The 144,179-nt window shown below is 42.1% G+C and overlaps 2 protein-coding genes across 9 annotated transcripts; one reads left to right on the top strand and one right to left on the bottom strand.

The window, feature by feature from the left end:
- Positions 1 to 25,387: 25,387 nt before the first annotated feature.
- Positions 25,388 to 107,444, bottom strand: LOC124009681 (potassium channel subfamily T member 2-like). Of its 4 annotated transcripts, none has more exons than XM_046321734.1 (30): positions 107,348 to 107,444; positions 94,085 to 94,164; positions 93,738 to 93,837; positions 91,475 to 91,519; positions 90,845 to 90,893; positions 90,604 to 90,663; positions 90,126 to 90,200; positions 89,603 to 89,686; positions 89,269 to 89,363; positions 83,962 to 84,142; positions 83,262 to 83,426; positions 82,833 to 82,969; positions 82,519 to 82,582; positions 75,127 to 75,235; positions 74,787 to 74,895; positions 74,372 to 74,521; positions 69,302 to 69,504; positions 68,879 to 69,110; positions 67,893 to 68,007; positions 67,439 to 67,611; positions 65,118 to 65,189; positions 64,058 to 64,192; positions 40,743 to 40,854; positions 36,349 to 36,450; positions 35,824 to 35,907; positions 35,250 to 35,378; positions 34,972 to 34,992; positions 31,409 to 31,721; positions 27,730 to 27,820; positions 25,388 to 26,863 (listed from the first exon to the last, which is right to left on the bottom strand). In XM_046321734.1, exons 3-30 carry the CDS (start codon positions 93,779 to 93,781, stop codon positions 26,749 to 26,751), a joined length of 3,264 nt encoding a protein of 1,087 aa, XP_046177690.1. In that variant the 5' UTR covers positions 93,782 to 93,837; positions 94,085 to 94,164; positions 107,348 to 107,444; the 3' UTR covers positions 25,388 to 26,748. The 4 variants fall into 4 exon arrangements, with proteins under 4 accessions (XP_046177690.1, XP_046177691.1, XP_046177687.1 ...); XM_046321735.1 differs by lacking the exon at positions 107,348 to 107,444 and adding an exon at positions 106,875 to 107,052; XM_046321731.1 differs by lacking the exon at positions 107,348 to 107,444 and adding an exon at positions 94,376 to 94,479 and having other exon boundaries at positions 67,902 to 68,007.
- Positions 107,445 to 113,342: 5,898 nt separating this feature from the next.
- Positions 113,343 to 143,654, top strand: LOC124009682 (protein crumbs homolog 1-like). Of its 5 annotated transcripts, XR_006834313.1 has the most exons (9): positions 113,343 to 113,527; positions 115,985 to 117,007; positions 118,395 to 118,948; positions 131,440 to 131,605; positions 137,439 to 138,360; positions 138,578 to 138,619; positions 138,810 to 138,932; positions 139,817 to 141,001; positions 142,265 to 142,392. XR_006834313.1 is itself a non-coding variant. In XM_046321739.1 (8 exons), exons 1-8 carry the CDS (start codon positions 113,479 to 113,481, stop codon positions 142,551 to 142,553), a joined length of 2,814 nt encoding a protein of 937 aa, XP_046177695.1. In that variant the 5' UTR covers positions 113,343 to 113,478; the 3' UTR covers positions 142,554 to 143,654. The 5 variants fall into 5 exon arrangements, 4 of the variants coding, with proteins under 4 accessions (XP_046177695.1, XP_046177692.1, XP_046177693.1 ...); XM_046321739.1 differs by lacking the exon at positions 139,817 to 141,001 and having other exon boundaries at positions 118,395 to 118,594; positions 142,265 to 143,654; XM_046321736.1 differs by lacking the exon at positions 139,817 to 141,001 and having other exon boundaries at positions 142,265 to 143,654.
- Positions 143,655 to 144,179: the final 525 nt, after the last annotated feature.

The raw sequence follows: 144,179 nt of genomic DNA, 5'->3' as shown, positions 1-144,179 counted from the left end.
TCGAGAAATGAACATTCAATTCTCTCGCGACAACTGTGGTTGACATTCCTGCAGTCAGCATGCCAATTGCACGCTCCCTCAAAGCTTGAGACGTCAGTGGCATTGTGTTGTGTGACAAAACTGAACATTTTAGAGGGGGCTTTTATTGTCCACCGCACAAGGTGCACCTTTGTAATGCAGTGGGATAGCCACGGGTAGGCCATGACCTACCCAGTTTGATCTCTCCCCAAAAAAGTATCAGAAATTATTCAATATACATTTTTATCTGTATTTATATTATAACATTTTTAAAAGAAACGCATGTGAGATTTATTTTCCAAGGGTCATTTTAATATAATGTAACAGAGAAATAGTCTGCGACAATCAAGTTGGCTTCCGACTATTGGTTAAAAAAAGTTTTTAATCCTACAGTGGTTTACCTGAATAACCTGGCAACGTCACGTGGCTGAACTTTGTAGCGCATAAACTAGCAAGCTCTACCACACTAGCTTACTCGAATTGACTCACCAGCTAAGGTAATTTAGTAGTTCTAGCAATGGCAAACCAAATTTCGATTGCTAGGTTTAAAAATATATATATATTTTTAAGATGTCTGAAGGAAAAGGAGTGTGTTCCAGAAAATAATTTGGATCAATCTACCGATAGCTCCCAGAATGAGACATTAACAGGTGGCGCCAGGATAGAAGCAACCGCAATTGCCATCACAACCGCCAATGCCATGCTGAGCCAGGCATGCTTGCCTACTCCACCGTCTCCTACCGTTCTTGATGCTGCGGACTGGGGTGAACCTGCAGTAGGTCCACTGACAGATTTGTCTACCATTGATGAACCAGCCTGTCAACCAAATCAAAATTCCCTTCAAGTATGATAAATGGCAAATCACGCTGCTTCTCTTGAAGGTGGTATGACCAGTTCGTGTGGATTCAGTATAGTAAAGCAAAATATGCAATATATTGTACGTTTTGTAGGCACTTTCCTGGGGCAAATGTCGAATTCAAATTTGTACGAGATGAATTTAAAAACTGGAAACTCACAAGAAATGCTTGTTGCAAACACGAGAATAGCAAATTACATGATAGTGCTAGTATGCTCTCTCTAATTCTTTCTAGTCTGTCTGTCTGTTTGTCTGGACCTGAGCCCTAGGACCATGCCTCAGGACTACCTGGCCTGGTGACTCCTTGCTGTCCCCAGTCCACCTGGCCGTGCTGCTGCTCAAGTTTCAACTGTTCTGCCTGCGACTATGGAACCCTGACCTGTTCACCGGACGTGCTACCTGTCCCAGACCTGCTGTTTTCAACTCTCTAGAGACAGCAGGAGCGGTAGTGATACTCTGAATGTGATCGGCTACGAAAAGCCAACTGACATTTACTTCTGAAATGCTGACCTGTTGCACCCTCGACAATCACTGTGATTATTATTATTATATGACCCTGTTGGTCATCTATGAACATTTGAACATCTTGGCCATGTTCTGTAGCTCAGTTGGTAGAGCATGGCGCTTGTAACGCCAGGGTAGTGGGTTCGATCCCCGGGACCACCCATACGTAGAATGTATGCACACATGACTGTAAGTCGCTTTGGATAAAAGCGTCTGCTAAATGGCATGTATTATTATTATTATTATAGTCTCCACCCGGCACAGCCAGAAGAGGACTGGCCACCCCTCATAGCCTGGGTCCTCTCTAGGTTTCTTCCTAGGTTCTGGCCTTTCTAGGGAGTTTTTCCTAGCAACCGTGCTTCTACACCTGCATTGTTTGGGGTTTTAGGCTGGGTTTCTGTACAGCACTTTGAGATGTCAGCTGATGTAAGAAGGGCTTTATAAATCGATTTGATTTGTAGTCACAACTTCATTAGGGAAGGCATCAAGAGTGACAGTGACCTGAGGCAACTTTGGAAGAGTATTCTAGACAGACAGACAACTGAGTTAAACTCAAGATTTCAAGAAGACCCATATGGGATCATGCAAGCGGAAGCCTCCTTTTCCAAAGAATCCCAAACCTGCGGCTTTAAAGAGCAGCTGAAGACCTCATGCGATCATTATGCAATATCAATTGAGGATGCTGAATTCAGTTTTTACTCAGCAGTTGAATTGCAAAATGAACATGGGAAAGATGGACTTTAGCTGCCCTGATGATATTTTCCCTTATATAAACTCTCTGTTAAGGATTCATTGTCACACTTCCAATGACATCATGCAGTGTGGAGAGACTTCTCTCAAAAACAACTAGGATATTTTTTTGTTAAATGGTCTTCGCACATCAATGACAAGCGCCCGGCTGAACCACTTCAGTTTGCTGTCTTTTGAGTGTCAACTGACAGATACATTGGATTATGATGAAATCATCACCATATTCAACTCAAAGCCTCGCCGTCTGCGCCTTGTGATGTAGGTCAGGCCTTATGATGCATCTACTAAAGGCAAGGAACCTTTTTATAGTACTACTGCCCGCCGTGGTATAAATTGTAACATCAAATATATTGTTTACCCATCGAGATTAAAGTGCGACTGAAGATGAGTTTTATGTTGTTGGCAACTGGTCTAAAGTTAGTCTTATTTTAATATGCTGAGATTGGTAATCATTTGTGTAACGAGGTTGCTCCAAGTACTATGCACTAGTATAAAACCATTGTGTTACAAAATAATATACGGTGCACATCGCAAAATAAATGTAATAAGTAAGTAGAAAAAATGCCTATCCACATTTTTCTAGGCCTATCCAAAACAAATACATCTGGCTACGGCCCTGGTGTAATGATTATGCTGTTTAACCAGCTTCTTGATATGCCACACCTGTCACGTTGATGGATTGTCTTGGCAAAGGAGAAATGCTCACGAACAAGGATGTAAAAAAAATTGTGCAAAACATTTGAGAGATATAAGCTGGAACATTCTTGTGATTTATTTATTTATTTCAGGTTATGAAACATGGGACCAACACTTTACATGTTGCGTTTATATTTTTGTTTAGTGTGTAGGTGATGCTAACCCAGACACACCTGTCTAAATGTATGTGAAATAAATGCTACAACCACCCTCCAGCCACATCTAGCTAAGTGGATGTGGCTGCTCCCATCACCTCACTGCTGAAGGGAGGACCGGTGCGCTTGCGTTGGTCAGCAGAGGCGGGCAGAGCTTTCAGTCGTTTGAAAGAGCTGTTCACCAATGCGCCCGTGTTGGCGCATCCGGACCCCACTTTAGCGTTCATAGTGGAGGTGGATGCGTCAGAGGCGGGGGTCGGGGCCGTGCTGTCCCAGCGCTCGGGCGTGCCACCCAAGCTCCGCCCGTGTGCTTTCTTTTCGAGCAAGCTTGGTCCAGCGGAGCGAAACTATGATGTGGGGGACCGGGAGTTGTTAGCTGTAGTCAAGGCTCTGAAGGTGTGGAGACATTGGCTTGAGGGGGCGAAACACCCTTTTCTCATCTGGACTGACCATCGTAATCTCGAGTATATCCGGGCAGCGAGGAGACTAAATCCACGTCAGACTAGATGGGCCATGTTTTTCACCAGGTTTCGGTTTACCATCTCATACCGGCCAGACTCCCAAAACACCAAAGCCGACGTGCTGTCCCGCCTCTATGATACCGAGGAGCGGTCCGTTGAGCCAACTCTCATCATTCCACCGGTGGTATGGGAGGTGGACGCGGAGATAGAGAGGGCCTCACGGCTAGAGCCGGCCCCCCCTAACTGTCCAGTGGGGACTCAGTACGTGCCGAGGGGGGTCCGGGATAAGCTGATCCGGTGGGCTCATACTTTCCCCTCCTCGGGTCATCCTGGCATCGAGAGGACAGTGCGGAGTCTTAGAGGGAGATACTGGTGGCCCATGTTGTCTAAGGACGTGAGATATTATGTCTCCTCCTACTCAGTGTGCGCTCAGAGCAAGGCTCCTCGGCACCTGCCTAGAGGGAAGTCATGGACACACTTATCGGTGGACTTTCTTACCGACCTTCCTCCGTCCTAGGGAAGTACTACGTTCCTGGTCGTTGTGGATCGGTTTTCTAAATCCTGTCGTCTCATTCCGTTGCCCGGTCTCCCTGCGGCCCTGCAGACTGCGGTGGCCATGTTTACCCATGTCTTCCGGCACTATGGGGTGCCTGAGGACATCGTTTCTGATCGGGGTCCCCAATTCATGTCCAGAGTGTGGAGGGTGTTTATGGAGAGACTGGGGGTCTCGGTCAGCTTAACCTCAGGTTTTCACCCCGAGAGTAATGGGCAGGTGGAGCGCGTAAACCAGGATGTGGGCAGGTTTCTGCGGTCCTATTGCCGGGACCGGTTTGGTGAGTGGGCACGGTATGTTCCTTGGGCTGAACTCGCTCAGAACTCACTACGCCACTCCTCAACTAACTTGTCCCCTTTTGAGTGTGTGTTAGGTTACCAGCCGGTCCTGGCCCCATGGCATCAGAGCCAGACCAAGGCTCCTGCGGTTGAGGAATGGGTACAGCGCTCCAAGGACACCTGGAAAGCCGACTCGCTAAGGTTAGCGGGAGAATGGCAGAAGAGGAGCGCTGACCAGCACAGCAGTGAGGCCCCCATGTTTGCACCAGGGGACAGGGTCTGGCTCTCGACCCGAAACCTGCCCCTCCGCCTGCCTTGTCGGAAGCTGGGGCCGCAGTGTGTGGGGCCGTTCAAAGTCCTGAGGAGAACAAACGAGGTGTGTTACAGGTTACAACTTCCTAGGTATTACCGTATTATAATATAATAATAATATATGCCATTTAGCAGACGCTTTTATCCAAAGCGACTTACAGTCATGTGTGCATACATTCTACGTATGGGTGGTCCCAGGGATTGAACCCACTACCCTGGCGTTACAAGCGCCATGCTCTACCAACTGAGCTACAGAAGGACCGTATTAACCCCTCGTTTCATGTATCTCTCCTCAGGCCGGTGGTGGCTGGTCCCCTGCAAGAAGTTGAGGTGCCTGAGGTCCCTCCGCCCCCTCTGGACATCGAGGGGTCCCCGGCATACACGGTTCGGGGCATTCTGGATTCGAGACGCCGGGTGGGGGGCTAACAGTACCTCGTGGACTGGGAGAGGTACGGTCCGGAGGAGAGATGCTGGGTTCCGGTGGGGGACATTTTGGACCCTTCTCTCCTGAGAGATTTCCACCGCCTCCACCCGGATCGCCCGGCGCCTTTCACCTGTGTGTATTTATTTTTAATTAGCTTCCCTATATATAGTAGGTTGTCCCGCCCTTGTTTTGTGCGGGATTGTTTTTGTTACTCTGTTGGATTGTGGTTTTCATGTGTGTATTCTCCGGCCTGATTTGTCCTGTGTTTGGGCTGGTCTATTCTATGCGCCCTGTGTGTTGGCATGACCGTTTGTTTGCCGGAGAATAAATTCACGAGAACCCTGCTTTCTGCCTCCTAGTATCTCGTGACACCGTGAGCTGTCACCTACTAAGAAAAGTGCCTATTGCTTTGTATAAATAATGTTTTGTTGTTGCATTTAACTGCTGAAAATGCTGTTAAATGCAACAACAAAACATTATTTATACAAAGCAATCTGTTATATGGTTTTTGAACACTATAATTTGTTCATACTTTTAGTTTATGGTTTACAACAGCTTGTTTGCTATTAACCAATCAGCATTTTGTAGAGTTCAAAGCATGTGAATGCATCCAACTCGTATTTACGACTTCACAAATGGTAAATAACACCTTCCCATTTGGTTGAACGCAGCATTAGCAAGACTTGAGTAGATTTTAAGGCAAGGAATTTGACAATCTTGTGGCTAGCCTTAACTGCAGGTAAACAACTATCAAAGGAGTGTGTTGGCATGGTCTCATGTTTTGATGAAATTACTCTTGGTTGACCAGACACAAATATTTGGTATCTGCTTTTTGGCTATTCCTCTCTCTCTCCTTTAGAAACATCTACTTAAAACAGAAAAACATTAGAAGAGACCAGCTAGCTACTTCCTTCAAGGAGTCCCTTTGTGTGCTTATATAATGTTTTAAATATTCATGCTCTCCCGTTAGTTCCCGGACAAAGTTTTAATAATGGGCTCCAAGTCTGATTTACGACTCAAATGAATGAATCTGCTAGCAGTGGGGAAAACATAAACGCTAATGCCTGGTGTCCCTTTAAGGAAAAGGAACAGGAAATCTATGTGCTGTGACCCAGAGAAGGTTACTGCAGTACCTTGTAATTGGTCCACAGAGAATTGCCCTTTTCCAGTCAGGATGGAGGGACAGTTTTCAAAGCACAATCTGGGATATGTGGGATACATTTTTTTATGGTCATTTCCATTAATATCCATTGCTTCTTGAAGAATATAGGTTAATGCCTCATGAGTTTAGAACGGTCTCTTACCCTATCATACACCAAAATACAAGGTACTTCATCAATTAGTTCCATTACTCCATTGATTAGCTCCATCTATGAATTTGAGAGTGGTTACAATTCTCCAACCCAATTCCTCAGCTTTATCCCAAACCAAGTGGTGGGGCTGTCATGTCTGGGCTGAAACACAAACTAAGAACTGTGTCTTTAAAACTACTGTGTGTGTTGATTCTGTGTCTTATCTCTCTGAATTAAGATTTATGAATGCATATTGTTGGCAGCTATTATCATTGGTAGACACCCTACTGCTAAGTCTGCTGTATGACACAGGAAATGTTCATCAGATCAAATTTAACACTTGCAAGTATAAAGCATTACATTCATCTCCTGTGGTTGTTATCAAGGTTGAGCCTTTCAGCTGACATCTGATGTAAGTTTCAGTCCAAGAAGGCAGGAAAATCATTGAGATACAGCTGAGAATGCCTATCAATGACAACAGTCACCCATGCGCTACGCTCAGTACAAGTGACTCTATAGTTACATCATCAATCTTCATCACAATTATCTCGAGTGTATTTCTGCAGCATCTATTAGACATGGTTGTGGTTACACACAATCATATACAGTTGCTGGAGAATAAAACAAATCCCCATTAATCCATTTACAAGGCTGATTCAGCAGGACCACTGCCCATTTCCTACCTGGACCAGCCTCCTCTGCATAGTGATATTTCTTTATGGGAAAAATGATTGGCTCACCTATTCCTCTCACACTGTCACCTTGTTTCAATAGTGTGATTGTGAACACTTGTAGTGTGACAAATCCCCCTGGCTTGGGTACATCAAAACTATGATGAATATCAAACACATGACCAGACAGATAGTTTCAGGACAGTTTTCCCTCCACAATTGATTGGACAGCTTTGAGCCAGGAACGCTTGTTGTGATGGGAGCAATCTAATGTAGTCATACAGAGGATGACATATACAGGAGTCGCCATGTCATCTCATTTGTATCACATGCGATGGACAGAAATGATATCCTCCCAGAGTAGTAGTTGTGGTGTAGCAAATCAAAGTTTATTGGTTGAGTGCACAGTTCAGCAGATGTTATTAGCGGGTGCAGTGAAATGCTTATGTTACTAGCTCCTAACAATGCAGTAAAATGTCAAACAGGTGCAAAAATAATCCATTTAAAAAATGAAAAACAAGAACGTATCCAAATAGCATTGTAACAGTAATCCAAATGCAATGTCATGTCATGATTAAATTATTTGACATGCTATTTTGTCAAAACGATTACCTAACGTTTAATTGATTATGTTATTGAATTAAAACAGGCAACAATTAAACCATTAATAACATGGGGCACCAAGCAAGCAATAATTTATATAGAGCGGTTATCTCCCGAACCCACTCTCTTAAAGATCTGAAGATCTTTTATATCAATAGCAGTCAATGATTAATCGTCACCTCGATCGGTCTCATTCTGATTGTTGTAGGTACTTGGTTATCTGCACAAACTCTAGCTAATAAGTTTAATCAGCAATACAAACATTGGCTTCATTATTTATTTACTAAATGCCTAAATAATCACACAGAATTACATATATAAAAACACACACCGGATAGATCACACATTGATTACTAATCATGTCATGAAAAGACCCCAGTGGGCTAAACGCGATATGATGGCTGGTTACACAAAGGGGGTTGGGCTTGAATGAAAGAGCGGGAAGACTGAGGGACAAAGGGATTGGGTCTATCAGACCTTGAGAAGCTACTCTACCATAAATACAGAATCTTATGCATTCTACTAACTGCCCAATCGGAAAAGGAAAATGCAAGATATATATATATTTACTCTGAGCTGCACTTCGATAGATGGATGAGAGCTGGAAGACTGGTTTACCCAGCAGAGATCGCCATTGTCCTTTGAAGAATCTTTCTGGTCGTAGTGTTGTAGATCGGATACGTTAAAGTACCCTGTTGTTCTTAGGAGATATCTGTCCTTTTCTAGGCCATGTACATTTACAGCTGCAGCTGATAACTCGACGTCTAGGAGGTATCACTTCTTTAGTGAATAATTGTTCAAAGTTCATACCAAGTTGCTATAATCAACTCACACTTTATTCTGGATGGTCTAGTCCAAATTCATCGCAAAATTGAAATTAGCCCTTTTTGTTTCAAATATTTTTTATTAAACACACACAAGAATGGTGTATAGGTATACAATTCTTATCTAAACATAAAAGAGCATACAGGAAAACAAGAGTTCTGGGTGCAAAACAAATAATACAAAACACGACATACAAAACAAGGACATGTAGAAAGAAAGAGGGTAGATGCCCCCCCCCGCCAACTGCTCGGGTGGCAGGGCCAGCACACACTGCCCAAAGGTAGATTAAAATATTACAATTGAGAGTGTGTTAATAAGTACAAATTCACAGCGCCGACTCGTCCAAGTAGGAGAGGAAAGGCTGCCAAATTTGTTCAAATGTTGATAATTTATTGTTCAGAATATATCTAATTATTTCTAAGAGTACAGTGTTTGCCAATTCACTGAGCCATAATTTGGTAGAGGGCGCTTCCCTACTTTTCCAAAACAACAAGATTAGTTTTTTTGCCGAAATGAGACCGTAAGAGATTAGTTGTTTTGGGGGGTTGGTTAATCCGTTTGGGGACTCAGATAATCCCAGGATTATCAGAAGCGGGTCTGGATCTATTGAAGTCTCAAACTTCAGAGAGGATCCCAAAAATTCCACACCAATAACCATGCAAGATAGAGCATAGGGCAAAGCAGTGGAGTAGTGTACCCTGCGCAGCCTGACATGTATCACATGTAGGGGATGTATCAGGAAATATCCTATGCAGTTTAGATTTGGAATAGTGTAATCTGTGTAATACCTTGAATTGTATGAGACGATGTCTGGAATTAATGGAGCATGTGTGGATATATTCCAAGCTCTCTTCCCAGTCTGCCACCAAGATGTCAGTCCCTAGTTCTTCCTCCCCTTTTGCCTTGATGGCATCTGTAGAAGCTGTGCTAACAGATTGAAAAGCATCATATAGACGTGATATCTGTTTATCTGAGGTGGGGCATATTTGTATGCATCCGTCAAACATGGAAGGTTTAGCATTCCCAAATGTTGGGAGGTGTTTTCTAACGTAGTCTCTAATTTGAAGGAATCTGAAAAAATTTATTCTGGGAAGATGATAAATTTCCCTCAGCAACTCAAAGGAAGCAAAGGTCCCTTCTATGTATAAATCTCCTATGGTACGTATCCCCAACTCTCCCCATCGTCCAAAGGTGTTATCAAGGTTAAAGGGGGCAAAGGAGAGATTCCTGGCGACAGGGAGCATGAATGACATTGGTCTAATTTGCTTTCAGATTCGGACTGTGCTATGTATAATAGGATTGTTACAATAAAGTGACATCTCCAGATTGACAGGCGACAAAATCACAGCGCCAATAGAGAAGGGGTGACACTCCTCACGCTCCATACTAAGCCAGCTGGATGACGGAAGTGCGTCAACCAGCAGAAACGTAACAACACGGAGGTTAGCGGCCCAGTAATAAAATATAAAATTTGGGAGAGACAATCCGCCTTCCATCTTGGATTTACAGAGGTGTTTTTACCTATCCTGTGTGTTTTATAATCCCAGATGAAAGGATTGATAATTGAGTCCAGTTGTTTATGAAAGGATTTAGGTATGAATACTGGGATGTTCTGATATAGGTAGAGCAGTTGTGGGAGGAAGACCATTTTAATGGCATTAATTCTTCCGAGCAGAGAAATTGGGAGAGTTCTCCAAAATAGTATGTTTGCCTTGAGTTTTTGTATTAGAGAGGGGAAATTCTCTTTAAATAGTAAGGAGTATTGTTTGGTAACTACAATTCCTAGGTAGGTACATTTTTCTGAAGATAACTTAAATGGGAGATGTTCTAGCCGGGAGGTGTTTTGCGACCGTATGGGCATTAATTCACTCTTGTTCCAATTTATTCTGTATCCCGAGAAGGTACAAAACAAATTGATCACATCAAGATTAGCTGGGATACTAGCCTGGGGATCTGTTACATAGAGGAGGATGTCATCTGTGTATAGGGAAATCTTATTTAGGTTATCTTTAGTATTATAGCCGTGTATTGCTGCATGAGATCTAATCGTCTGAGCGAGCGGTTCGATAATTATGGCAAAGAACATAGGCGACAGCGCACAACCCTGCCTTGTCCCCATGTAAAGGTTAAATCGGGGCGACAATGATTGGTTAGTGAGTATTCTGGCACAGCGGTTCCTATATAAAAGCTGGATCCAATTTATGAACCCATCTCCAATATTACATTTCTGTAGGACCTTGAATAGATGGGGCCACTCAACTTGGTCAAAGGCCTTTTCGGCGTCAAGAGATATGACGGCAAGGTCCATTGGCGGTCCAAAAGGAAAATAGGAAAATAAAAATAATAAACACATTGTCTGGCGATGTGCATGGTCCAGCTGGGGATCCGAATCCAAACATCCGATCCCATTGCATCCTTCAATAGCTTGGCGAAGAAGTCGGTGGGGCGAGAGCCCGCCTCTACCCCCTCTGCCAGGCCAACAACGCAAAGGTTATTACGTCTGGATCGGCCCTCCAGGTCCACCACTTTCCCAGAAAGCCTCTGCACACTATCCTGCAATGACGTGCATAGCTTCTCTAACTCGTCGATCCTACCAGCGTTGAATTCAGAAGCTTTCTCAAGGTCCACAATACTCTGGCCATGCGAAGCGACCGTTCGAATGATGCTCTCGATTTTGGTGTCCAGTTCAGCAATAGTGGCCTTAAGATCCTCAGCTATAGCAACACGTAGCTCCCCCAAAGCCCGGGTAAGTTCTGTAAGTGTCACGTTGTTGCATGTGCCTCCCGCCATGTCTGTCTCGTTGTTTAGTGGGGAGTAGGCCTCCGCTGTGGATTTATTGTCCTTTGGTCGCTTTTTACTCTGCATTTTCATATAAAAAGTTACAATCTTGTATTAGAAAGAAACATTTGTTGTAAAAAGTGCCATAAAGTAGGTTAAATTCGATTATTTTGCAAAAAGGTTGCATGAGCCTCTCACACACAGCCGTTCACTCCAACATGCTTGCTCCACCCCGAAATTAGCTGTTTTAAACGTATGGACACCAGTCCTCACGTCATCAGGAACTGAGTTTGACTTCTGTCAACGGGCTTTTGTACTGGGAGAGAAGGGTGTGATTCATAGTTCTCAACCAATGTCTGTTCACTTGGGCGTGGCCACTGAGTGGGCCCACGTTTTACTAAGAAACAGTTATCTTATTTAGGAGGTAATATATAATAATAATATATGCCATTTAGCAGACGCTTTTATCCAAAGCGACTTACAGTCATGTGTGCATACATTCTACGTATGGGTGGTCCCGGGAATCGAACCCACTATTAATCTTTTCACAAATAGTTTCATAGTTAAACATTTAAATTTCACAACAATTCCATGTGAATCTGATAACTAGAATGTGTAGACTAGAGATTCTGGGCTCGAGCCCAGGCTCTGTCGCAGCCGTGGTGGTATCATGGTAGCATCCGTTATCATGGTAGCATCCACATTAATGTAGAAGTAAATAAAAGTGACTCCAAAATGACACAATACATTATTTACCATACATTTCTATTGAGCACAAAATGATCAGAAACACAACCAAAACCAACAGCAAATGCATCCATCAAATGTGTAGTCACAAGCTTGATGTAATCATTGCTTGCTATTAATATGGGTCCAAATACTTAACATTTTACGACTTTAATACACATTTAGCTTGCAGAGAACACCGGAACAATTCATTTAAATTTAATTACCACAGTGAATTATTGTAATGTTTGTTTAATGTAAGGAATGTGTTGGGGATGAGTAAGGGATGTGTTGAGGATGAGTAAGGGATGTGTTGCCAATTGGCGATTTGACACGAAAATAACATTTCCTTCCTATTGTCCCAATAATTTTGGTCCCCTAAATGGAGAAACTATGTACAAAAAGTGCTGTAATTTCTAAACAGTTTACCTGATATGGATGAAAATGCCCTCAAATTAAAGCTGACTGTCTGCACTTTAACCTCATAGTCATTGTATAATTTGAAATCTTTAAGTGCTAGAGTACAGAGCCAAAACAACAAAAAATGTCACTGTCCCAGTACATTTGGAGCTTGCTGTATAAGTACATATGTGGTGTGTATAAACAGTGTAACTAAAATGCAATGTTAAGTAGTAGAAATATTAGAAAGAGCTGTGTCGAGAATGTTATTGTAATGGTGAGAGGTTATTATGTCTTGGGGTATGATATTTGTGCGTCTGTAACTTTCTCAATCATCATTATTCAAGTGCTGAAATGCTTTCTCTCCCCTTCCTTCACACTTTTATCTTTCCCTTCCCCTCCCCAGATAGGTTGCGTATTAAATGGCACCCTATTCCCGATATAGTGCATTACTTGACCATAGGGCTCTGGTCAAAAGTAATGCACTATGTAAGGAATAGGGTGCCATTTGGGAGGCATAAATAGGCTAGCAGCTTTGATAGGAATGTACATCTCTGCAGTGTTACCCTCAGGTCCATTTCGGGGTTAATTGGATGCGCTTGCTCCAAATCCGTAGCTTTAGTGTTTCAGTCAGAGGAAGTATTTGTTCTGCATGTGCTGCTGTGCTTATGTCCTTCCCCCAGGCAGGGAGGCAGATATTCAGGCAGACAGGCTGTTCCCATGACCCCTCCCCTGGTTCCCAGGCCCCAGGGCTCCAGACAGAGCTAGGAGGATTCACCGTGCTGACCTCCTTCACACCACAGCCTGGCTCACTGGAAATCTCAGACCCAGAAGTGTTCTGTTCCTTTTTCATTTGGCTGTGTTTGAGAAGTGGATCATCTATTTGTCAACTAATTGTCACTTCCTCGATTGCTTCACCGATTGCTTTCAAAATAGAAACGGACAATATTCATATAATTACCTGAGCTAACCACTTTCTCTCTTGGACTTTACTATTTGGAAAACGTGTGACACGATGTATCAAAAGGATGGGGGTATCGTCGGGAAAAAAACATTTGACCCATGTGTTTGTGTTTTGGTACAAACCAACATTTCCGCCTTGTGTTTAATAGTCTAGAAAACGTCAATCATGAATAAGTAATGTCAACCCATATTTTGGTAAAAGCCATGCTGGAAGTTGATAGGAGATTGTAAGGGGGGCAGTAGTTTTTTATATTTGACATTCAATTAATTACATGAAGTCCCACCAAAACATTTGGATTCCATGGACTTTTGGTGTCTCATTATACAATTGTTTATGTGGCATAATACAGTCAATATTTGATGGATAAAAATGTTTTTTTTTTTTTAAATGTAAAAAAAATGTAAAAAATGTAAAAATGTAAAAAGTTGAGTATCTTAGTCCAATATGCAGATGTTACATTTATCAGAACTGCATTTTTGACCTTTTATCAAAGGTCAAACACGTCAGCAGTAGAATCAACACATGAAATGAGACTGAAATGCTGGGAAGTCTTTTGGATCCTTGTCAAGATTTATAACCAGGTCATCCAGGTTGTTTTTGAAGATGTTCATTATGGTAGATATTAGAAGAGTGGCGCATGTGTGTGCGCGTCCGTACATTGCTTGTGAAAGAGACAGGGACAGAGATGGAGGGAGGGAGAGGAATGATATGTAGTGCAGATGAAAATACTCACCTTATGACTGTGTATATGCAGTTCTGCTGTGAGATTGTTGGAATAGATTGGGAGATTTAGACGTACAGAGATGACCAAATCCAATTCGTCAACTTTTCAATGATGTTTGCTTGGCAGCAATATCTCCATGAATGTGAGGAGAACATGATGAACTTTTGATCAATTGACTCAGCTGTGATACCCTCAAGGTAAACTCATCTTGTGTGAGGGAAGTTATCAGTTTCAGAAATCTGAGTCACACCCCAGCTATCAGATAACATTCTGAGAACCATATGCTTCTTTAAGCTTGGTTGTCCTATGGTTATTTGGCATACAACCTTCCCAAAACTCTCTGGGAATGGTGCAGGATAGTTGCTTGGCTTTGGAATGTTCTCAGCACATTTAAAGAACTTGACCAACATTTTTCTATTTTATTACAGAAAATTTCCAGGAAGTTCAAACACGATTACATTTAACTTCAATTTTGTTCATGTCCTAGGAATGTTCTCCGACTGGTTTGACATTGGGAATATTCTCAAATAGTTCAGAGAAAGTTAAGAAACAACATGCTTCTCTCTGAATTTCAGTACTTCAGCATACAATGAGTGTACAAAGGTCACATGTTCTTTCCATGACGTAGACTGACCAGGTGAATCCAGGTGAAAGCTATAATCTCTTATTGATGTCGCTTGTTAAATCCACTTCAATCAGTGTAGTTGGAGGTGAGGAGATGACGGGATGGGCAAGACAAAATATTTAAGTGCCTTTGAATGGTGTGTTAGTAGGTGCCAGGCGCACTGGTTTGTGTCAAGAACTGCAACTCAATATTAGGAAGGTGTCCTTAATGTTTTGAAAACTCAGTGTAGGTTCCTACAGGTTTCCTCATGGTTGTATTTAAAGTCATGTTCTCAAATTGCTCTGAGAACTTTAAGAAAAGTTTCCATAAAAACCCCAAGAAAACTTTAACTTCAGAGAATGTTGTTTAAAGACACAGTTTTCCGCATCAACCAGACTTGCTTTATCCTCTATCTTTTTAAGTGTGTTCAGGTGTGTTGGCCGCATCCACTAATTGGCCACGCCTGATCTTAATAATTGCTTGTTTCCTTTGAAATGGGCTCTGTTTGAATAGACTAAAATGAACAGATTTGAATGCATAAAAAACATGGGATGCTAGCCCCATGTTGATGGAGGCTGAAATGACATTTGAGATTTTTTTGTACTTTTGTACTATTCGTTTTTTTGTTATTTACTTGATGAAAATGTATATTTTCTTTAGTTTATATCCATACTATCTTCAACATTTTAATGAATTGTAATCACTTTAAAATTGACACATCATTAACTTCAAAGATCACTACTTTACACAATTCCAAAGCCCATTTCAAAGAGAATGTTACAAACTGGACTATATTTAGTAACTTACTTTGAAGAGATGGTGTTTGGGTCTAAATATGTGTTTGGTAGTCTAAGTTCTGTGTATTTGCCTTTAACTGCCATTTCCCGAAAGTCAGACTCTTCCCACATGCCAACTTTTTTTTCTCAGCTTCAGAAGCATCTGCATTCACCAAATGTTGTGTGGTTATCCTTAGATATATTCTCCAGACTTGCCCAGAGGGAATTGTTTATATGTTCTCCATTTTAAAAATTCTAGATAACATATTCTCTCTGTAAAAATTGGGCAAAAATGCATTTTACATACATGTCTTTGTGTTTTACAGATAGGAAGATGAAAAAAGTATTTACCCAGTATTTATTTTGGAGCTGCAGGTTAGCCTAATGGTTAGAGCTGACAAGTAACAAAACTGTCGTTCTGCACCTGAACAAGGCAGTTAATCCACTGTTCGCTTTTAGGCTGTCATTGTAAATAAGAATTAGTTCTTGCCAATTTAAATCACTAAAAAATACACTATCTACTCTGGTCCTGGAGTGTCTTAATTAAATTAAACCAAAATATTTAGACTGACTTCATCTAGGGTCCAGAAAAATGCTGAGTACCACTCTTCATATTTTCAAGCATAGTGGTGGCTGCATCATGTTATGGGTATTTTTTAACCTTTATTTAACTAGGCAAGTGAGTTAAGAACAAATTCTTATTTTCAATGACGGCCTAGGAACAGTGGGTTAACTGCCTTGTTCAGGGGCAGAACAACAGATTTTTACCTTGTCGGCTCGGGGATTTTTACCTTGTCGGCTCGGGGATTCAATTTTGCAACCTTTCAGTTTAGTCCAACACTCTAACCACCTGCCGCCCTGTATGCTTGGCATCGCGAAAGACTAGGGAGTGTAAATGGAATAGAGCTAAGCACAGGCAAAATCCTAGAGGATGGAAAATATATATAATAAATTATCAACCCTGCAAGCGATACAAGACTATTATTATGGTGTTAGATTGTCACTTATAGCTCAAAAGCCCAAAAAGGACAGCATGTCACGGCTGTGCTTTATAACAGACTTCAATCATCGTTCAAACAAAATCAAAAGTGCAATCCTGAAATACTGGACTTTCACAAACAGTATCGAGGCTCTAGCTTCTGGCGGAAAATTCTGCTCTGTTTTCATACAGACAGGCACACACAATCAGGCTGGTTCATTATTTCCAAAAGCCTGACCGTTCGTTCAAACTGGTTATCATTACTAAGGAACTGTAAGTGTGGAAGAAGTGTTCAATATAACAACACTGGGATCAGCCCTCCTACTACTGTAGGGTTTGAGCATTGCATGAAGGTAGGGAGCGGCAGTTCCTCTTGCTGCTCCTTAGGCAAGTACCAAGGTCTTGTAGCGGGTGCCATGGGTTGAATACCAGGTGGGCTGCAGCATTCTGGATAAATTGCAGGGTTTTGATGGCATAAATGGGGAGCCAGCAGCGAGTTGTAGTAGTCGAGACGGAAGATGACAAGTGCCTGGATTAGGATCTGCGTCACATCCTGTTGTAGATCATGAACCTGCAGGAGCGAGTCACTGGCAGGGTGTTGTCCTGGGTCACACCAAGGTTCTTTGCACTCTGGGAGGGGGACACCTTGGAGTTGTGATGTGATGGAAAGGTCTTTGAGTGGACAGGCCTTACCCGGGAGGAAGAGCAGTTCCGTCTTGTCGAGCTTGACGGGGTGGGCCGACATCCAACCTGAGATATCTGCCAGGCACGCAGTGATGTGTGTCATCACTGTTGTGACTTTTTACTTTCATTCACCTGATTATTTATTAATCGAATCAACTATGTTTAAATTAAATTAATCAAGTAACAATTAACTCATTAGGAATGTGGTGCACCATGAGAGCAGTTGTTTAAAGAGTTACCATCTCCCGAAATGAACTCTAAAAGGTCTTTACCAATCACATCCATAAAACAGTTAACGTATTAATCATAACCTCTTTTCATATCATCATTCTGAACAGTCATAACCTCCTTGCATCTGCAAAAACCCCAGCCTTATGATTCAGTACTACACTAATTGGTTTAATTATTTATTTACTAGATAACTAGATGATAACACAGGATAAACATACACACTTAATACATTAGAAAAGGGTCCCTAGTGGACTGACAACATACGGCGGCTTATTACAAAGGAGATTGAGAGGGAGGGAGACACTTATCATTGATACATTTTAGGAACAACTGACAGTAAATCATATACATTGCACACAAACCGCCACCCGTTTGGAGTAAGAAATCATTAATTCATTTACGTTTTAATGCCTTTGTTCGCGGGTTTATCACTGTTGGAACCAGGCCTTCTTAGGAAGGGTGTTGGGTCTTTCCACGGCATGCTTGAAAGGCTCTGATTGTCCAAAAATGCCCGTCCCCGTCTCCTACTGTTGTTCACTCTGGAAGATGCTCCTTGGAAGATAGGCTAACCAGAGAGTAGTAGATTATGGTGACTTGAGAAGAGTAGTGGAATAGGAGGGTTTGAAGAGTAGTAGAATGGTCCCACTTAAATTCGCTTTTCTAGATACTTTACTTAGGACCACTAATCAGCCGTACCAGTGATTGTCCGGGAGGTGACGTTCTTGTCTCTACCTCATGTTGAGATTTCAGAGTTCAAACCAATTTGTACGTGAGCTGCAGCTACACGCCTCTTTGGTCTAAATGTTAATTTCTTTACCAATCCTTTTATGCACTCTGGTCGAAAGGGACGGTTCCGTCAGGCTAACACGCTCTCTGACCTCACTCGGGGCGTGGCTACTTACTGACTCCTAAAATCACATCCCTATCTTAACAAAAATACTTGCATAATTTTCCATATTTCATGCACAATGTAGAGGATGGAGATTTCATACATGTAGTGTATATACTTTTAACGTTACAATATTTCCTTTAACATTTTAATGTCATCTCAAAATAACAACCAATATGACCAATATTATTCTCTAGATCGCCTCTAGATCATTTCCCACGTTCTATGTTAGAAATCTTGTTCCAGTATTCGATTTAGAACGTGTTAAGAGCTTCGGTGAACAAAGACACATTCCTGTGTGAATTTGGAGAGGGAGGCCCTGGATCTCCTCTCCTTTAATTTACAACAGAGCATGAGGTGTCAACCCCCCACCAGCTCCCTCCTCCGCCCTCTGTGGGTGAGAGAGGGTCTAGTTACTGTCATCTATTGCCAAGCTGATCTGACCCATTCGGCTCCTCACAGGACAGTTATGACACCACCAGTGTATCAGAAGGCGGGAAGGAGAAAAGTAGTTGAGGGTCAGAACAACAGAACATCAATTTTACTGTGGTCCCTTGTTATTCGGTCCGTGTCCTCTTCTTGAACTCATACACAAACTCAAGCAACTGGTGATCGAATTCCTTCCTGAGTTTTGGCGATAGTTCATCCATGAAATCAGCTATAAGTGACAGGGCCTCGTGGAGATGATGTGAATAAGTTCCATATTCTACATGTCAGACACTTGTTCTATAATATATTTAAATCTGAATGTTTTGTTCACATTATGCGTTACATCCTTATTCTAAACTGGAGTAAACTGTTTTTGACTAAGAAAAAAACTTTTTTTTTTTTGGGGGGGGGGAATTGATTACAAATAAAGAACGGAAATATCCCATTTACATAAGTATTTAGACCCTTTACTCAGTACATTCTTGAAGCACCTTTGGCAGCGATTACAGCCTCGAGTCTTCTTGGGTATGAAGCTACAAGCTTGGCACACCTGTATTTGGAGAGTTTCTCCCATTCTTCTCTGCAGATACTCTTAAGCTCTGTCAGGTTGGATGTGGAGCGTCGCTGCAAAGCTATTTTCAGAGATGTTGGATTGGGTTCAAGTCCGGGCTCTGGCTGGGCCACTCAAGGACATTCAGAGACTTGTCCCGAAGCCACTCCTGCGTTGGCTTGGCTGTGTGCTTAGGGTCGTTGTCCTGTTGGAAGGTGAACCTTCGCCCCAGTCTGAGGTCCTGAGCACTATGGAGCATGGTTTCATCAAGGATCTCTCTATACTTTGCTCTGTTCATCTTTCCCTCAATTCTGACTAGTCTCCCAGTCCCTGCCACTGAAAAACATCCCCACGGCATGAAGCTGCCACCACCATGCTTCACCGTAGAGATGGTGCCAGGTTTCTTACAAATGTGATGCTTGTCATTCAGGCCAAATAGTTCAATCTTGGTTTCATCAGACCAGAGAATCTTCTTTCTCAGAGTCCTTTAGGTGCCTCTTGGCAAAATCCAAGCGGGCTGTCATGTGCCTTTTACTGAGGAGTGGTTTCTGTCTGGCCACTCTACCATAAAGGACTGATTGTTGGAGTGCTGCAATGATGGTTGTCCTTCTGGAAGGTTCTCCCATATCCACAGAGGAACTCTGGAGCTCCACAGAGGAACTCCAAGGCCCTTCTCCCACGATTGCTCAGTTTGGCCGGGCGGCCAGCTCCAGGAAGAGTCTTGGTGGTTCCAATCTTCTTCAATTTAAGAATGATGGAAATCATTCTTGTCTCGGAGCTCTATGGATAATTCCTGCTCTAACATGCACTGTCAACTGTGGGACCTTATATAGACAGGTGTGCCTTTCCAAATCATGTCCAATTAATTAAATTTACCACAGGTGGACTCCAATGAAGTTGTAGAAAAATCTCAAGGATGATCGATGGAAACAGGATGCACCTGAGCTCAATTTCGAGTCTCATAGCAAAGGGTCTGAATACTTATGCAAATAAGGTATCTGTTTTTTATTTTTAGTAAATTTGCTAAAATTTAAAAAAGAGAACTGTTAAACTGTCACTTTATTTTTATGGGTTATTGTGTGTGGATTGATGAGGAACATTTTTTATTTTAGAATAAGGCAAAGTAACAAAATGTGGAAAAAGTCAAGCGGTCTGAATACTTTTCGAATGCACTGTATATGAGCACCAATATGGTTTTATTATGTATGCAAATTGGAGTGGGTCTAGGGTTTCTACGATAATGGTGTTGATGTGAGCCATGACCAGCCTATTCAAAGCATTTCATGGCTACAGACGTGAGTGCTACTGGTCGGTAGTATTTTAGGCTGGTTTCCCTTAGTGTTCTTGGGCACAGGGACTATGGTCGTCTGCTTGAAACATGTTGGTATTACAGACTCAGACAGGGAGAGGTTTAAAAGTGAAGACACTTGTTGGTCAGCGCATGCTCGGAGTACACGTCCTGAAAAATCCGTCTGGCCCAATGGCCTTGTGTACGCTGACCTGTTTAAAGGTTTTACTCACATCGGCTGCGAAGAGCGTGATCACAGTCGTCCGGAACAGCTGATGCTCTCATGCTTACTCACAATATTTATTATTCTAACAGTGATTACAATGAAGGTGAATATTTTTTTTACATTTAAAGTTAACTTGTTCATTTACCATTCTGAACATTTTGCCATGCCTGAATTGGCTTCATTGATTAGTGTATTGAAATTGTGTGATAAAACAAGTTGGTATCATCAGAAATGTATAGGAAGTACAGTAGAGGACACATCAGCAAGGTCATCCATATAGATTTCGATTAACAAAGGTTCAAGGATTGTAATGTAAACATATTGTATGATTACTTAAGGAAAATAGTTCATTTCCACGTTTTTTTTACATTAGCTAGCATGCCCAATTTGAAATACGCTAGCTCGAACATCCCTGACCTAAGTATCGTAGCTGACTTGGCCTATTCAAGATAACATGCTACAGATCACTGAAATCAGGCTGGTTTAGACACCGAATAATTACCTAGCTAGTTAGTAATGTTGTCACACCCTGATCTCCTTCACCTGTCCTTGTTATTGTCTCCACCCCCTCCAGGTGTCGCTTGTTATCCCCAGTGTATTTATCCCTGTGTTTCCTGTCTCTTTGTGCCAGTTCGTCTTGTATGTTCCAAGTCAACCAGCGTCTTTTTTCCCGTACCTCTGCCTTTGCCATTCTCCTTTTTCTAGTCCCCCCCAGTTTTGACTTGCCTGTTCTGGACTCTGTACCCGCCTGCCTGGCCATTCTGCCTACCTTGACCTCGAGCCTGTCTGCCACTCTGTACCTCCTGGACTTTGAACTGGTTTTGACCTTTTTTCCTGTCCACGACCATTCTCTTGCCTACTTGTTTTGGATTATTAAACAACTCCAACCATCTGCCTCCTGTGTCTCCATCTGGGTCTCGCCTTGTGTCATGATAAATGTCGTAGTATAAAGTTGTAATTTACAATCTACAAGTAGCCGTACACCAGAGCTAACGTTCACACTTTTCATCCGATGTTGTTTGGATCAGTGAGTAAGCCTATCATCTGGCCAAAATGACATGAAAAGTGATCAAAATATATTAACAGTATTGCAGTAATTTCAGCAGTTAAGAATTATTTTGATTTTAGATAGCAAAGCAATCGACATCCCATCCTAAACTTGTTGGAAGCAAGAGGCATCCTGCTGTCTTTCGTTAGCCATGTCATTTTGAGCTGCATCCCATTTCTTGCTAGCTCTGGCCACTCACCTTAACTCATCTGAAAGATGTAAAAGAATTGGGTAGATGTAGATTAATTGTCTACCAATACAGTTACTACAATCCACTACTTTTAATCTTTGAGGGGGGTGAACGAGTGCACAGGTGAGAAGGGGTGCATGCACATGCCCACTGTCTTCCCATTTTCTAATTAGTCAACAATCATTGAAGCTGACAGCTGACTGTCACTATATTGATTATTTTAAAATAATTTCATGCCTTTAATGCAAACAATACCAACAGATTCTGCTCTAAAAAAAAATATTCAATTTGGTGACAATCTTTTTTTTTAAACAATCAAGCTGAGTGTTGATGGGTTTAAAAAAAAATCTCATGCCCAAATGGAATTAGACAATTTACTCATCAAAAAATAAATTTGCAAGGCTAGCCATCCCCTCTAATTACTTGGCTCCATCTGCCCCTCTGTTTAAGAAACTCAATATCCAATTATGCACCTTCATTTACAAATACACATACCTCCCAGACATCCTACCCAAACCCTTCAATCGATTCTTCCAAATCCGTGCATACAACACAAGACACTCCGATAACCTTCACCCTCCTCACTGCCGCACCACACATTGTCACTTCTCTATCAGATACAGAGGTTCCATACTCTGGAATTGATATCTTCACATTGCCAAAACATCATCATCGTTGTACATTGTTTTTGGGGTGTGTGATTTTCATATAAAAACTTGTTTGTGTTTCCAAACTCACCAGCACACTGTTTTTACCTTGTTTTTATCTGTACTGTTTTGTCTTTCACTTATCTTCTTTGGTGCGAATAAATAAAACCTATAAAAACAGGTGTAGACGATTAAAAGAGTCATTGTGATCTGATTGTGATCTTCCTGACCACCTCGGGAGGTAGTTAGGCACGCATTGTGCCTGGATATCTTGCAAGTATAGACAGATCTGGACAGTGAAACCATTTCGTTATCTCGCCTTCTAAAGTGATTGAGAGGTGGCACCATTGACTTACGGCATCAATATGCGTCTTAAAATATTCTTGAAGAACACCAATCAAATTATTTGCATATAGGACATCTGGTCACAATGCGAACACAGTGGATGGATATGAGACACATTTTAATCCCATGTGTAGACATATTTCTGAGAAGGTGGGCAAAATCAGAATGTGGACAAGATCAGGGCAAATGACGCATGTTAACGGCAGGTATAAACAAGTCTTTTTTTGTGCTCATTGTGTCAATTCAAAGTAGGCAGCAATGTCACCTCGATGAACACTGCGATAGTAACCAATGGTGTAACCTTTACTAGGTACAGTACATGGAGGACCTGTCCCCCCCAAAAAAATGTGAAAGACATTTGTCTATTGATATATTATCATGGAAAGACATGATTTTAGTACAACTATGTATGTGCATGATTATATTGGATAAAACAGCCATTGAAAAGCAATCACCACTGATATCAGTATTCATCCCTTATACTGTACATAAAACACATTTCACAAAGTGTGTGAAAATGTGTCTTAAAAATGTGCCTTCACACGACAGCTGGTCTCGGTAGTCTGCTCTCTCTCCCTCCATCTCAATTTCTCTCTCTCCTTCTCCCCCTCCCACCTCTCCCCACGTCTCACACCATTGTAGGTAAAGAAGTACCCTTGGGTCTCAGATCTAAACGTTCTCTCTTTCCTTCTCCATCTCTCTTCCCGTCTCTCTCTCTCCCTTTTTCTATATCCCCCTTCTCTCTCCCCAGGAAGGTAAATAAATGCCATTTGAGTCTTAGATCTAAACTACCACCACTGTCAGCGCACAGGCCTTGATGTTTGTTTCCCCGATGACTCTTCTTCTTCCCTCTTACAAGATTCCCATGGCTACAATTAAGGTTTGAATTTGCATATTGAAGTGGCAAGCGAGCAGCAAGCGCCGCCATCATAAGCAGAGATGAGGCTGTTGTTTTTTTATTTATGAGACTGCAACGACTGAGATTACGCGAAGGGATCGTTTGCTGTGGCTCTTGAAGAGGCGTTGACACCTCAGCGGTGAAAGACATCAGCCGAAGACATTAGCAACTTTTTAATGCGACTGTAAAATTCCCGATAGTCCACTACCTTATGTGTCCCCTGCTGTTTCCCGGCATGTACGCATTTTAGCGGCTCTTCATTAAGGACCTGTCCTTTTAAAAAAAAAGGCTGTTTCTTTTTGAAGATGATGTTTCTGGAATGAGATGAGTGGTGCTGATGAGACGTGTTTTGATTCATTCTTTAATAACTAATTAAAGGAAAATATGAAAGAGTGTGAAGGAAGCAGAGTGAAGCGGAATAGATCCAAATTTTGACAACAACAAAAAAATAGGATTACTTTCCCCAATATTCATTTATGCTGATTTTCACTGATCTTCTTTCTTTGAGTGAATTCAGACTTAGATGTTCTTGCATTGGCAGAGGCAGCTGTGGAGCGCCAATGAGGTGGAGTATGTGGGCTATTGCTGCAAATCAAAGAACAGCTATGTGTCTTGTTTTCGGCACAGTTCTATATCTCCCTTGGGAGGCTGACTGATGTTGGGTGTGTTGTTGTGTGAATCTCAAATGGCGGGTGTGTAATAGGACAAAAAAAAATGAAAACAGCATAACACAAGATAATTATTTGGTGTTCTAGATAGTGAATTACAGAGGATGCTATTGGTCCTAGGAAGGATGCAACATTTTCCCCATTGTATTTGTCGCTGAGAGATGACATATCACAAGCCATTGCCAAGGACTGCTTCTGTCACCTAGAATTCCAATTTGCAACTTCATATACAGTCTGTGTTTGGACAGTTGTGATTTTATCACACCAACTAAGCTGTACAATACTGTCTAATAAATGTGAGTCCTACTTTAGATACCTCTCCCGAGGGCATTGTAAAGCTGTCAGTCTGCCATCTCCCTCCCTCAGGGATTTTCTACTGTCTTCCTCTAAGCTCTTAAGCCTAATGCCACGCGCGCACACACACACACGTGTGCTCTCTCTCTCTCATATCCACCACCCACCCACTCCAATACAGAGAGCTTTGTCTCCAGTAGTCCATGCCTTTAGCACCACCCACATCACAGACCCAGGAGATACCGGAGTCCAAAAAACACTCCTCACCTGCAGACTAGAATAACTAAAAGACAGTATATATATATATATTCACAGAAAATGAGTTGTTTCTATGGCCACTCTGTAGGCCTACTTTTGAATACTATTATGCTATTATGGCTTCCGTCATCGTGTTGAGTAATGTCCCTGTCAAAAAATATATATATATGTATTTAATGCAAAGAGTGGGGCACTATACAGCCGATAATGCGCCTTTTAAAGGCATTATCCCTGCATTTCCCCCATCGTACTATTGCATTCATGGTAAACACTGTGCATTTTGTCTCGACCATAATTTCCTTTAAAAGTATGTTAGTGCGCCGCGCACCAACATGCCTTGCATTAAATCCCAGTCTAAATCAACTTAAAAGCTAATGAAGGAAAGAGTTCCCCACAAGTTCAGAAATCTATTTGCATTCAAAGTGTGCAAAGATAATGAGAGTAAGCATTCCATTATTTATGACAGTCAATATGAATGACAACAAACATTCAACAGATGAGTATAGTACAATGCATGATTCACAGGACTATACAAATGAGTAAATAAACAGTAAATATGATATCATGAGGTATAGAGAGCAATAGTAATAGAGCAATGTGGCGTCTTTTTGTAGCAACTAACTCTGCCATGGCTCGTTGGGCAAAGCCTATGGGGAATTTAATATTTTTTTATTTTTTTTATTGATAAACTGCCAAAATAACGTCGGTGGTAAACGGAGATCTTATAAGTTTTGTTCTGGAACACAATGTATAGAAGTTCTCCTAAGCCTGTGTTAACCTCAGACTTTTCCCCCGCCGTTTATCCCGAAACCCCATTCTTTCCCCATTCATTTCCACCGTAGCAGTGGTTGAACGAACCAGAGGTTAGGACTACAAGCTGGCGAGCTCTATACTGTAAACTATGAGGACAGATTTTTGCATAGCAACCCAAACAGTTCAGTCACCACCCCTCAAACATGCAAACAAATACCACGCTTTACATTTGAGTAATTTAGCAGATGCTCTTATCCAGAGCGACATACAGCTAGTGCATTCACTTAAGCTAGATATATGTGATTTTCCCACCTCTGTCATACTAAGTACATTCTTTCTCAATGAAGTAGCTATCAGCAAAGTCAGTGCTATTTGGATGGGGGGGGGATCAAGTGTGAGGGTTATTTCATGAAAGGCAACCAATATTTGGGGTGAGGGGTGATGTGGGGGTGTGAATGCTGTGGGATTACACCATACTAAAATACTATTTGACGAGGTAGGGTTTCAGACATATTTGGAAGATGAGCAGAGACTCTGCTCTCCTAGAAGAGTTTTGACCATGGAGTGTCTTTAAAATCATTGAGTTCCTAAACTGAGTTTATCCTCTGGAAAGGCCACATTGTGAAAGAGAGAGATACAGATTAAGACACACGTACATCTATGTTAATTGAAAAGTAGATCAGGTATGGGGATGATACATTCCAAGATTATATTGATTTGCACCACCCCATGCTCTGCGCAATGCAATATGAATTGTAGCACATAACATAATTATGGCATTAAAGGGATGGTTCACTTTGTTGAGGTTTTAACTCCTTTTCAATGTTGTCATTTCATCCTAACCGTTTTACATTAGTTGGTTATTTAGCTAGTTTTATTATTATTATTTTCTACTTTAACGTCCAGAATCTCCCGGCAAGGATGTAGCAGTGCAAAAAAAAAATGAATGATCCCTTTAACCACCCAATACTACTGTAAAGGCAGGTTGTGTGTAGGTATGGATCAAAAAGAAGACTCTGTCTTGGTGTGCTCCCCAAGACAGGTGTTGCTTCCCAGACTCTCCCTGCTGTCACCAGCCTTAGGGACATACCCCACGGGATCTGAACGGATGATATACCTGTAAAATAGGATGGAGAATTCCTCTCACTCGGAGTGGTTTGATATTTCCAAACAGTTGTCTATCCACAGAATAATATGGAAATGGGAGTAATATCGAGTAGGAGACATTCTTGATTTTTTTGACTTTTATGATCTGGTTTAAGCTGACACACCATTATAACATTGAACAGTGTCGGCAGTCAAACACCTTAGCAGACCTTGGAATTCGTCAGCCACTCAGCCTTGTTAAAATAAACCAGAAGGTGGAAGTAGCGTTGTTTAGCAATGCATATCCGTGCGTATTGCTTAATGTCTAGCTTCCAAGCTATCTGCGCTAATGTTTCTAGAAAGCCCTTATTTGATACTAGCAAGATGGCCACAGCTAGATAGCAAGATGACGAAGAAACAATGATCCCATACTATCAGTACCAGCCCATAGCCAAATGTTTAGCTAGCGCATCCATTGCTAGCTAGCTAAGGACACTGCACTAACTCATTTACATTACATTTACATTTCATGGAAGTAGCTTATCCATTGTGATTGAATTATTATGTCAATGCTAGCTACAGTGGTTAGCTAGCTTGGAGGAAGTATTTAGTGTTGTGCTACCATCCCATAGCCTACATTGCATACGAAGTGTGACTGGCTCATCCGTGGATGTACGGAGAAAATGCCCTCTTTCTTTTTCTTAATTGGTAGGTTCGTTGTTACGGGGTCGTCACGCAGCAGGTACAACTTTTGTTCTAGCAAGAGAAGGAATGGCCTTCCACTGTGATAAGTACCTATTGGCAGTGAGATTCTCGGTGTTTCATGCTTTCGTCCGCACATCGTCAACTGTTTGGTGTGTCTTTAGCCCATACTTAACTACTTACTGCCATACTTACACTATGTCATTCAGTTCCAGTTTGGTGTCAGGAGATGGGTTGATCAACACATATGTGTGGGAATGAGTGCTCTGGTTCTCGCTCATGTCATCTAGAATAGGAAAAAACAGCAATCATAGGCCTGTTCATACTTGTGAACTCTTGATAACATTTACATTACATTTAAGTCATTTAGCAGACGCTCTTATCCAGAGCGACTTACAAATTGGTGCATTCACCTTATGACATCCAGTGGGACAGTCACTTAACAATAGTTTAAACGTAAACTTTTGATCCATCTCAACATTTGCATCAGCCAATTAGAATTGTCGACGTAGTTGAACGTGATAGAATGCTACATGTTCGCTTTTCCCGTGAGATAGCCTGGCACACATAGCCCTATGCTAGCACGTCCAGCTGGTAGCCTAGTCAACAAAGGTAAACCTTGAATTTTGAGGTTTAAAATATCCCTCTGTTGGCCAAGTTGACCTAATGTAAGCAGTGGTGTAAAGTATTTAAAGTACTACTTACTAAGTAGTCTGTACTTCACTATTTATATGTTTGACAACTTTTACTTCACGACATTCCTAAATAAAATAATGTACGTTTTACTCCATACGTTTTCCCTGACACTCAAAAGTACTTGTTACATTTCGAATACTTAGCAGGACAGGAAAAGGGTCCAATTCACACACTTCTCAAGAGAATATCCCTGGTCATCCCTACAACCGTAAGGCTCTCCAGAGGGTAGTGAGGTCTGCACAACGCATCACCGGGGGCAAACTACCTGCCCTCCAGGACACCTACACCACCCGATGTCACAGGAAGGCCATAAAGATCATCAAGGACAACAACCACCCGAGCCACTGCCTGTTCACCCCGCTACCATCCAGAAGGCGAGGTCAGTACAGGTGCATCAAAGCTGGGACCGAGAGACTGAAAAACAGCTTCCATCTCAAGGCCATCAGACTGTTAAACAGCCATCACTAACATTGAGTGGCTGCTGCCAACACACTGACTCAACTCCAGCCACTTTAATAATGGGAATGGATGGGAAATTATGTAAAATATATCACCTGACACTTTAAACAATGCTACCTAATATAATGTTTACATACCCTACATTATTCATCTCATATGTATACGTATATACTGTACTCTATATCATCTACTGCATCCTTATGTAATACATGTATCACTAGCCACTTTAACTATGCCACTTTGTTTACATACTCATCTCATATGTATATACTGCACTCAATACCATCTACTGTATCTTGCCTATGCTGCTCTGTACCATCACTCATTCATATATCTTTATGTACATATTCTTTATCCCCTTACCCTTGTGTCTGTCTATAAGGTAGTAGTTTTGGAATTGTTAGCTAGATTACTTGTTGGTTATTACTGCATTGTCGGAACTAGAAGCACAAGCATTTCGCTACACTCGCATTAACATCTGCTAACCATGTGTATGTGACAAATACAATTGGATTTGATTTGATTTACTGCCTCGGATTTAAGGACTCACTAAACACAAATGCTTTGTTTGTCAATTATGTCTGAGTGATGGAGTGTGCCTCTGGCTATCATCAAAACATGTTTTTTTAATGGTGCCCTCTGGTTTACTTATTATAAGGAATTTGAAATGATTTATACTTTTACTTTTAATAATTAAGTATATTTTAGCAATGCCATTTAATTTTGATACTTCAGTATATTTAAAACATAATACTTTTACAGTATCTTTACTTTACTCAAATATAACAATTGGGTACTTTTCCCACCACGTGCCATTGTTTGATGGATATAAAGTTTAAGATCTTTGATTGACTGATACGGAATTTGATACAGGAAATAATCGTGGCCAGCTGATATTGTGTTAGCATAGGGCTAAGTGTCCCAGGTAATTTTTTATACACTGAACAAAAATATAAACGCAACATGCAACAATTTCATAGATTTTACTGAGCAACAATTCATATATTGAAATCTGTCAATTGAAATATATGTATCTATGGATTTCACATGACTGGGAATACAGATATGGATTTGTTGGTCACAGACGCCTTTTAAAAAAGGGCCGTGGATCAGGGGCATGGATCAGAAAACCAGTCAGTATCTGGTGTGACCACCATTTGCCTCATGCAGCTCGACAATGGGCCTCGGGATCTCATCACGGTATATCTGTGCATTCAAATTGCCATCAGTAAAATGCAATTGTGTTCATTGTCTGTAGCTTATGCCTGCCCATACCTTAACCCCACTGCCACAATGGGGTACTCTTGTTCACAATGTTCACTTAAATAAACTGCTTGCCAACATGACGCCAAACACGCTACGCTGTCTGCCATCTACAGTTAAAACAGGGATTATCTGTGAAGAGCACACTTCTCCAGCCTGCCAATAAGGTCAAGACCCTGGTGAGAATGACGAGCACGCAGTGGATTTTCCTGCAGTCAGCATGCTAATTGCACATCTGTTGCATTATGTTTTAGAGTGACCTTTTATTGTCCCCAGCACAAGGTGCACCTGTGTAATGATCATGCTGTTTAATCAGTTTATCGACACAGTATGCCACACCTGTCAGGTGGATGAATTATTTTGGCAAATGAGAAATTGTCACTAACAGGGATGTAAAACAAATTTGTGCACAAAATTTGGGAGAAATATGTTTTTGTGCTTATGGAAAATGTCTTATCTTTTCTTTCAGCTCATGAAACACAGGACCAACACTTTACATGTTGCATTTATATTTTTTGTTCAGTGTATTTTGTGTTTTTATGTGCAAATACTGGGAGACTATTCAGCCTGAAGAACACCACGGGAGATTACTCGGGCTGGTTCAGAGCAGGGACTGGCGACTGGGGAGCTGCAGGAAGGTGACTTGACTCAGCGAGGATGGCGAAGCAGTGGAAATATTTGCAAGGCAAGGTGGAACCAGTCTACTTGCAAGTCGTCTCAGCCAACGTGGTTTGGACAGTGATGGTCACTGGAAGATGAGTTCTGTGAGCTATTCCCAAGGAGTGCAACCACTGCCATCTGGTGGACTATTTAAATCTGTTATTGTTTTGGTCTTTGCACAGTTGTTGAATTCTTTTGACCACGTGATGTTTACTACAGATCAGCATTTAACTATGAATGTGTAAAATGTTCAATGTGCTGAAGAGGACCACAATGTAAATATATCTTTAAAAACTTTTGCTCAACACATTCCATTATGCATTTCTGGCTGCATTGTGTTTTGAAATGGTCAATTAAATCAATCAATCTCATGGGAAAAGCTCAAATGTAGCGTTCTATCACGTCATCAATTCTAATTGGCTGATTTTGAGAAGTTTAAATATGGACACCCAGTGATGGATGATGGACAATGGAGATGGACGAATGATGGACAATGGAGATGATTGTTCTTTAAAACCTCATAATGTCTGCCTTTCCCGCAAATGCAAATAGTTAACTAGAATGTAACTTTTGACAGACAAAAACGGACAATGATGAATGCGGCAAACCTGAGACGTGTGAATATGTGTTCAATTATATGCATTCATCCTTGTCCGTTTTTGTCAGTGTGTTGACTGACAACTAAGCCTGAGTCTCATGTTTCAAACACATAACGTATTTTGCCTTCTATTCCAGGTCTTGGAAATCGAACTAGCAATCCCCCCAAAAACATCCCTCCCCAGGTGTGGTCTCTCACCATAAGCCGTGGCAGAGAGTCCCAGACTCTTCATTCGGTTGTTGACCAGCTCAGCCAGCTCCTGTCTCTCCGAGCGTCTGGCCCTCAGACCCTGCTGGGCCCCCCTCTGAGCCCCCCTCTGGTTTCCCCGTGGGCCTCTCCAGCTCAGCTTTCGTGCCCACTGCATGCTCTTCCTCCTCAGGAGGGGGGCCTTCCCATCCGATGGGTCGCTAGAGGTGGAGCTGCGGTGGAGCCCTCCGGCCACAGGGGGAAGCTCTATGTCGGTCTGCTCCTTGGCGTCGTCAAAGTCCTCGACACATATCGAGAGCTGTGACTGAGTACAATCGAAACAATTAATGAAGTCCATAGTATGTCTATGGTGAAACAGGGTAAAATGAAATGACCAGAACAAAGCCAATTAAAACACACAGAAATATGGAGTTAAATTGATGCCCAAAAAGTTTCACAAATGATCAAGAGCGAGGCCAGAGAATGTGTTTTTTATTTTAATTTAATTTTTGACGATGATTTGTTACTGACATTACCACCAGTGGCACGTCTCACCGCGTTTGTCAAGCACAATTTAACCAAGACATATTACAGCAGAGGAAATCCAACTTCATCTGCACTAAAATTAGATTTTTTTTTTTTGGCTGATGCTAAAAGAGGCGCAAGAGTCAAATGCACGCTAGTTTGCAATTTCTTCATGTAAGAACTGGCACGCTAGAATTTTACACCCCTTATACCAGGTTAGTCAATTGACCTGTCTAACATCAACTGCTCGCTTGCACGGAGGTGGGAGGGGTGGTTAATATTTGACGTGTGTCCTTAAAATCAAGCGCAAAAGTTACAAATTCATGCAACACTAAAGGAAAATGTCAAGACCCCCCAAAAGCAGGTCTTAACTGATTTTTTGAGCGGCAGCACAGCCTATCCATCCGGGATGCCCATGGAACGAGATGATTATTTGCTTCCTCCCATTTCATTTCATTAGATTAGATTAAAAAACAAGAACAACCTACCCTCCCCTTTAATCAAGGCTGGTTTAGCAGCTTCACAGAAGTGCATATTTGTATCCTGGACAAATATTAGCCAAGTAGCCTATGAATAAAGGGGTTTTAAATTATCTACTCAGAGTGTCTTGAAATATTTGAGTCTTTTCTTCTTTTTTTTTGAAGAGCGGGACAAAATTCCTTCAAGAGCGTGGTGAGAATGATCAACAACTACAGGAAGTGTTTGGTTTGAGCAATTGTAGCTAAAGGTGGCTCAACCAGTTATTGAGTGTACTTTTTCACCCGGGGGCATTTGTTTATGAGTATGTAAATAAATGTCATTGTTGTGCTATTTGTTCACTCAGGTTCCCGTTATCTAATATTAGGTTTTGGTTAAACATCTGATAACATTCAGTATAAAAAAAAATGTGCAAAAGTAGAGAAAATTAAAAAGGGGGCAAATACTTTTTCACAGCACTGTATATGTTTTTGTTTTGCATGGGCTGCGTCTCAGTCCACCGCATCCACCGCTGTGCCGGCCTTCCGCATCTGCAGTGTGAGGTGCCCGTGCTGCAGCACTGTTTATCAGACCATGAGACATCCCGAAAATCGGTGTTCTCGTGAAAACGGTTTGGCCTAAAAACTAATTTGACTACTCTATGGAAAGATGAGTCCCGTTTGTGAGAGTCGTCTGAAGATAACCGGTACCAGTTTTAAAAAATAAATGGAAGTATAGAGGTTAGTTTTGTACCTACCAAAAACATTGGGTTAAAAATGTGTAAAAAAAACTATAACATTTTCTGAGCTTTCTTATACAGTTGAAGTCGGATGTTTACATACACCTTAGCCAAATACATTTAAAATCGATTTTTCACAATTCCTGAAATTTAATCCTAGTAGAAATGCCCTGTTTTAGGTCAGTTAGGATCACCACTTTATTTTAAGAATGTGAAATGTCAGAATAATAGTAGAGAGAATGATTTATTTCAGCTTTTATTTCTTTCATCACATTCCCAGTGGGTCAGAAATTTACTTACACTCAATTAGTATTTGGTAGCATTGCCTTTAAATTGTTTAATTTGGGTCAAACGTTTCGGATAGATGTCCACAAGTTGGGTGAACAAACTGTGGCCCAATCCTCCTGACAGAGCTGGTGTTACTGAGAGGTTTGTAGGCCTCCCTGCTCGCACATGCTTTTTCAGTTCTGCCCACACATTTTCTAGAGGGTTGAGGTCAGGGCTTTGTAATGGCCACTCCAATACCTTGACATTGTTGCATTAAGCCATTTTGCCACAACTTTGGAAGTATGCTTGGGGTCATTGTCCATTTGGAAGAGCCATTTGTGACCAAGCTTTAATTTCCTTGAGATGCTGCTTCAATATATCCACATAATTTTCCTATCTCATGATGCCATCTATTTTGTGAAGTGCACCAGTCCCTCCTGCAGCAAAGCACCCCCCCACAACATGACGTTGCCACCTCCGTGCTTCACGGTTGGGGTGGTTTTCTTCGGCTTGCAAGCCTCCCCCTTTTTCCTCCAAACAAAACGATGGTCATTATGGCCAAACAGTTCAATTTTTGTTTCATCAGACCAGAGTAAATTTCGTTCATTTCGATCTGAACGGCCTTTCAAGTTATGCCGACATAGGACTAGTTTTTACTGTGGATATAGATACTTTTGGACCTGTTTCCCCCAGCATCTTCACAAGGTCCTTTGCTGTTGTTCTAGGATTGATTTTACCCGTTTCACACCAAAGTACGTTCATCTCTAGGAGACAGAACGTGTCTCCTTCCTGAGCGGTATGACGGCTGCATGGTCCCATGGTGTTTATACTTCCATACTATTGTTTGTACAGATGAACGTGGTACCTTCAGGCATTTGGAAATTGCTCCCAAGGATGATCCAGACTTGTGGAGGTCGACAATTTATTTTCTGAGTTCTTGGCTGATTTCTTTGGATTTTCCCATGATGTTAATCAAAGAGTCACTAAGTTTGAAGGTAGGCCTTGCAATACATCCACAGTTACACCTCCAATTGACTCAAATGAGGTCCATTAGCCTTTCAGAAGCTTCTAAAGCCATGACATCATTTTATGGAATTTTCCAAGCTCTTTGAAAGGCACAGTCAACTTAGTGTATGTAAACTTCTGACCCACTGGAATTGTAATAGAGTGAATTATAAATTAAATAATCTGTCTGTAAACAATTGTTGGAAAAATGACTTGTGTCATGCACAAGGTAGATGTTCTAACCGACTTGCCAAAACTATAGTTTGTTAACAAGACATTTGTGGAGTGGTTGAAAAATGAGTTTCAATGACTCCAACCTAAGTGTATGTAAACTTCTGACTTCAACTGTATCTCCGAGAGTAATTTTTACCATTTATGAATGTGTTATTAAATACGTTGCCATGGGATTTGGAACTAAAGGCCAAATTCAATATTTTATCAAAAACATTTATTTGTATTATGTTTTAATCCCTGAAGGGGAACTAAAATAAAAAATAAAAATACTTAAATGATCCATGGTATGACCATCTTAAAACATTTCCATATGTCAGCTTGAATATTAATTGGTTTTCACGGAACTTACTTGGGAGTACGGCTCGCATTGCTTATGGGGAAATAAAAAAAGGAAAGAGGAATAATATCAATGACTCTTACTGTGTTGTAATGTGCTTAAATAATCATGAAACCATGCAAACACTAAACACGTCACGTAACAAATGAAGAAAAACACACACTTCAATGAACCATAATGACACTATAACCAATGTCGCTGTAATATGTAATTAACTCAAACATTCAACCTAAACAGGCATTTTACGGCCAAACAAATTATATAACATTATTAGAACATCTAGAGGGCACCTCGGAGGAATCAGCCATCTGGGATTCTGTCCTGTAGATGCCGATGGGAATGTCACCGACGGTGGAACACAGTTTCTGATAGAGCCTTCCATATGTCTGGATCCAAAGGTCATCCTCGGAGATCTGCATCTAAAAGGTGAGGAGGAGGTCATTTCTAATGCCATTTCTCTCTACAGGAAAAACACATTCCTTGCAGCAGCAACATATTTGATCTAGATTCCAGAAACACTGTGCATTACACTATAACCATGAGAAGTACACCGACTGGAGTCACTTACCTGTCAATATAAGGATGCGGACGGACAAAGGAAGCATGCACTTAGGCAGTTTACTGAGTATATTCTCAGATCTTAGCTGCTGTGATGTCACACATAGGACTACTGTACAACGGGTGCATCTTAAAATAGTCTACAGAAGCCTCCTTACTTCTTTCCTTCCATCTGACATAAGGAGAGGAAGTCACATTATACTATTGGGATGAACCAAGAAAATCCTTGCCTTTTTGCCTATCATCTGGAATGAGAAGGAAGATACTTTAGACTATTGAGGGGAACCCCGACAGAGAGTAACTCACAGAGCAGAGGAAGCCAGAGCCCGGGGTGGTGTCCAGGCCAAGCAGCAGCCTGGTGACGGAGATAATATAGTCTTTGACAAACGACTGGGAAAGCAGACCAAGACAAACAGAAGAATAGTTATGGAAAGGAAATTATGTCAAAGAGTGTTTTTGTGCACAGTCATTTAATAAACAGGGGCATTTATGATCAATTCAACTAGCATTATAGCCTATGAACACCGGGATACATATGAACACATTGTATGTTCCATTAAATTAAGGGGTTTAAAAGTAAATATCTGGTTGGTACATTTTTGGACAATAAATAACTATAATCACTCCAGTACATGCCCTTCAGCAAAACCAGTCTCTGCCACAGAGATAACCTTGTTTTAATTAGCCTCTGTAGGCTAATTAAAGAGATTAGCCTCTGTATACAGTACCATAAACCTCTAATTAGGTAGCTACCTCAACAGCGAGTATACATCCAATAGCATTCCTATGCTCTCTGCTGCAGTACAGTACAGGTTATTACCGCCTGGTTACCTGATAGAGGAGAGTGTCCAGCATGCCGATACTGAAGACCCTCCCGGCAGCAAATGGCAGGCGGAACATGAAAGCCAGGTTGGAGCCTTTCTCCCGCTCTTTCTGATAAGTAATAAGTCATATTAATACATATTTGTAGAGTGCTTTTTCAATACATGATGGAATCACAAAGCTCTTTCTGCTCCCATAGACATACTGTATACCAGTCAGGGACACAGAAGACCAACAAACTGATGTTAGGACAGCATCACAGGGTGAAAAATCTGTAGCATCCATTCAGAACTTCTTCTCACCGCCAAATATGGTGATGAGAGGAAGTCTAGTGGTGGGAAGTGGGAGAAGATGGAGCTAGATTAAACACGGCCAACATTTTGTCATCAATGAAAATTTTGATCTCAATACAGTTTTTTGTTACCAAAACAAGAGTATATTATGAACAGAGTGCACTAAGCTTTGAAGACTTGACCCATTCAAAAAGTTTCAAAAAATGCCATTGTTTAGAAGCAGTGCAAGGGCAGATTGTTATCGCACATGCACACTTCACAGATCAGGCATTCCCTAACGGAAATATGGAAATACATGCCAATAGGATCTCATTAACTTGAATCTCGTTAAGCCTGTGCTTGGCTCTGCCCACATCTGTGTTTGTTCTGCCCACTATGCTTCATTTGCTCCCATTGGAAACGACACCGGTCATAGTCACCTTCAAAATGATTGCCACCATTGATAAAGACAGTATAAAAGAAACAATACAAATACTGAGCTATATTATATGGTCAAAAAAACTTTGAACATTAGATTATTTTATACTAATACAATTGCTCAGAGAAAAATATTTAGTTTAACAAGTAATTTAAAGCCAACAGAGAATTTGTGTCAGCTGGTAACTGTCTTGCAAATAACTGCCGGTTCCGCGGTAATTGACCATTAATTAATATAAACACATGTAGGTAATTTACGTTAATTAACATAAACACCTTTAGCATCTCTGGGCTTCCATGCATAGCCTACAACCTACTGATGCAGCCATTTCGAACATGTAGCCTATAAAAGTCACCTTGTCATCAAGAGATTTACACGGTTATCAAAACGTCACGCCGGGGGAAGCCTACATGAAACAGCCTTTATTTGAAGTGTTTCTAAAAACCCTCATGGGAAAAATGAATGGTGAACAAAACCGATTAGAACCATTTCTCTGTTTGACCGCTAGGTTTTATGGGTATTATAACTCATACCCTGGTAGTCTTTGACCATCAGCGGCATCAGAGTGCTGTTTTGGATAAGCATAGTTACTGTGACACGTGACTGCAGTCAGGACTCGTGACTGCTGGTGTGTTGGTAATATGGTCACTGTAACAGCTCTAGGTAAGACATATGTCGAATCCATTTGTCATCCATCACTATCGGAAAAGGTTGCAGAACTCACAAAGAAGAGATTTTTTTTGTTGATCTTCATATTTCAGGCATTGGGTACAAAACAACTGCAAAAAAACAAAAACACATACTATTATTAGAGCAACAATTAAGACATGTATAACCACTGGAACGTTGGTAAACTTGCCTGGTATTGGACACAAGTGTATTTAGTCCCCACGCACAGTAAGGAAGATGATTTGGGAGGCAAAGAAAAATCAATTAGACACCACCTCCATGCCAATAGGCTCATTGGAAGGGTGGCCAGAAAAAGCCTTTATTGAGAGCAACCAACCAGCCTGGAGGAGGCTAAATTACATTTGCACTTGGATTGTACCCGGTGCTATGGTCAGATGACAAAATGTTTAGCTCTTTGTCCATGCACACCAGTGAAGGATGGATATGCAGACAATAACCTCATACTGTAAAATATGGTCGCGAATCTTATGTTATGGGGCTGTTTTGCTTCCACTGGTCACGTGTAACTTGGCCGCAAGTGGATCTTCCAGAAAGACAATAACCCTAAGCACACATCAAAATAAAAAAAATGAATGGTTATTGACCACAAAATCAATCTTTTGCAATGTCAATCTCTAACCCCATTGAAAACATGTGGTTTGAATTGAAGTGGAATCCATAAGCTCAGATCAAAGGATATCTCGGATATGGAAAGATTCTGTATCGAGGAACGGCCTAAGATCCCTCCCAATGTGTTTTCCAATCACATCAATTATTTTAGAAAAAGGCAGTTGTATTAGTGTAAAATAACATAATTAACCAATTTTTTTGAATACAACATAGCTGAGTATTTGTATTATTTATTTTATACAGTATGTTTTGCTCATCTTTATCAATGGTGACAATAATTGGGAGGTGGCTGTCTCTTGGGTTTATTACCAGTATCTTTGGAAATGGAAACGCAATATGTTTGTACTGTATGTAGGCTATTGTCCAATCTTTGCATAATTATGTATAACCATCCGTTCCTTTGCTTTGAAGACGACTCAATGTGAGTAGCCTTTGCTGCTGGAGACAACAAGACATTGGTGTAAACGTTGAATTTATAGAGCTTACAGACATCTGCACACAATAGTTTGAAGAAATAATTAGTAAAAAATATCTATATAATCCAATGCGTGATATGGAGCAGCACACTGAACAGACGACAACGAGCTTCTACTTTACGGTTGGGCTGACATCTGCAGCATGAATGCGATCTCCACCAATGTCCAGGACATATGTTGTGTTCTAAACAACTGGGAAATGGGAACTTGAAAATCTCTGACTTCAAACTTCAGTGCGCTCGAGACAACGAGCTCAGACTGGAAAAAAATGGTTTTGAACGGTCATCCAACTCGGAATTCCAAGTCGGGAACTCTGTTCTCTTTCTAATGTTCCGGCTTTCCGACCTGAAGATCACTGACGTCATCATTTCATCGTCTGAAGGTAACCAAGTACAGGGCCGTCAAAATGGCAAAAAGTGCATAGGTGGTAAAATGTACAAAAAATAACGTGACCAAAAATGTGTCAAATTTATTTTTTTCAGACACTCCAAAACTTTGTTCCTTATAACACATTTTTGCCTGTCTGTGTTGCCATTAAAGAATGTGTTATTTAATTAATGCGTTTATATGGATTAGCCTATAGCTGTAAAGGCCAAAATTCAATGTTTCATCAAATATTTATAAAAATATATATATATGCCTACAGGGGTTCTAAAATTCAAAATCAAATGGCTAAATTATACACTTTATTACCATTTTTAAACAATTTCATGCAGTACCAGGCAAAAGTTCAGTCACACCTACTCATTCAAGGGTTTTTCTTTATTTTTACTCTTTTCTATATTGTAGAATAATAGTGAAGACGTCAGAACTAGGAAATAATACATATGGAATCATGTAGTACCCAAAAAAGTGTTAAACAAATCAAATATATTATATATTCTTCAAAGTAGCCAACCTTTGCCTTGATGATAGCTTTGCACACTCTTGACATTCTCCCAATTTAATGCATTTGAGCCAATCAGTTGTGTTGTGACAAGATATTGGTGGTATACAGTAGATAGCCCTATTTGGTAAAAGACCAAGAAAATAAACGATAGTTTCTCTGTCCTTTGGTCTGATGAGTCCAAATTTGAGATTTTTGGTTCCAACCGCCGTGTCTTTGTGAGACTCAGAGTAGGTGGATGGATGATTTCCACATGTGTGGTTCCCACCATGAGGCATGGAGGAGGTGTGATGGTGCTTCGCTGGTGACACTGTCTGTGATTTATTTAGAATTCAAGGCACACTTAACCAGCATGGCTACCACAGAATTCTGCAGCGATATGCAGACCCATCTAGTTTGCGCTTTGTGGGACGATCATTTGTTTTTCAACAGGACAATGACCCAACACACCTCCAGGCTGTGTAAGGGCTATTAGACCAAATAGGAGAGTGATGGAGTGCTGCATCAGATGACCTTGCCTCCAACAATCACCCGACCTCAACCCAATTGAGATGGTTTGTGACGAGTTGGACCACAGAATGAATAAAAAGCAGCCAACAAGTGCTCAACATACTGTATGTGGGATCTGTTCAAGACTGTTGGAAAAGCATTCCAGGTGAAGCTGGTTGAGAGACTGCCAAGAGTTTGCAAAGCTGTCATCAAGGCAAAGGATTGGTACTTTGAAGAATCTCAAATATAAAATATTATTTAATTTGTTTAACACTTTTGGTTACTATATGATTCCAGTTATGTTATTACATAGTTTTGATGTCTTCACTATTATTCTACAATGTAGAAAATAGTGAAAATAAAGAAAAACCCTTAAATGAGTAGGTGTGTCCAAACTTTTGACTGGTACTGTATGTTAGCATAGTATATATGGCAATCTAAGGGCTAAGACCTATAGGGGTTTTAAAATGTGCTTTGTCCAGTGTGTTGCTCTATATCCCGGCCTTGAAGTACAGTTTGTGTACATTCAGTGACGATTTTACCTTCTCCAGTTTAGAGAGAGCCAGAGAGTACCAGTCCTTAGCTCTGAATTGCATAAACCTCATGTTGGCCGGGTGGGTTAGCTCCGTGATGATACTGAGACTGGAAAACAACCTGTGTGAGAAGAAACACAATATACAGTGCATTCGGTATGTATTCTGACCCCTTCCATTTTCCACATTTTGTTACGTTACAGCCTTGTTCTAAAATGTATTACATTCATGTTTTTCTTTCTTAAATCTACACACAATACCCAATAATGACAGAGAAAACAGGTTGTTAGACTCGAAATTGAGCTCAGCTGCATCCTGTTTCCATGAATCATCCTTGAGATATTTCTACAACTTCAATGGAGTCCATTTGTGGTCAATTCAACTGATTGGATATGATATGGAACACAGTTGACAATGCATGTCAGAGCAAAAACAAAGCCATGAAGTTGAAGGAATTGTCCGTAGAACGCCGAGACAGGATTGTGTTGAGGCACAGATCTGGGGAAGGGTACCAAAACATTTTTGCGGCATTGAAGGTCCCCAAGAACACATTGGCCTCCATCATTCTAAAATGGAAAACGATTGGAACCACCAGGACTTTTCCTAGAGCTGGTCACCTGGCCAAACTGAGCAATCCGGGGAGATGTTATGTATTTATGTTTTGTATTTGTAATAAAAACCTCTAAAAACCTATCTTCGCTTTGTCATTGTGGGGTATTGTGTGTAGATTGATGAGGGGAAAATACTATTTAATCAATTTTAGAATAAGAATGTAACATAACAAAATGTCAAAAAAGGGAAGGGGTCTGAATACTTTCTGAATGCACAGTATATTAATGACCTGATATAGTTTATATCATATTGCTAGAAAATAACAGTGGGTGCAATTCATGAAACATTAACCCCAATGTTTTTCAAAACATGTTTGTGCAAGTTTCTATGTTGTCGAGTGAAAATACTAAGGTGAGTTGAAATGTTTTGATTAACCTTTTGACAACATGAAACATGAGAACTACAATAGATCAGAAAACAAATTAATTCACTGATGCATTGTGGTAAGGTTGCCAAGGAAACTAGCTCTGCAGTGGGTACCTTTTCCTGTCTTTCATCTACAATCCCTCTCATCAAAATGAATCTTGAAACACACCTCTAAAATGTTAAACTGTGTTTTAAAGGTTTATTAAAATATTAGCCTGTATATGACACTTTTGATATCATATAAACGCCTGCATAAAATGCCTGAACATGTGGTCCGGTGTATTGGACTATAAAACAGTTTGACCAAAGATTAAAAACATAACAGTGATTTTGGTAACCCTGTCTGCATATTGATAATGGTTTTCTTTCAAATACTTGTTTCGATGTCTCACAATAGGGATTCGCTGATAGGCGGATCACTACAAGAAGAACCAATCACACAGTGTCTGTCAGAGACAGACAGGTCGAGTGGCAAATGAGGTGAGCACACCCGTCCTTATAAGGCGCCACTTGCACCACCCTCTGGTTATTCTCAATCTCATCACTCTGAAGCTCTCCTCAGCATGACTTGATCCACGTCTTCCTGCTTAACTGTTCTCAGGTCAACAGGTTAACGCTGCCAAACGTCGGACCTCAGCTCCTGTCGATAGTGTTATGTAGTGTTAAAAAGGAAAGTTTTTGCTTCAAGTAGAATTTGTTTTGTACTTCTTAGTAGCTAGCGTCACATGGCTAGCTATCTAGACCTCGTTAGCTTAAGCTTTGCAGCATGAGCTAACTTGTCTAGCTCGCTGGAAAGCAAGCTAACCACACTAGCACAGACGGCATACAGTGGGGCAAAAAAGTATTTAGTCAGCCACCAATTGTGCAAGTTCTCCCACTTAAAAAGATGAGGTTGTAGATCACATTATAGGATTTTTAATGAATTTATTTGCAAATTATGGTGGAAAATAAGTAGTTGGTCACCTACAAACAAGCAAGATTTCTGGCTCTCGCAGACCTGTAACTTCTTCTTTAAGAGGCTCCTTGGTCCTCCACTCGTTACCTGTATTAATGGCACCTGTTTGAACTTGTTATCGGTATAAAAGACACCTGTCCACAACCTCAAACGGTCACACTCCAAACTCCACTATGGCCAAGACCAAAGAGCTGTCAAAGGACACCAGAAACAAAATTGTAGACCTGCAACAGGCTGGGAAGACTGAATCTGCAATAGGTAAGCAGCTTGGTTTGAATAAATCATCTGTGGGAGTAATTATTAGGAAATGGAAGACATACAAGACCACTGATAATCTCCCTCGATCTGGGGTTCCAAGCAAGAGCTCACCCCGTGGGTTCAGAATGATCACAAGAACGGTGAGCAAAAATCCCAGAACCTAGTGAATGACCTGCAGAGAGCTGGGACCAAAGTAACAAAGCCTACCATTAGTAACACATTACGCCGCCAGTTACTCAAATCCTGCAGTGCCAGACGTGTCCCCCTACTTAAGCCAGTCCAGGCCCATCTGAAGTTTGCTAGAGAGCATTTGGATGATCCAGAAGAAGATTGTGAGAATGTATATGGTCAGATGAAACCAAAATATAACTTTTTGGTAAAAATTCAACTCGTTGTGTTTGGAGGACAAAGAATGCTGGGTTGCATCCAAAGAACACCATACCTACTGTGAAGCATGGGGGTGGAAACATCATGCTTTGGGGCTGTTTTTCTGGGACCAGGACGACTGATCCGTGTAAAGGAAAGAATGAATGGGGCCATGTATCATGAGATTTTGAGTGAAAACCTCCTTCCATCAGCAAGGGCATTGAAGATGAAACGTGGCTGGGTCTTTCAGCATGACAATGATCCCAAACACACCGACCGGGCAACAAAGGAGTGGCTTCGTAAGAAGCATTTCAAGGTCCTGGAGTGGCCTAGCCAGTCTCCAGATCTCAACCCCATAGAAAATCTTTGGAGGGAGTTGAAAGTCCGTGTTGCCCAGCAATAGCCCCAAAACATCATTGCTCTAGAGGAGATTTGCATGGAGGAATGGGCCAAAATACCAGCAACAGTGTGTGAAAACCTTGTGAAGACTTACAGAAAACGTTTGACCTCTGTCATTGTCAACAAAGGGTATATAACAAAGTATTGAGATAAACTTTTGTTATTGACCAACTACTTATTTTCCACCATAATTTGCAAATAAATTCATAAAACATCCTACAATGTGATTTTCTTTCTTCTCATCTTGTCTGTCATAGTTGAAGTGTACCTATGATGAAAATTTACAGGCCTCTCTCATCTTTTTAAGTGGGAGAACTTGCACAATTGGTGGTTGACTAAATACTTTTTTTCTCCACTGTATCTCCCTTCTCTCGTTTTGTTTAATATACGTTCACTCGTTTGTGTCCACTTGACCTACCATTTTTAGCCTCACGGTTCTACGGTCATAGGAGAATATCGGACAGAAGTTAAACACTGTGGTTCCCTTCGGCTAGCACTGTGCTAGCTACAGCACATCTTAACCACGCATGGTAGATGCTAGCTAACTAAACCCTTACTAGTCTCATGGCTATAGCGTTAATACTGTGCGTACCCTAGCTACCCATTAGCCGGAAGGCTTTTAACAAGCTAGCTTACTCCTATTCAAAGCCTCCTTGCTGACACATTGTTTTTACAACAGGAGCCTTGGTATTAGCAAGCCCTGTTCTATACAATGTCCACTGCTATCCCATCCCAGGATAAGTCAAGCACTCAAACCACCACGTTCTTGCGCTTGGGGATCCATGATTGCAGGGAAAGATTTTCACCTTCTATTCATCAACTGCCTGGGAAGAGAACATGCTCAAGCAGCACTTGACGACCCCGAGTCCTTCGATCACTACAAAGCACTGACTAGGGCGGGTTTGAGAAGGCGGCTAAAACAAACTTCTCTCTCAGCTCTCCGCGACCGGGCCCAGCTGGGGCGAAGTCACAGCCTCGATTCCCTCCCCTCACTGTCTGATGACTTGGTGTTAGGGGAACGCCAGCTCGGGGATGACGAGGAGGATGACGGGATTAATCTCATGGTTCTCCTCGACTTTGCAACCGAAAGACCCTGTTTTTCCCCCTTCTTAAGTCCCAATGTCACCCTGCTACCAAAATGGGGGGGCTGCCCTCCCAAGCTTGAAGTTCGACATTTGCGAGCGAGCCGTGGCCAGACTTTGGGATCAAGTGGCCCACTCCCTTGGTGTCAGGATTCTGAAAGGGACCTGTACAATGGGAAAGTACTCTGCTTCCCACAGTCCCAGCTTGTCTCAGGGAGGCAAAGGGCTCATGGGCAAAAACCCTTACCAGAAAGATCCTTGCTAGGGGCTCTCCTAGCCTGGACATGCAAAATGTTCCCCCGCTGGCTGACCACCTCAACCCCACTTGCCAGACAAAGCCCAGTACAAAGCCCAGTCAATCAGAGCACACAACGTGATCTCTTATTGATGGCTTATCAGGCTGAGATACTGAAGGACACTGTAAATCAAATCTAATTTTATTTGGCACATGCGCCGAATACAACAAACAGTAGACCTGAGAGTGAAATGCTAATTTACAAGCCCTTAACCAAAACTTTTAGTCTGGAATTAGTGCACGCGCCTTCTGCATTCGGATTATTGGACAAAACGTGCAAACAAAATAGGAGATTTTTGCTCATAAAGAGGGACATTATCGAACAAAACAAACATTTATTGTCTAACATGGAGATCTGGGAGTGCCACCAGATGAAGATCATCAAAGGTAAGTGATTAATTTAAATGCTATTTCTGACTTTTGTGACACCTCTCCTTGTTTGGAAAATGGCTGTATGGGTTTCTGTGGCTAGGAGCTAACCTAACAATCGCAAAGTGTGCTTTCGCCGTAAAGCATTTTTGAAATCTGACTCAGCGGTTCAATTAAGAAGAACTTCTTGCGTGGAGCCATGCCGGATCCGGTAGCATAATCATAGCCTCAAGCTCAATACCATAACGCAATGTTAACTAGTCATGAAAATCGCAAATGAAATGAAATTAATATGCTAGCTCTCAAGCTTAGCCTTTTGTTAACAACACTGTCATCTCAGATTTTCAAAAATATGCTTCTCAAGCATAGCAAACTAGCATTTGTGTAACAGTACTGATAGCTAGCGTAGCATTTAGCGTTAGCATCAGCAGGAAACATTTTCGCAAAAACATTCAAATAAATCATTTACCTTTGAAGAACTTCGGATGTTTTCAATGAGGAGACTCTCAGTTAGATAGCAATGTTCAGTTTTTCTTGAAATATTTTTTGTGCAGGAGAAATCGGTCCGTTTGGTGCGTCACGTTTGGCTACCAAAAAAAACAATGAAAATTCAGTTATCCAAACGCCAAACTTTTTTCCAAATTAACTCCATAATATCGACTGAAACATGGCAAACGTTGTTTAGAACCAATCCTCAAGGTGTTTTTCACATTTCTCTTCAATGATGTATCGTTCCTGGAAGTGTGCTTCTCTGTCTGTATCGCATGGTAAAATTATTGCCACTGAGAATTATGCACCAAGGTAGACAAAGGACACCGGACAGGCCCCTGGCAAATGTAGTCTCTTATGGTCAATCTTCCAATGATATGCCTACAAATACGTCACAATGCTGCAGACATCTTGGATGAACGGCAGAGCGCATAAGCTTGTTCACAGCATATTCACAGCCATATAAGGAGACAATGGAAAACAGAGACTCAAAAATCCTGCTCATTTCCTGTTTGAAATCTTCTCCTTTCCCCCTTCTGATGACCAGGTGGCGAATCGCATCTCTGCATGTCTGGCAGACATATCAGTGTGGATGACGGATCACCACCTCAAGCTGAACCTCGGCAAGACGGAGCTGCTCTTCCTCCCGGGGAAGGACTGCCCGTTCCATGATCTCGCCATCACGGTTGACAACTCCATTTTGTCCTCCTCCCAGAGCGCTAAGAACCTTGGCGTGATCCTGGACAACACCCTGTCGTTCTCAACTAACATCAAGGCGGTGGCCCGTTCCTGTAGGTTCATGCTCTACAACATCCGCAGAGTACGACCCTGCCTCACACAGGAAGCGGCGCAGGTCCTAATCCAGGCACTTGTCATCTCTCGTCTGGATTACTGCAACTCGCTGTTGGCTGGGCTCCCTGCCTGTGCCATTAAACCCCTACAACTCATCCAGAACGCCGCAGCCCGTCTGGTGTTCAACCTTCCCAAGTTCTCTCACGTCACCCCGCTCCTCCGCTCTCTCCACTGGCTTCCAGTTGAAGCTCGCATCCGCTACAAGACCATGGTGCTTGCCTACGGAGCTGTGAGGGGAACGGCACCTCAGTACCTCCAGGCTCTGATCAAGCCCTACACCCAAACAAGGGCACTGCGTTCATCCACCTCTGGCCTGCTCGCCTCCCTACCACTGAGGAAGTACAGTTCCCGCTCAGCCCAGTCAAAACTGTTCGCTGCTCTGGCCCCCCCAATGGTGGAACAAACTCCCTCACGACGCCAGGACAGCGGAGTCAATCACCACCTTACGGAGACACCTGAAACCCCACCTCTTTAAGGAATACCTAGGATAGGATAAGTAATCCTTCTCACCCCCCCCCCCTTTAAGATTTAGATGCACTATTGTAAAGTGACTGTTCCACTGAATGCCATAAGGTGAATGCACCAATTTGTAAGTCGCTCTGGATAAGAGCGTCTGCTAAATGACTTAAATTTAAATGAAGTTTCATCTTGGTTTCGCCTGTAACATCAGTTCTGGGGCACTCACAGATAATATCTATGCAGTTTTGAAAACGTCACGAGTGTTTTCTTTCAAAGCTGCCAATTATATGCATGGTTGAGCATCTTTTTGTGACAAAATATTGAGCTTAAAATGGGCACGTTTTTTTTTATCCAATAATGAAATAGCGCCCCCATAGCTTCAACTGGTTAATCTATATTTCCATGCTTAACACTTGTATCGTTTATCAATGTTTATGATGAGTATTGGCTAGGGCTAGGGTCCTTTTTTCTCAATTTCCGCCTCATTGACATTGTCACGTTCTGACCTTTATTTCCTTTGTTTAGTATTTATTTAGTATGGTCAGGGCGTGAGTTGGGTGGGCAGTCTATGTTTGTTTTTCTATGATTTGGGTATTTCTATGTTTCGGCCTAGTATGGTTCTCAATCAGAGGCAGGTGTCATTAGTTGTCTCTGATTAAGAATCATACTTAGGTAGCCTGGGTTGCACTGTTTGTTTGTGGGTGATTGTCTATGTTGATGGCTTGTTTCAGCGCAGCTCGCATTAGCGTCACGGTTGTTATTTAGTTTACTGTTTTTGTATAGTGTTCAGTTCTTTCTTTAATTAAACATTCAACATGAACACATATCATGCCGCATTTTGGTCCTCCGGTCCTCCTCGCCTCTCCTCTTCAGATGAAGAGGAGGACGACCGTGACAGACATGCCCAAAGTAAAATGTATGTTGCTAGGATATGCATATAATTAGTACCATTGGAAAGAAGACACTTTGAAGTTTGTAGAAATGTTAACATAATGTAGGAGACTATAACACAATAGATATGGTAGGATAAAATCCAAAGAAAAACTAACCAGATATTTTTTGGGAGAGAGAGCCCATGATCTTACATTGGAAAGTATAGGGAAATAATTAAATCTTGCTCCCAGTATGCATTTCCTATGGCTTCCACTGGGTGTCAGCACTCAATGTTCAAGGTTTCAGGCTTGTTTCTTTCAAAACGAGTAAGAATAATGAGTTTAACTACAGGGACACAGACCTGGAAATGTGTGTATGCGCAAGCAATGAAGAGGACACGCACCTGCTAATATCATTTTCCTATTGAACATACTTCTTTTTGTATGAAATATTATGGTTTAAATACATTTTAGTGTATCTGAGGATTAAATAGAGACATATTTTGACTTGTTGAAAGAAAGTTTATGGGCAGATTTTTAGATTCCTATCTTGCCATGTTGAAGGAGTGGATAGCTCAAATCGATGGCGCCAACTAAACTGACTTTTTGGGATATAAAGAAGGATTTTATCTAACAAAACTATGCTACATGTTATAGCTGGGACCCTTGGGATGACAAATCAGAGGAAGATATTGAAAAAGTTAATATTTTATCGCTATTTGTGAATTAATGAAATCTGTGCTGGTGGAAAAAATATTTTGATGTGGGGCGCCGTCCTCAAACAATCGCATGGCATGCTTTCGCTGTAAAGCCTACTGGAAATCGGCCAGTGCAGTTAGATAAACAAGAAGGTAAGCTTTCAACCGATATCAGACACTTGTATGTACCTAAATGTTTAATATCCATAATTTGTATGATTATTTATTTGAATTGCGCGCCTTCCAGTTTCACCGGAAGATGTCCCGATAGCGGGACGCCTAGCAAAGCCTTTTGGACCTAGACTTGGCACTCCGGTAACGCTTGCCATACGGTAGCAGAGAAAACAGTCTATGACTTGGGTGGCTTGAGTCTTTGACAATTTTTAGGGCCTTCCACTGACACTGCCTGGTATATAGGTCCTGGATGGCAGGAAACTTAGCCCCAGTGATGCACTGGGCCGTACACACTACCCTCGCGTCACTGGGCAGCTCGCGTCTGGGTGTCCCTTTGTATTCCGTATGTCCAAAGCTGACTCTCTCCTCTGTTCTCATCCTCCTAGATATCGGCTGCCTTCGACACAGTGAACCATCCGATCCTACTCTCCACCCTCTCAGGGCTGGGCGTCTCAGGCTCTGCACACTCTTGGATTGCATCTTACATGGCTGGCCGCTCCTACTAGGTGATGTGGAGAGGATCTACAGTACATTCTGAAAATTATTCAGACCCCTTCACTTTTTCCACATTTTGTTACGTTACAGCCTTATTCTAAAAAGGATTTTCCTCAATCTACAAACTATGCCCTAAATTGAAAAGCGAAAATGTTTTTAGAAATGTTTTCAAATGTATAAAACATATAAAACCGATACCTTTTTACAAAAGTATTCATCCTGTTTCCATTAATCATCCTTGAGATGTTTCTACAAATTGATTGGAGTCTACCTGTAGTAAATTTGATTGATTGGACATGATTTGGAAAGTTACACACCTGTCTATATAAAGTCCCACATTTGACAGTGCATGTCAGAGCAAAAACCAAGTCATGATGTCGACGGAATTGTCCATAGAGGTCAGAGACAAGATTGTGCCTGGCACTCCAACAATCAGGCCTTAATGGTAGAGTGGCCAGACGGAAGCCACTCCTCAGTAAAAGGCACATGACAGCCCACTTGGAGTTTGCCAAAGGCACCTAAAGGACCCTGAGAAACAAGATACTCTGGTCTGATGAAACCAAGATTGAACTCTTTGGCCTGAAAGCCAAGATTCACGTCTGGAGGAAACCTGGCACCATCCCTATGGTGAAGCATGGTGGCAGCATCATGCTGTGTGGATGTTTATTAGCGGTAGGGACTGGGAGACTAGTCTGGATCGAAGGGAAAGATTAACGGAACAAAGTAGAGAGATCCTTGATGAAAACCTGCTCCAGAGCGCTCCGGACCTCAGACTGGGGTGAAGGTTCACCTTCCAACAGGACAACGACCTTAAGCACACAGTCAACACAATGCAGTGACTTTGGGACAAGTCTCTGAATGTCCTTGAGTGGCCCAGCCAGAGCCCGGACTTGATCCCGATCCAACATCTCTGGAGAGACCTAAGAATAGCTGTGCAGCAACACTCCCCATCCAACCTGACAGACCTTCAGAGGATCTGCAGAGAAGAATGGGAGAAACTCTCCAAATATAGGTGTGCCAAGCTTGTAGTGTCATACCCAAGAAGACTCAAGGCTGTAACTTCTGCCAAAGTTGCTTCAACAAAGTACTGAGTAAAGGCTCTGAATACTTATTTAAATGTGATTTTTTTTATATACATGTATATACATTTGCAAAAACTTCTAAACCTGTTTTTGCTTCGTCATTATGGAGTATTGTGTGTATATTGAGAAAAAAACGAACAATTTAATCCATTTTATAATAAGGCTGTAACGTAACAAAATGTGTAAAAAGTCAAGGGGTCTGAATACTTTCCCAACGCACTGTATGTCTGCACCACATACTCTCACTACTGCTGTCCCCAGGGCTTGGATCTTGGCCCTCTCTATACACCAAGTTCCTCGGCTCCGTCATATCCTCACATGGTCTCTCCTATCATTGCTTTGCGGATGACACTCAACTACTTTTCTCTTTCCCCCATTCTGACAGCCTGCGTGCCTGGCAGATATCGTATCGTTCTGCCCATATCAGATATGTCTATGTCCTGGGAAATGTTCATGTCACTTACAACCTCATACTAATCGCATTAGTCTACATTAGCTCAAACATCCCGCGGACGGGACACCGATCCCAAATAAGTTTTAAGATGGCTTAGGTGGGACAACCACGTATCGCAGGTATAGTAAGGGAGGGTCAAGCGCAATTTTGTTGGTTCAGGATTTTTTTTTTTTGGGGGTGGGGGGTGGGTGTCAAGGTGAGGAATGCTCTCCCTCCGGTCTCACACTAACAGATCATGATGACGGATTGACAGTTGCCATCTATCATGGTCCTCCTCTTATGCCCTGCACATTCTGCCTAAAAACTGTCTTGTGTGTGCAAGCGAACACAGTTGAATAAGATCACGAATGCACCTCCTCAGAACGCCACAAGGGGGAACCATCACTCTAGGTGAGCGAGGCAGGGAATAAAACCTGGTAACACCTACCCATTCTCTGTGGATTCCTGTCATCCAGTTTATCTCTGGGTTTAATGTGTTTGGTTTCGCAGGGGAACAGGTTCTCTTGGCTCACCACAAAACTCCCTTGGCCCACTACCTTAGGGCACCCTTATCAGGCGACAGAGCCCCATACAGCGATCTGTATGTCCCTTTACAGGAGCTTCATCTTCAGAGTAGGGACAAGAAAGACCAGACACATAGCTGCTCTACTGCTCAGGATTAGGACGTCTGGGGCACAGTCCAAGAGGGGAAAGTGCCAGCACACCCCTGGCAAGGGTGATGCCTTATGCTTTTTCCTTCTCTATGCCTGACACTCCCCACTCTGTTAAACATAGTGAGGAAACAGGGCTCTTCCTTCATCTTAGAGTCTCTCTACAGCCAGGGAAGCTCTGGTTTACAGAGTTCACTCTCTTGCTTTACAACCAGCCCTGGCAGCTACCATTTACGCATGGATCTTTTGACCCAAGTGAACAAGGAAATGTTCTACTCTCACCCAGGAGCCATGGCCCTCTGGGCCTGGCACGTGAGTGGCTACATTTGAATGCGACAGGATTGCAACTCAAGGTCATTGAGACTATCCAGAGTGCTATCCAAAATGAAAGTTGGATGTTGGAATGTCAGAACACTGTTTCAAATGGGGTGCCGTGCTCCAGCGATACAACAGATGCACAAATACAAACTCTGTTAGGGGTTACGGAAGAAATATGGCCAGCTGAAGGAAAAAGGAGACTGGCAAGTGGGTACTCCAAGTGGTTTTCTTTTTTGTGAAGAAAACCACTTGGTCATAGGTGGCATCCTGTACGAGCATAAAAGGATACACAAGCTTGCATGTAAAATCACCAGATCGCAGCAGATAAGATAAGCTCCTGCTAGAAATGTCTAGGCTAACAGAATGCACTCTTAATGTACTATATATTTTTTTAAATGTCCTTTTCAAAAGCTAACAATTTATATGTTTTCTTCAAAGGAAGTGCACTTTTTCCAGCAACAGGACAAAATACAGGATTTATCAGCTTCAGGAAAAGCTAGCAAACCACTGAAATCTTCTGAGAACAACTATATCGGAAAAAACATATTTCAAGGTCCTCAGGACTAAAGTATTGACATACAAGTGCACAAAGAAATTACAAGAGTATTACATATCTGGAGCATAATAAAATAATCAGTCAATCTGTGAGTGAACTTGAGACACTTGAAGGGGAGGTAGGCCTACTCCTTTAATGATACTGAACTGAGCATAATTGTATCTTACTATAAGTCACTATTAGTACTATTATATTTCAGAATATTGTATTATTTCAGTAATTGTATAAACCCCAATTGAAATATTTTAAAAAAATAATAATAATTGCCATAAAAAAAAATCATCATCCCAGCATAGTTCAAGAGAAACATTGTCCATGATGTTGTCATGGAGATTGTTTGTTTACCCAGAATAATTACAAAGCACAGATGCCAAGAATCACAAAGTATCTGTGCTTTAAGAGATTTGGCTTTTGATGATTCCATACCTCAAGTTCTGAATTTGGCTTGCCTCATATGTGCACTACAATGTGTTATTTGTATTGGGCAAAGTAAAGCTGAAAATTAGATGCATTAAACGTCTCTTCAAATTGTTCCTTGTTGTGATCATCCTTGGCAGAAAATAGAGGACTCTTTTTCAACTTCAGCTTTCAATGTAGTAAAGAATTCCTTAAATTACTTAAGGTAATCCTCATTACTGTGGGACACTTCCACTGTCATAAATGTCCATGGTTAATTTGGGAATATCAAGTTCTGCGTCCTTATTTATAATAATAATTATTAACCTGTTCTCTTACATAGGGATAGGATCTGCACAGCACTGTCTTCAATATGGCTGATCTATCATTTTGGACAATAATATATTAGTCCATTTTGTTTTTTGTCTTGGTAAAATCTGCATAAATGGACACAAAGTGGTTTTAAGGAACTACGGTCTCAGATGAATGCATTACAACCAGACAATCTGTCTCTACAAATGAAAAGAGACCCAAGACAATATGGTGCAGTGGAAGACCCTTTCTAGTGAGCTACAATTTGTAAGTCAGGCAATGGCCAGCCCAATGAACTCAGTCCTAAAGCAGCCAGTTACACAAAGCTGAAATAAGCTATGTCACTCTACAGGATCACAAGAACTTATTGCAGAGGAAAAAAACTAAACCACTGTTGGACAAATCTGAAATCCTTGCAAAATAAATGTACACATACATGTTATTCAATCATTGCACCCACACTGCTCGCAGGCATCAGCGAGCGTCTGCGTGGCCAGGCGCTAAAATATGAATTGGTTCTATTTGTGACACTCGACGCTCTGCAAGTCCAGCCTCTCCCATCTATCTCCCCATTGGTTTTTAGGAGCATATACCCACGTGCCATCTCCTCATTAGTTTTACTAATGAGATTAACTTAGGTCCACACTTCAGTAGGTTGTAGTAAGGCTGTAAAGTTGGTTACCAACCACCATATAAAGTCCAATGATGAAATAGAAGCCTTAAGGAAGGAGGAGAGATGGCCCGAAATGATTTCGGTTTATCGTTTTATCTATGCATTAATTGTCGGAATTGAAGACCTTGTACATTTCAGGTAAAATAACAACCCAATGTTTATATACCAGGACAAATTAGCTAGCAGCAAGCTTTCTAGCTAAATTGACATGAATGTTTAATGCTTTTTGAGCTGTCCCCAAATTAATATAATTGGCTCAGAGTTTGTTTTGATATTTCAACCTTCGTGTCCTGATCGCTTCTAGTGTGGATGAACAAAATCAATGTGCGCGTCTCCGGTTTGGTCAGCATGTAAGAGTCTATAGAAACAGGAACGAAACCACTAAAAGACCATCCTGATATCCAGCCTTCAGCTTCCATGCAGACAGGAGGTAATGACAAAATACCTCTAATGGACCCCAATAGCTCTAATGGACCCCCCTCCATCATCTAGAGTAGCCACGTCGACCCTTCCCACATCATCCAGAGTAGCCACGTCAACCCTTCCCCCATCATCCAGAGTAGCCACGTCAACCCTTCCCCCATCATCCAGAGTAGTCACGTCAACCCTTCCCCCATCATCCAGAGTAGCCACGTCAACCCTTCCCCCATCATCCAGAGTAGCCACGTCAACCCTTCCCCCATTACCAGAGTAGCCACGTCGACCCCTCCCCCATCATCCAGAGTAGCCACGTCAACCCTTCCCCCATTACCAGAGTAGCCACGTCAACCCTTCCCCCATCATCCAGAGTAGCCACGTCAACCCTTCCCCCATCATCCAGAGTAACCACGTCAACCCTTCCCCCATTACCAGAGTAGCCACGTCGACCCTTCCCCCATCATCCAGAGTAGCCACGTCGACCCTTCCCCCATCATCCAGAGTAGCCACGTCGACCCTTCCCCCATCATCCAGAGTAGCCACGTCGACCCTTCCCCCATCATCCAGAGTAGCCACGTCGACCCTTCCCCCATCATCCAGAGTAGCCACGTCGACCCTTCCCCCATCATCCAGAGTAGCCACGTCGACCCTTCCCCCATCATCCAGAGTAGCCACGTCGACCCTTCCCCCATCATCCAGAGTAGCCACGTCAACCCTTCCCCATCATCCAGAGTAGCCACGTCAACTCTTCCCCCATCAACCAGAGTAGCCACGTCAACCCTTCCCCCATCATCCAGAGTAGCCACGTCAACCGTTCCCCCATCATCCAGAGTAACCACGTCAACCCTTCCCCCATTACCAGAGTAGCCACGTCGACCCTTCCCCCATCATCCAGAGTAGCCACATCGACCCTTCCCCCATCATCCAGAGTAGCCACGTCAACCCTTCCCCCATCATCCAGAGTAACCACGTCGACCCTTCCCCCATCATCCAGAGTAGCCACGTCAACCCTTCCCCCATTACCAGAGTAGCCACGTCGACCCCTCCCCCATCATCCAGAGTAGCCACGTCAACCCTTCCCCCATTACCAGAGTAGCCACGTCAACCCTTCCCCCATCATCCAGAGTAGCCACGTCAACCCTTCCCCCATCATCCAGAGTAACCACGTCAACCCTTCCCCCATTACCAGAGTAGCCACGTCGACCCTTCCCCCATCATCCAGAGTAGCCACGTCGACCCTTCCCCCATCATCCAGAGTAGCCACGTCAACCCTTCCCCCATCATCCAGAGTAACCACGTCGACCCTTCCCCCATCATCCAGAGTAGCCACGTCAACCCTTCCCCCATCATCCAGAGTAGCCACGTCAACCCTTCCCCCATCATCCAGAGTAGCCACATCGACCCCTCCCCCATCATCCAGAGTAGCCACATCGACCCCTCCCCGTAGCCACATCGACCCCTCCCCCATCAACCAGAGTAGCCACGTCGACCCTTCTCCCATCAACCAGAGGATCTACGAAAGGCAACTGAAAGACAGAACAAGGAAACTTGCTAACCCAACTGATTGAAGGCCGACTAGGATAACAAAATCCACAAAGACACAACTGGACTTCATAAGCCTGACTGAATAAAAAAAAATCATAAACCAGAAATTAAGTTGTATCTAACCACAATCTTACTTTGGTTGCAAGAAAACTCACCAAACAGAGGTTCAGATAGGACGACAGTAATAGGACCAAAAGTAACATCAGTCGCATTCCTAAAAGAGATTTGGATCTTTTTTAAGATGAACTAAGGGAAATCAAATGGTCTGAAATCATTTATGGTGTATAATGCCTTCAGAAAGTATTCCTACCCCTTGACTTATTCCACATTTTGTTGTTACAGTCTGAATTCAAAATGGATTAAATTGACTTGTCTCACCCATCTACACGCAATACCCCATAATGATAAAGTGAAAACATGTTTTTAGAAAGTATTGCAAAAATATTTGGGAAAGATTCAAAAATATCTTATTTGCATTCAGTACACTTCAAAAGTTTGGACACGTTTCTTTCCAGAGTTTATTTTATTTATACAATTTTAGTGAAGACACCAAAACAATGAAATAACACATATGGAATAATGTAAAGGGTTAAAACAATTTAAATATATTTGAGATTCTTCCAAGTAGCCACCCTTTGCATTGATGACAGCTTTGCAAACTCTTGGAATTCGCTCAACCAGCTTCATGAGGTAGTCACCTGGAATGCATTAGAATTAACAGCCTTGTTAAAAGTTAATGTGTGGAATTTCCTTCCTTCTTAATGCATTTGAGCCAATCAGTTATGTTGTGACAAGGTAGGGGTTGGTATACAGAAGCCAGCCCTATTTGTTGAAATACCAAGTCCATATTATGGCGAGAAAGGCTCAAATAATCAAAGAGAAACGACATCAAGTGCTATGATAAAACTGGCTCTCATGAGGGCCGCCACAGAAAAGGAAGACCCAGAGTAACCAATGGTGCAGAGGATTAGTTCATTAGAGTTAACAGCCTCAGAAATTGCAGCCCAAATAAATGCTTCACAGAGTTCAAGTAACAGACACATCTCAACATCAACTGTTCAGAGGAGACTGCGTGAATCAGGCCTTCATGGTTGAATTGCTGCAAAGAAACCACTACTAAAGGACACCAATAATAAGAAGAGACTTGCTTGGGCAAGAAATCCAAGCAAAGGACATTAGACAGGTGGAAATCTGTTCTTTGGTCTGATGAGTCTAAATTTGAGTTTTTTGGTTCCAATCGCCGTGTCTTTGAGACTCAGAGTAGGTGAACGGATGATCTCCACATGTGTGGTTCCCACTGTGAAGCATGGAGGAGGAGGTGTGATGGTGTGGGGATGCTTTGCTGGTGACACTGTTGGGGATTTATTTAGAATTCAAGGCAGACTTAACCAGCATGACTACCACAGCATACACCATCCCATCTGGTTTGCGCTTAGTGGGACTATCATTTATTTTTCCACAGGACAATGACCCAACACACCTCCAGGCTGTGTAAGGGCTATTTGACTAAGAAGGAGAGTGATGGAGTGCTGCATCAGATGACCTGGCCTCCACAATCACCCGACCTCAACCCAATTGAGATGGTTTGGGATGAGTTGGACCGCAGAGTGAATGAAAAACAGCCAAAGAGTGCTCAGCATATGTGGGAAGTCCTTCAATACTGTTAGAAAAGCATTCCAGGTGAAGTTGGTTGAGAGAATGCCATGAGTGTGCAAAGCTGTCATCAAGGCAAAGGGTGGCTACTTTGAAGAATCTAAATATATTTTGATTTGTTTAACACATTTGTGTTTACTACATGATTCTATATGTGTAATTTCGTAGTTTTGATGTCTTCACTATTATTGTACAATGTAGAAAATAGTTTTAAAAATAAAATAAAAAACCTTGAATGAGTAGGTGTGTCCAAACTTTTGACTGGTACTGTAAGTATTCACACCCCTGAGTCAATACATGTTCGAATCCCTGTTGGCAGTGATTACAGCTGTGAGTCTTTCTGGGTAAATCTCTAAGAGCTTTGCACACCTGGATTGTACAATATTTGCCCATTATTATTTTCAAAATTCTTAAAGCTCTGTCAAATTGGTTGTTGGTCATTGATAGATAACCATGTTCAAGCCCTGCCATACACTTTCAAGCATATTTAAGTCAAAACTAACTTACTGTGAAAAGCGTAGCAACTTTAGTGCCTTGTAGCAAAGCATGTTTTGGAATATTTTTTATTCTGTACAGGCTTCCTTCTTTTCAGTCTGTCAATTAGGTTAGTATTGTGGAGTAACTACAATGTTGTTGATCCATCCTCAGTTTTCTCCTATCAGAGCCATTAAACTCTGTATCTGTTTTAAAGTCACCATTGGCCTCACGGTGAAATCCCTGAGCAGTTTCCTTCCTCTTCGGCATCTGAGTTAGAAAGGACACCTGTATTTTTGTAGTGACTGGGTGTATTGATACACCATCCAATGTGTAATTAATAACATTACCATGCTCAAAGGGATATTCAATTTATGCATTTGTTTTACCCATGAACCAATAGGTGTCCTTTTTTTGCGAGGCATTGGAAAACCTGCAATGACTGCAATGAAATGGCAACAACAATTAATCAAATTCAAAGCAAATTCTCAAGGAAAGTCCCTCACAAAAAAAACAGAACCTACCTTGCCTCAATGACACTCTTTGGCACCTGACGAATAAGAGAGATGCTGCTCTGAAGAAATCCCTCAAATCTGGCTTAGAGGTTGAACGCCTAGTTTACAAGGGACTGAGAAATTAAGTGACTAAGAGTTTCAGGAAAGCCAACGCTGATTTCTTTCTTAAAATAAAACATGAGGCATAAAACACGAGGCTATCACAATAATTAAAACGAAATGTCAAACTGTAGGCTATTACACCACTATTTATCATTAGGCTACCGCATGTCAGAGGATTAAAAAATGAGCAAGACTGGTGGTGTAGGCCTCCCGGGTGGCGCAGTGGTTAAGGGCGCTGTACTGCAGCGCCAGCTGTGCCACCAGAGACCCTGGGTTCACGCCTAGGCTCTGTCGTAACCAGCCGCGACCGGGAGGTCTGTGGGGTGACGCACAATTGGTTGTCCGGGGACTCCGGTGGCAGGCCGGGCGCATTTCCTCCAAAACATTGGTGCGGCTGGCTTCCGGGTTGGATGCTCGCTGTGTTAAGAAGCAGTGCGGCTTGGTTGGGTTGTGTATTGGAGGACGCATGACTTTCAACCTTCGTCTCTCCCGAGCCCGTACGGGAGTTGTAGCGATGAGACAAGATAGTAGTTACTAAACAATTGGATACCACGAATTTGGGGAGAAAATCTATTTATTTTTTTTAAACGTTTTTTTTTAAAGACTGGTGGTGTAGCCTACACTCCAAAATGCGATGTGGTTAGATGAGAACACTGAAATTTTGCAAAAGCAGAGATGAATGGCAAACACCAAGGCGCGTGTGGACAGCAGTGGATGCAGAAATTCTGGTCTAATGACAAATCGCCAAAATGACATTACAATTTGTGGTGTTTTGCGAAACAGATGTCTCTTTCCGTTCACCACTGTTTGGAGGCTGCAAATGTTTTGCGAGTGGATGAACGTACATGAGTAGCCTAGTAAAAGAGCCCTTCGAAGTTATTGACAAATCAGATGAAAACATCACGACTGGTTTGGTTTATGCCACAATAAAAGGTAATACATTTAAAAAGTGAAATGACAAATCTTTACTATTGAATTAATAGGGGTTCTATATTTAAGCGTGTGCACAAAAAGGAGGACCCATAGCTGGAAGATATGAAATCTACTTTCACAACTGGTATAGGGTAAACCACTCAACAGAAACAGCATGTTGCTATCTCCCAGATATGACCAAGGCCAAAATTGACAAAGGGGGTGTTGTCGGTGCAGTTTTCCTCGACCTCAGAAAAGCCTTCGACACGGTTAACCACAATGTCATCACCAAGGGATTGCACTATGGCGAGTGACACGGGAGTAAAATCTGGGCCCTTTGTTATTCAGCCTCGACATTAATGACCGCCCATCTGTTTGCCAGAGCATGGTGATTTAAATGTATGCGGATGATACAGGTTTTTTTTATACGCATGGCAAAAATGAAGTGACAATCACACTAACAGCAGCATTGGCAAAAGTGGCTGAATGGCCCAACCACAAATGTGGGAAAAACGGTAGCTATGTACTACTCCACAAAACTAAACAACTAGGCTTACCTGGACATACTCATCCACGGACAAAAAATGTAAACAGTCCCTAAGTTTAAATACCTGGGCATTGTCCTAGACCCTACATTGAAGTTTCTCAAAAAACACATTGAAAAGATGTCCAGCAAAATCACATATAGTCTTTCAAATTTTCGAGACATCAGGAACTCACTCTCTACAGTGGCAGCCAATATGTACTTTATTTACATGCAATGTTCTTCTCTCACCTGTCCTGTTCCATTACCGGCTGTTCTCAAACCAATGAAACCGATCACTATATAAACAAGGACTGAAGAGCGTGGACAGGAAAGCACATCATTATCATCACTGTAATACTCTCCACAAGTACAGTCTGTTCAATGTGGACAACTTGATGTTTTTTCTCAGATGACTGTCTAGTTTATAAGATTATCAACAATGTGGCGCCGCCACCTCTGAAAGATTTTTTCATATTAACCTAACAGCAGAGTCACCTGGATCTCCACAAGAGGAGGCCGTGTCATTCCTAAAAGCAAAACCACCTTTGAGTAGTCAACATTCTCCAACTCAGGCACCAGGAAATAGAATTCCTTCACCCCTACCTTAAGAAGCACTAGCGACTTCAAATCCTCCATCCTCCACTAAAATGAGCTGTGTTTAGCGAACTCTGGTGCAAACATCATATTTCACTATGTGAAATGTATGTTTCTAACTGCACATGGTCCCTTTAAATGAACTAATATTACAACTACGACTACTACTACTATGTATGCAAAGAATGAGTTAATCATTTCCTTGTTTTTTTATATATCAATACCAAATTCAGTGTAGTTCACCTTAGGGACATCCATGATAGCGATGGCCAGTTGATAGGCCACTGTGGAGTGGATTTACAGTGGTTTAAAATGGACAAGTAAAATCAGATTTTTGATTAGTCAATAACTCAATCTTCTTTTCACCAATCCCTTAGTTTTTCTCAAACTAAGTTAAGACATGTACCTTGGGCCAAAGTTGGTGTCCTTTGGTCCTATGGTTCATAAAAATAAAATGTTTGCATATTAACGTACGTGGTAATATGCATCAGCTGGTGTAGTCTTTGAATGCATTATTTTCTCCAACTAAAGACCAAATCTGGAGTGAATCTGACTTTTGGTCCATGAGATAAATATATTTGTATGATTTTTATTTTTTTATTTCACCTTTATTTAACCAGGTAGGCTAGTTGAGAACAAGTTCTCATTTGCAACTGCGACCTGGCCAAGATAAAGCATAGCATTAGTGTTACAAAGTCAAAACAGTTCGTTGTTAATAGTTCCTTATTTTTTAAGATATAAATGCAAAACTTAGCCTCCGTACCTGGTTTCCTGCAACCCACCCGAGCTTCCCCTGGCCTGCACTCCATATTCCCCCTGTGTTTCAATAAATACCTTGGTTACTTCATCCCAGTCCCCTCGTTGGAGTCTGCTCTTGGGTTCCTCTGTTCCACTCTGCCTGATACCATTGTGAAGTGGATTCACAAAGCATTTAAATGGACACCTACAATCTGATTTCCTGATTAATCAAGAACTCAGCCATCTCTTAACTTAGCTTGAGAAAAGGTATTGGTTAACAGATGTACGGTTGAAGTCGGAAGTTTACAGACACCTTAGACAAGTACATTTACACTCAGTTTTCACAATTACTGACATTTAATCCTTGTCGAAAATTCCCTGTTTTAGGTCTGTTAGGATCACCACTATATTTTAAGAATGTGAAATGCCAGAATAATAGTAGAGAGAATGATTTATTTCAGCATTTATTTCTTTCATCACATTCCCAGTGGGTCAGAAGTTTTCATAATCTCAATTAATATTTGGTAGCATTGCTGTTAAATTGTTTAACTTGGGTCAAACGTTTTGGGTAGCCTTCCACAAGCTTCCCATAATAAGTTTTGTGAATTTTGGCCCATTCCTCCTTACAGAGCTGGTGTAACTGAGTCAGGTTTGTAGGCCTCCTTGCTCGCACACGCTTTTTCAGTTCTGCTCACAAATGCTCTATAGGATTGAGGTCAGGGCTTTGTGATGGCCACTCCAATACCTTGACTTTGTTGTCCTTACGCCATTTTGCCACATCTTTGGAAGTATGCGTGGGGTAATTGTCCATTTGGAAGACCCATTTGCGACCAAGCTTTAACTTCCTGACTGATGTCTTGAGATGTTGCTTCAATATATCCACATAATGCACCAGTCCCTCCTGCAGCAAAGCACCCCCACAACATGATGCTGCCACCCCTGTGCTTCACGGTTGGGATGGTGTTCTTCGGCTTGCATGCCTCCCCCTTTTTCCTCCAAACATAACAATGTTTATTATGGCCAAATAGCTATATTTATGTTTCATCAGACCAGAGGACATTTCTCAAAAAGTAAGATCTTTGTCCCCATGTGCAGTTGCAAACCATTGTCTGGCTTTTTTATGGCGGTTTTGGAGCATTGGATTCTTCCTTGCTGAGCGGCCTTTCAGGTTATGTCGATATAGGACCTGTTTTACTGTGGATATAGATACTTTTGTACCTGTTTCCTCCAGCATCTTCACAAGGTCCTTTGCTGTTGTTCTGGGATTAATTTGCACTTTTCGCACCAAAGTACATTGATCTCTAGGAGACCAAACAAGTCTTCTTCTTGAGCGGTATGATGGTTGCATGGCTCCATTGTGTTTTTACTTGTGTACGATTGTTTGCACAGATGGAAGTGGTACCTTCAGGAGTTTGGAAATTGCTCCCATGGATGAACCAGACTTGTGGAGGTCTACAATTTATTTTCTGAGGTCTTGGCTGATTTCTTTTGATTTTCCCATGATGTCAAGCAAAGAGGCACTGAGTTTGAAGGTAGGCCTTGTTATACATCCACAGGTACACCTCCAATTGACTCAAATTATGTCAATTAGCCCATTAGAAGCTTCTAAAGCCATGACGTCCTTTTCTGGAATTTTCCAAGCTGTTTGAAGGCACAGTCAACTCAGTGTATGTAAACTTCTGACCCACTGGAATTGTGAAACAGTGAATTATAAGTGAAATAATCTGTCTGTAAACAATTGTTTGAAATATTACTTGTGTCATGCACAAAGTAGATGTCCTAACCGACTTCCCGGAAGGGCATAAGCCCACCCACTTGGGTGCCAGGCCGGCCCACTGGGGAGCCAGAATGAGTTTTTCCCCACAAAAGGGCTTTATTACAGACAGAAATAGTCCTTTGCTGTGAACACCTAAATATGTAGAAAGACTTGCCTCTGAAGCAGAGATGGCAGTTAGAAGGAATGACATGAGGTAAGTGTATAAAATCACAAAGAAGGGTATCGCTACCTAAACACTAACAATGGTTGCGGTACCGGAACAATGTTTACACATTGACAATACGATGTTTCCGGTACCTGAACAGTGTCTGCACATTGACAATGTTTACGGTACCTGAACCGTGTCTGCACATTGACGATGGTTCCGGTACCTGAACAGTGTCTGCACATTGACGATGGTTCCGGTACCTGAACAGTGTCTGCACATTGACGATGTTTCCGGTACCTGAACAGTGTCTGCACATTGACGATGTTTCCGGTACCTGAACAGTGTCTGCACATTGACGATGGTTCCGGTACCTGAACAGTGTCTGCACATTGACGATGGTTCCGGTACCTGAACAGTGTCTGCACATTGACGATGGTTCCGGTACCTGAAAAGTGTCTGCACATTGACGATGTTTACGGTACCTGAACCGTGTCTGCACATTGACGATGGTTCCGGTACCTGAACAGTGTCTGCACATTGACGATGGTTCCGGTACCTGAACAGTGTCTGCACATTGACGATGTTTCCGGTACCTGAACAGTGTCTGCACATTGACGATGTTTCCGGTACCTGAACAGTGTCTGCACATTGACGATGTTTACGGTACCTGAACAGTGTCTGCACATTGACGATGGTTCCGGTACCTGAACAGTGTCTGCACATTGACGATGTTTACGGTACCTGAACAGTGTCTGCACATTGACGATGGTTTTGGCGTCAGCCATGTAGTCCTCCTCTGCACTCATGGTGCTCTCCTTGTCCACCACCACCATGTTGGCCGCAAAGGACACACCGCAGCGCAGGAGGTCATCCAGGCTATGCGAGACACACACACACACATTTGAATTGAATTTGACATGAAAAGGTCAGGAAAAATTCTAGACCGTAGTTATAGACTGTCAGGAAAACCTCTAGGCCCTGCACTTGAGCTAGAAATATTCTGAAACATTCGCTGTGGAGAGAGAATCATAACTAGTAGTTTCTCAGGGGCTGTCTAGAAAGGTGACTTTGGACAAATCAAATCAAAATCAAATCAAATTTTATTTGTCACATACACATGGTTAGCAGATGTTAATGCGAGTGTAGCGAAATGCTTGTGCTTCTAGTTCCGACAATGCAGTGATAACCAACAAGTAATCTAACTAACAATTCCAAAACTACTGTCTTATACACAGTGTAAGGGGATAAGGAACATGTACATAAGGATATATGAATGAGTGATGGTACAGAGCAGCATACAGTAGATGGTATCGAGTACAGTATATACATATGAGATGAGTGTGTAGACAAAGTAAACAAAGTGGCATAGTTAAAGTAGCTAGTGATACATGTGTTACATAAGGATGCAGTCGATGATGTAGAGTACAGTATATACATATGCATATGAGATGAATAATGTAGGGTAAGTAACATTATATAAGGTAGCATTGTTTAAAGTGGCTAGTGATATATTTACATCATTTCCCATCAATTCCCATTATTAAAATGGCTGGAGTTGGGTCAGTGTCAATGACAGTGTGTTGGCAGCAGCCACTCAGTGTTAGTGGTGGCTGTTTAACAGTCTGATGGCCTTGAGATAGAAGCTGTTTTTCAGACACAGGACATATTTGAGAAATTGATATTTCGGTTCACTCAGTCCATTTCCTTGTAGATGTATTCTTGATAGGGAGACTAATAGCATACAAATGCAGTACATGCACTAAATTAGATGATTGATAAGGTCATGTTGTGCGTCACGTACTTATCGATGGAGCCGACCATGTAGAATACCATGGGGAACCAACAGATAGCCTCCAGGAACTGTGTGTCAGGCCTGGTGAGACAACATAACACATCACAACATAGAAAATAATAGAATAGAATGGAATATAATTCAATTGAATGGATCCTCATTGTCCATACGAACAGCTATTGTCATTTTTGTTGTCACAGTACCCGACATATCCAAAAGAGACAGTCACTTTTATAAAATAGAGAAAATATGGTAGGAAGTGCTGATTTGCTTGCGGTTAAAGTACCAAAAAGGGCGCTCATTGGTATCTTGCTGAATTCAAGATAAACTACAGCCATTCAATCTCATTTGACATTCACTTTCCAGCTAGCACATAACGTTTTGAGAAACATATGTTACATAGAGCTTGGTGAGCGCGTGGTTGTCCTATGGTTATTTTTTAATACAACCTTCCCACAACTTTCTGGGAATGGTGCCGGATAGTTGCTTGCCTTTGGAGCATTCTCAGCACATTTAAGGAACTTGACAAAAAAAAAAAAAAATTCTTGGTATTTCATTACTGTGTGTGTGTGTGTGTGTGGGGGGGGGGGGGGGCGGATTGTTGAGGAGCAGTTCTCGGGGGAACAGTTGGGGGATCTTGGATGGTTGGTGTCCTGGAAGTTGGGAGCTTGGGCGGGTCCCCGATTTGGCTTGGTGGGAAATCTGTCAATGTGCCCTTGAGCGAGGCGCTTGTCCCTGGTTGCTCTTGTGTGTCACTGGATTGGAGTGTCTGCTAGACGACTGAATGTAATGTAAATGTTGAGCGGCTTCAGTGCAGTTAGAGTCGTTCAAGTTCAGCATAGCTAGCTAGCAAAGTGATTCACATTTCTTGCTAGCTTACCAAATGACACTTGCATCTCTAGCAGTAGCCACCGAAAAATAATATGAGGGGAAAAACTCAGTCACTCATCCACTCCTCCAATGACATGACATCCTCATAGTAGCTAGCCAGCTAACGTTAGGCTCTGTGTTTTTAGCTTACGAAATCAATTATGAATGGAGCATGGGTGTATGGTGCACTCAACATGTTTTGTAGTTAAGTAGCAAGTCTAGGCTACGCCCCTCGTGCCCCTCATCACCACAAACAAATTTCAATGATGGCAGTCTCAGACTAAAGTATGTCGCGAACAACAGAGCACCGGAATAATTTTGTGTGAGTCAACAGGCTAGACTAAAGTAACACTGACATCATCTTTTAGGGAGCGATAATGAGGTGACCAATAATGTTTGCAATTGAGATCAGCTGTGCGCGTATTGACGGTCTAACGAGATATCAGCTGGCGATAATCTAGTGCCATCGATGGTTGCAATATGCCCCTTTTTATTTGATTATATTCCAATATATTATATTCCAATCCACTGTTACATAATAAAAGGTGTGAAACCCAATAATAGCCTACTGTTTGTGTTTCTGTGGATGAGTTGATTTGCAATCGTGTAAAGTATTCAAGTAAAAATATTTTAAAGTAGTACTTAAGTAGTTAAGTTGTATTTATATTTTGACAACTTTTACTTTACTACATTCCTTAAGAAAATATTGTACCTTTTACCTCATAATTTTCCATGAAACCAAAAGTACAAATTCTCACACTTATCAACAGAACATCCCTACTGCCTCTGATCTGGCAGACTCACTAAACACATGCTTCGTTTGAAAATAATGTCTGAATGTTGTAATGTGCCCCTGGCTTTCCGTAAAAAAAAGGCATTGTTACTTTTACTCAAGTATGACAGTTTGGTACTTTTTCCATCACTGCTGATTTGGGCCATCAGTTGATTGGCAGATATAGGCTTACTGTAGAACAATACACTTACCTTCAGTGTGGATGCTTGCCCATGTTTTTATAGCTAGGCTATGTATAATTTGTCAGTATACCGTAGTTATGGTCTTTGGCGTGGATGGCCCTAACATTGCTAAACTGTTATAAGCCGGCTACAGTAGCACAGGCCTACTGTAACCCCTGGACCACACTGACGCCACCAATAATTTATTCTGCTTATTGCTTTCCTTGAACATGTAATAAAACTACATAGGCTACTAGAACTGGCGCCCAGTGGACCTGCAGTCGAAGGTACAATGTAGGTAGCTATGGTTCTGCATTGTATACAAACACTGCTTCCAACTGCACCCTGGCGGCGATTCTAAACATTCCTTCAGATGTTCAAATCTTCCTGCTGCAGGATTGTCTTCATCCTGCGCCGAAAATCTGTAACGCTTTTACAATGGAGATCCGACCAAGAGGGCAGCACAATAAAAAGGGTAAGAAGATCAAATAAAACGCTGTTCTTACTGATTATCCAGGAGCAGCACAATCGGGTTCAGCTCTTTCTTTAGTCTGTAGGAAGCTCTAAGTGGGACGATGAAGTTGTACAGTCCATTCCCCGCCGTCTCAGCCGACACAATGATCAGCTTGTTCTTAAAGTTATACACTTTGGCGTCCTCAAAGTTGTTATGCTGACAACCCTATGGGCAAAATAACATACATTTTTACGTTGTTGTTTTTTATGTATTAATTCAAATACATAAACAAATATGAATTTCAAATACCATAAGCGATATTTTGTGGTCCGGTTTCCCTGGACACAGATTAAGCCTGGTCTTGGACTAAAAAGCAGATTCCCCATTGTGCATGCATTTTAGTTCAGGACTAGACTTAATCTGTGTCTGGAAACCAGCATCAATAGCGCCAATGGCTAACATGACTTAATACTACCTATATTGCTTGAACTGAATAAGTGACTTGCATCATTTACCCCTTCCAGTCTGAGGCAACAGTATGGTACTTTCTCCTTCAGTAGATGGCAAAGTGTTGGAGAACTACCGATGTAGGGCAGGTTGGGAGAATAGCCTTTCACATAGCTTCAAATAAACAGACACACAATTCATATTTTATGAGTATGGATCTCCCATTCAAATTCATATCCAAACAAATGTCATTACTTTATCACAAATCATCATCTACTGCTGTTGTTCTCCAATTCCAGTCTCGGCGAGAGCTAACTGGTGTGCAAGTTTTTGTTCCAGCACTAACCTACCTGAATCAATCAACTATGCATGGTCTTCAGTCTAGAACATACAGGTGTAGGGTCTTAATTTGATCACTCTTTTGTTGCTGGGAATTTTCTTGCACCACAGGAAATGCAGATGAGCTTTGTGATTTACATAAATTCACTGAAAACATACACTAACACACATTTATATTAACATTATTGGACATGTAACTTAATTTTGGCCAGCTAATAGCCTAACCACTGATCAAGAGACATTATGGACTAAACCAGTGGAGGCTGGTGAGGGGAGGATGGCTCATAGTAATGGCTGGAAGGGAGTAGATGGAATGGAATTAAACACCTTACATTCCATAAAGTCCATTCCAGCCATTACTATGAGCTGTTCTCCCCTCACCAGCCTCCACTGGACTAAACGTTCAAATCCTCTTGCTGCAGGATTGTTTTGCTGTGACAAAATCGGTCAAATTAAGATTCTATATCTGTAGTTAATTTAATCAAGTGCACACAGTAGCACTCCGGGACCAAAGTTGGAGACCCGTAACTGAAATAACCAAAAGGCTTACATACTCTTTTTTTTTATCCCATTTTTTTTTTACATTGGAGAATAAAAAGTAAGACATATTGCATGGTATCAATGTCTCCCAAAATATGGGAATTTTGGGATTTTTTTTGCGGAAAGCTTGGCTTACATCCTCTTATAGAAATGATATAAAACATACTCCTCAGTTGATACGTCCTCGTCGGAGGGCAGGTTCTCGTCCTCTGATTGGTCGCTATAGAGGTCACCTGTGTGCAGAGAGGAAGTGTCTGGCACCTCTAGCACGGGGCTGATGCTGGGCCTCCTGCTGTTACCCTTAAAGTCCTCTGGGGGGAGACAGAGAGTGGGCCCACAGTGGGGCTTGCAGCCTGCGTCCTGGAGGTCTATGGCCACAGTGCCTGTTGGCATTTTTCCTACAAGTGAATTCATTCACAATATTTCAGAAAAATACCAATTGTAGTTCAATAATGCAGAATAATCCATGTTAATATATACCAATATCCACACTATACTTGTCCAATACATTACTCACTTGTTAGTGTACATCACTTCATACTACGTAGTACATAAGTTTTGATATTGAAATAGAGCTCATATTACTGACCCATGCTGGCGATGACACTGGGTACTGGCAGGCGAGGCCGGCTGACCATCCTCTCTCTCTGGGTCTTAAAGGTAGAATACTCCTCCTTGGTGATGTTGATGTAGAAGCAGGTATCATTGGGGCTCATTCGGAACTGGGGCCCGGGATTCAGCAGGATGCTCTTACTGTCCTCCCGGCACACCCCGATCAGACACACACCATACCTGAGGACAGAGATAGAGATATAGGGCAAGTGTTAGATTATACAGAGTGGAGATACAGAGGAAAATAACAAGAGGGGGAGAGAGACTATTCAAAGCCTATTTGGCTGGGCGCCTGAGGTTTTCCTGACGACATGACGAGACCAGAGTGTCTGCTAAGGCCCTAGGTTTTTCCAGGTATGGTCATGAGGATTCGCTTGAAGCGTAAGAGGAGTTGGAGATGGAGGAATACACTGCGGAGGCAGAGGGCTCGTAGAGAGAATGACAGGCTACTATTCTGAACATTGTGGTGAGCTTTCTATTGCCCAGAGCTGCCGACGCATCACCCAAATGGGTGGTTCACAGAGTGGAAGAGGAGAAGTCCAGTGGCTATTAGATTAATGCTGTTTCCCAGACTTGCCCTCTATAAGATCATCAGCAGACTCCATCACCATCCTTTACCATCCTCTGAACAGCTCTCCGCTCAAGCCATGAACTGACTCTCTCCTTCTTTGTAGGATGCAGCTTTCAAAGACTTGAATCTATTGGTTGACCTGTCATGATATATTGCTTGTTTGTTTGTTTTGTGCTTATGAAGTGCTTTGAGATTTCTGTTATGAAAAGTTCTATAGAAGTTTAATCTATTATTATTATTAATTATTATTATTATTATTGTGGTCAAGGTCCTACTCTTGGTCTTTGACCTACATTTTGTCAAAATCAAAAGTAACAGTCAGTATCTGGTGTCACCACCAGCTGCATTAAGTACTGCAGTGCATCTCCTCCTCATGGACTGAACCAGATTTGACAGTTCTTGCTGTGAGATGTTACTCCACTCCTCCACCAAGGCTCCTGCAAGTTCCCGGACATTTCTGGGGGAATGACCCTAGCCTTCACCCTCCGATCACACAGGTCCCAGACGTGCTCAAAGGGATTGAGATCCGGGCTCTTCGCTGGCCATGGCAGAACACTGACATTCCTGTCTTGCAGGAAATCACTCACAGAACGAGCAATATGGCTGGTGGCATTGTCATGCTGGAGGGTCATGTCAGGATGAGCCTGCAGGAAGGGTTCCACATGAGGGAGGATGTCTTCCCTGTAACGCACAGCGTTGAGATTGCCTGCAATGACAACAAGCTCAGTCTGAAGATGCTGTGACACACTGCCCCAGACCATGATGGTCCCTCCACCTCCAAATTGATCCCGCTCCAGAGTACAGGCCTCTGTGTAATGCTCATTCCTTCAACGATAGTGTGACAAAACCGCGGCTCGTCAGAGAAGAGAACTTTTTGCCAGTCCTGTCTGGTCCAGCGACGGTGGGTTTGTGCCCATATCTGACATTGTTGCCAGTGATGTCTGGTGAGGACCTGCCTTACAACAGCCCTACAAACCCTCAGTCCAGTCTCCCTCTGCCTATTGTGGACAGTCTGAGCACTGATGGGAGGGATTGTGCGTTCCTGGTGTAACTCAGGCAGTTGTTGTTGCTATCCTGTACCTGTCCTGCAGGTGTGATGTTAGGATGTACCGATCCTGTGCAGGTATTGTTACACATGGTCTGCCACTGCGAGGACGATCAGCTGTCCATCCTGTTTCCCTGTAAACCTGTCTTAGGTGTCTCACAGTACGGACATTGCAAATTATTGCCCTGGCCACATCTGCCGTCCTCATGCCTCCTTGCAGCATGCCTATGGCACGTTCACGCAGATGAGCAGGGACCCTGGGCATCTATATTTTGGTGTTTTTCAGAGTCGGTAGAAATCCTCTTTAGTGTCCTAAGTTTTCATAACTGTGACCTTAATTGCCTACCGTCTGTAAGCTGTTAGTGTCTTAACGACCATTCCACAGGTGCATGTTCATAAATTGTTTATGGTTCGTTGAACAAGCATGGGAAACAGTGTTTAAACCCTTTACAATTCATTTCTGTGAAGATATTTGGATTTTTATGAATTATCTTTGAAAGACAGGGTCCTGAAAAGGGAAAGTTTATGTACATAAAGTTGAAATCGGAAGTTTAAATGTACTTAGGTTGGAGTCATTAAAACTCGTTTTTCAACCACTCCACATATTTATTGTTAATTAACAAACTATAGTTTTCGCAAGTCAGTTCGAACATCTAAGTTAACTGCGCCTTTAAACAGCTAGGAAAATTCCAGAAAATGATGGCTTTACAAGCTTCTGATAGGTTAATTTAAATAATTTGAGTCAATTGGAGTTGTACCTGAATATGTGGACAACTACAAATACCTAGGTGTCTGGTTAGACTGTAAACACTCCTTCCAGACTCACATTAAACATCTCCAATCCAAAATTAAATAAAAAATTAGCTTCCTATTTCGCAACAAAGCATCCTTCACTTATGCTGCCAAACATACCCTCGTAAAACTGACCATCCTACCGAACCTCGACCTCAGTCATTTACAAAATAGCCTCCAACACTCTACTCAGCAAATTGGATGCAGTCTATCACAGTGCCATCCGTTTTGTCACCAAAGCCCCATATAACTACTCACCACTGCGACCTGCTCACTCTCATTGGCTGGCCCTCGCTTCATACTCGTTGCCAAACCCATTGGCTCCAGGTCATCTACAAGTCTCTGCTAGGTAAAGCCCCACCTTATCTCAGCTCACTGGTCACCATAGCAGCACCCACCCGTAGCACGCGCTCCAGCAGGTATATCTCACTGGTCACCCCCAAAGCCAATTCCTCCTTTGGCCGCCTTTCCTTCCAGTTCTCTGCTGCCAATGACTGGAAAGAACTGCAAACCTCACTGAAACTGGAGACACATATATCCCTCACTAGCTTTAAGCACCAGCTGTCAGAGCAGTTCACAGATCACTGCACCTGTATATAGCCCATCTGTAAATAGCCCATCCAACTACCTCATCCCCATACTGAATTTATTTATCTTGTTCCTTTGCACCCCAGTATCTCTACTTGCATGTTCATCTTCTGCACATCTACCATTCCATTGTTTAATTGCTACATTGTAATTACTTCACCACCAAGGCGTATTTATTGCCTTATACCTCCCTTATCTTACCTCCTTTACACACAATGTATATATACTTTTTTCCTACTGTATTATTGACTATGTTTGTTTATTATGTGTAACTCTGTGTTGTTGTATGTGTCGAACTGCTTTGCTTTATCTTGGCCCGGTCGCAGTTGTAAATGAGAACTTGTTCTCAACTTGGCCTACCTGGTTAAATAAAGGTGAATTAAAATGTCAAAATAAAATAAACCTGTGGATGTATTTCAAGGCTTATACCTTCAAACTCAGTGTCTCTTTGCTTGACACCATTGGAAAATCAGAAGAAATCAGCCAAGACCTCAGAAATCAAATTGTAGACTTCCACAAGTCTGGTTCATCCTTGGGAGTAAACGCCTGAAGGTACTATGCTCATCTGTACAAACAATAGTACCCAATTATAAACACCATGGGACCACGCAGCCATCATACCGCTCAGGAAGGAGACGCGTTCTGTCTCCTTGAGATGAACGTACATTGGTGCGAAAAGTGCAAATCAATCCCAGAACAACAGCAAAGGCCCTTGTGAAGATGCTGGAGGAAACAGGTATAAAATTATCTATATCCACAGTAAAATGAGTCCTATATCAACGTAACCTTAAAGGCAGCTCAGCAAGGAATAAGCCACTGCTCCAAAACCGCCATAAAAAAGTCAGACTACGGTTTGCAACTGCACATGGGGACAAAGATCGTACTTTTGGGAGAAATGTCCTCTGGTCTGATGAAACAAAAATAGAACTGTTCGGCCATAATGACCATCGTTATGTTTGGAGGAAAAAGGGGGAGGCTTGCAAGCTGAAGAACACTGTCCCAACCGTGAAGCCCGCGGGTGGCAGCATCATGTTGTGGGGATGCTTTGTTGCAGGAGGGACTGGTGCACTTCACAAAATAGATGGCACCATGAGGAAGTAGAATTATGTGGATATATTGAAGCAACATCTCAAGACATCAGTCAGGAAGTTAAAGCTTGGTTGCAAATGGTTCTTCCAAATGGACAATGACCCCAAGCATACTTCCAAAGTTGTGGCAAAATGGCTTAAGGACAACAAAGTCAAGGTGTTGGAGTGGCCATCACAAAGCCCTGACCTCAATCCCATAGACAATTTGTGGGAAGAACTGAAAAAGTGTGTGCGAGCAAGGAGGCCTACAGACCTGACTCAGTTACACCAGCTCTGTCAGGAGGAATGGCCAAAATTCACCCAACTTATTGTGGGATGCTTGTGGAAGGCTACCCATAACGTTTGACCCAAGTTAAACTATTTAAAAGCAATGCTACCAAATACGAATTGAGTGTATGTAAACTTCTGACCCACTGGGAATGTGATGAAAGAAATAAAAGCTGAAAGAAAATCATTCTCTCTACTATTATTCTGACTTTTCACATTCTTAAAATAAAGTGGTGATCTTAACTGACCTAAGACAGGAACACTTTACTATGATTACATTTCAGGAATTGTGAAAACCTAAATGTATTATATAGCCAACTTATTATTACTCATTATGTATGTATCATTACTTTTATTATTGCGTGTTATTACTTATCTATTATTTATCTATTTTCTTTCTCTCTGCATTGTTGGGAAGGGCCCATTAAGTAAGCATTTCACTGTTAGTCTACACCTGTTGTTTAAGAAGCATGTGATAAATAAAATAGCATTTGTTGGTGAAAAGTGTTTCTTGAGCATTTAAGCCCACATATCCGTCCTCATCCATGGATACAAATTAAATAGCACAGTAAATCTAACCATTAGAACTGGGATCACAAGAAAATATGTTAATTTGTCAGTAGGTTTGTTTATTGGCAAGTCTGTGACCCTTGACCCTAGCCTCCCCCCTAAAACATATTGGTGTTTTCTACTTACTTCTTATGCGATTTGAAGGAGGTGTAGGTGAAGCTTTTCCCCATGTATTCCGAGAAGAAGACGCTGTCTCTCATGGCGATGTTGTAAACCTCGTTCCCGGAACACTTGCCATAGGTCCTGTGCCAATGCTCTGGAGACTGCTGCCCCTCCCTGAAGCACATAGAGACATGAAGAGGGTATTCATATGAAGTGTAACCGTTTAGCTGGGTTTAGTTTAGGCTTTCGCTGCAGACAATTGAACAGGTATCACATGAGGGTCTGTGGCATTTGTTCCTTTTCGACGACTTGATGGGTAGAGTAAAGAATTGGGTAGAGATGGGTTGGTGCGTTGCCTACTGTACTTTGCAGATCTTATGGAGTGTACACCATTGAAGTGTTGACTAGATATAAGGGTGGAGGGTGGTTGTGTACTTACAGGCCCTGTGAAGTGTGGACCAGTAGGGTTATGAGGGTGGAGGTCGCTGGACAGATGCAGTTCAGGGCCAACATGGCGTACTTGAATTCCTCCTCACACACAACATGATCTAAGGCAAAGGAGAATAATAACATTTGACTACATTTTAAAAAGAGTATTACTGAGATGAGACTCAATGAGACGAACCGGAATACATAGAGAAAATATAAATGCAAAACTAGAGAAGGAAGGGTTAACCCATTATTGGGGCCACAATTCAGGATATTCCCAAATAATCTATGCCCAAGGTCCCACATCATCTTAACAAATGTTTCTTAACAGTACATTCATCCGTCTTTACCTGCAAATTTCACATGGAATTTATTCTCTGGCTTCAGAATCTGGACATAAATGGGGCACTTTGGAGCGAAATCCTTCACAGCCCAAGCTCGCAGAATTGTCTGATGGTCCTTAGAGGCAAACAAGACAACAGAGACACATCAGAGGTACATTTGTTAGAGCTGTTTAAAGCAACATTGCTTTATGCACTGCAGTGTAGTTATAACATTGGCGCCTAAAAACAATGGGTGACCGAGCACTCTGGGGTCTCGGGCCCTGGAACAAGCTCACGCTCCACCTCCGCAAGCCCCAGACCACCACTCCCTTTAAGTCTGAGCTCAATAATTCTTCAAACTGGCTTTCGCCAATTGTGATACATTTTTGTGGTGTCTTTTTTTGGTCTTATACGTTAGTCCCTGTCGCCTCATTATTTTGTGTATCTTGTATAGCACTGGTGGTTTCATGAATTCTTCAATGCGAATCTACTCATAATGACATGTTCAGAACAGTGTCATAGCGCAGTTTCGCTCCCCCTCCCCGCGAAGTCAGAGCAAGCCCCCCCCCTTCCATGGGGCAGAGAAATTAGTATTATAGCTAATCTCATTCGATTTTACACATTTTGACAGGCTGAGAGGAAATTTTTGCTTTTCACAAGTGGGATCGTCGGAGACCAGCCACCCGGACAGCTGATGAAACTGTGGGTTTGCTCAACTGAAGAATTTCTGCACAAACTGTCAGAAACTGTCTCAGGGAAGCTCATCTGCATGCTCATTGTCCTCACCAGGGTCTTGACCTGACTGCAGTTCGGCGTCCTAACCAAATTCAGTGGTGAAATGCTCCCTTTCGATGGCCACTGGCACGCTGGAGAAGTGTGCTCTTCACAGATGAATCCTGGTTTCAACTGTACGGTGCAGATGGCAGACAGCGTGTATGGCGTTGGGTGGGAGAGTGGTTTGCTGATGTCAACATTGTGAACAGAGTGCCCCATGGTGACGGTGAGGTTATGGTACGGGCAGGCATAAGCTACGGACAATGAACATAATTGCATTTTGAATGCACAGACATACCGTGACAAGATCCTGAGGCCCATTGTCATGCCATTCATTCACTGGCATCACCTCTTGTTTCAGCATGTTTCAACTTGTAGACTTGTTTATGTGCTGCTGTGCAGTTTGTTGCTAACCTTACTTTGCTACCTACCAACTTTACGTTTTTTATTTTTTTATTACCGTTTTTTATTTTTATTTATTCCCTCGCTCGACTTCTTTCATTCAACTTTTTCACCCTTTTTCACGCTTTATCTGAACGTGGTTCGTCAGGACCTCCACCAGCCAAAGCTAAGCAGTAATAATAACATTATGCCTTCTAATTGCAGTCGCTGTACTCATAATTTACAGGGGAACAATTGCCTAATGGTGAGGATAGCTGTGCTGCAAGCCCAGATTCAGACGCAATCGTTAGGCTGGGGTCATTTAAGTGTAGGAAAGGATGAAACCATGTCTGTGCCAACAATAAGTACAGATAGTAGCTCAGTTGGTAGAGCATGGCGCTTGTAACGCCAGGGTAGTGGGTTCGATCCCCGGGACCACCCATACGTAGAATGTATGCACACATGACTGTAAGTCGCTTTGGATAAAAGCGTCTGCTAAATGGCATATATTATTATTATTATAAATCCCCACGCACAGTCCCCGGACTATTTTCTCATGGCTTCTGGTAGGAATGCTCAACCAGTGTTGCTCATTCAGCCGACAGAAACTTTCAACCGGTTCTCCCCATTAACCCCTCTGCGCACGGAACCCGCTAGCGGGCTGAAATTCCACAACATACGGTGATCGCCACATAAATAGTAATTTTAAGCAACGGGTCCGAGTCAGAGGGCGAGCCTTCTCTGGTCTCTCCTCCTCCCGTTACGGGGTCTGAGACACCGAAGCCTCCCACCATTGGCTCTGACAAATTAAAACCCTAGTCATTAGCGACTCCATTACACGCAGTATTAGAATTAAAACAAATCATCCTGCGATCATACACTGTTTACCAGAGGGCAGGGCTACCGACGTTAAGGCTAATCTAAAGATGGTGCTGGCTAAGGCTAAAACTGGTGAGTGTAGAGAGTATAGGGATATTGTTATCCACGTCGGCACCGACGATGTTAAGATGAAACAGCCAGAGATCACCAAGCTCAACATAGCTTCAGCGTGTAAATCAGCTACAAATATGTGTCGGCGTTGAGTAATTGTCTCAGGCCCCCTCCCAGTTAGGGGGAGTGATGAGCAGAGTCTCACAACTCAATCGCTGGTTGAAAACTGTTTTCTACCCCTCCCAAAAAAAGAAAATCTACAGATAATTGGCCCTCTTTCTGGGACTCACCAACAAACAGGACCAAGCCTGGCCTGCTGAGGAGTGACAGACTCCATCCTAGCTGGAGGGGTGCTCTCATCTTTTCCACGAACATAGACAAAGCTCTAACTCCTCTTGCTCCACAATGAGATAGGGTAGCCTCTGGAACTGCCGATCTGCGGCCAACAAGGCAGAGTTCATCTCAGCCTATGCCTCCCTCCAGTCCCTCGACTTCTTGGCACTGACGGAAACATGGATCACCACAGACAACACTGCTACTCCTACTGCTCTCTCTTCGTCCGCCCACGTGTTCTCGCACACCCCGAGAGCTTCTGGTCAGCGGGGTGGTGGCACCGGGATCCTCATCTCTCCCAAGTGGTCATTCTCTCTTTCTCCCCTTACCCATCTGTCTATCGCCTCCTTTGAATTCCATGCTGTCACAGTTACCAACCCTTTCAAGCTTAACATCCTTATCATTTATCGCCCTCCAGGTTCCCTCGGAGAGTTCATCAATGAGCTTGATGCCTTGATAAGCTCCTTTCCTGAGGACGGCTCACCTCTCACAGTTCTGGGCGACTTTAACCTCCCCACGTCTACCTTTGACTCATTCCTCTCTGCCTCCTTCTTTCCACTCCTCTCCTCTTTTGACCTCACCCTCTCACCTTCCCCCCCTACTCACAAGGCAGGCAATACGCTCGACCTCATCTTTACTAGATGCTGTTCTTCCTCTAACCTCATTGCAACTCCCCTCCAAGTCTCCGACCACTACCTTGTATCCTTTTCCCTCTCGCTCTCATCCAACACCTCCCACACTGCCCCTACTCGGATGGTATCGCGCCGTCCCAACCTTCGCTCTCTCTCCCCCGCTACTCTCTCCTATCATCTCTTCCCTCTGCTCAAACCTTCTCCAACCTATCTCCTGATTCTGCCTCCTCAACCCTCCTCTCCTCCCTCTCTGCATCCTTTGACTCTCTATGTCCCCTATCCTCCAGGCCGGATCGGTCCTCCCCTCCCGCTCCGTGGCTCGATGACTCATTGCGAGCTCACAGAACAGGGCTCCGGGCAGCCGAGCGGAAATGGAGGAAAACTCGCCTCCCTGCGGACCTGGCATCCTTTCACTCCCTCCTCTCTACATTTTCCTCCTCTGTCTCTGCTGCTAAAGCCACTTTCTACCACTCTAAATTCCAAGCATCTGCCTCTAACCCTAGGAAGCTCTTTGCCACCTTCTCCTCCCTCCTGAATCCCCCCTCCTCCCTCTCTGCAGATGACTTCGTCAACCATTTTGAAAAGAAGGTCGACGACATCCGATCCTCGTTTGCTAAGTCAAACGACACCGCTGGTTCTGCTCACACTGCCCTACCCTGTGCTCTGACCTCTTTCTCCCCTCTCTCTCCAGATGAAATCTCGCGTCTTGTGACGGCCGGCCGCCCAACAACCTGCCCGCTCGACCCTATCCCCTCCTCTCTTCTCCAGACCATTTCCGGAGACCTTCTCCCTTACCTCACCTCGCTCATCAACTCATCCCTGACCGCTGGCTACGTCCCTTCCGTCTTCAAGAGAGCGAGAGTTGCACCCCTTCTGAAAAAACCTACACTCGATCCCTCCGATGTCAACAACTACAGACCAGTATCCCTTCTTTCTTTTCTCTCCAAAACTCTTGAACGTGCCGTCCTTGGCCAGCTCTCCCGCTATCTCTCTCTGAATGACCTTCTTGATCCAAATCAGTCAGGTTTCAAGACTAGTCATTCAACTGAGACTGCTCTCCTCTGTATCACGGAGGCGCTCCGCACTGCTAAAGCTAACTCTCTCTCTGCTCTCATCCTTCTAGATCTAATCGGCTGCCTTCGATACTGTGAACCATCAGATCCTCCTCTCCACCCTCTCCGAGTTGGGCATCTCCGGCGCGGCCCACGCTTGGATTGCGTCCTACCTGACAGGTCGCTCCTACCAGGTGGCGTGGCGAGAATCTGTCTCCTCACCACGCGCTCTCACCACTGGTGTCCCCCAGGGCTCTGTTCTAGGCCCTCTCCTATTCTCGCTATACACCAAGTCACTTGGCTCTGTCATAACCTCACATGGTCTCTCCTATCATTGCTATGCAGACGACACACAATTAATCTTCTCCTTTCCCCCTTCTGATGACCAGGTGGCGAATCGCATCTCTGCATGTCTGGCAGACATATCAGTGTGGATGACGGATCACCACCTCAAGCTGAACCTCGGCAAGACGGAGCTGCTCTTCCTCCCGGGGAAGGACTGCCTGTTCCATGATCTCGCCATCACGGTTGACAACTCCATTGTGTCCTCCTCCCAGAGGGCTAAGAACCTTGGCGTGATCCTGGACAACACCCTGTCGTTCTCAACTAACATCAAGGCGGTGGCGCGTTCCTGTAGGTTCATGCTCTACAACATTCGCAAGAGTACGACCCTGCCTCACACAGGAAGCGGCGCAGGTCCTAATCCAGGCACTTGTCATCTCCCGTCTGGATTACTGCAACTCGCTGTTGGCTGGGCTCCCTGCCTGTGCCATTAAACCCCTACAACTCATCCAGAACGCCGCAGCCCATCTGGTGTTCAACCTACCCAAGTTCTCTCACGTCACCCCGCTGCTCCGCTCTCTCCACTGGCTTCCAGTTGAAGCTCGCATCCGCTACAAGACCATGGTGCTTGCCTACGGAGCTGTGAGGGGAACGGCACCTCAGTACCTCCAGGCTCTGATCAGGCCCTACACCCAAACAAGGGCACTGCGTTCATCCACCTCTGGCCTGCTCACCTCCCTACCACTGAGGAAGTACAACTCCCACTCAGCCCAGTCAAAACTGTTCGCTGCTCTGGCCCCCCCAATGGTGGAACAAACTCCCTCGCGACGCCAGGACAGCGGAGTCAATCACCACCTTCCGGAGACACCTGAAACCCCACCTCTTTAAGGAATACCTAGGATAGGATAAGTAATCCCTCTCACCCCCCCCCCCCTTTAAGATTTAGATGCACTATTGTAAAGTGACTGTTCCACTGGATGTCTTAAGGTGAATGCGCCAATTTGTAAGTCGCTCTGGATAAGAGCGTCTGCTAAATGACTTAAATGTAAATGTAAATGGGTGCAGGCCAGGCAGCAGGCTGTTAGCCAGCCTGTCAGCTTAGTGGAGTCTGCCACGAGCACAGTCAGTGTAGTTAGCTTAGCTATTCCCATTGAGACCGTGTCCGTGCCTCGACCTAGGTTGGGCAAAACTAAACATGGCGGTGTTCGCCTTAGCAATCTCACTGGAATAAAGACCTCCTCCGTTCCTGTCATTATTGAAAGAGATTGTGATATCTCACATCTCAAAATAGGGATACTTAATAATATTAGATTCCTCACTTCCAAGGCAGCCATAGTTAATGAACTAATCACTGATCCTAATCTTGATGTGATTGGCCTGACTGAAACATTGAACACATTAATTTATTGTGTTAAATGAGGCCTCGCCTCCTGGTGACACTAGTGACCATATCCCCTGCACATCCCGCAAAGCCCGAGGTGTTGCTAACATTTATGATAGCAAATTTAAATTTACAACAAAAACAAAGACTGCATTTTCGTGTTTTGAGCTTCTAGTCATGTGATATGCAGCCTACTCAATCACTTTTTATAGCTACTGTGTACAGGCCTCCTGGGCCATATACAGCGTTCCTCACTGAGTTCCCTGAATTCCTATCTTCCTTGTAGTCATGGCAGATCATTTTCAATTTTTAAAAACGTTAATATTCACATGGAAGAGAACGTGTAGATATTACTATGCTAACTAGTAGTAACCTTTAGCATATGTTTTGCTAGTGCCCATTCAGGTCTGTATTGACCTAATGACCACATGTGGTTTATTCACATTATGCTAATGCTCCGGAGTGGCGCAGGGGTCTAAGGCACTACATCTCCGAGCTAGAGTAGTCACTACAGACCTTGGTTTGAGCCCGGGCTGTATCACAACCGGCCGTGATCGGGAGTCCCATAGGGCGGCGCACAATTGACCCAGCGTCTCTACCGGGTTAGTGGAGGGTTTGGCTGGGGTAGGCCGTCATTGTAAATTAAGAATTTGTTCTTAACTGACTTGCCTAGTTAAATAAAGGTTAAATACATTTAAAAAATGCAAATGCTACATAAGCCACTAATGTTCCTTTATGCTTAGGACACCCCCTGAATGTCACAGTATAATTTGAACTATGACTTTGTCTTACTTTCAGTAGTACAATACAACTCCACTCTATGTATTTCTTTCAGTTTATATACCCTACACTCACTAGAAGTACAGTTCATGTAAATGTTCAGACTGAACTCTGCCAGAGAGAACAACAGACAAATGGTGTACTGGTGAGGGCAACTAGAGGAAAAAATCTGTACTTTTCATAATCAGACTAGCTGAAACTAAAAGGATCTAATAATATTAATGTACACTGGCTAAAATGCCTTGGGTATCAGCAAGTGTTTTTAACGAATATTCAGCAATGAACAAAATATGAATTTAACCTCAATCTAACACAAAAAGTCTGTGTCACACCCTGATCTGTGTCATCTGTCTTTGTGCTTGTCTCCACCCCCCTCCAGGTGTCACCCATCTTCCTCATTATTCCCTGTGTATTTATACCTGTGTTCTCTGTCTGTTGCCAGTTCATCTTGTCAGGGCCTACCAGTATGTTTACCCATCTCCCTGCTTGCTCAAGTTCTGTTCCCTAGTTTCACAAGTTCTGACCATTCTGCCTGCCCTGACCCCGAGCCTACCTGCCATTCTGTACCTGCCTGACTCTGACCTGTTTATGAACCTTTGCCTGTCCTAACCCCGAGCCTGCCTGCTGTTCTGTACCTGCCTGACTCTGCCCTGGATTACGGACCTCTTTGACCTGTCTTTTGCCTGCCCCCTGTTTTGGGTCAATAGACATCTGTGACTCTAGCTGTCGCATCTGGGTCTTATCCTGAGTTCTGATAGGTTGGACAAATGCCTGGTGGGCTGGTCACTCCTTAGGCCAGTGGACTGATCTCTTGGTCCCAGTCTGCCACTGATTTAACACTTGTTGTAGCGGTAATAGTAGCAAATGTACGTACTGCGGCAGTGCGGTCCACCTCACAGCGACTGCTTAGGATGAAACAAGCCTCGGCATTGTCCAGTCTGGAAAAGAAGGACAGCCATTCAATACCAAGTGGTAACATCTCAATACTCTACCTACCCACACTCATCTTAAACATAGGAGAGGTGAAAGGAAAGCAATATGGTGGATGCCTATTGCCTATTCACTATTGTTTATTTTACCAGTCCAGCTCTTCCACATCAGTGCAGTTGAAGGAAAGGAGACCAAAGATCCAAAGAGAGGAAACTATTTTAGCAGAATGAGACACAGCCCTTAGTGTTGGTGACTCACTTGGCCCGTATGAGGTCCTGGTCTTTGAGGGCTGACCCCTGGAGGTAGATGACACGCTGGGACCACAGGGGGATCTGGAGGACCCGACGAACCTGGGGATCCATCTCTGTCGGACACAGGATGATGACGTAGTAGTCCTGAATGGGGAGGAACACCGAGGAACAGCCTGGGTCGTGTTCATTCGACACCAAATAGACGAAAACGGACTTAAACAGGGAGGGACTACCTGGACTTGTCCAATAAGTAATGCACATTTCTGTTGCCAAGTGTTTTAAAACCTTTCCTATTATGTGCATGAATGAACAAACCCAAGCATACACAAACTCAATCACCCACCCACCCACCCACCCACCCACCCACCCACACCACACACACACACACACACACACACACACACACACACACACACACACACACACACACACACACCTGCAGCCCGGGGTGGGCGTAGAACTCATTGAGGAAGTCCATCAGGAGGTCTATCTTGAGGGAGCTGACACACAGCACCACATGTTTCTCCGTCTGGGCCCGGTGACGGCTGTAGTTCCCCCCCGACTTCTGTCTCTCCATCCACAGGTAGGCCAGCTGCTCAAACTGACCAATAGCGCCCAGCACAGGCACACCTTACTAATACTGCTCATGTTGTGCAAAACAAATGCTCAAATCAACCAAATAGGCTAAATGCATGGCTAAATGCATACAGTTCACCCAATCCGACACATTTCGTAATATAGATTAAAGACTAGTACTAGAAAAAAGCTGCTTCAACAGAACATTGAAATTGTGTCCATAAAAAAGGCCACAGTAAATTGCCTGTTTTGTCTTCATTTTATGGCAATATGTTTACAAGGGAGTATGGCAGAACAGCAGCAGTAGGGATACTTTTGGCCTACCAATGCCTCTACAATGCCTCGAGCACGATTATGCACCGTCTAGTTCAGCTGACTCCCTACTCGCACGTGTTCTATCGATTTGGCATTTCCTAGATATCCAAACATTAGCCCAATTGATTTCCCTTTAGCAAACAGTGTGGTCATTTTGTGTGTGTGTGTCTGTCTGTCTGTCTGTCTGTCTGTATGTGCGGTGCAATGTGTGTGTGCGTGTGTGTGTTTTTGGCCAACTCTCTCACCTGAATGGGCAGCACCACAAGGGCCACTGAGATCATGATGATCACCAGCAGTTTGGAGGGCCACACGTTGGGCGTGACGTCGCCGTAACCCACTGTGGAGAACGTGACGACACAGAAGTACCAGGAGTCGAACAACGTCAGGTTCTTGCCCGCCCGCTCCAGGTGCTGGATTCCACAGATACTACCAGGGATACAGGAAGCAGTAACACAGAGGTTGTGAAGGGAGTGGTGTCATTTCATCATTTGGGGACAGTTTACTAGACACAGATTAAGCCAAGTCTTTGATTTTTAAGGATTTTCATTTGAGGTTGTACATTGAGTTTGTGTTTTAGTCCAGGACTAGACTTAGTCTGTGTTGGGGAAATTGGCCCTTGGTGTCTACACTGAAACATATGAAGTAGGGCCAAGACTTTTTCCAGACCACATGACCAAACCAGGACAAACACTGTGTCCTTTAACCTTTAACTAAGGTAGATGGTCAAGAAAAACTATTGGTACTGCACATAGGGACAGTTTTCTGGACAGTTGTTACTGTTACTCCTTGAATGTTACTCATTGACTAAAAAGCTCTTTCAACTGAAATTCTCAGTTCGTTTTTTGGACCGGGACTAAACTGAATCTGTCTCCGGGAAACCGGCCCATAAGGTTTTAGCCGAGAAGAAACATCAACCTACAAGACTTTCAACTGAACTCCCCAAAGCCAGGCATATATCCTGAAATCTCTTTGTAACATATATCACTCATCGGAAAAAATGTATATGTACATATTCTTATTCCATCCATTTACTAGATTGGTGTGTAATTAGGGAGTTGTTGTGGAATTGTTAAGATTACTTGTTAGATATTACTGCACTGTTGGAACTAGAAGCACAAGCATTTCGCTACACTCGCATTAACATCTGCTAACCATGTGTATGTGACCGAATGAAAGTGATTTGTTTGGATTTGTTTTTAGTGTTAATGATGATCGATATACTGTCTGCCCTCAAATAGATCTGAGGATGTATTCATTAACAAAAATGCTCTGCATATTATGGAAACTTATTTTTCTCAATTCTTGAATGAATACATAGTATCCATCCCATCAGTTTTTTGTTGTTGAATGTTGTGGTCAGTCATGTACTGACATTGGAAGTAGCTTAACCTGTGATCCCACTGGTCCAATACATCGATTAGTAAAACTTGACCAACTGAAAGAGTGTTCTATTCTTATTTTTTAGAGGAACGTTTACATGGAGCAATGTCGTCATTCCAGTAAACCTAAATTTACCAGCAAGGACAAACAGGCCTTAAGAGGAATATTCTGTCTGCACAGAGATAAGTGTGTCTCAAAATGATTTCATTTAATATCCATTTTTACATATTGTTTTTACATCTTAATATCATCTATAGCGTATATGTTGTTTTGAGAACTGATAACTGACAGACCAAGGGTGTGTACGCACGTGTGACAGACCATGTATGTGACCATCATCATGAGTATCACTTTATGACCATACAGGGACAGAGAACAAAACACTACGTTCGCACACGCGCACACATTATGGGCAGGGCGGCAAAAGGCAGAACTGAGATCACTTAGCGGCCATTTCCCCAAGGCCATTGCCTACTCATTCCAGGGATTTTCTTTATTTTACTACTTTCTACATTGTAGAATAATAGTGAAGACATCAAAACTATGAAATAACACATATGGAATCTTATAGTAACCTAAAAAAGTGTTTAACAAATCAACATATATTTTTTGATTCTTCAAAGTAGCCACCCTTTGCCTTGATGACAACTTTGCACACTCTTGGCATTCCCTCAACCAGCTTCACCTGGAATGCTTTTCCAATAGTCTTGAAGAAGTTCCCAAGTATGCTGAGCACTAGTTGGCTGCTTTTCCTTCACTCTGCGGTCCAACTCATCCCAAACCATCTCAATTAGGTTGAGGTCGAGTGATTATGGAGGCCAGGTCATCTGATTCAGCACTCCATCACTCTCCTTGGTGAACTAGCCCTTACACAGCCTGGAGGTGATAGTCCCACTAAGCACAAAGATGGGATGGCATATCACTGCAGAATGCTGTGGTAGCCATGCTGGTTAAGTGTGCCTTGAATTCTAAATAAATCAGCGACAGTGTCACCAGTAAAGCACCATCACACCACCTCCTCCATGCTTCACGGTGGGAACCACACATGCGGAGAACATCCGTTCACCTACTCTGCGTCTCACAAAGACAAAGTGCTTGGAACTAAACATCTAAAATTTGGACTCATCAGACCAAAGGACAGATTTCCACCGGTCTAATGTCCGTTGATTATGTTTCTTAGCCCAAGCAAGTCTCTTATTATCGGTGTCCTTTAGTAGTGGTTTCTTTGCAGCAATTCAACCATGAAGGCCAGATTCACAGTCTCCATTGAACAGTTGATGTTGAAATGTGTCTGTTACTTGAACTCTGTGATGTATTTATTTGGGCTGCAACCTGAGGCGCAGTTAAATATAGGTTTTAAAAAAGTGAATTAGAGTTAACTAGGCAAGTCAGTTAAGAACAAATTCTTATTTACAATGACAGCCTAGGAACAGTGGGTTAACTGCCTTGTTCAGGGGCAGAACGACAGATTTACCTTGTCACCTCGGGGATTCAATCCATCAACCTTTCAGTTACTGGCCCAACGCTCTAACCACTAGGCTACCTGTCTCCCCTTATCCTCTGTAGCAGAGGTAACTCTGGGTCTTCCTTTCCTGTGTCGGTCCTCATGAGAGCCAGATTCAACATAGGCCTTGATGTTTTTTAGCGGCGCCGCTTGATGAAATTTGAGATTTTCCGAATTGACTGAACTTCACGTCTTAAAGTAATGATGGACTGTCGTTTCTCTTTGATTATTTGAGCTGATCTTGCATTAATATGGACTTGGCTACAATAGGGCTATCATCTGTATACTTCCCCTACCATGTCACAACATAACTGATTTCTTCAAACGCATTAAAAATGAAAGAAATTCCTCAAATTAACTTTAACATGGCACACCTGTTAATTGAAATGCATTCCAAGTGACTTTCTCATGATGCTGATTGAGAGAACGCCATGAGTGTGAAAAGCTGTCATCAAGGCAAAGCGTGGCTCCTTTGAAGAATGTCAAATATAACATATATTTTGATTTGTTTAACACTTATTTTGGTTACTACATGATATAATAGATGTTATTTCATCATTTGATCCCTTCACTATTATTCTACAATGTAGAAAATAGAAAAAATAAAGAAAAACCATTCAATGAGTAGGTGTCCAAACTTTTGACAGGTACTGTATATTTAATAGATTTGAAATACTTTCCGAAATATATTATGGAATGTATTTAAAGCATATATATATACAGTGCATTCGGAAAGTATTTATACCCCTTGACCTTTCACACGTTGTTAGGTTACATACTTATATTAAAATTACTAATACATTTTTTTTACTCACTACCCCATAATGACAAAGTGAAAACAGGGTTTTAGACATTTTTGCAAAGGTATTACAAATAAAAAAACACATACCTTATTTACATAACTATTCAGACGCTTTGCAATGAGACTCGAAATTGAGCCAGGTGCCTTTCCAAATCATGTCCAAATGAATTTACCACAGGTGGACTCTAATCAAGTTGTAGAAACATCTCAAGGATGATCAATGGAAACAGGATGCACCTGAGCTCAATTTCGAGTCTCATTGCAAAGGGTCTGAATACTTATGTAAATAAGGTATTTCTGTTTATTTTTAATAAATGTGCAAAAATGTCTGAACCTGTTTTCACTTCGTCATTGTGGGGTATTGTGTATAGATTGCTGAGGAATTGTTTTTTATTGAATCCGTTTTAGAATAAGGCTGTAATGTAACAAAATGTGGAAAAAGTCAAGGGGTCTGAAAACTTTCCGAAGGTACTGTAAATACAAAATGCAAGCAGAAATAAAAACACGTCCATCATAAACAGACACATTCATGACTAATAAAGCCCTCAGAATACGTTTTAAGGCATTACATGCATTTGACCAAAGATGCAAATGTGCTACATATGACAGTTTTTTTCATATGGGATGACATTGGAAAGATCAAATCATAGTGACAGATTCACACATTGTATAAGATTACTTCCCAAGCAATGTCCAATATGTTTGACATCTCAGCTTCTGAATGCCTTCTGAATGCCAGAGGCAAACCAAAGATATTCCCATGTGCATCAGAGTCGAGTCATCCTCGGGCCTTTTACCACTTGTTTCTAGCCTAAAGCATAGCAGATGAGTATTTTAGGTATAAACATTTGCAAATTGTAAAAAAAATATATATATTTTTTTTTATCCCTCAAATCAAGGAAGGTCCCACGCCCCTACACAAAATGTTGCCCCTAGATTGGGGACCCCTACCTTAGATAACATAGCTAATCACTGTCCTTCCATTTCACTTCCATCTGGTCATTTGACTGTCTACTGACTAGCTGTCTATTGACCAATAACAAACCAATTCAGTATTGTGACATTCTATTACCATCGTGCTAGCATTATACCTTAAAAACAAGGCACACTAGTTCAGTCAACGTTTTTGAATGGAATTTCAGCAAAATTACGCTGAACCAATGTGGATAGACGTTGAATTGATATCTGTGCCCAGTGGAATATTTAATGTTCTAGGCAATGCGAATAAACACAGTGAAATACTGTCTGTTGAGTGCAGGGTTGGTTCTTTGGAATATGTGCCTTCAACTTTCCTTAAAAAATACTTTTTCCAGGATCTAGTAGTAATTGCTGCCACTACCTTGCTTTTGTGGCATCGCACACATTACATTAATGGTCTTGTGGCAGTCAACAGGAAGCCAGATATTGAGGGAATTGTTCCGGGGTAATTGACCTTGTAATGCCATTTACACAGAGTGCACTGGAGAAAATAGGTCCCAGAGCTGTACACTTGGTAACCCAGAAATATGATGTCAGACGTGGTGCATTAGTGGCAAATGACTGTAAGTGCTTGAAGCTCTGAGGTGGAAAACCACAGATAATGGCCAGCAATTCAATCTGGGCTGACCCCGTAAGATCCTAGTGGATGTGGGAGAGGGAGAGATGGTCCAAAGCAGGGTGCTTTGCCTCCTCCATCCACTTATTGAGTTAGCAATTTAGCATGTCCTCTCAGTCTAAGTGCCAACATCTTTTTTTGTTGTTGTTTATCGTCGTTTCTGAAACTAATTGTTTGCTTAATTTAAAATTGGTTTTCGAAGTGCCCATGTTTGGGATGCAGACTGTAATCTACCAGTGCACACACATTCACGCACGCACCCACACACTCACCAAGTGAATATGAGGCAGAAGAGGGTGGAGATGAGGATGAGCACCTGGTTGAAGATGGCAGACTGTGTTCGCTGTATGGCACGATGCAGGTCATTCTAGGGGGGAGAGGTTATGGATGGTTACGGATTTTTGTAAAGGATGTTTTTTAAATATTTCATTGCTAAATAAGGTAGGTACACATAGTTGAGATGGGGAGACAGAACAGAAGGATAGAGCAATGACAGGACCAGGGATCGAACCGCTGCCTCCAGATGTAATGTGTGGTCCAGAGGCAGCAGCACTATCGCGACATGCTGATTCAGCCGTATCGGAGTTAAGGCAGGTTAACACTCACAATCATATTCTCCAAGGCATGCTTGGCCAACCAGCAGTTCAGGAACACTGGGATGAAAAGGTTCCGCAGAGGGAGCCACATGACCTGAAAGAGCACAGAGATTGTTGTAGGCTATCCCATCTATAGAAGCCCAACACACTGACAATGTTGCCAGATACAAAGAGATAGGTTATCACAATGTTTCAGCAATGTAGCTGTGTTGCCTGGGAAGACTCTGGTCATACTCTCTGAGACAAAATATACTACTAGGAGTTTGTAGGTACGTACAGTATATGATGTAACTTAAAACCTCTTAAAATCCCAGTTAAAACCATATACGATTTAGAATTCAGCCGTGTTCATCATTAGCTGTGACTATGGGATGAAACCATAATAGCCCTGCCATAGCATTGTGTTAGATTCCAGGGCCCATATTCACGTCTCAGAGTGGGAGTGCTGATCTAGGATCAGGTCACCCCCCTTTTAATTATTATTTAAATGGAAAATCTGATCCTAGACCCTGTTAGAGTGTGTTAACTCTTACGGTGAGCAGGAAAGGCACTGTGTTCACCATCTCCAGGATAAACGTCAACCGAATGATCTGCTCCCAAATGTTGCCCTGAGGACAAAGTAGAGAGCAGTCATGTTTCTTTCTTTGTACCTCTTTTAGCCCTTTTGGGGGTTTATCTTCTGCTTCCTTTTGGGGCATAATGGTTAGAGTGTTGGGCCAGGAACCAAAAGATTGCCGGATCGAATCCCCGAGCTGACAAGGTAAAAATCTGTCGTTCTGCCCCTGAACAAGGCACCGTTCCCCAGTAGGCTGTCATTGTAAATAAGAATTTGTTCTTAACTGACTTGCCTAGTTAAATAAAGGTTACATTTTTAAAAAAATCTCAGTTAATCTGTTTCACAATCTATTGACTTTGTATATAGATATACATATTGACATGACTGTAGAGTGGACATCACAATGAATGTTTCCTTAGACTGAGTGACACCCTATGGAGTGGGATGGTACTTACCTTGTAACTCAGGTAAGTCAATAGAACAGTTTCAAAAAGACAGATAACTGCCACAGACACCTGTTGAAGAAATAGAAGACTCTTTGTTTTCATCGAGGCTCATAAAAAATGACTGAGAAGCAGGTTAACTGAGAAAATAAACGTCAAACAGCAGTAACCGCATAGTGCCCATGTATACAGTAGTTAGCAAACAACTACAATTGAATAAATCATGAAGAAAATTTGTTGGCAGAAATTTCACCTGTAACGGCCATATTAGAAGACTTCGTTCGACCCACATTATGGGAGACCTGGTGGGGGGAAAAGCTGTGTGTTAGTTTACACCTGGAGATTGAGATGAAGAGAGAGATTTGAATCATGTCCAGAGAATAACTAGCCATCAGTGGTGTGTAGAGAATAACTCATTGGTTGTGCTTGATGTTGGATGAAAGAGTCCCTGAAAACAATACATTGTCCAGGAGTTCCCCCAAACTTAGACTAAGTAGGACAATGTTTCTGTTCAGGATGGTACCCTAGTATGAGAGTGGATTTAGGGACACTGGTGTAGGGTTGAGACATGAAACCACTACAAACATCTGACAAGGCTTTAGAAAAGGCGAACAGCTAAAAGCAGTGGATGGCTGTCCTATTGCGTGCAGTCAGCGTGGTGTGTTCTAGCGACCACCTGTTTGTGCCAATTCAACATGTAGAATTGTTTGGGAAAATGGCGGCCGATATTTTGGTCAGAACCACGTTGTTCTGCTATGTTTCCTCTCTAAGTGAGTGTGTGTCTCGGTGCATTGTAACCAGGTAATATTGATATTATTAGGTCTGGATATGCTTCTGTTTTATTTAACACTATTAGATAAGAGCAGAGAGAGTAAGCACTTACCAGTCAATCTTTAAAAAGATGTATGTTTGATTGGGGCATCCCCAGCTGTAGAGAAAAAATGTCAAAATATTTAACATGCACCATGTACAATAATATTGAAGAAAATTCAATTCTACAGTCATTTCAAAACAAGGACAACGGCAAGAAAACTGACTGTATTGCTATTTTGATACATGAGACTTAATTGGTCTAATAGAAGTTTCTTAATGCTTATGTTGTTACGAGTGTACTGATATACAGTGCATTTGGAAAGTATTCAGACCCCTTCCCCTTTCCCACGTTTTGTTACGTAAACAACCTTGTTGTAAAATTGATTCAATTCTATTTTTTCTTAATCAATCTACACACAAAACCCAATAATGACGAAGTGAAAACGGGTGTTTAGACATTTTTACAAATGTATTACATTTTTTAAACTGAAACACATTTTTGTTGTAGTTCCAGACATGAATCACAAAAATGTGTTTAAGTTTTTTACATTTTTACTGCTGTTTTGACTGGAGTTGTGAAACACTGAGCTAGTGTCTAGAAAGAATGATAGACAGTGAATTGAATGATTCCGTACATGTTCAGTGCATTCACTTCCTCTGTTTCCACAGGCATAGAAATGAAAGTATTAAAATCATTGTCGTTAGCTAGGTTTCCCTCCAATTGGCGACAGATTTTCATGTGAATATTAATCAAATCTGCATAAAACAATACGGACATTTCCCCACCAGAGATGTGTTTCCATCAAACTGACTTATTGCGGATAAAAGACTGTGCATGATGACATGGTGCACATAAAAGTAACTGTGGTTAAATTCCCATGTACCAAATAAAAAGTACAAGTTAAATGGGTTTCCATAGAATCTTCAACTCTACTGATCCCATTGGGCACAAACTGGTTGAATCAACGTTGGTTCAACATCATTTGTCATATTGTGGCGTGGAATCTAAGTGGAGAATACATTGGATTTGAAAAAAGTAATCAATGTAAACTGTTGTTTTGATGGTGACATTTCAGCCACAGGATTACATCATCATGGTAACCAAATTTCAACATAGACAAACCTTGTATGAAATATGTTGAGTTTGTACCTTTAAAACAATGTCAGATCTTCAACATTATATCCACTATCAGAAGAAAAAAAATACACCAGACAGAACGTCCTACTGGAGAGTTGATCTACTGTATGTACACCTACCATGTGGTCTCCTATCCAGGGTTCTAACCAAGTTCAGCCCTTCTTAGCTATGTATGATATTTGTCACTGACTATTACCGATGAGCTACTGTGAGAATGATTGTTGAGAGATCGCCATGTAAAAACTAAATAGATTCCCTGTTGCTATTGAAATCATTCCAGGGTAGATTTAAGAGCAAATGAAATGTAATCATACTTTATCCCTCATAAATCAATGATGCTATTTAGGCCTATATAGTATTTGCAAAGTCATCAACGACTATTGTTTAATTTCATCCCAGAATTCATCAGAAAATGTACAATACAATAGGCCTTGGGTTTCCAACATGAATACAGCATATCAATTATTAATTTGTAGAAAAAATTGAATTAAAGCCAAGTCAGTGGCAAAAATGGAACTATCCAAGCAGAATATAAATCCCCTTTAAATGTTGATATTTAGCTGCATTGACAGCTAAATTCAATTCAATATCTCTTTTGAAATACAATACATGGCCTATTAACTTGGCAACAAAGTTAACAAATGATATGCTGAATTCACCACTTAAACTCAAAAAATAAATATTTCAATGTAATCTCAACTGCAATCCAGGTCATTTGGTTCTGCTAGTCGATGATGCACAGTGATAACACATTCAGTTGTATAAATAAACAAAATACCTGACATTGTATTCCTACTGTATTTGAACTTTGCATAATTAATTATACCGACACAAACAGATCCCACCATGTCGAATGAACTAATTCTCTGTCGACATTATGAAGGTGAACCGGCATTTTCTGTTTCCATCAGCCCGATTTGCGATTTTTTTTCATGCAACGGGTAATTCATCCGCATGAAATGGCTGGATGGAAACCTGGTTAGTAAGACATTTTCCATGGCATGGAAATAGCTAATAGTCCACATTCTCTACTAATTATCCCTGGTTTCTTCTCTGAGAATTACTATACCTTGAGGGCCATCGTTAGAGGCTGTTGTCAAATTGTAGTCATAAAAATGCAACATTTCTGTGACAATTCAGTGAAGACCAGGTGGTATCTACATGTACCTACGAGACATTAAATTACTATCCTTACCAGCCATGTCCTTTGGATGGGTCATCTGTCACTACGCGACACATGTATAAGATACAGCTCAGGACCTTTAGGGAGAAGTCAAACACTTGTATTCTCAGGCCTGGGAGACAAAGACAGAGGTTATATGTCATACTTAGGGTCAGTACTTCCTCACCATGTGACCTGACCAGGAACATCTCCGGGCCCCTTTGATATAACTGGTTCAACAGTTTACTATTTGTTACCGATGCAACGGTGTATTTTTACTATGTCTTTTAAAACAAAGTACAAATAAGATTTATTAGATGGATAGTAACAGCATATAGTGTAGTTCAACTGTGACTACACAGTTAAAAAACATGACTTACTTGATCTTTGGTTTTTGATGAAGAACAGTTTAAGTGTCTCTTTGAAAGTACTTTCATTGGCATAAAATTCGACTTGCACCCTAAAAAAAGAGTAATATTAGTTTCTATAAATAAAATGAATAATGTCATATTTACTAAGCCTTTTCACATGGGTAAGGCTGGATGTTAAACAAGTGCAAAGATTCCACAGGTGCAAACCCTTAAATAATATACAACAATGTTAAACCACATGATTTAAACCACTTTTTTTTTTTTAAATTGAAGCTAACATGTCAAACAAACTCAACCTACCTGTCATCATTTAGTAAATTCTGGTCCCCGAGGAGTAAGTCCCTGAATCTATACCTCGGGGGAAGACGGGGTACTTCACTCTCCAAATCAACCATAGTTATCCTTAGCTGTAGCTACATCAGTTGAAACAAAAGCTCAATCCAGATCTCAAAATGTACACTTTTATAACAATGTTTCAAATCAATTGTTGCACTCAGTCGTGCATCCTTATTCCAAGAGCCCGAAAAGACTGCATCCATCACAAAAATATGGTTTAATTATTTGGAAAACAAGGAAGCAGCTATATAGGCTAATTATTCAAAGTCGTCCCATTGTTGAGCATCCTTGAGTGCATGTGTGCGACTAGACACCCAGAGCATCATTATGCTCTTGAGACGTTGTGCATGTGTCATCTCACTGCAAGCATCATCCAAAGCGCACATCTCAGTCATTGGAGTCGTCGGTTTATTGGTGATAATGATTAAGCTAATAATGATGATGTGAATAAACACTATATATAAAAAATTATGTGGACACCCCTTCAAAGTAGTAGATTTGGCTATTTCAGCCACACCCGTTGCTGACAGGTGTATAAAATTGAGCACACAGTCATGCAATCGCCATAGACAAATATTGGCAGGACAATGGCCTTACTGAAGAGCTCAGTGACTTTCAACGTGGCACCGTTGGATACCACTTTTCTAACAAGCGAGTTCGCCAAATTTTGGCCATGCTAGAGCTGCCCGGTCAACTGTAAAGGCTGTTATTGTGAAGTGGAAACGTCCAGGAGCAACAACGGCTCAGCCGCGAAGTGGTAGGCCATACAAACCCACAGGACAGCCGAGTGCTGAAGCGTGTAGCTCGTTACACTCTCCTGTCCTCATCTTGCAAAACTCACTGAGTTCCAAACTGCCTCTGAAAGCAACATCAGCACAAGAACTGTTCCATGGCCGAGCAGCCGCACACACGCCTAAGATCACCATGCGCAATGCCAAGTGTCGGCTGGACTAATGTAAAGCTCGCCGCCATTGGACTCTGAAGTGGTGGAAAAGTGTTTTCTGGAGTGATGAATCACGCTTGAAGTTAGCTACATCCTTTACTATTCAAAACAATACTGTTTTGTTTGAAATACATTCATATGCTCAAAAATGTAGGCTACATAGCCAGAGAAGAAGAGGTGAAGCAAGAGAATTTACTAATCTGTCTGTGTGAGATAAGTACTTTTCACTCAGAGTACAACAGTCTGATTCATAATTACCATAAAACCTAGCGGTCGAACAGGGAAATAGTTCCAATCATTTTTCCACAATAATTTTTTTCCCCATAGGGATTTTGGAAATAATTCAAATAAGGGCTGTGTTTCGCATAGGCTTACCTTGGCGTGACATTTTCATAACCGTGTAAATCTCTCTAGGACAATGTGACTTTTATGCAAAAATTACCCAATTATCCAAGTTGAAATGACATGGTGTGCCCAGTGGATAATGACCCATGTCCCAACAGGTTCATTTTCACAGATCTACTGTAACTTTCTCCAACAAGAGATGAGGCCCCACTGCCAGATCACAACCTAGTGGCTTTGGTCTATTTTTACCTGGTAATGCAAAACTTTTTGTTTCCCACTTTTCACCAGACTATTTTATCATATTTAGTGACTCAAATAGAAGCTAGTCTAGTAACACTTACACAGTAATACATCCAAGTATAATGATGACATGATTACAAAGCAAGTCAGTTAAGAACAAATTCTTATTTTCAATGAGGGACTAGGAAAAGTGGGTTTACTGCCTGTTCAGGGGCAGAACGACAGATTTGAACTTGGAAACTTTCGGTTACTAGTCCAACGCTCTAAACACTAGGCTACCCTGCCGCCCCAAATAACACAATAGAAAAAAAAGTCTATATACAGTGTGTCCAAATGAGAGAAACTAAGGGAGGTAAGGCAATAAATAGGCCATAATGGTGACATGATTACAATTTAGCATTTAAACACTGGAGATGACAGACATGCAGAAGATGAATGTTCAAGTAGAGATACTGGGGTGCAAAGGAGAGAAAAAAACGGTATGGGGATGAGGTAGCTGGATGGGCTATTTAGAGATGGGCTATGTACAGGCACAGTGATATGTGAGCTGCTCTAACAGCTGGTGCTTAAAGTTAGTGAGGGAGATATGAGTGTCCAGCTTAAATTATTTTTGCAATTCGTTCCAGTCATTGGCAGCAGAGAACTGGAAGGAAAGGCGGCCAAGAAAAATGAAGAGGCCCTAATGGTAATTTGAAGTATGGTGAACGGAAAGAGCCGATTCAGGCGTTTTTAGGCATTCAAGAATTTACAGGAACAAAAATCCGAATGAGGACCTTAATTAGGGAAGATAAGCAACAGGCACTGTAGAGGGGGATAGCGCGACAGCGCGACTATTCTGGTCCCCACAAGAATTAGTTAAACACACCCAGACACACACTCATAAAACACATACATGCATATTGACGCACACACACACACACACACACATTCAGACACTCATACAGATTGCAAAATCACTTTTACCCCTATCTACATGTACTGTACACATTACCTAAATTACTTCAACAACCTTGTACCCCTACACATTGACTCGGTACCGGTAGTCTTTGTATATAGACTAATTATTGTAATTTTATTGTGTTACTATTTCCTTTTATTATTTTTTATTTTTTACATGCTAATCTTTTCAACTCTGCATTGTCCGCTCATTTTATGCACGAAGGTGATGTGGCCATGTATGGAAGTTATATTTTTAGCTAAATAGTTAAACTGCAGTACCGAAGAAACACTGTCGGAGCAGTCGAAACCGTAACTCAAGTCCAGAACCATGGCCCCTTGCTTGAGACAATGTCTGCAATCCAAACACTTAAAAGACGCACCCTATCCCCTCAGCCCTCAAATTAAGTGGAAAACTTCTGATGACATATCATGACGTCTGACGAGTTTACACTTGCGAGGGAGGAAGGAATAATTTTTAAGTGGACCGCCCTAGCCCGGCAATTCGTCACTTGTTCATCCCGCGATGATTGTGTTTTCAGCCACCGGTAGCTTATGGGTGCTTTATATGCACTACAGTCAATTATGAATGCATATCTACTTACATCAAATATATAATTATTAATATATGCTTACTGTATGATAGCTAGCAAATTAATTAGCTAAATAACATTAGCCTGCCTAACTGGAACTTCTGAGAAAGGAAAATGGTGTTTTATTTCTACAATTCCCAAAAGCATCATTATTTGGCTAACATCAACAGCATCCTCCCGGACACCCTAGACCCACTTCAATTCGCCTACCGCCCCAACAGATTCACAGATGACGCAATGTCAATCACACTCCACACTGCCCTATCTCTCCTGGGCCAAAGGAACACCTATGTGAGAATGTTGTTCATTGACTACAGCTCAGCATTCAACACCATAGTGCCCACGAAGCTCATCACTAAGCTAAGAAACCTGAGACTAAACACCTCCCTCTGCAACTGAATCCTGGACTTCCTGACGGGATACCCCCACGTGGTAAGGGTAGGCAACAATTTTACGCCCCTGAAAAAGGGGAGAAATAATCACAAGAGTGATACGGTCTTGTTTTCTCAATAATAACTTTTAGTGCAAAGAGAAAAGACCACGATTTCCCCGGGAACATGGGTGGAGACTAGAGCAATCGATCTCAGGCTCATAGATTAAGAGCATTTAGTAGATCACAGATTAACACTTTTAGGCACCACAAAATAAAGTAATCAATATAACGTTTACACATTACTCTCACAATTCGTACCCTTTGTACGCTTGACGGATTTGAACTTTAACACAATTATATGAATAATATCAATCTCTATCAACTAATACTGAATGCATCTTTTTAACCTTAGATGTTTTAAGATCCTCACATACTATGAACTTACTAATACTTTTTAATGTATAACAGGCTATGAATATTTCCTTTAACCTGTCACAACAACACGTCTGTCACGCTGATCCTCAACACTGGGGCCCCTCATGGTTGTGTACTTAGTCCCCTCCTGTACTCCCTGTTCACCCACGACTGCATGGCCAAACACGACTCCAACATAATTTAGTTTGCGGACAACAACAGTGATCCTGCTCACCGACAATGATGAGAAAGCCTATAGGGAGGAAGTCAGAGAACTGGCAGTGTGGTGCCAGGACAACAACCTCTCCCTCAATGTGAGCAAGACAAAGGAGTTAATCGTGGACGACAGGAAAAGGAGGGCTAAACATCAACGGGGCTCTAGTGGAGCGGGTCGAGAGTTTCAAGTTCCTTGGTGTCCACATCACCAACAAACTATCATGGTCCAAACATACCAAGACAGTCGTGAAGAGGGCACAACAAAATATTTTCCCCTCAAGAGACTGAAAAGATTTGGCATGGGTCCTCAGATCCTCAAAAAGTTCTGCAACTGCACCATTGATAGCATCCTGACCGGTTGCATCACCGCCTGGTATGGTAATTGCTCAGCATCTGACCGTAAGGCGCTACAGAGGGCAGTGCGTACGGCTCAGTACATCACTGGCTGCCAAGTTTCCTGCCATCCAGGACCTATATAATAGGCGGTGTCAGAGGAAAGTCCATAAAATTGTCAGAGACTCCAGTCAACCAAGTCAGACTGTTTTCTCTGCTACCGCACGGCAAGCGGTACAGGAGCACCAAGTCTAGAACCAAAAGGCTCCTTGACAGCTTCTATCCCCAAGCCATAAGACTGCTGAACAATTAATCTAATGGCCACCGGACTTTTTATGTTGACCCACCTCCATTTGTTTTGTACACTGCTGCTGCTCGCTGTTTATTATCTATGCATAGTCACTTCACCCCTACCTATGTTATGCCCCTGAAAACAGGGGAGAAATAATCACGAGAGTGATACGGTGTTGTATTCTCAATTCAACTTTTAGTTCAAACATTTCACAAAAGTAACACATTACAAAACAACAGAGAACCCATTATACAAATAACACAGCAAAATATCTTATTAACAACGCACATGTTCATTCACAATCGACATAAGATGGCAGCTACTCTCAGTACGATGCTATTCTTCACTTCAACCGAGCAGGGCTAATATTACTCTCTTCAAACTTAACACTAACTTCCTCAAGATGTTACTAAGACACACCTTAAACACTCTTGACATGTTAGCGAGTTATAACATTTAAATTACTATTTTTATCATCAATAAAGTACCTGAAAACAGGGGAGAAATAATCACCAGAGTGATACAGTGTTGTATTCTCAATTCAACTTTTAGTTCAATGAGAAAAGACGTGATTTTCCCCAAGAATATGGGTGGAGACCAGAGCAATCGATCTCCGGCTCATAGATTAAGAGCATTTTGTAGATCACAGATTAACACTTTTAGGCACCACAAAATAAAGTAATCAATATAACGTTTACACATTATTCTCACAATTCGTACCCTTTGACAGATTTGAACTTTAACACAATTATATGAATATTATCAATCTCTATCAACTAATACTGAATGCATCTTTTTAACCTTCAATGTTTTAAGATCCTCACATACTATGAACTTACTAATACTTTTTAATGTATACAGGCTATGAATATTTCCTTTAACCTGTCACACTCTCCCGACAAAATAAATGTTGTCCCAACATTACCAACATTGTCTTCTTCAACAGTCCGTATTCACTGGACCTAGATAATCCTCTTCTGTAAGGTAGTACTTGAGCAGAGGTCAAGGGTCACAGTTCAAATATAACTAACAAGTTATATTCACAGTCCATATCTGTTGACCAGCTATATAACATAAGCAGTATTTTCTCATACTATTGATCAACAGTCCATCAATTTTAATGATCTATATGCATTGTCTGCAAATTGTCTCTTTTGACAGTCTGTGAAATCAGACAGTAGTCCATGGTCAAACATGTCAACTCTGTAGCCTCATGTTTGCTGAAGCCCATACATGTAAGGTGGCTAAAAGTAACATTGCTGTAGTGATGGCAGCCATGGAACCAGTCCTGGTGCTGAGTAGACAGGGAACAACTGTGGCTGAGGCTGGATACTGTAGCAGGAAGGGATACCAAGCTGATCATAGGTGATACGTCTTGGAGGGTGTCTCTCTCTTTGTGGCAGCTGGTAGGCTGGTTCCTCAGGTTCAGCAGCATCAGTATATGAAGGAAAGGCACTTGGTGGACGATCATCAGGCAAATTTTCAGAAGGCAAGTTAATCTCCTCAGCAGGCAGGTCTTTAACTGTTGTTGTCTCCTCCAGCCGCTTTTCAACAAGAGGCTGTGCTGGTAGGGTATCAGGGACTGGCACTGCAACTGTCTGTTTCACTGTTGGGGGTCTGTGTTCCCATTCTCTCACTGGTTTAGCATTCCTCTCCTCAGGTACTGTAGGACATGTGGGAACCTGTAGCGGCTCATGATGAAGGTCATATTCATCCCCGCTGTCTTCATCAGAATTTAGAGGCTGTGATGCAGGCTGGTGTCTCCTCGTTTTCTGAATTTTGTCATTTCTGGTTGTGTCTCAAAAGGTAAGTGGTCACAGGACATGAGCAGGTTTCTGTGCAGGACCCTGGAGCGTCCCCTACCCTTTTCTGGTCTCAATTCATAAATCGGCAGGTCTGAACCCATTTGTCTCACCACTGTGTGAATTGTATCTTCCCAATAGTTACAGAGTTTTCCTGGTCCTCCTCTTGGTGTCAGGTTTTTAATCAGAACTCGCTCGCCAGGCTGTAGCACTGTCATAGTACTTCTTACTTCTTACAGCGGCTTTCTGAGCATTTTCATTTACAATGGCGTATGCTTCTTCCATCCCTCGTTTCCAGTTCTCCACGTATTCTCGCTGGTTACTGGAACCTGCCTCTGTGCACAATCCAAAAAGCATATCAACTGGAAGCCTGGGTGATCTCCCAAACAGAAGATAAAATGGTGAATAGCCAGTCACTTCGCAACGGGTGCAGTTATAGGCATAAACCAGTTTGTTCAGAGACTCCTTCCAATTTGACTTTTGTGTCTCAGTTAGTGTCTAACATTTGCAACAATGTTAGGTTCATGCGTTCCGCTTGACCGTTTCCCATCGGGTGATAGGGTGTTGTCCTGGACCCAGCCATGCCACTGAGTTTCTTTAACTGATGGAACAACTGATTTTCAAATTCTCCCCCTTGGTCATGGTGGATGCGGGACGGGAACCCAAACTTCAGGGCAAAGTCATTGAAGATGAGATTTGCAGCAGGTTTACCTGACTTTGATGTGGTGGCGTAGGCTTGAGTGAAACGTGTAAAATGATCAACAATCACGAGGATGTACTCATATCTCCCTTTGCATCTGTCGAGATGAAGGAAGTCAATACATACCAGTTCAAATGGCTGTGTAGTCACAATGTTTGTCATAGGAGCTCTTGTTGCATGGGCTGGCTTTTTCTGCTTGACACAGCTACAAGTTTTAGTCACATAGTGCTCGATGTCAGATTACATATATGGCCAGAAGAAGCGGTCACGTACTAGTGATACAGTGCGGTCAGTACCTTGGTATCCCATGTTATTGTGCAACTCTTCCATCACTTTACCTTTGTACTGCTCTGGTAGAACTAACTGCTTGCGGGCTGTAGTGATTCTGTACAGAACGCCATCACTGTCTATTGTCAATTTGTCCCATTCTCTGAATAGGCATTTTGTCTTTGGACTGAATTTCTTTTGCTCTTTCACTGGTGGTTTGGAACCAGACAGTTTGAAATTGAGCACAGGACGGATGACCGGATCAGATTCTTGTGCTTCTCTTATCCCATCTTTTGGGATCGAGCTGGTTGTTGCAGTGGTTGTCTCACCTTCAGCTGATACTGACATAGATGCAGCTGAAAATGACCAAGGTACAACAGCCTCTTTCTGTACATCAACTGCTTGTATCGTGGCGGCGATGGTGTCTGGTGGAAGCTCCTCAGAACATTCTCTCATCAGTGACTCTACATCCAGAGGCATCCTTGACAAAGCATCTGCATCACCATTCTCTCTGCCTGGCCTGTACTTTATTGTAAAGTGGAAATCAGCCAAGTCTGCAACCCACCTGGAAGTGGTTGTGTTCAGTTTTGCAGTCGACAGAATGTAGCAGAGCGGGTTGTTATCGCTGTATACAGTGAAGGTCGGAGCATAGTACAAATAGTCATGGAACTTATCAGTGATTGCCCATTTTAGAGCTAGAAATTCTAGCTTGCTCGAGTGGTAGTGATAGTTCTTCTCAGCTGCTGTTAAGGTTCGAGAGCCATACGCAATGACCCTAAGCTTCCCCTCTTGCTTTTGATAAAGAACTGCTCCCAAGCCTTGGTGTGACGCATCAGTGTGTACAACAAATGGCTGAGTGAAATCAGGGAAACCTAAAACTGGTGGGTGAAGCAAACACTCAATCAGCTGTTCAAGTGCCTGGTCAGTCCACAGGATTGGCTTGTTTGAGGGCACCACATGACTTACTTTCTTTGTTTTTGTTTTCCGTGGGTGGTCAGGTAATTTCTCTGAATCTGCTTTCAGGAGGTCATACAGGCAGCTGGCACTCCTAGAAAAGTCTTTGATGTACTGTCTGTACTAAGTGAGTAAACCAAGCATTTTTCTGAGCTGGCCCACAGTCTCTGGTCTGATTTCTTTCAATGCTCTTACTGCTTCAAAATCGGCTGGGTCAACTCGGCTGCCCTCTGCAGAAACTATTCTGCCCAAATAACGGACCTGGGGTTTAAAAAGATCACACTTACTTGGTTTGAGTTTAATCACATGGCTGTTGAATGTTTTACTGAAAACTAGCGTGTCGTCCAGATAAGGAATGCAGATGTTATCCCGAAGCCCTTCCAAACACTCCTCCATACACTGCTGAAAAGCTGCAGGAGCGTTCATGAGGCCGAATGGCATACGTAATCCACTCATAGAGTCCCCACGGTGTCACAAATGCTGTCAGTGGTCTGCTTTCTTCCGAGATGAACCCCTGGTGATACGCTTTCCCTTGATCTAAGAGGGAGAACCAGGAATTACCACCTAAACTGTCCATGATGTCTTGGACCCGAGGGATGGGCTGGCGGTCGGGATGTGTCTTTCTGTTCAGGTCTCTGTAATCTATACACAACCGGAGGGTCCCGTCCTTCTTACGAACGCACACGACAGGTGAAGAATATGAAGAGTTTGACTTCCTAACCCAGCCCTGGACTATGAGGTCATAAATGTAACCCTTCATCTCCTGATACAGTGGCCTGGGCACTGACATGTATGTGCGCTTTACTGCTTCGGCGTCCTTTAGAGAAATAGTTATTTTCAATCGTTCAATGCAGCCAATGTCATTGTCTGATCTGGAGAAGGAGTGACACTCTTCTCTAAGCATTTGCCTAACAACCTCTCTCTGCTCTTCGGTTAGGTGAGTTAAACCTACTGGTGGATCCCACTGTTCAGTAGCAGTACATGGGGTTCGAACGCTGGTGTGATTCACTGTGGCTGGGGCGACAGTTTTTTCAACGACTTGGGCAGGTAACACAGTCATAATGGTTTGTACTGTACCGATTATTGTGCGTCCTAGCAGGGCAATGTCGTGGTCAGTGGGGTTAGAGACAACAAGCAGGATAACTGGAAAAACACCTTTCCTGACTCTGACTAGTGTGTCAAATAACTCAAGGTCATCTGGCCACTGCGGGTTCAGGTCTGGCTGGAAAAGCATTGTCATGTCATCTTTGGAAGGCTGGGAAGCTACACGGCACTCAATCTGAATGCTACTGTGTTTTGGTACAGCAACCTTCTCTTTCTTGGTTTTCACTGCGTATTCATCTGTCTGTCCTGCGCTAACAGCCTGTATAAAAGCTCTCACCTTGTTTCTTTTGCGGCTTGGGAAAGCTGTTTTTACTGTCCTGTATCGTTTAGTCTTTTCGGGTCATTGTCAGGATGTGCTCGATAACATTGAAAGCTATGATGGGATGAGATAGGCGACAGCCTTTCATTACCAGCACCGGGATGATCAGTTCCTTTGTTTGGTCAGTTTCAGAGGCTAGCCGAAAAGTTGTTTCAATCCATCCCAGGAACGGCATTTCAGTCCCATTTGCTGCAGTCAACCTTAGATCATCAGGTGAGTCCAGGATTTCTGAAACATCTCTCAGCCTTGCGTTTGGGAGAGATTCCTCTTTCCATCGTTCATCTTTGACCGATACCTGAGAGCCTGTGTCCCATAGAGCTTGGAGGTGGTGGCGATTCAGGTGACACTCAATAAGGCACTGTCTGCCGACTAGCGAGGTGACCTTATGGGGGTGGCAACCTTGAGCTAGGGATGGTAAGGAGTGGGCATTTTCCTCTGTGCAGGAAAACCTTTCACTGGTAGAGTCACTTTTCAGGTGAGTGCATTTTTCCTTATGTTTAGTCCAATGTTGGTTTTGACATACTTTGGAACAGTACAGTGTTTCTTTACATGATGAACATTGTTTCAGGTCCTCAAATGACTCTTCTCTGGCACAATTTGCACATTTCTGGGACTTTTTGGTAGCTACGGTTAACACTCGTCCCACAGCGGTAACCCGTTTCCGTTTAAAGGGGCCTCCCTTGATGGTCTGGCTCCCCGGATTTTACATCCAGCTTGAAAATGTTCCCCACTCCCACATCGGAAGCAGTGTGTGCAGCGTGCATCTGTTCTGGCCTGCTGGCAGACAAAACACCTCCTTGGAGCTTGAGCAGAGTGGTTGGTATACCGGTTAGGTGCATATTGATGCTGCGCAGGGTCAGGTGCTTGGGACCAACTGTAGTTGCTGTAATACTGCTGCTGGGAAACAGGTGGCTGGGGGTCCCTATCTGGCCTCCTAACTGGGGGTGAAGCATAGGCACAAGGCGGTGACTGAAACATAGGCTGCTGTAATGTATCCTTAATCTGAGCAATCTCTGCACTGAGACCTTTTAGAGAGGCTACACCTGTCTTAAGTTCAGCTAACTCTGTTAACAGTTCTGCGGGTATCTTAGCTTTGGCTTCCTTCACAGGACACTTTGCAGATGGCGTATCTTCTAACTGGACTACACTTCCAGTTGTAGCAGGCTGTGGAGCATTAAATCGCTTTTTGTTTCGTCTTTCTATCTCATTAGCACAAGCAATGTTAAGCTTCTCTAGCAAAACCTCATCTGATGTTTCGCTCTCTAGCAGGAGAGGCTGCATGTCTATCCTGATACTGTCACTCTGGAGACCCGTAAGGACTGTGAAAACACATGCTCTGGACCAGAGCAGGGTCATACTTAAGCCCTGATTCTGACTCCTGGGATGCAAACAGTACTTTTTGCCTCAAATCTAAAACGCGCATCAGGAAGCTTTGAGGGGTCTCCTTGCTATGCTGTGCTTCTGAAGCTAGCTGTTTGTAAAGCTCTGTTGCACTCTTCTCTTGGAAGTGGGAATGCAGGATACATCTAAGTGTGGGAAGAGTTAGCTGGGGTTTACCTTCCAAGTAGCTGCGTAGCTGTGAGCCTGGAGAAATAGCCCTGACTACTGCGTCTACTATTTATACCTCAGGATAGCCTCTGTTAAGTCCATTTTCAATCTGATGGGCAAGGCTGGGAAAAATCTGTTTTTCTTTCTGGCCCAGTTCACCTATCTGACCAGAAATTTTAAACTCTTTGCGCCAGTATGAGCTGGACTGTGCATTGGGTGAGAGCGGCACGCTCCCCTGAAGATTGGCATGGTGTTGGGGCTGACGCAGAGAATCACTGGCTTTGGCTGCAGTAATCTGCTCAGTTCCCACCCCTTGTTGCGGGGTTACAGTTCTCAGTTCCTCTATTCTGTGATGTGTTCCGGCTGGTTCAATATCATGGTCTATTTGCCCTGTTTTGTTATCTATGCCACTGATCATCTCTGTCATTTCGTCTCTAAGTAGCAACAATTCCGACATGCCACCATCTTCTAAATCTGCAACTTCCTCTCTTTCAAGGAACATCATAATGTGAGTCATCAATGATATGCGGGATTTGTTTTGAACATCTCTTCTCTGTTCGCCTGATATTTCAAGGAAATCACGTCTCTAGTAATTTGTCTTTAGTCATGGTGTACAATTCTCCTACTACCTCTTCCTGTAGTTCTTCCAAGGCGCTTGTCATGTTGACAGAACAGGGTGAACTTTTACTGTGCAGGAGTTGACTCGGAATTAGATGGTCCTTACTGTCTCCGATGGTCGATCAATGGCCTCAGTTGACACGTACTTAACCACTAACTTCCAGCTTCCCTCGAACAGCAACACTTTCCTCACTGCAGCCTGCCTGAGTTGTTATGTGGAGATAACCGGTACCCCCTGTATATAGCCTCGTTATTGTGTTACTCTTTAATCAATGTTTATTTTTTACTCGAGTTTATTTGGTAAATATTTTCTTAACTCTTCTTGAACTGCACTGTTGGTTAAGTAAGTAAGCATTTCACGGTAAGGTCTACACTTCGGCGCATGTGACAACATTTTTATTGTGTTTGTGCCGTCATGTGCATTAGTAGCACAATCTCTAACTTATTTACATTTATTTTTACTTACACTTGTATGTTGACTCCATTTTGACATTGTGGTTTTCATTTTTGGCTAACTTTTCTTGGCGGATGTACAATCGTCGCGAATTGAATTATGGGGAGTTACAGGCCCTGAAGTGAACATAGTTGTACACGCAAACTCGACTAAAAATGAGGGCTGAGGGTCTTACGTTGCAAACTTTCCTTGCTTGGCTAATCATTTTGACCGCCCTCCAAGATGGAACCACACGGCTAATCTTGTGCCTAACCTTAAATTAACACCAAAAAGCTAATTTTTGTTTTCATAAATTTTGTACGATATCGCCAATTTGAAGTTGTGGCTGTGGTAACTAATATAAGAATCCGGGAGTCCCATAAGAATCCGGGAGGGTGGGGAAAACCAAGGTGTCCGTCAGGAAACCAAATTTCCCTAGTGTCCAAGAAACTGTGTCACCCATAGCAATAGTCACCAGTTAAGTACCAAAACTGTGTATAACATACCATTCGGAGAAGTCTTAGAAACCAGGAAGAAATTAAATCTGGGCAGGTCAATACAGTTCCCTGTCATTGACGTATCAAGACTGCCACCTTGTGGTCAAAAGCGGATACAACTTTCAACCTGAGCGATAAGAATGTGTCATTATCTGTAGAGTAAACCATTGTAATATCTGTGAAGAGGCCCTCAAATCATCACCCTTAAGATGTTGGGAAACCCAGGGACTGAATGCAAAATAAATTAGTATATGGTAACATTAATGGACCATCAGAGTAATGTTGACTATGTTAAAATATGTAATTTATCTTCCCCAGAATATGACAAGCCATAATTTGTTTATAATAAAATGCATTAATGCTGTTGTGATACTCACACTAAGGTCAGAGTTCACCATGCTGTGGTGAGAAGTGCAGGGTGCCTCTTGGAGTGCATCTGATGTGCCAGTTGCAAAGTTGACCTTGATGAGATTAAAACATGCAACCTTTGGGTTGCTAGACGTTTGAGTTATATAGCCACCCCGACCAACTTCTGTCTTATGTAACCAAACTTAACATATCATATTAATTTGAGTGTCCCAGATTTTCAAATCAAATAAAATAAAATTGTATTTGTCACATGCCGAATACAACAGGTGTAGAAGACCTTACTGTGAAATGCTTACTTACAAGCCCTTAACCAACTATGCAGTTTTAAGAAAATTAATAGTTAAGAAAATATTTACTAAATAAACTAAAGTGAAAAAATATATAAAAATAAATAACACCAAAAAATTAAAATAATGAGGCTATAAACAGGGGGCATCGGTGTCGAGTCAATGTGCGGAGTTACAAGTTAGTCAAGGATTTGTATTTATGTAATCCATTTTAGAATAAGGTAGTAACGTAAGAAAATGTGGAAAAAGTCAACATCAACAGTCAACATATCAACATGTACATATTCCACATTTTCTTACATTACTACCTTATTCTAAAATTGATTAAATAAATACAAATCCGGAGCAATCTACACACAATACCTCTTAATGACGAAGCAAAAACAGGTTTTTAGATTTTTTTCAAATGTATAAAAAATATACCTTATTTACTTAACTACTCAGACCCTTTGCTATGAGACTCGAAATTGACCTCAGGTGCATCCTGTTTCCATTGATTATCCTTGAGATGTTTCTACAACTTGATTGGAGACCACCTGTGGTAAATTAAATTGATTGGACATGATTTGGAAAGGCACACACCTGTCTATATATAAGGTCCCACAGTTGACAGTGAATGTCAGAGCAAAAACCAAGCCATGAGGTCAAAGGAATTGTCTGTAGAGCTCCGAGACAGGATTGTCTTGAAGCACAGATCTGGGGAAGAGTACCAAAAATGTTCTGCAGCTTTGAAGATCCCCAAGAACACAGTGGCCTCCATCATTAAATGGAAGAAGTTTGGAACCACCAAGACTCTTCCTAGAGCTGTCTGCCCAGCCAAACTGAGCAATCAGTGGAGAAGGGCCTTAGTCGGGGAGGTGACCAAGAACCCGAGGGTCAGCTCTAGAGGTTCTCTGTGGAGATGGGAGAACCTTCCAAGAGGAAAACCATCTCTGCAGCACTCCACCAATCAGGCCTTTATGGTAGAGTGGCCAGATGGAAGACACTACTCATTAAAAGGCACATGACAGCTCACTTGGAGTTTGCTAAAAGCCACCTAAAGACTCTTAGACTATAAGAAATAAGATTCTCTTCTCTGATGAAACCATGACTGAACACTTTGGCCTGAAGCATGGCGGTGGCAGCATCCTGCTGTGGGGATGTTTTTCAGCAACAGGGACTGAGAGACTAGTCAGGATCAAGGGAAAGATAAACGTAGCAAAGTACAGAGATCCTTGATGAAACCATCGCTGGTTCTACCTTCCAACAGGACAACAGGATAGCCAAGACAATGCAGGAGTGGCTTCGGGAGAAGTCTCTGAAGGTCCTTGAGTGGCCCAGCCAGAGCCCCGACTTGAGCCTGATCGAACATCTCTGGAGAGACCTGAAAATAGCTGTGCATCAACACTCTCCATCCAACCTGACAGATCTTGAGAGGATCTGCAGAGAAGAATGGGAGAAACTCCCCAAATAGGTGTGCCAAGCTTGTAGAGTCATCTCCAAGAAGAAGTACTTTACAAAGTACTGAGTAAACAGTCTGAATACTTATGTAAATGTGATATTTCTGTTTATTATTTATCCATTTGCAAAAATTTCTAAAAACCTGCTTTTGCTTTGTGATTATGGGGTATTGTGTGTATACTGATGAGGGGAAAAAACAACAATCAATTTTAGAAATAGGCTGTAACGTAACAAAATGTGGGGAAAAATCAAGGGGTCTGAATACTTTCTGAAGGCACTGTAGATAATAAACAGTGAGTAGCAGCAGATATAAGCTGTTAAGGAGCTTTTTGGACCTAGACTTGGCACTCCGGTACTGCTTGCCCTGCGGTGACAGAGAGAACAGTCTATGGGTAGCTGGAGTCTGACCATTTTTAGGGCCTTCCTCTGACACCGCCTAGTATAGAGATCCTGGATGGCAGGGTGCTTGGCCCCAGTATGTACTGGGCCGTACGCACGACCCTCTGTGGCGCCTTGCAGTCGGAAGCCAAGCAGTTCCATACCAGGCGGTGATGCAACCAGTCAGCTCTCAATGGTGCATTTGTAGAACTTTTTGAGGACCTGAGGACCCATGCCAAATCTTCTCAGTCTCCTGAGGGGGACTCGTTTACTACGCTACGTCTAATCTATGAGACTAGGTTGGTTTGTCCTCCTAATTGACTGGGAAAGGGTGAAACTTAGTCAAGACGACAACAACTCAAATGCCTTCACTACAGAATGGCATAAATATCCAACAGAGTGACTACTGTGATCATAAGAACTTATCCAAACCAAAAACGTGGATAGATGGCAGTATTTGCGCAAAACTGAAAGCATGAACCAAAACATTTTAGCACGGGAAGGTGACTGGGAACATGGACGTGTACAAACAGACCAGGTGGAAATCCCACCTCCATAATGCTATCCCTTACGAAAAAGTCCTTCAGGAATCCTGCCGGAATTCAACCTTTTATGAAGGAATTGTGCAGGTGTCCTGCAGGAATCCTGTAGGTTTGATAAACTCAGGAAAAGTCCCTGACCATAAGAACGTATCCAAACCAAAAACCATGGATAGGTGGCAGCATGTCCTGCAAAAGTTTTGAAAATCCTGCACAAACATGACAATTCCTGCAGGACCAAAACCTTCAGGATTTTCATATTCCGGCAGGATATGGCAATTCCCGCAGGACCAAGAATATCCCAACACGGATCCTGAAGAACCGAATCCTGCAGGATTTTGGTATTCCTAGGGCCATATCAGAGAGTCAAAGTGCTGGAGAAGATAAAGTGTGTGGAGGTGAAAAACATTTTTTCAGGTAAGGAGTCAGAAACATACTAAAACTACAACACATTCTATATAAACATGTTAGGGGGTATCAGTTATTTTTTATGTGTTGTGTTTCCAAAATATTTGTAAGTTAGATAGCTTTGCTAGCGTGGTCTCTAACACTGGCTGCTAAATAGCTAGCTAGCTTTGACAACAAACAAACAAACAAAAAAACTTTTACTGACAAATGAGGTTTCATATCCCTCTTTAGTACTATGTCTCTTTAGTACTGTTACAAGTTAGGCAACCAAAACATTTTTTTTTAAATGGGTGGTGAAAGATTCTTGAATGACTAGGCTAATGGCTTCTTGGCTAAAGTAGCACTTAACAACACAGTAAAACAATGTCACATAACTGATCATGACATGTAAATAAGGAAGTGATTGCATTTGTATACACTGAACAAAATGTATGAATGGAACATGTTTCTTGAGGTAAAATAAAAGATCCCCAAAATGCACAAAAAAGTGTATTTCCCTCAAATTTTGCGTACAAATTTGTTTACGTACCTGTTAGTGAATATTTCTCCTTTGCCAGGATAATCCATCCACCTGACAGGTGTGGCATATCAGGAAGCTGATTAAACAGCATGATCATTACACAGGTACACCTTGTCCTGGGGACAATAAAAGGCCCCTCTAAAATGTGTAGTTTTGTCATGCAACACAATGCCACAGACCTCTCAAGAGCTGTTGCCAGAGAATGTAATGTTCATTTCACTATCATAAGCAGCCTCCAACATATTTTTTGAGAATTTGGCAGTACGTCCAACCGGCCTCACAACCGCAGACCAAGTGTAACCATGCCAGCCCAGGACCTCCACGTCTGTCTTCTTCACTTGCGGGATCGTCTGAGACCTGCCATCTGGACAGCTGATGAAACTGAGGAGTATTTCTATCTGTAATAAAGCCCTTTTGTGGGGAAAAACCGTTTCTGATTGGCTGGGCCTGGCTCCCAAGTGTGTGGGCCTATGACCTCCCAGGCCCACCCATAGCTGCATCCCTCCCCAATTTGTCCACATTACATCAGCCATAATAGCAGTATTTTGTCAGTATGCCATTATCAGTATATTGTGTTGTTTGGCTCCCTCTAGTGGGTGTTTATAGAAAGTCAGCCACACCAATGTGTCAGAGGAAACACCGTCCAACAGGCAACTGAAGTCAGCTTGCAGGTGCCCAGTCCACCGCAAGGAGTCACTAGAGCACAATGGGACAAGGAAATCCCACCCAGCCAAACCCTCCCCTAACCTGGACGACGCTGGGCCAATTGTGCACCGCCTCATGGGTCTCCCAGTCACAGCCAGTTGTGACACAGCCTGGATTCAAACCAGGGAATGTAGTGACACCACTTGCACTGAGATGCAGTGTCTTAGACCACTGCGCCACTCGGGAGCCCCTATGTCGTTGAAAGAGCAGATGTTCTTCATTTTTTGTATACTCAGTGTTCATGCCATTTCACTTGTTAAGATCAACATAATATCCCAGTGTGAAATCTATTTTTATTAATGTTTTGTATACTCAGTGTAGAGACACATCAGGGGCCCCCGAGTGGTACAGTGGTCGTGTGCCACTAGAGATCCAGGTTCAAGTTCATGCTCTGTCGATGCCGGTGATGACTGGGAGACCCATGGGGCCGTGCACAATTGGCCCAGCGTTGTCCGGGTTAGGGGAGGGTTTGTCCGGCAGGGATGTCCTTTAGAAACAGGTTAGGAAAACTCCTCTAACCTGCTGGGTAAGTTAACTTAGCAGGTTTGGATAATTAGATGATGGTTAGGGAAAGGTTTAGGTATAGCTAGAGTGCTCTCCTGACCTACTACAAAAAGTAACTTCCAGTCGTAGCTGCACTCTTTTGACAATCGTGGTGACTGCATTCTTCATCTCATCCCCATTCGTCCTTCTCCATGTCTTCTTTGGGCAGCAAACCTTCCTTTTACTTCAACAGAATAGACCCCTTTACTGTTCTGCCCTTATTCTCCCTCATTTCTGACCCACTTGCAATTTGTATTTTGATTATGACATGCTATTTGCATACAGTACATTAGGCAACTCAGTATGTCAGCATCAACAAATATGAATTAATCAGCATAAACGTAAAAACAATACCTCAGTTAGATTTACTGACGTCATGCAAATTGGCTCCCTATGTACAGTGCGCTACCGCTGTGTTTTACTGTACGGTAGGTTTGATTCAACGCCTGTACCAGTGTTTCATTGTGGAACACGTTTTGGTGACAGAAGTGCCACAGCGAGACAGACTAGAGCCATATTGCCTCCGCTGGCCTCTGGCCAATGCAGATTCTGCCTCAACTGGCTAAACGCACACTGCTTTTAACAACTACGTAAGAGACGGGTCCTCCTACTCCTAAATATATGTGAGGTAGGTTCCAGTTTATTATGTAAGCTTTCGTGTTTCTAGAATGTAAATGTTCACCATTGCTCAAATTAGTCCTGTAAACTCCTCCCTGGACAACAGTTGATTTGTAAGACATTTTAAGTGCATTAACTTAATCCAGAATAGGCTATATGGCTTGTAGTGATCCCAGCATTAGACTGGACTGGGCAGCCATTCATGTATGGGGGAAACACAAGGGAAGAAGCTGATATCTGTTGTTATGGTTTCCAAACCACTTCTATGAAATGCAATGGAGTCATATGTCGATATTTCGATTTTCTTCTGAATAGGAGGACTTGGCAAGGACCATGTTGAGAATCAGCGTGTGTGTTTGGATTTTGTGGTTGTGCTACACAGGTAATTTTGCTCTCTTGTTCATGCCCACTGGACACAGATGTCAGTTCTGATTTACATCTAGCTTTGATTTACATTTGGTTGAAACGTGAATTCAAGGTTAAAAGTTGGATGAAAAAAAGAAAAATCCCCTTACCTTGATGACTTTTTAAAAATCCAATCAGTTTTCCACATTGATTCAGCATTTTTTTTTTATGATATGGAAACAATGTTGACTCATTAGTTGTTGCCCAGTGGATGTTGTTTGTTGTTTGTTCTGTGAGGTCCGATGCTATATAGTGTGCACTGAATGTTACAATGAGCATATACAATTGTGTCATCATGCTAATGTTTACATATACAGTTGAAGTTGGAAGTTTACATACGCTTAGGTTGGAGTCATTAAAACTCATTTTTCAACCACTCCACAAATGTCTTGTTAACAAACTATAGTTTTGGCAAACAATAGTTTTAAAACATCTACTTTGTGCATGACACAAGTAATTTTTCCAACAATTGTTTACAGACAGATTTTTTTCACTTATAATGCACTGTATCACAATTCCAATGGGTCAGAAGTTTACATACACTAAGTTGACTGTGACTTTAAACAGCTTGGAAAATTTAAAAAAATTATGTCATGGCTTTAGAAGCTTCTGATATGCTAATTGACATCATTTGAGACAATTGGAGGTGTACCTGTGGATGTATTTCAAGGCCTACCTTCAAACTCAGTGCCTCTTTGCTTGACATCATGGGAAAATCAAAAGAAAACAGCCAAGATTCAGAAAAACAATTGTAGACCTCCACAAGTCTGGTTCATCCTTGGGAGCAATTTTCAAATTCCTGAAGGTACCAGGTTCATCTTTACAAACAATAGTACACAAGTATAAACACCATGGGACCACGCAGCCATCATACCGCTCAGGAATGAGACGCGTTCTGTCTCTATGAGATGAACGTACTTTGGTGTGAAAAGTGAAAATCAATCCTAGAACAACAGCAAATGACCTTGTGAAGATGCTGGAGGAAACAGGTACAAAAGTATCTATATCCACAGTGAAACAAGTCCTATATCGACATAACCTGAAAGGTCACTCAGCAAGGAAGAAGCCACTGCTCCAAAACCGCCATAAAAAAACAGACTACGGTTTGCAACTGCACACGGGGACAAAGATCATACTTTTTGGAGAAATGTCCTCTGGTCTGATGAAACAAAAATTGAACTGTTTGGCCATAATGACCATTGTTATGTTTGGAGGGAAAAGGGGGAGGCTTGCAAGCCGAAGAACACCATCCCAACCGTGGCGGCATCATGTTGTGCGGGTGCTTTTCTGCAGGAGGGACTGGTGTACTTCACAGAATAGAAGGCATGAGAAAGTAAAAGGGGAAAGTAAAAGTATGTAAAAGTCTTCCTTCATGAGGAAGTAAAAGTATGTGGATATATTGAAGCAACATCTCAAAACATCAGTCAGGAAGTTAAAGCTTGGTCGCAAATGGGTCTTCCAAACAGACAATGGCCTCAAGCAAACTTCCAAAGTTGTGGCAAAATGGCTTAAGGACAACAAAGTCAAGGTATTGGAGTGGCCATCACAAAGCCCTGACCTCAATCCTATAGAACATTTGTGGGTAGAACTGAAAAAGCGTGTGCGAGCAAGGAGGCCTACAAACCTGACTCAGTTACACCAGCTCTGTCAGGAGGAATGGGCCAAAATTGATAAAATTTATTGTGGGAAGCTTGTGGAAGGCTACTCGAAACGTTTGACCCAAGTTAAACAATTTAAAGGCAAAGCTACCAAATACTAATTGAGTGCATGTAAACTTCTGACCCACTGGAAATGTGATGAAAGAAATCAAATATGAAATAAATCATTCTCTCTACTATTATTCTGACATTTCACATTCTTAAGACGGTGAATTTTTACAAGGATGTATTTGGCTATTTTTACAATGTATTTGGCTAAGGTGTGTGTGTGTGTGTAAACTTCCAACTTCAACTGTACCTTTTTAACCTAATGATGTATTTTCTATCATGTTGAAACTAAATGTAACAAAATAACTAAAATGTAACAAAATAACAAAAGTATCTATTTCCGGAATTAAAGTTATATTTATTGTTTGATATCGAACAAGTACGTGAACATGTTTTACCAACCAATAGTGTCATACTTCCCTAGATAAAGTAATTAACTAGTTATGTGTGAATATGGATATAATATATGGATATATTATGAATGAATATGGATACATTGGACAATAATGATGGATGAAGATTTTTTTTAAACAAATTAGTAATCACTGGCATGTCATGGGCCAAACCTTTGGATTAATGTTTCTTAGTATGGCCAAATTCACATGCAAAAAAAAAATAGAGAATTTGTCCATTTCCAATATAATATGAATGACATATCAATTCCAAATAGATGCTAAATGAATTGCCAACTGTTTATGTTATCTGATTATGTTTACCTATCTACACAGGTGGTCTCTGTGAGGAGGACACTTATGCATGTGAACTGCAACCGTGTCAGAATGGTGGCGTCTGCGAAAGCCAACATGGCGGCTACAGGTGCCTCTGCTCTCAACAGAGCAAAGATGGCTTACTGTACGGAGGCGAGAATTGCACAGTCGCCCTCCTGGGCTGTGACGGCAACCGCTGCAAGAATGGTGGCATCTGCTCTCCCTTCTTCCTGAACTACCGCCACACCTACACCTGCGCCTGCCGCGCAGGATTTACCGGCTCCAAGTGTCAGACGTCAACCATCTTCTCCTTCGAGTCCAGTGGCTACATGTATGTGGAGACCCAGCTATCGGACCCTGAAGTCCCTCTCAACGTCACCCTTAGCTTCAAGACGGACCGGCCTGTCGGCACCCTCCTCCAGCGCCGGGTCGATGACCTGCTGCTCACCATCGAGCTGGTAGACAGCCGCTTACGCCTCAGCATGCTAAGAACTCAAGGGACAAGAACCCCAGTATTTCTGGAGCTACCGCCGAGTGTGGCGGACAGTCAGTGGCACACGGTGGAGGCCTGGCTGGGCTGTGAGGATGAGGGGAGCAGTGTGAGGCTGCTTCACTCCCCCTGCGCTGAGGTGGACTGCACCAGGGAGTTCCCCGCCACCGAGACACCCCTGCTGGAGCAAGGCTCCAGCCTAGGAGAGCCCAGCTCTGTTCGCCACAGCCTCTCTCTAGGAGGGGTGGGACTGGGCTGGGGCTCCGATGGGGTGGCAGGGGAAAGGGATGCTGAGGCTGCAGACGCGCCTGATCCACCTGGTCCAGCTGCTTACTTCCTGGGCTGTTTCCGGGACGTGTTTGTGGAGTCACGGCTGGTAGTGCCCGCTGTCGCCAACTCACCGGCTCAGGTCAACGTCACAGCCGGGTGCAACGACAGGGACAAGTGTGACGACAGCCCGTGTCAGAACCGGGGGCATTGCATAAACCAGGGATGGAGGAGCTATGTGTGCGAGTGCTACAGACCGTACGAGGGGACAACGGACTGCGCTGAGGGTAAGGCCTGAGGGATGTGGTGTTGCGCTTGCATGTCTGAAAACACTGTAGATGTAGCAGCAAAACACGTGAACAGTGCAACATATGAAAACAATGGGCATAACGAAGCAGTAAAACATACAATATGAGATCTATTCCATTTCAATGCAATAATCTCACATATCCTATTAGAGCCGGTGTGCTTCTCATGGAGCTCTGATAAATGTAGCTTACGACAACACGTTCAAACTCAGAAAGTAGGGATCATTTTGGACTTCACTAAGGACTCTGGTATGAGTTTCATAAACTAATCACCTGAGGTCAACAGTTCAGCCTCAATAGAATCACGCCAAAATCTAAATGGCTGGCATCCTCATGTGGCACATAAGAGGTGGATAAAAGTAGCCTGTGGTAGACTGCAAAGGAGCTTAGAGAACTAGCTAAAATAGCATGTAGAATACACACACACACGCAACCATGTAAACACACACGTACACCTGACTCTAGGATTAAGGAAATGTTTAGGGATTAAGGACAGCCTTCACCTGCCGTAAAACAGGGTTTCCCAAGGACTCTCGCAACAATCCTCTAATGCAGGGGTGTCAAACTCATTCCATGGAAGGCATAGGTTTTCTTTCTTTCTTTCAATGAAGACATAGACAACCAGGTGAGGGGAGTTCCTTACTAATTACTGAATTTATTTCATCAATCAAGTACAAGGGAGGAGCAAAAACACGCAGACACTCGGCCCTCCGTGGAATGAGTTTGTCACGTGCTCTAACATGATAGGTGGAAATAACTGTTCTGCTTACCGGTCCGCTTCACCTAGAATCAGGGATGGGGCAACTGCTCGGGACCGGATTGCCCCAGCTAACCCAACTGACTCTAATAATCAACTAATCATGGTCTTAAGTTTAGAATGCAATTTGTTTAATCAGGTGTGTTGGTTAGGTGAAAAGTGATACCAATCTGGCCCTCGAGGACTGGAATTGCCCATCCCTGTGACTTGAAGGAGTGATATAAACATCTCAGGGTGATACCAAGTCAACGTTGGGGGCAATTTGATTTCAATTCATGATTTGAAAACTTTGGATTCACTTCCTGATTTGACTCAGTTGAAATGGAATTGGAACCAACTATTTTACCCAGGCCAGTAAACAAAACCAAAAAAAGTCACTAGCACACAGTAGTTCACCCGGAGATCAAAAGGTAGTGGAAATCATGCTATTGTATTTTGACACTCTCTCTCTCTCTCTCTCTCTCTCTCTCTCTCTCTCTCTCTCTCTCTCTCTCTCTCTCTCTCTCTCTCTCTCTCTCTCTCTCTTTCTGTTAGTTCCTCATCTATTCATTTAGTAATTGGTAGAACTTTATTAATTGTTAAACTCTCTCTCTTTCTGTACCAACACAGAGTACAATCCGGCCAGGTTCGGCAACGAGGACGCGGCGAGCTATGCCGTCTTCTCCTTGGATGACCCCCCGGCTTCAGGCACCATCACCATATCCATGTTTGTGCGCACACGGCGCTCGAACGGCCTCCTCCTGGTCCTGGCCAACAGCACCAGCCAGTACCTCCACCTGTGGCTGGACGATGGCCGGGTAAAATTTCAGGTGAACAACTTAGAGAGCCTGTCGGGTCGAGTCGTGGTCAGCGATGGCCACTTTCACTTGGTGACGGTGCGGCTGGAGGGCGACTTTGTGACCCTGTTCCAGTCGGCCCATAGCCAGGGAACCATCCCCGTCCGGCCCGTGGTGGCTCAGCCAGGGGACCTGGTCTACGTCGGGGGCCTGGCCGACCAAAGAGTCTCGGCCTCCTTTGGGGGTTACCTGAAAGGCTGTGTCCAGGACTTGAGGATTAACAGTAAACGGTTGCAGTTCTTCCCCATAGCAACCCCAGTGGCCTCGTACGGCCTGGTGGAGCTGGTCAATGTCACACAGGGATGTACCAGTGACAACGCCTGTAGCGTGAGTAGCTGGATATACAGTATACTATACACATACAGGTATTTTGCCACAACATAGTTGCGCCATGACAATACCCGTTTTTAAACCCAGGGTTCCAAGTGACCAATATTTCCGGGGATGCCGGCAAAGCAGACCAAACAGAACAGACTGGGATTTGGGAAGCCAAAGGGAGCGTGAAAAATAACTTCCTTAGTGTGAAGGCCACATCTAGTCGTACAGCTAAATGCCCCTATGCTTTTTTTGTGGGAGGTTTTTTAAAATCAATTTCAATCAAACAAGAGATAGCAGTCACATGATTTGCACAAAAACAAACCATGAGCATGAAGGGGGGATTGACAAGCAGTTCAAGATACAACAATTGAGAGATAATATTACATGAGGGGTACCTAACAGATATCTTTGATTTAACCCGCCCACTAGAGTTGTAGCCGTGCCATGCAGTTTAGCTGTGGATTTCTCTAGAATAAGAATGTCAAAAATGTACATTTTCGAGGAAGATTTCAAATAAGTATTTGGATCAACAACAAAAAATGTACTGCCTTTTTGGCAGCAGTTAGGGCACACATTAACTCTTTCAATTTCATCTAATCCAATAGAATGTCAAATATTCCCTAGTAGAAACAGACCAGGCGACATAGGTACCTTTACCTTTATCAAGGTGCGAAGAAGGTATTTAACGTACTGTATGTCCAGAGGTCAGACACCACTTGGAACTAAGAGTGCAACCGTTGCAGAGATTATTACCAGAGAGTTTAATCTGTTAAACTAATCCAATCATTTAGTTAGAATTTTTGCACCCGTTATTGCAATGGTTGTTTCAGTTTAAATGGCTTCGGTAGACTGTTCCTAACCCTAGCAATCTTTATGAATGCAGGTTACAGGTGAATACAAATTTCAACTGTTGGATATCCTAACTCTGGCTGGATTCCAATAGGAACTCCATATCGCTTTACAATCTAGCATAATGTGACATGCAGGTAGGGTTGCATTTTAAAAAAATTTTTTTAAATGTCCCAGGTTTTCCAGAAATCCAGATTGGAAGACGGGAAATCCTTCAACCTAGAATTTCTGAAAGTTTGGGAAAGTTACTGGAATTCTGAAACCCTACTTGCAGGGCTGATGTGGCCTGTTACTTTGAGTTTCAGGCCAATGTATTAGGGTAAAGCTAGGCTTCAAAATGAGGTCTTATGAGATATATAATAATAATGATAATATTCACCTGGGAACTCACTTGGTGAATGCCACAGGTTTGAAAATGTACAAATTCAACAACCATGACTGTCACTATCAAATACAGTCATGGGTGGTAAACTCTACAATTCACTCAAGGCGTGGTTTAGTGGGGGCGTTAGAATTATTTTTCACGCTGATACAACTCAAACCCTACAGAATCACAGTGGGTATGTTTACATGCTCAGTAATCATTTGGTATTAAACTGATTATGGAAGTAGGCAGATTATGCAATAGTCATTTAAACAGCTTACTCTGCTTAACTTAATTGGCATAAAGGCAAAATCGAAGTAAGAATACACAGATTAAAACTTCTAGTTTTCCGAGCAATTTTTTAAAATGATTAGTGTAATATTTGTGTTGTGGAGAAATGACCAGGCAGGAGACGGGAGTACAGTTAGTTGTCGTTTAGTCAAAAAACCCTCGTGCTCTACAGTACGCGGCATTCCAGTGCGCATGTGCATTTCCTATTAGGTGTAGTAACGTAACACTGCCGTAATGCGTTACTGCTTAGTAACAGCACAGTAACTAATATAAACAGATGTAGATCCCAGATACTACAATTAGGACAGGTGGGGAACTGCAGTACAGTTGGTGGCGTTAATGCACAATAAGATTGGATGCCAGCTGCCCATAAACTCCACAAAGGAAGGGCGAGGGCGACAATGGTAGCTAGCTAGCCGTACACCGGTAGAAGGTGGGTGCGAGTTAGTTAGCTAACTAACATGCTAGCTAGCTAGCATACAGTATAGCAAGCTAGCTAGTTAGCTACCACACTGTCGCCTCAGCGTCCCACCTGCTGTGCTAGCGGGAGGCAGGGGCGGCCGGTAGTGTCCTTTGCCCCCGGCTGTCGGGCACTGTTTTCCCTCAGTTCTGTTAATAATATATGCCATTTAGCAGACGCTTTTATCCAAAGCGACTTACAGTCATTTGTGCATACATTCTACGTATGGGTGGTCCCGGGGATCGAACCCACTACCCTGGCGTTACAAGCGCCATGCTCTACCAACTGAGCTACAGGAGGATGGTGAGAGCAGGTGTTCGGCAGGTGGGAGCGAAGGACGCTGTCTACCGCTTTCGCTCCTACTAGTTAGCAAGGGGGACTCCAGAGACGAGAGCAAAATAACTTAGATAATACTTTTATTTCCCTTTTGACCTACAGTACCAGTCAAAAGTTTGGACACACTTACTCATTCAAGGGTTTTTCTTTATTTGACTATTTTCTACATGGTAGAAGACATCAAAACTATGAAATAACACATATGGAATCATGTTGTCACCAAAAAAGTGTTAAACAAATATATTTTTTATTTTACATGTGATTCTTCAAAGTAGCCACCTCTTTGCCTTGATTTGTTTAACACTTGGTTACTACATGATTCCATATGTGTTATTTCATAGTTTTGATGTGTTCACTATTATTCTACAATATAGGAAAAATAAAGAAAAACACTTGAATGAGAAGTTGTCCAAACTTTCGACTGGTACTGTACATTCAAAAGTGTCACAAGCATGAAGACGTTTGTGCGTATACCCACATGCAGGAACGCCCCGAATTGCGGGCTGCGGTTTGCACACTTAATTTGATCTGTGCTTGTGCTAGCACTAGCCGAGCGAGCCTACCTCTTTAGCTTGAGTGAAGTGAGTTCAAAACAACTGAATGTATGTGTCTTAGAAGTAGTTTTCACATACAAACTTTACATGTTCGAACTTACAATCAAATATGCTTCCCAAAAATAACATGTTCGCTGTGGTAGAACGCTTATTTTGATTGCCAATTTTCTGCATTGATTAGAGTGCCATCAGGTAGCCTGATTTCATGTGTCCATGTAACAGGATTATAAGGGAAATCGTTCTTCTTGCAAAGCACGTAAACATTTTAATCAAACTATTATATTAATCTAACTATTCACAATAATCACATTATTGTGTGCATGTAACGGTACTCAGTAGCTACTATTGGTCTGAGTAATGACTAAAAAATCACTTTATATAACTGTACTCATATTTAGTGAAACAGGTTTCTTAAATGGTTTTGAGTAATGACAGGGCCGATAACTACTACACGTGTGTCTCAGGTCTCAACCGCTCTCTTTGAGCTCTAGGCTAAAGTCAACAACAGAGGAAGAGAGAATGTTTCTGAATTTTTGCTTTGAGTGTAGTTAACTGTTTTGCATTTACTGATTTATATTTGAGTTATGGCTCATTGATACAATTGATCTAATCCCTTTCCTACATTTAAAGTGAAGTTAGTCATTTCTATATTGGATAAACAGTTCTCAATCATGTAAGATTTTTACTTCACTCACCAAGAAAGTGCATTTGTTACATCTCAATGACTAATGTTAATATATTGAGTCTGAACACCAAAGGCCTTTCAAGAGATTATGGAGTTTAGATTTATTCAAACAAAATTGCATAGATACTGATTTTATTCAAGAAACTCGTATAAAACAAGAAGATGGAAAACTGTTTCTGAACAGGAATTATTGCACACTCGTGCACATTCGAAAACCAGAGCGTTTTGAGGGAAAGATACTGTTTTGTAACTATCACTTTGAATGGTGCAAGACTTTGTCTGGTGTCGGTATATGCACCCCCAAAAAATCAAAACAATCAGAAACTCAAAATACTGAACTTTACAGACACAGCCATAATAATGGCGGGAAATTTTTAATCTCAACCCGCATTTAGATTCTTCTCACGGTGTTATTGCTGTAACACCCAATGCAGGAGATGAGAAGCAGGTATAGGGAGTGAACCATTTAAATATAGAAGGACATACAACGGAACAGGAAGCGCGTCTGGATATAAACACGGCAAACAATGCTACTACAGGGAATACAGAGGAGCAGACATATATGCAGGGGCAATCAACAAAGCGAATTAATCCAGGTGAGTCCAATGACCAGAGCTGCGCGTAACGATGGTAACAGTTGCGTATGATCAGGTAGCCTGGGAGGGAGGGCGGGAGTAGGCGTGACAATTACATCCCGTTTAACCGCTTCAATTTACTTCCAATCATTCCTAAAGGAGCTCAACATTTTTGACGCATGGCGACTAAAATAAAAATCTGCAAAGATTACACCTTCTCTGCAAAGCACAAGACCTGCTCTCGCATGAATTACATCTGTATTTCCATGCATTTATTTCAAATAGAATTACAGAATTTCTAGACCTAAACTCTGAAACAACGAATAACCCTCATAGCCTTTGGGGAGTCACTAAATGTTTCATTAGAGGAGCTTGTACTTCATTCTCCAATTTCAATACACACTGTTATTCTGAAATTGCTTTTTTGGAGAAAGAAATAGCACATCTAGAACCACTACAAAAATCACAATTCCAAATAGACAGAACTAAACTACTAGCCTCTCTAAAACCAGAATATGAAACATTCCCAAATGCTAAATGTGAATTCTTATACTTACAAACTAGACAATCAAATTATGAAAATGCAGATAGACCTAGCAGGCTCTTGGAGTTTAAACAATCTGAATGTCTAGCCTCTATCAACACCATCAATGACTCCAATGGAACCTTATGCTCTTCACCCTCCCAAATGAATCAGGTGTTAATCTCTACACATCCTAATCTTCTTAAGATCCTGATTTACTAACCTCATCTGAACTACTTGAGATTTCCATCTCGTTACAACAAGCGGAAGAACATGAATGTCCCATTTCAATCCATGAACTGAAATTGGCCACCTTAACTATGCAGAAAAATAATAAACCCCAGGCCTGGAGGTATATCCCTAAAACTCCTGTTAGCACTTTGGTATTTAAATGGCCCATTATTTTTAAATTCAATAAACTACACTTTACAAATGGGTTCTTTCCACTGGGACCAAAAAAACAGCTCTAATTTCCCTATTAAGAAGGATAAGGACCCTCTTGAATGCTCAAGCTATAGGTAGGCCTATTGCACTTTTTAACAGCAATTTTAAAATCTATTCTAAGGTCCTGACAAAGAGATTGGAGAAGCAGGTGCATGTTTTGATCCATTTTGATCACATTTTATGAGCGGCAGACTCGTCTGAGATAATATCCAATGTCACTTTCATGTTATCGACTCAGCTCCTGTGCATAATCTTCCTGTGCAGTGCTGTTCCTTGGTGATGTCCCTTGACTGCTTAGAATGGACATACTTATGGGTTGTGTTAAAGTGTTTTGGGTTTGGATCCTCTATCATTCACAGGACTCTCTACAACGAGCCTTTTGCTCGAGTTCTCACCGCTTGATCCACTTCTCCGCAATTTAAGGTGCAAAGAGGCTCAAGACCAGGTTGTCCATTATCCCCAATTTTATTTGCATTTGAAACAATAACAGAGCGCCCCTGTTTCTGTAAAATGCTGAGGGATGGGGCTAAGAAATGTAACCACTCTCATATTCATAGACCGAGCTATGGATGCTATCAAAATTATAGTTTTAACCATGTTTTTATAGTGTTTGTTTACATTTACTTTGCTTACAAACATTGGAGTAAAATATATTTTTGGTTCTGATGGGCTTTGACAGTTGAACTAAGCTCATGAGGCAATTATGAATTATATTCTTCAAGAATCAATGGGTGGGTGCACATTGTTAATTCACAAGTCCGAAAATAGCTGTAGCAATTGCAGATTGCACCTTTAAATTATTTGAACCTTTTCCTGTTTCTTTTCAGGATATAATATAAATTGGTCCATTTTATAGCCCCTAAATCCTGCAGCTGAGGAGTATTCTCTCCCCACAACACACACTCTCCAATTAAATCCAATAGGTTTCACCTATCTGGGGATCAAATTCTAGCCCACTTTCCAACTAATGGTACAAGACAATTACTCAGCTACTATTGGGAAAATTAAAGAGGACTTGGCCCACTTGTCTCCCTTACACATTACACTTCAGGGTAAAATTTCAGTGATTAAGATGAACATTCTTCCTTGCTTTAATTTAGTATTTTCAATGCTTCCCAATTCACCCCTCTTCAATATTTCAAAGAATTGTATATATTGTGCAGGAATTTCATCTGGAAAGACAAACGCCCCAGAATACCTTGCAGCGCCCCAAACCGTTTGGACTAGCTCTACCTAACTTTAAATAATTACTTTTCTTTCCATTTGAGATTTGTGAAAATCTATCTAGATCCCACTAATCAAGCCACATTGGGACCCAATGAAGAGGCTTTAATAAAACCTATTAGACTACAAGTATTCTCTGGCTGTAAACAAAAATCTACATGTCTCAGAATGGGTCCAATAATTGCTAATGCAGTTAAAGTGTGGCGACAGGCCAATGTACATCTTACATTCCATTTTCACAGCCCTTCTCACTTATGAAACAATAACCTAATCTTATCAGGCTCAAAACCCTTTGATTTTCCTCAATGCTCTAGTATAAATATTTTAACCCTCAGTGACATCTTTAACAATTCAGGTCTTCAAACCTTTTAAGACCTCAAAGAATCATATCATCTTCTTGGGACTTGCTTGCTTTTTTTTTTACCATAGGTACCCCGAAGGCTTTTAGAGCCGAGCAGAGCCTGGGATTCTCTGATCCTGGTTAAGACTTTTAAATATTCCCAAATCTATTGGCCTGGTCTCCACTCTACTCCAAATTGAACTCTACCGACAAGAGTGCAACTGCGGTCACTTCCATCTGGAACAGAGAACTTCTAGGTTTTTCTGAGAACATTTGAACTGGAAGGTGATATGGAACAATGTTTTCTCATCAGAATACTTCTCTCACCAGTTAATTAATTTAAAATGTATTCACAAATATTATATACCATATCGCCGCTTCCAGATTGATCAGTTTAAAAACATATATATATAATTTCTTTGTTTAGCATAAAGATTGATTGATTAATCACTCAATGTACATGCAAAAGAAATCAACCTGCAGTAGAGCATGCTGGGAAAAAAAATACTTTAAAAGGAGAGTTGGTGTAACTTCTCATTTAGTTTTGAGTCAGTACCACAAACATTTTAAGTAATAATGTATTTTCATTGACTTGGGTTCAACTTACTAGAAGTATTTGTATAAAAAATGCCTCGGGGTTTACAGTGGCATAATACAAATATTCATTGACATTTTGAAGAGGTGCAATTTAATAAGAAAAAAATATTCCACGGGTTTGAGTGAGAGGTCTAAGTGGTGTTTCCTAGTGGCCACACACCTCTCCAAACTGTGCACAGTTCAGGCTAATAATTTCAATGCACTTTTTTATGACCTAAGGAAAGAGCCTCAACTATAAGGTGCATTTTTTTGCCATTAAGGAACTGAAGCAAGCACCCTTGTAGTTTTTTGTTTGGAACACAGTCCTGCCACTGGGCACTAAAGTAAATTCAACATCTATTCCATGTCATGTCATTGAAATGACTTGGAAACAATGTTGATTCAACCAGTGTGTGCCCAGTGTGATGCGTCACCACTATCACACAATTACTGTTGTAGTTTACGCAATCCAAAAATGTTCCATTATTAAATGTTCCAACATGACTAGCTAAGTTATAAAATACAATCTTACAGTTTTTGGCTTTCAAAAGGCACCTCAGACAGACAGATTGTAATGTTGGTGTGCATAGAAAGGAGTCATGAGTGCATTCAAGTGCGTGTTCCGTGACAAATTCTCTTCACAACATGACAAACAGGCTCATTGTGTTCAGGACCACCCAGGGTATAACGCATGTTATCCTTGCAACTGTGTATCAAACATGGTGATCATAAAGGTTGATAACGACAATGACATGAGTTTTCAAATATTGGAAATGTGAAGTGCACATTTGGACTCATGGGTGTGTGGATTGCTTGTATGACATCAAAGTGGTATTCATTATAAATCCTCAACCTCATCTTTCAGAACACATTTCCCTCACTCAGACAACAAATGTGTAAATGTAGCGGGAGGGATAGGGGGCATATTCTTGTGGCGCACGGTGCTGAAGTTTATAGCGGCTGTCAGTCAAAACCCATACAGCGCTGTGAAGCAGAGCCCTGACTTCATGTATAGCATGTTACTGTACAGCTACTACGTTTCAAGTCAGGCGCTTATCAATGACCAAATCTGACACTTGAAATACAGGATGACTGGCTGAGAGTGGAAAGGGCTACACAATAAAAACAAATGTACCAACATTTCCGAAAATGGATATAGCGCATTTCGTAATGAAACTCTTCATTTGTTACATCCTCGCAGCTCTTTTTTGGTGTGGTGCCATGTCTGCAGCATGTTTGCCAGGTTCTTGTTAGAGGGCGTGTCCCTCATGAAGTGACAATGAGGGACACGCCCTCTAACAAGAGAACCTGGCAAACATGCTGCTATTATCCTGAATCAAGGGGTGTCGGGTGATACCACCTCCATCCAGCATGTAGGGGAAATGGATTTCCCCATCTCAAAATATGCTAGAATGTACTATTTAAAATGGATGTAATTAAAACAAATCATGTTAATGATAATACATAACTAAAATCATATGGTAAATATGTTAAAAGATTAGATCCTTGGATGAATGTGTGTTTCTTCACAGCCTACCTGCCTCAGATTTTTGGAACTGTCCAAAAGGCTTTCGTTAAACCCTTCATTTGAGTTGCTCCTGGTCTGCTATTTGTATCTGTATTTATTATGGATCCCCATTAGCAGCAGCTACTCTTCCTGAGGTCCGGCAAAATGAAGGAAGTTATACAATTTTAAAAACATTACAGTTAAGGTTTTCTTCCGGTGAAAGAGAGGAGGACCAAAATGCAGCGTGGTTATCATCATACATCTTTAATAAAGACGATACAATACAAAACAATAACCGTAAAGTGAAAAAACCTAACCAGCCCTATCTGGTGCAAACAAACACAGAGACAGGAACAATCACCCACGAAACACTCAAAGAATATGGCTGCCTAAATATGGTTACCAATCAGAGACAACGATAAACACCTGCCTCTGATTGAGAACCACTCTAGGCAACCATAGACTTACCTAGACAACTACTATACCACAATCACATAACCTACAAAAACCCCAAGACAAAACACACCACATAAATAACCCATGTCACACCCTGGCCTGACCAAAATAATAAAGAAAACACAAAATACTAAGACCAGGGTGTGACAATAGTACATTCATTCATTACAGAATTCACATCACACTAAGTGTGTGCCCTCAGGCCCATACTCCACTACCACATACCTACAACACAAAATCCATGTGTGTGTGTATGCATGTGTCTGTGCCTATGTTTGTGTTGCTTCACAGTCCCCGCTGTTCCATAAGGTTTATTTTTATCCTTTAAAAAAAATCTGATTCTACTGCTTGCATCAGTTACCTGATGTGGAATAGAGTTCCATGTAGTTATGGCTCTATGTAGTACTGTGTGCCTCCCATAGTCTGGTCTGGACTTGGGGACTGCAAAGAGACCTCTGGTGGCATGTATTGTGGGGTATGCATTGATGTCAGAGCTGTGTGCTAGTCGTTTAAACAGACAGCTTGGTGATGAAGTCAATATCTCCTCTACTTTGAGCCAGGAGAGATTGACATGCATATTATTAATGATTGATCTCTGTGGCTGGCTGTTCTGAGCCAATTGAACATAAGTCCCTCTTTGTGGCACCTGACCACACGACTGAACAGTAACTCCAGGTGCAACAAAACTAGAGCCTGTAGGACCTGCCTTGTTGATAGTGCTGTTAAGAAGGTAGAGCAGCACTTTATTATGGACAGACTTCTCTCCATCTTAGCTACTGTTATATCAATGTTTTGACCATGACGGTTTACAATCCAGGGTTACTCAAAGCAGTTTAGTCACCTCAACTTGCTCAATTTCCACATTATTTATTACAGGATTTTGTCGAGGTTTAGGGTTTAGTGAATTATTTGTCCCAAATACAATGCTTTTAGTTTTTTAAAATATTTAGGACTAACTTATTCCTTGCCATCAACTCTGAAACTAACTGCAGCTCTTTGTTAAGTGTTGCAGTCATTTCAGTTGCTGTAGTAGCTGACATGTATAGTGTTGAGTCATCCGCATACATACACACCTGCTTTACTCAAAGCCAGTGGCATGTCGTTAGTGAAAATTGAAAAGAGTAAGGGGCCTAGATAGCTGCTCTGAGGAATTCCTGATTGTAACTGGATTATGTTGGAGGCTTCCATTAAAGAACACCTTCTGTGTTCTGTTATACAGGTAACTCTTTATCTACAATATAGCAGGGGTGTAAAGCCAAAACACAAATTTTTCCAGCAGCGGACCATGATCGATAATGTCAAAAGTCTAACAAAACAGCCCCCCAATCTTTTTATCATTTTCTCTGAGCCAATCATCAGTAATTTGTGTAAATGCTATGCTTGTTGAATGTCCCTCTTTATAAGTGTGCTGAAAGTCTGTTGTAAATTTGTTTACTGTAAAATAGCTTTGTATCTGGTCAAAAAATCAGTTTTTTTCCCCAAAAGTTTACTAAGGGTTGGTAACAGGATGATTGGTCGGCTATTTGAGCCAGTAAAGGGGGCTTTACTACTAGGTAGCGGAATGACTTTTGCTATGTAGACCTCAGTTAAGCTTAAGATCAGTTCACTTGTATTTATGTACAGACATTATACTGTATGTATTCTATTTTATGCACATTATGGTTTTGATTATCTTACCTTTTTTATATAGTGTATTTACAAAGTATGTGGACACCCTTCAAATTAGTGGATTCAGCTATTTCAGCACACCCATTGCTGATAAGTGTATAAATCGAGGACACCACCATGCAATCTCCATAACCAAACATTGGCAGTAGAATAACCTTACTGAAGAAATCAGTGACTTTCAACATGGCACAATCATAGCATGCCACCTTTTCAACAAGTCAGTTTGTCAAATTTCTAAACTGCTATAGCTGCACCGGTCAACTGTAAATGCTGTTATTGTGAAGTGGAAACGTCTAGTAGCAGCTAAGGCTCAGCTGCAAAGTGGTAGGCAACACAAGCTCACAGAATGAGACCACAGAGTGCTGAAGCGCACAGCTCGTAAAAATTGTCTGTCCTTGGTTGCAACACTCACTGCTGAGTTCCAGACTGCCTCTGGAAGCAACATCAGCACAAGAACTCTTCGTGGGGCGCTTCATGAAAAATGGGTTTCCATGGCCGATCAGCCTAAGATCCCGATGCGCAATGCCAAGAGTAGTCTGGAGTGGAGTAAAGCTCACCTTCATTGGTCTCTGGAGCAGTGGGAACGTTCTCCGGAGTGATGAATCACTCTTCACCATCTGGCAGTCCGACAAACGAATCTGGGTTTGGCGGATGCCAGGAGAACACTACCTGCCCAAATGCATAGGGGCGGCAGCGTAGCCTAGTGGTTAGAGCGTTGGACTAGTAACCGAAAGGTTGCAAGTTCAAATCCCCGAGCTGACAAGGTACAAATCTGTCGTTCTGCCTCTGAACAGGCAGTTAACCCACTGTTCATAGGCCGTCATTGAAAATAAGAATTTGTTCTTAACTGACTTGCCTAGTAAAAAAAATAGTGCCAACTATAAAGTTTGGTGGAGGAGGAATAATGGCCTGGGGCTGTTTTTCATGGTTCAGTCTAGGCCCCTTAGCAGTGAAGGGAAATCTTAATGCTACAGAGTACAATGACATTCTAGATAATTCTAGAATGTCACTTACCAAGTTTTGGGAAGGCCCTTTCCTGTTTCAGCATGACAATGCCCCCTGCTCAAAGCGAGGTCCATACAGAAATGGTTTGTTGAGATCGGTGTGGAAGAACTTGACTGGCCAGCACAGAGCCCTGACCTCAGCCCCATCTAACACCTTTGGGATGAATTGAAATGCCGACTTCACTAATACTCTTGTGGCTGAATGGAAGCAAGTCACCGCAGCACTGTTCCAACATCTAGGGAAAGCCTTTCCAGAAGAGTGAAGGCTGTTATAGAAGCAAAGGGGGGGACCAACTCCACACACGATTTTGTAATAAGATTTGTTCAACGAGCAGGTGTCTACATACTTTGTCATGTAGAGTAATTTAAGCTTTAGGAAAATAAACCCTCTAATATTTCTTCCATACTCAGTTCAGTCTTTCGTTGCCTGCTTGGTCTGTCCCATTTCTCTCAATTCTGAGCATGAGCTTAGCTTGCTAATGACATCGCTTATAAGTGTGATTTATGGATGTCTATTGGAGAAGCAGATCCTGGAACTCTTCATTCATATTCTCTTTGACAACATATTTGCCCCATGACCCAACACAGTTGCCCCGCCATGACAAAGTCAACTGCTTGACAGAGTTATTGTTTGTCTCCTACAGAAAAACCCGTGTCTGAACAGCGGAGTGTGCTACTCCATGTGGGACGACTTCATCTGCAATTGTCCTCCCAACACTGGAGGGCGTTGCTGTGAGGAGGTCAAGTGGTGTGAGCGGTCTCCATGCCCCTCGACTGCAGCCTGCCAGTCCCTCTCCCAGGGCTTTGAGTGTGAGTTGTTAGTTCGAGAATCCCTTCCTGAACAGATTATAAAGAGATTATCAATCAAATTCCATTCTGCAGAATTCACTATTACTTACAGCAATGTTTCCAAAAACCTCTCCTTGAATACCTCCAGAGAGTTCAAAATAATTGACCTAATCCAGTATCATCACACGTGATTCAATTACCGGTAGCTCACTAATCATCAAACCCTTTATTAGCTGAATGCGGTCTGCTTGATTAGTTGAATTAGGTCTGCTTAATTAGTTGGATCAAGTGTGCTGTACATGAATAGATCAAATATGTGAAACTGTCTGGGGGTTCTCAAAGACGGGTTAGGAAATACAGACATAAAGCAATTGCTTCTCTGTATTTGGCATATTGTATATAGAGTAGGCTATTATGTCGGCCTATTCATACTGTCAGTGTGTATCCATTGAATGGACTGTTGGTTATTCTGCCTTTTATAGACTTATTTGATGGAGTGATTGTGAGACCCAAACATTTTTGCAAATGCGTTTTTCCAACACTGACAAAATACATCTAGCTCTGGCTCGGAACGTTTGTTTCTCGGTTTCTTTTTGTCGACATAATCACTATAACACAAGCAAATAGAGGACACGTCTAGGTTTAAGGAGAATAACTATGTAGTGCATGGATCAACTAGATTCAGCCGGGGGCCGATTTTCTTCTTGAGCAGATGGTCAGGGGGACAACTTGACTGCAGAAGCCCAAACAGATATAATACTTGACTCAAACAGTTGAGTTCAGGTGCATCCTGTTTCCATTGATCATCCTTGAGATGTTTCCACAACTTGATTGGAGTCCACCTGTGGTAAATTCAATTCATTGAACATGATCTGGAAAAGCACACACCTGTCTATATAAGGTCCCACAGTTGACAGTGCATGTTAGAGCAAAAACCAAGCCATGAGGTTGTAGATTTGTCCGTAGAGCTCCGAGACAGGATTGTGTCGAGACACAGATCTGGGGAAGGGTACGAAAACATTTCTGCAGCATTGAAGGTCCCCAAGAACACAGTTTGGCCAAACTGGCCGCCAGGCCAAACTGAGCACTCGGGGGAGAAGGGCCTTGGTCAGGGAGGTGACCAATAACCCGATGGTGACTCTGACAAAGCTCCAGAGTTCCTCTGTGGAGATGGGAGAACTTTCCAGAAGGACAACCATCTTTTCAGAACTCCACCAATCAGTCCTTTATGGTAGAGTGGCCAGACGGAAGCCACTCCTCAGTAAAAGGCACATGTTAGCACGCTTGGAGTTTGCCAAAAGGCACAAAATGGAATCTGACCATGAGAAACAAGATTCTCTGGTCTGATTAAACCAAGATTGAACTCTTTGGCCTGAATGCCAAGCGTCTTGTCTGGAGAAAACATGGCACCATCCCTATGGTGAAACATGGCGGTGGCAGAATCATGCTGTGGGGATGTTTTTCAGCGGCAGGGAATGGGAGACTAGTCAGGATCGAGGGAAAGGTGAACGAAGCAAACTACTGAGATCCTCGATGAGATCCTCGATGCTCCATAGCACTTAGGACCTCAGACTGGGGTGAAGATTCACCTTCCAGGACAACAACCTTAAGCACACAGCAAAGACAATGCAGGTATGGGTTCAGGTGTTCTTGAGTGTCCAGAGCCCGGACTTAAACCCGATCTCTGGAGAGACGTGAAAATACTTGTGCAGTGACGCCCCCCCCATCCAACCTGATAGAACTTGAGAGGATCTGCAGAGAAGAATGGGAGAAACTCCCCAAATACAGATGTGCCAAGCTTGTAGCGTCATACCCAAGAAGACTGGAGGCTGTAGTCGCTGCCAAAGGTGCTTCTACAAAGTACTGAGTGAAGGGTCTGAATACTTATGTAAATGTGATATTTCAGTTTTGTGATTATGATGTATTGTGCATAGATTGATTAGATTATTTTTTTTAAATCAATTTTAGAAAAAGGCTGAAACGTAACAAAATTAGGAAAAAGTCAAGGGCTCTCAATACTTTCCGAAGGCAGCGTATATGGTTCCTCTGAAGGCAGCGTATATGGTTCCTCTGAAGGCAGCGTATATGGTTCCTCTGAAGGCAGCGTATATGGTTCCTCTGAAGGCAGCGTATATGGTTCCTCTGAAGGCAGCGTATATGGTTCCTTACCCTGAAAGTAGCCTATGGGCCAGGAGAGACTTAATCCATGGCTCTGATTTCTTTGAACAGCCACTAATAACTTCAGACAACTTTAGCTAAGGCTAACCAAAAAAAATCAGTTGGAGAGATGCGACAACCGTTCAATGTTCAAAATGTCATAGTCCTAACTGAAAGGTGATTCGGCCCAGTTGTTGAACATTGCACTTGCACCCATCTCTCTCGTAGATTTTTGGTTAGCAGTGGCTAAAATGAGCTGAATAGAATGTTAATAGAATCTATTATAATAAATTCAAACCATGGTTTACAGTCTTTCCTGGCACATCGTCTACTGACTAAGGCCTAAAATAGAGAACTTATCCTTTAATTCCCAATTAAACAACCAATCTGGAAGTACTGCAACCTTTGCACCTGGTGCAACCACTTAGTAAATCCAGACCATATGTATGGATAACGCTGATAAGGTGTCATGTAAGGTTCCCCCCATCCAGTAGAGCTTACTGATGTGTACTGTAACATACAATGCATATAGGTGCAATCTGTAATTTGATTTCCAGTCAACAGCCCACTTGTTGTGTCTTAACAAATGTAACTTTCTCCAATGTTGCTTATTGTGCCACTGAGAATATTTGAGTTACAGATTTATGGCTCTATTTTCAGCTTGTTTGCAATTTCAACCTTGTCTATTTTCAAATCCTAGTGCCAAGAGTGGTAATTTACCTGTCATATGAGCTTGCTTGCACAGAGGTTGGAGGTGTAGCACTATTTGAGTTGTGTCCTTAAAAACATGTGCCAATTTCAGTATGTGCTGGTGAGGATATTTAAGACCAACTGAAAGCTGATTTTAGCAGTTGGCTATAGCATGGATTTTGACAGTGGAAGCGCAGCCTATCCAGCCGTGACGCACAGTGCCCATATGCACAGGGAACAAGAGAGATGTGCCTTTAATTGTTTAATTTGATTAAAAACCAAGCATCGCCTCCATTCCTCTCAATGAAGGCAGTTTATTTTGTCCTGCCCAAAGCATTTGCCAAGTAGTCAAGACTATCAATACAGGGTTTGGCTTGTGTGACTGCTTTGAAATAAACCTTAATCACCAAAGCATTATTAAAATATCAAGTTTGGGAGCAGCAAAACAATTGTTGTACATTATTCTAGCCAGCTGCTGTTATTATTTTGTATGTTTGTCAAATGGAAGAAGAGATGGATAATAAAATAATCCAGTGACACTCCTATTTAGAAACATTTAAGTTATTTTCCTGTAACAAATGCTTGTTTTACGTTTAGTTTGATGCCTCTGGTGTCTTTCTTATCCTGGCCATAAATTAGGCAAGTAGCCTATCCATTAAAGGTTTCTAAACGGCCTACTCAAGGCTCTTGCCATCATACTTTTGCATTATTCACAATTCACATAGGCAGTGGCAATTTTTAGCATGTAAATCTTGGTGGGGCAAACAAACAAAAAAATGTGGGATGCATGCCAGCAACACAATGAAACACTAAACAATACATTAATTGCACTATAACGGTGACAAACGGTGCCCACAAACTGTTAGGGCCTACATAAAGCTGTCCCAACGGCAGTCCCCACATCTTACGACTACTACACCTGGCTATCAGAGGAGCCTTGTCTGGCAGCGAAAGTTAATTCAGCCTCAATTACTTTAAAAAATATATATATAGCTGATATGCCTGACTTGCTTTAAACAAATGTGGTTTCTACTGACAACTGAGATTTACAAACTATGGCATAAGGAGACGACAAGCGGATAGGAGGCAATCCGTAATTTCAATTAAGACATTAATGAGCGAGCTAGGACGGACGTAGTCAATATAGTTATTTGGTTAGCACTTTTGAAATGTCCAGCAACATAAATCAGAACATGGGCCATTCTTACAGTGTTCTCCCTGTACACCAAGTCAGAACCGTGGGATAAATAAAGGGGCAGACAATGAGAACTCCTACAATATTTGATTACATTTCTCAAAAATAGGTTATAGGCTACATGTGCACCACCAGGTCAGAACAGTAGACGAAATTAAGAGGGATAAATAGACCAAATTATTAGTGTGGGGCACATGGGCTACTAACATCTTACTACACAATATACATTTAATGTTACTTTCTTATCTACAGAATACATATCTCCCTAGCATATTACATCATTGATGCAGCAGCATACAATACATTTTTGGACTCACATGAACAGGAAGGTCTCGCGGCTGTACTTCGTGGGCAAATTCTGTGACCAAAGTCTGGCATTCTCTAGATTTATGGTGCTTTCAAAACTGTGAACTTTGAAAAAAACACGGTTGAATCATAATGACGTCATTGCTCTTCAGGTCATAGCTCTAGAAAAAGGCCTGGATTTACAATTCCGATTTGGATGACCGTTCAAAATGTATTTTCCCAGTCGGAGCTCGCTTATTCCCGACTTCCCAGTTGTCTTGAACTCACTGAAGTCAAGTTTTCGAGGTCCCGAGTTAACACGTTTTGAGAGCGACACGAATCATGCTTCATTGACAGCATGGCCAATGTTGAATGTTTATCATTTTAAACTTGAAAATAGTCCCTTAATCCCAGATTTGAGACCACACAGCCACTGTGACGGATTCCTTCCAAACCACTCATTGTTAAATTAGGTATTTCCAACTTCTGTAATGTTTATGTCCAATGGCCAATGAGCAACAATACATTTTATCTATAATTTCTCTTCATTGTTTATCTTCATATAAAAAGGATTGCTAGCTAAGATATTTTATTTAACCAGCTAGGCAAGTTGAGAACAAGTTCTCATTTACAATTGCGACCTGGCCAAGATAAAGCAAAGCAGTTCGACACATACAACAACAGAGTTACACATGGAATAAACAAACATACAGTCAATAATACAGTAGAAAATAGGTCTATATACAATGTGAGCACGTGAGGTGAGATAAGGGAGTAAAAGGCAAAAAGGCCATGGTGGCGAAGTAAATACAATATAACAAGTAAACACTGGAATGGTTTATTTGCAGTGGAAGAATGTGCAAAGTAGAGAGAAATAATGGGGTGCAAAGGAGCAAAACTAAATACAGTGCCTTGCGAAAGTATTCGGCCCCCTTGAACTTTGCGACCTTTTGCCACATTTCAGGCTTCAAACATAAAGATATAAAACTGTATTTTTTTGTGAAGAATCAACAACAAGTGGGACACAATCATGAAGTGGAACGACATTTATTGGATATTTCAAACTTTTTTAACAAATCAAAAACTGAAAAATTGGGCGTGCAAAATTATTCAGCCCTTTTACTTTCAGTGCAACAAACTCTCTCCAGAAGTTCAGTGAGGATCTCTGAATGATCCAATGTTGACCTAAGTGACTAATGATGATAAATACAATCCACCTGTGTGTAATAAAGTCTCCGTATAAATGCACCAACCTGAGATAAATGCATGCAGTATGAAGCCAAGGAATGCCTTGATTGGCCAGTGAGTGGCCAAACCCTCATCATACCTACAACTTGTTTATTCATCAAAACCCAGCCATTTCATGCCACCGCCAGCTATTGCGCTCATAATTCCGGCTGTGAAAATAGAACAATTATTTCTGACACACCCGGGGCCTATAGTGCTACCGGCAGCACTAGGTTTATGTTAAGTTTGTTAAAATAGAACCCTACGTCTTAATTAACCCTCTGCTGTTTTGCATTCCAGGTGTGTCCAACGTGACCCTCTGGAATGACGGCATGCTGTCCTACAGAGGCAATGAGAAGATCAGCCGCCACCTCAGCAGCATCCACCTCAGTGTGCGAACCAGGCAAACGGACACCACGCTACTACATGCCGAGAAAGGCTCTGAGTTCCTCACAGTCTCCCTCCAAGACTCTCGCCTGGTGCTGGAGCTACAGTCCGGCAGTGGCGAGGCCTCCCCCAAGCTGACTGTCCAGAGCCAAGGCCTTCTCAGCAACGGCCAGTGGCACACAGTGGAGATCTCCATGGAAGCTCCGGATCTACAGACCTCCAGGTGGATCATGATCCTGGATGGGGGAAGAGAGGGAGGAGAGAAGGAGGTGTCTGAAGCCGCCTCTGGGAGCCTGGACTTCCTCAGGGAGGGAGTGGACATCCTCTTGGGGGGTTTGGGGCCTGAGGCTGGGGGGAACCTGGCTGGATGTTTGGGCCCCGTCCAGATCGGTGGGCTCCCGCTGCCCTACTATGGTGACACCGACCTGAACCTTCCCAGGCCCCAAGAGGAGCAGTTTGTGAGGACCCCCAGTGTCGCCACCCCACAATATGGCTGCTGGGGAGCCAGTGTGTGCTCGCCCAACCCCTGTCTGAACCAGGGGGTATGTGAGGACCTCTTTGACCTCTCCCTCTGCAGGTGCCCGTCTGAGTGGATTGGGCCACAATGCCAGAATGATGCGAACACCTGCGCTGTCAAGCCCTGCGTCCATGGAAAATGCACTGTCCTAGGGGAGGGTTACGTATGTGCATGTGAGCCAGGGTACGGGGGGGCCAGGTGTGATAAAGATGTGGATACGTGTGAGAACAACAAGTGCGGCCCAGGGGCCACCTGTCTCAGGGGCCTCCAGAACAACACCTGCCTCTGCCCTAGGAACATGACCGGGCCCCTCTGCAAGTGAGTCTCAAACACTCCCCATTTTGCCCTTAAACCCTAACCTACCTACAATCCCTATTCAGCTAACATAAGGCTGAACGCTGAGGAGAACATGTCCAGAGACAAATATGCAAAGCGCAACAACACCATCCACAGCTATGATTCAATTGTGTATGTGACATATTACATAAAAGGGTGATGTGAACACAAAATGACCCTTAAAATCATTCTCTTTCAGTGAGAAGGTTCCAGAAGTCCCGTGGTACATTGAAAAGATACCGTAAGAAATTTTAAGCTCTTTCAAGTCATTTGTAAAAAATAATCCCGTCTCAAGCCAATACAGGTTCACGCAGTGACTAGCCACATCAACTGAGTCAACTAGCTAACAATCCTGTTTGAACCATGATACCAGCTATCAGACTCTTAACTGTCATATCTCATTCTTATACGTTTGTGTCGCTCTACTCTAGATACCCCAACCTGCCCGTTTCCATGTGTCCTGGCCACAGATGGAACTACAGCTGCTTCAACGGGGGGAACTGCTCTAAGCTGGACAACACCTGTGATTGTCTGCCAGGTTTTATAGGGCAATGGTAAGCCATGGCTGTAAACAATAGTACATCTGTAGTAAACGCTTGTGTCAATGAATCTTAATGAAGCCGAAGTGTAATTTAGGCATTCTTGAAGATAAAGACAATCCTTGTCCTGAGCAAAGGATCCCAATTTCAATCTCCAAAACTACCCCCAAAAACTGTAACTGGCAAAAAAATATGAAAACGGTTCTTATATAGTTCATTGCACTAACCCCTCTGTGACTTTAAACTGTGACTCCTTAAAGATGTGTCCCATGGTTTGGTCAATGATTTTTCTTAAAATCCTAAATGACTGAGGAATGAACAGGGTCAACTATATCATGAGGACCCCACCTTCATTTCCTGATTGCATATAGTGTAACAAGACGAGACCTCATAAAGTCAGATGAGTTCTCTACTTGTGATAGATTTTTTTTTAAACATATTGATATCACCATGGTCACAACCATAACCTGTCAACTCCATCTCCCTTGAAGATGAAGATAAAATATGAATTAGCACTGGAGCATTATATAGTGGTATAAGTAAAACAAAAATAAGTTTGGAGATTTGCATTGCATACATTTGTATGACATATTTGGATAATCTAATGTTAGCATTAAACAATCAAGGCCTTTAAACACATTTATTGTTGGACAATAAATGTGAAAATTAAATGCCTTTGATGGTGTCTGAAAGAGTTGACTTAAATCCAGGTTGGTGCATTTTATAAAAACATTTTAATTGGAAGATTGTTACCTTACACAGTGGGATAGCTGATACTTCTGGTCTAATTGGTCTATTGCACCAATGGATATTAATAATAATAATAATCTTATTATTAAAATATCAAATAACTATAAAGTAATAGAAGTATATTTCATGAAATCCCCCGTCTGCAACAGGTGCGAGGTAGACTTTGATGAGTGTGCGTCGTGTCCTTGTGAATACGGAGGCTACTGCCACAACCTCGTCAACAACTTCCGCTGTGATTGTGAGATCAACTTTACAGGTGACCAGTGCCAGATCGATGTCAATGATTTCTACCTGTATCTGGCCCTGCTGCTGTGGCAATACATGTTCCAGCTCACATCCTACCTCCTCTTGCACCTCGACGATGCCCCCGAGATTGATTGGGTACACCAGCTGATGGACGGGAACTAAGGGCCCATTGGGAGCCAACATGCGCTACGAAGAGTTGATTGAGTTTTCTGGGTAGATGTTACCCCCACCTCCTAGACACAGTTCTAGGATCAGTATACCCTCCCCAAATCCTTACCTTCACCATAAAGGGGTACATAGAAATCCTATCCTCAGTATTTCCTGGGGCATCCCACTCCCAATTAGCTAATCTGGACAATTTAGAGGTGAAGTGATACTGTACATATTTCCGTACTGTATGGTGTATCAACATGGCTTGCGTCAAACAAGTCAGCCAAAGAAGGTGACGTGACTAGAACAGATTAAAGTTAACGGTTCAAATTAAATGACCTGCAGCTCTTCCTATTACCATAGAGTATGCTCATTTTAATGTCTATATCCATCCAGATCTGACTTTCATACTGAAAGCCCATCATGGTAGAGGAAAATATTGGTGGGAACAATGTTTTTTCTAAAGGTATTTATGTTTTCTAATTTAAGAAGATGAATGTTAATAGAACCCCATTTGTATGTATGTATGTATGCATGCATGGATGTATAACTTGTGTATATATTTTGTACATACTGTACCTATTCTTTTGAGTTGCGCGCCGGTAAAACAGTGAGAACATCTATAGTTGTGAAATGTTGTTACTAGCAGGTCATTTATAATAAGAAACAGAATATTTATCACAAAAGCAGAAAGATATAAGATAAGATCCCAATATGTACTGTACATACATAATATGTACAGGTGAAAATATGACAAACTTTGCATAATCATGCACTGAGTGAAATCTAAATCAAACTTTTATATCCATGTTTATGTGACTTAATAATATTACTCTGTACATACTTTCCATTTGTATTATTTATTTATTTAGGAAAACCCCATTTGAGACCATGGTTTCATTCCAGAGGGTGCCCTGATCACAGTAACCAGTACAAATGTATAAATAAATAAAAACAATCAATACAAAATACCACATTTATGAAAAACAGTTACAGTCCTCAGCTACTACTTTCTCAATTAACACCATAAACTGTCTTGAGCAGCACCAGAAAATCTAACTGTACTGAGTTTTGCAAATTGTTCCTGCAGTGAGGCTAAAAACGGATTTGCCTAAATCGGTGGAGTCCCGAGGAACCTCCAATGTTAACCAACCCTGTGAACGGGTTTGGTAACTCATGTTTTTAGACTTCTTCAAGGATGTTAGGAAAGCCATAGGCTTGTGTAGTAGAGCTTTGTAAACAAAAAGGGAATAGTGACAATACAAGAACTGGAAAATAACTTCGTAAACACTTTCGGGTTACTTCCTTGCAATTCCGATAAAAGAAATGTAATCGAGTTAAATCTCAGGAATTGCTGTGATTCATGTCTATTAATTTGCAAATCCTGAATTTGAACAAATTTGCACAAGTTTTCATACAAAACCAAAACTATATTGACATCCTGATTTTGTCTAAGGTTAGCAAAAATAGGTCAATTGAGAAAGCACACTTTCTTTAACCTCAATATAAACTTGTTTTTACATTGGATTGTTGTTTTTATCTGTGTAGATTATGTATTTTGGATGTTTTCAGTGTATTTTAAAAGGCTTTCAGACAATGCGATTAATTACGATAAAAATCAAACGAGTGGACTCAAATGACAAAAAGTTAACTGATCAACTCTGACAGCCCTAATAATAACATATTCCATTTAGCAGTCATTTTTATCCAAAGCAATTTACAGTCAGTCATGTGTGCATACATTTCCTAATCACACAATCCTGGCATTGCAAGCGCCAAGCTCTACCTCTACCAACTGAGCCACACAGAACCACATATTGTGATACCTTAACCAGCCTTCTCCTCAAGAATTCATATGTCAGGTGTTTAAATCACATTTTTTGAATGGTGTCTCCTAAAATAAATCATTTAAATTTGTATATTGACTTGTTTCAACAAGGAAATGTGCGTACAAGTGGTCTGAGTCGGTCATAGAATTCAAGAACAAATTTCTGATGAGAAAGAATGATTAATGCCAAAATGTTTTGTCAATTTTATTTGACGGCCACTTCAAGCACCAATCTGTCTGTTTTGTAATATCGTACCAATGTATATGCATAATAATATTATTGACATTATAATATTAAATTAATTCATATTTAATGTTCTTATTTAATTAATAAAATAACAATGTATTTAATTAAATTCCCTGTCTGTAACAGGTGTGAGGTAGACTTCGACGAGTGTTTGTTAAACCCCTGTGATAACGGAGGCTACTGCCAAAACCTCCCCAATGGCTTCCACTGTGAGTGTGGGATCAACTTCTCAGGCGACCAGTGCACGGTTGATTGCAACGACTTCTACTTGTACCTGGGCCTGGTGCAGTTGCAATTCATGCTCCAGCTCATTTCCTACCTCATCCTGCACATTGATGATGGCCCAGAGATAGACTGGGAACACCAGCAGATGGACAACGACGAGGAGCCCATTGGGGCCAACATGGATGACTGAGGGGCTAATGGAGCCAACATGGATGACTAGGGGCCATTGGGAGTCAACATGGACATCTAGGGGCCATTGAGAACCAACATGAATGACTAGGGCCATTGAGCGCAAACATGGACAGACTGAGGGGCTAATGGAACCAACATGGATGACTAGGGCCAATTGGAAGTCAACATGGACAACTAAGGGCCATTGAGAACCAACATGGATGACTAGGGGCCATTGGGTGTCAACATGTGCTATGACGAGTTGATTGAAAGTTTTGCGTAGATGTTGCCCACACCTTTTAGACACAGGTCTAGGATCCCCATATCCTTACCTTCACCATTAGGGGGTGGAATGGAAAATCAGACCTCAGATCACATCTAGGGGCATTCCATCCCCTTTTAAAAATGTCACCAAAAATGACATACCCAAATCTAACTGCCTGTAGCAAGGATATGCATATTCTTGGTACCATTTGAAAAGGACACACTTTGAAGTTTGGAAATGTGAAAGGCATGTAACAGAATATAACACATTAGATCTGGTAAAAGATAATACAAAGAAATACTGTACTTTTGTCATCTTTGAAAGGCAAGAGAAAGGCCATAATGTATTATTCCAGCCCAGGTGTAATTTAGATTTTGGCCACAAGATGGCAGCCGTGTGTGCGCACGCAAGGTTTTAGACTGATCCAATGAACCATTGCATTTCTGTTCAAACTGTTGTATTAAGACTGCTCAAATGTGCCTAATTTGTTTATTAATAACTTTTCATGTTCAAAATTGTGCACTCTCCTCAAACAATAGCATGGTATTCTTTCACTGTAATAGCTACTGTAAATTGGACAATAATTTAAGCTTTCTGCCAATATCAGATATGTCTATGTCCTGAGAAATGTTCTTGTTATTTATAAACTCATGCTAATCGTATTAGCCTACATTGGCTCAACCGTCCCGTGGAAGGGATACTGATCCCGAATAAGTTTAAGTTCATGTGGACGATTAAGAGTAAACGGACACAGTACATATTTCAGTACTATGTACAGTGCCTTGCGAAAGTATTCGGCCCCCTTGAACTTTGCGACCTTTTGCCACATTTCAGGCTTAAAACATAAAGATATAAAACTGTATATTTTTGTGAAGAATCAACAACAAGTGGGACACAATAATGAAGTGGAACGACATTTATTGGATATTTCAAACTTTTTTAACAAATCAAAAACTGAATAATTGGGCATGCAAAATTATTCAGCCCCTTTACTTTCAGTGCAGCAAACTCTCTCCAGAAGTTCAGTGAGGATCTCTGAATGATCCAATGTTGACCTAAATGACTAATGATGATAAATACAATCCACCTGTGTGTAATCAAGTCTCCGTATAAATGCACCTGCACTGTGATAGTCTCAGAGGTCCGTTAAAAGCGCAGAGAGCATCATGAAGAACAAGGAACACACCAGACAGGTCCGAGATACTGTTGTGAAGAAGTTTAAAGCCGGATTTGGATACAAAAAGATTTCCCAAGCTTTAAACATCCCAAGGAGCACTGTGCAAGCGATTAATATTGAAATGGAAGGAGTATCAGACCACTGCAAATCTACCAAGAACTGGCCGTCCTTCTAAACTTTCAGCTCATACAAGGAGAAGACTG

This window comes from Oncorhynchus gorbuscha, linkage group LG22 (genome assembly GCF_021184085.1).
Source record: "Oncorhynchus gorbuscha isolate QuinsamMale2020 ecotype Even-year linkage group LG22, OgorEven_v1.0, whole genome shotgun sequence".
Classification (NCBI taxonomy): Eukaryota; Metazoa; Chordata; class Actinopteri; order Salmoniformes; family Salmonidae; genus Oncorhynchus; species Oncorhynchus gorbuscha.
Note: the sequence above shows the minus strand (reverse complement) of the source record. Positions and strands in the feature narration are given on the sequence as shown.

What these genes read in the sequence shown, in the direction of transcription:
- LOC124009681 (XM_046321731.1), bottom strand. Translation starts at nt 94,470, where the DNA reads ATGGTTGATTTGGAGAGTGAAGTACCCCGTCTTCCCCCGAGGTATAGA. An exon ending in CATCAAAAACCAAAGATCAA is followed by an intron (nt 93,838 to 94,084) that starts GTAAGTCATGTT and finishes TTTGTCTCCCAG; the next exon opens with GCCTGAGAATACAAGTGTTT. An exon ending in CAGGACCTCATACGGGCCAA is followed by an intron (nt 82,583 to 82,832) that starts GTGAGTCACCAA and finishes CTTCTTTTCCAG; the next exon opens with ACTGGACAATGCCGAGGCTT.
- LOC124009682 (XM_046321736.1), top strand. Translation starts at nt 113,479, where the DNA reads ATGTTGAGAATCAGCGTGTGTGTTTGGATTTTGTGGTTGTGCTACACA. An exon ending in ATGACCGGGCCCCTCTGCAA is followed by an intron (nt 138,361 to 138,577) that starts GTGAGTCTCAAA and finishes ATTCTCTTTCAG; the next exon opens with TGAGAAGGTTCCAGAAGTCC. An exon ending in TGGTACATTGAAAAGATACC is followed by an intron (nt 138,620 to 138,809) that starts GTAAGAAATTTT and finishes GCTCTACTCTAG; the next exon opens with ATACCCCAACCTGCCCGTTT.